A 129,808-nucleotide genomic window follows, 5' to 3' on the forward strand; every position below is an offset into this window, starting at 1 on the left:
TCCCCAGAGCAGGTGCGCCTCCTGATGAAGCATGGCCCACCCCCGGGTGACCCAGATGTGCGCAAGACTCTGTGGAGTCTGAGGGAGCCTTCCACAGCTGCTGTCTCACCTGTGGACAGTTGTGCTGCACCAGGACCCAGCACACGAGCTGAGCTGCGTGCGTAGGGGCCGAGGGTCTGGCCCAAGCCTGCCATTCCCAAGCACCAAGAGTATGGGGCCCTCGGGTTTTGTCTCCTGGGAAAAGAGCATCCCCTCACCCCAGATCCCACCGTGTGTGTGTGTGTGTGTGTGTGTGTGTGAATGTGTGTGTTGGCACACATGTGCTCTGACCAATGTTTTTATTTTTTAGAGGTTTATTGATTATTTGAGAGAGAGCAAGCATGCGAGGCGGGGCAGAGAGAGAATCTCCAGCACGCTCCCCGCTGAGCGTGGAGCCCAACGCGGGGCTCGATCTCACGGCCTTGAGCTCATGACCTGAGCCGACACCTAGAGTCGGAGGCTCAACCGACGAGCCCCCCATTTTTTAAAAATGAGCCTAGACGTGGGACTTGAGGGAGAGCGCCTCTGAGCCTGGTCTCAGGTGCCCTGAGCGGAGCGTGGACGTGGTCCTGTCCCTGCCGCCACGGCCACACGGGAGCAGAGCAGGAGCCACATCATGGGCGGCTGCTCCCTGAGCACAGGTGACACCGGGCTTCTTTCAGCTCGATTTATTTTCACACGACAGAAGTGGGAGCCTGGGCGGCTCTCGGTTCTAACAAGAGTTCTTTTCTTTATAAAGAAGAAAAATTGTTCCTTGATTTTCTCCACAGAATGAATTTCTTGTTACAAAAAAATAATTTTTGATATATACATGCCTGCTTTGGAAAACCTTTTTGTTCTTGATGGCTTTTAAGACCCATGTTTAGGCAGAGGGTCGCTGGGCACGTCCCCCGCTGATTCTCCCCTTGCCCTTGCCGGATGGCTTCTCTCCTTTCCGATTTCCCCTTCCTAAAGCATCTTACATGAAATGGAGAAGCCTGGGAAGCGTGACCTGCAGGAGGCCCCCCGAGGGGGCAGCCCCTGTGGGCGGGTGGCCCGGCATCCCCCGCTTCCCGGGGGGAACGTGGGCACGCTGGAGACAACGTTTACCCTGTGGATGTTTCCTCCCTCTCGACGACAGCAGCAATGTTAAGAGACACACATGGTGCCTGCAGCATTTTATCTAGAAAGTACCACCGTCAGGGCAGGTGCAGACACGCCCACGTACAAAGCGATCGCCACAGTGTGTGGCAGACACAGCCGGTTGTTCAGGATGCAGACTGGTAAAGTCTCAGGTAGCTTGCCCATCCCCACCCCACCCCCACAGGCTCCCATAGGCCAAAAATACCTCTATCCTGGACTACATAAAGCTTGTGAGTAGCAAAACTTGTAAAAATGAAGTGTACAAAAGGAAACACCCATATAATACATTTGCACCCTGTAGAGAATTCATCACTCTTTGAAACTGGCCAACAGGCAGGCAGGACCCATCCGCCAGTTCCGGAAAAGAGCCCCGACGTCCATCACACGCACCGAGCTGGGGGTCCGTGTGGTTTTCCAAAGAGAGAGGCTCATTCACAGTTACAGTACTTGGCGACCGTCTCTGTGGCTCAGAAGCCAGTGGCATTTCCCAGCATCTAGGTGAGTCACATTTGATTGTCACAACGTACGAATCTCACGGGTCTGAGACAATACATACAGGCAGACCAGAGGCATTTCTTCGTGGCCTCAAGTAGCTCAGTTTAACTTAACACGGCTTAGTGCATTTCAGGGCCTTATCATTCGACGTCTGTCCCGTCACTTTTGAAACAGGAAGTTAAGAAACTAAAAAGTTGATGAGAAAAGAAAACTCCAGGAGGACGTGTCATTACAGAGCTTAAAAATGTTAAGCAATGCCATTGTCTTTGAAAAGAATATTTGGCTGCTGACGGGGCTGGCTGGTGTCCACTTCTCTGGCCATCTCCTAGGTCCCCTAAAAGTCCTCTTGTCGTTAATGTCCCCGCGCAGCTCATGGGGATGCCACCAATTTCACGGAATTGGACGGCAGCAAATGCTCATGTTAAGACTGAGTTCATGTGTGTCCACCCCTCGGCCAAGCAGAACACAGCGTGCCATCTTCTACCCTCACCCCTTCCTTGCACTGGGGTGTCCCGGCCCTGACAGACGAGGGTGTGGAACCCACCCCGAGGCCCCGGGCGCTCACAAAGGCTCACTTTCCAGCAGGAGCTCACTCGCTGGAGACAGGAGTGGGCACCTGGGCCACGGACACGCCGTGTCCAGAGAGGAAACGGGCCAGCACGCCAGGGCCACTGCTGTCCCCCCAAGCCTGGTTAGACTGGGGGAGTGTTAGAAGCCACGGGATGCCACGGGACACCGAGCGCTGCATGCAGGGGTCACTGAGAACTTGGAAGCGTGAGCTGATGCACACGGTCGGACAGCCCGGCTGAAGAGGAGCTGGAAAGATTCTGCGTGGCTTGTCCTGTCAGTGCCCAGCGGAGGAAGCGACATGGAGTGTGAGGGCCCCGAGATCGCCCCGAACGCGCCCCCCACTCTTGGCTCAGCTCAACGGTGACGCTAACTAAACGCGGGGAAGGAAAGGTTCCCGTGCCTTGGAGGGGGCGTAGGAGGGACAGACGAGGGGAGACTGTGGGTGGATCGGGGCCCGCACGTGCGTTGTTTACAACTAAGTGTAGTTTACATTGTTGGTTTATGTTGCTGTTTGTGGTTTGTACATTCAGAACGCCTCTCTTCCGCTAGACTCTGTGCTTCTCGAGGACAGGGACTGTGGGGACACCTCAAGGAGAGCTGCACTGCCACCAAGCACCGGATGGCCAGGGTCACTTCTTGCTTTGGATGAACTGCAAACGAGGACATACTTTCTGACCGGCTAAGCCCTTCCCCAGCACCTCCTGGCCCACCGGCAGTGGGGACGGTCACTTACACTGCTCTCTCGGAGTCCCCAAGTGCTGGTAGCAGCCACAGGCAGCTTTGAAGCCCCTGGAACTCCCCAGAGGGACACACACAGGCCGGGGCCCTCCCTCCCAGGGGTAGTGACGACCTGAACTGTACTGGCTGGGAGGTCCGGGGTGCACGCGTGGGAGGTGCCTGGGGGCCCAGCATGGCTCTGAGCCAAGAGATGAGCCACCAGCAGCCCCCAGGCTCCAAGCTCAGCCTATGGGGTGCCGGCAGGGGATGCCAGGACCCGGTGCCCGAGTGCACCCCAACCATGGCCAGCCCGCACGGTCCAAGCACTCGGCCTTAATTTGGACACTGACATCAGCAACAGAGAAGGCTCAGTTGTGGGGCATGAGGAGGAAAGAAAAGCACTATTCTGATTGATTTTAAAAAATTAAAGGAGTTCCCCTCTCCCTTTCCCTTCTGCGGTGGATGAAAAGCAACCTATCCCCCTCGGAAAACAAACAAAACCCCCAAGCATTCATGGTGTAGACTTTATTGCTCTCGAGGTCTTGGCACTAAGTGCGCAAGCTCATCTGTTAGATGGGAAGGGAATCGGGCTGAGATCTCACACCCACTGGCCCTGGTCTCCGAGCTGGCGGGACTCGGCACAGCGCGCTCAGCGACCCCGGCGGGCTCACCAGGCGCGCCGCAACCCCGGGGGCAGAGAATGCATCGCGAGCTAGGGGTTAACGGGTGGGAGATCTGAATCTGCGTCTTGCAGGTGACGCGTCTGGGCTCCGGGACATCCCAGGGGCTGGGGAGTTACTGACACACACAGATGGGCTGCTGCGGAAGGGCAAGCAGCCCAAGGCAGGCCCTCCCTGCAGTGCGGGGTCTCAGCTGGGAAGGAGGGGAGCTGTGCTTGAACACAGGGGGGCTGTCCTGCCTCTGCCTCATGGGGGCTGAGCCCCACCACGCCCTTCACCCCAGCAACCACCCAGAATCCAACAGTGTCCCCCTAGAGAGCATGTGCTGTCTCCAGAAACCCTCCAGAAACACAGACTTTGGCCCGATGCATAAGTACTCGCCCAATTTTTGTTTCTACCGTTCCCATGCCTCTTTCCTCCACCTCCTCTTCTAGAAAATTCCACCTGCCTCTCTTGGGAATGCTGGTTCCAGGCCACCAGAGCCAACACCGCTAGTGCTCCTTCCCTTGCTAAACAGGGCGAGGGAGTGTGACTTGGAAACCGCACACCTGAGGTTTAGGAAGGAAGTCCGGTGCAGGCCGGGCGGGCGGCAGCAGGATGCTTGAGCTGACCCCGGGGAGCTGGCTGCTGGGGGCCCCCACGCTCCTCCTCCCACCAGCCCAGCAGCCCTAGCCCCACGCCTCCATCTGCGGAACACGCAGCTCCCTGGGGCCGCGGACCCACGACAGGTCACGGGGAGACACCCCATGGCGGGGGTGGGGCAGCTGAGGGTGAGCAGTACCCCCAAGCCCCCGGGGTGACGCCGGCCACATGGGAGCAGGCCACCCCTGGGACCGGGGCCTGCTTGGGGAAGGGAGGCAGGCAGAGTGCGGGCGAGGCTCCCCACGGCTGCTTCTCATCGGGGAGCCAAGCCGCCGATGGGCCAACTGTAAAGATAAAACCTCCCAAAGCTGATGAGCTCCAAGTGAGCAGTCTGAAGCCAGAAGAGGCTTGCTGGTGGCCGCCCTTTACACCAGCATCCAAGGGCCCCGTGGGGTGCAGGGGTGCAGCCCCGTGGAGGCCGCATGGGGAAAGAGGGATGGGGGTTCCAGCCACCGGGGGAAGGGGCCCCTTAACTATAAAAACAGACGCAAGGTACCCACGCACAGGGTTAGGGAGGAGACGGGAAAGCAGGGGTCTGACCGTGAAATGGGGCTACCCGTCCATCCGACACGCGGTGTGCTCGGCCCCCGGAGCGCTCTGCACGCCCAGCTCATGGGCGAGTGGGGAGCAGAGGTGCTGGGCACTCCGGGGACCTGGGACCTCCATGTCCCCCATCCCGGGAGGACAGGGAAAGTTCGCTGAGGGGAGGGGAGGTGGCGAAGGGCCAGGGTGGGTTCCCGAAATAACCGATCAAAACAAAAATGGGATCTAAGTTTAAGCAGAGAAAGCGTCCAAAGGCCCCCTCTGGCAGCAGAATTCTCTCGAGATGACATCGGGGTGGGACCCGTGACCCGGGCGTGGCTGCCCTCCCGCCCCCGCACACACGTGGCCCCTGCACCAGGCTCCGTGGTGGACTCGGCCCCTCGCAGGGGTGTGGCCGGAGTCTTCCTCTGCAGGGGCCTCCGACGACTTTGCTCTTGGCTCAAGGTTTCCTGGTCAATATTAGTCACCAGTTATTAAGAAAAATCGTTTCTAAGGGTCTTTTGTTCCGATCTCTGTGTGTTGTTCTGTGTCTAATCGAGTTAATGGACACCACCGTCAGGTTACGTGTGCGCCATCACCGCCGGGAATTACTCCTTTTTCTTAAATTCCTGGTTTCCGTAGCTAGAGCCTTTTTCTATTTCAGTTACTCCTATTAGTCGGCGGACTCCAAAGGACGCTTTAAGACAGGAGAAAGGCAAGGTTAGACCGGCCGCTTGGCCGTCCAGTCGGAAAACCTGACGGTGGGGTAGGGCAGTCCCGACCTTTTGCCTCTGACCTTCCGTGGGGTCAGCAAGCCAGCCCTCTCCCTGCTCCCTCCCCGCTCCCATGCAGGGCCAGCCTGGTCTGGGGGGCACAGGGGGTGGGTCTGGTGGGGGAGAGCCTGAGTGCCCGACCATCGACCATCGACCATCGACCGAGGCTCCGGAGACATCCTGAGGTCCCAGAACTGTGCGCAGGGCTGTAAAGTAATGGCCTTGTCCTCAGAGACCCCCAGACCATCTCGCAGACCCAGGAGCCTGACCCCAGCAGCAGCACACGATGCCACGAGAGCAGGTAGGTAGGCAGATGGCCCTGGGACGCACGACCCTGTGATGTAGCAGATAGGCTGGAAAGACTCTGGGGGGACCCCGCTCCCGACGGGCCGGCCACCTCGACGGCTCCCAGGCTCCAGCACAAAAGACCCCCAGCCCAAGCCGTGTCATTCACATTCGTTACCTGCCCCGACAAACCCCAGGAACGTCAGGATCAGGAGGGGCGAGCCACTCGCAAAGACGCCCAAGACACAGCTGAAGAGAGGAGACAGGAGAACGGTGGCCCAGGACAGGAAGTTCAGGAGTGTCCAGGGCCGGCGCGGGGGCTTGAACTGCTGTCCTGGGAACGTGCCCTTCTGGTTGTACATCTCTTGCAAGGCGTCCTGGAAGAGTCGGGAGAACGAGCTGCCGCCGGCTCAGCCCCGCGTCTCCACCCGGGCATGGCGGAAGGATCCTGCGCGCGGGCGCTGGGAGGGTCCGGGAGGGGAGCGCAGCTCGCCCCCTGCCCTGAAGACGGACCCGCCACAGTGCCCACGTGGGCCGTGGCTTCTTCCAGGCAGCAGCTCCGTCCGCTTCAGAGCTGGGCCCAGGCCGGAAGCGTAGCTGGTGCGCACACCGCGTCCACCCGGGGCACACGGGGCTCGTGCACGCTCGGTCTGGCTCACTGAGAGGACGCGCGGGGCCCGGCCTGCTGAGCGGCTCTCCCGCCTCTCCGAGCTCATGTCCTCCGCTTCTCCCGCCTCCCCACCTGACCCACCTCCCGCTTCCCCTTGCGGGGCTCTGCTGGAACAGACAGGATCTCAGCCACCAGCCTCCAGACCCCCCAGCCGCATCCAGCCTGTGCCCCCTCCCTGAGGCCTGCCAGGCACTCGGCCGCCGTGGCCCAGACTCACGTGGCCAGGGAGGAAGAGCCCCAGAGTGAGGACTCCATCCCGCTTCCCTCCCCGCCTCACTGCCCGCCACTGTGCTGCGGGACAGAGGGCAAGAGGCCGGGAGGCCTGGGACCCCCCCACCCCCCGGCCCACACTCCCCACCGGTCCGTTCCCACATCTGCGGAACCGGGGAACCGCACGGCGGGACCTCTGTGGTCCAGTTCCAGGTCATGCCTGGTGCTAACGGAGCTGTGGATGTGTCTGGGAAGCTGTCACATCCACTCAGAGCACTGAGTCTGGCCACAGCTGGGTCTGCACCTTGCCGGGGCCTGAGCACGAGCCCCATGTTGGGGGCAGACTTTACTTAGATTAAAAAATTAAATTCAGGGGCGCCTGGGTGGCTCAGTGGGTTAAGCCTCTGTCTTCGGCTCAGGTCATGATCTCAGGGTCCTGGGATCGAGTCCCGCATCAGGCTCTCTGCTCAGCGGGGAACCTGCTTCCTCCTCTCTCTCTGCCTGCCTCTCTGCCTACTCGTGATCTCTGTCTGTCAAATAAATAAATAAAATCTTTTTTAAAAAATTAAATTAAGTTAAAAAACGTCTGGGGGGCTCAGTCGGTTAAGCGTCCAGCTCCTGGTTTCAGCTCAGGTCATGATCTCGGGGTGGTGGGATCGAGCCCCGCGTCGGGCTCCCTGCTGTGTGTGGAGCCAGCTTAGTATTCTCTCTCCCGCTGCCCCTCCCTCCCTCCCTCTAAAAAAAATAAATAAATAAAATTTTTTAAAAAGGTCTTTTTAAAAAAACCTGAAAGGATTGAATTAAACCTGTTTATGTCCGTGTTGACAGATATAAACACAATAGTGACTGACAAAAGAAAAAACAGAACACCTTAATGTCCTTAACGTAAATTAAACCATTAAGTGACACAAAAAACGACTAAAAATGTTACCATGTATTTCAGTAGTATAGAAAAACATGGCAAATAGTAGAAAAATATCTATGTTTTCAAAAGTCATCTGTGTCAAAGCTTGTCCCTTGCTACACCTGTGTTAGATGACTCTAGAAGGTGAACCTTAGGGACAGAGATGAGGCCCTACTCCGGCACCTCCAGAGGCTGCTGGGTCCCGGCTGGGCTCTCTGTCCTCCACCCCCGACACGCTGTAGGTGCACCCAACAGGCGTGTGCGTGGGAACACAGTGCCCACGTGGCCTGCACGCGCACCGCCGCCCGCCGAGTCGGCACACTGCGTCCGCACGACCTGGTTCTGCCGATGAAACGCGGTCGGTTCACGGCCACCACATGTCGCAGATGAACACACACACTGTCCACACCATCGCAGATGAACACACACACTGTCCTGTTTCCTAATAACACAGTTACGTTACTTCTCTTCTGTTGAACAACACTGTTGCACACAATTGTCTACCGTAAGAGTTTAAACCCTCACAAGCTGCTGGCTTCGGAGACGGACTGTCTTCTGCAGCCTCCTGTGCTCAAGATCTGTCTGCCCTTCTCTCTACCTACACGCGAATGCTGCATTTCTTTCCCACTAGGCTTTATTTCTCTTCTGGAGAGACTCACCTTCTTGGAAATCGTACATTCGTTTTATCTGAGATTTCGTTGGTGGTACTCCTCCCGTTCCCCTGCACCTCGGCGGGTTTATCTTTTCATTGCTGTGGATGCTGTCCCTCTTCTAACGGGACAGGCTTGCCCACCGCTTTCTACTTTGTTAGTATTTTTATTTTTATGCTCTTATTTTTATTTATTTTACTTTTTTTATTTTGTTAGTATTTTTAAAGGGAAAACATTTGGTACAGTTGATAACACGCTTTTATAGCTTTGCTTTCTGTTCAAATGATGACTGCTATGTTTATTATCTTCTTTGTTCTATTCTCTCTGGGTTTACTCTATTTTTAACACGTGTATGCACGCGTGCATGTCAGTGTGTGTGTGTGTGTGTGACTATTAGATAAAACGTGTGTAAGGTGTTTGTAAGAGGTCCCAGCACATAGTAAGGTTGTGTCTAACGTCAACTTCACAGTCAGTCCCTCGTGGGAACGACTTCTCTTCTCTCCGGTCATTCTAAGATCTCACGGTCTTCCCTGTCCCGCAATTTCTGATAAGTAGGGGGATGGATTTCTCTTTATTTCCCCTGTTCCAGACCCGTGTTTCTGGACCGACGCATCCCAGGAGCTCACCGTTGTCTTCTCTGACACCTGCCCTCCAGCACTCTTGTCCCGTTCTGAACCTGCCAGTAGTCACCGAGCGGCCCGCTCGGCCTATGCTCGCGTCTGCTAAACTTCCTTTCCTGTCCGAGCTTCTGCTCTGCTACCTTCGGAGCACTCTCCTCTCTCAGTCGTCCAGGTCCCGCTCTCTTCCACTGGATCCAATCTGTCATTTAACCTACTAACGAACACTTCACCGTCAGTGCCTCGGTTTTTGCTGCCTGTAAATTCTACCTGGTTCTTCTCAAATCTTTTTCTCCGTGGGCGTGACTCTTTTCTGGCCCTTCTTCATGCTCAGTCACTTCAAACATACTGGTTTTAGTCTCTGCGGATCCACTGGCTAACGTTTTTGGGGACTTTGCGTCCTCCATTCTGTGTCTGTGCGGCGCTGCACACGTGATCCAGTTCTGTGCTCGTCCCCCACGGGATCTCACCACGGAAACCTGTGTTTGCCTGCATTTCTCCAGCTCTCTGTGTGCTTTTCTCGGGAACTCTGGTCTGTCTAGAACCACTTGTTGACATTTTGGCTCTGCTCTCCCTGAACTATGTCGCTGGGATAAATTCAAACCCCAAGCCCCTCTGAGCACTGACCTGTGATTACGAGTTATCAGGGAGACCTTGTTGAGACCAAGAGGAGAAAGGGGAACGTCGAAGTCTTTTTCCTGTGCGGGCAGGTAGGTTTCTTTTAATTCACTGTGCAAGTGCAAAATTCTCAAAAGTTTCTGCCTGGAACAAGGTCAACCCTTATCTTCTGTTTCCAGGTGGGCATTCAAACTCAAGACTCCAGGGTAAGGGTAAGGGGACCAGCAAATGCCATTGCAGGGGTGGGCCGTTCCCAAGTTCACAGGCTTACGCCGCGTTTTCAGCTCTCCCTTCTTTTTGGACCCTTAGAGATGTCCCTTATTTTCTTAAAAGCTCACCCGTGCCTTTAAAAGGGTACGTGTTGTATGTGGAAAGGATCTTATCGCTCTCTAAGCGCCCCCAATGCTGAAGATGAAGATGTCGTGTCCTGTGTGTTCGTGTGTATAAAACAAGCTGGTGTGAAGTTTCAGGGCGAGCTGCGGGGGGAGCGGAGAAGGATCTGTGCTTGGCACACGGATCGCCTCACGTCACCTACACTGCGTCTCTTGCATAAATCACACACACACTATGTGCAGGCTGTAGATCTATCCACTTTTACAAGAAAACGCGAAACCAGTGTGATAAAGTGTGGCCAGCCACGGTTGTACATCATCCTTCCTACTTTTCTCTAGTGTGCTGAGTTCTCACAAGTCAAGAAACATGCAAGAAGGTGGAAAGCGGTTGAGAGCCGCATGTTCTCCCTCTCCAGAGGTCTGCGTACACGCCCCGCCCACCCCGTGAGCCGCCCCGCCCAAACCTCTTCCAGAGAACCCCGGGGAAGAGGAGAGCCGCATGTGCCTTTACCTTCTCCTGGTACAGTTTATGAAGCCACTGGGCCGCTTCCTTCTCATCCAGTGGGATCTCTTCCAGAGGAAACCTCCTGTGTGGGGAAGAAGATTGAAAGCCAAGTGGCTTCCCCGTGGGAGGGCATCACACAGGAGAGGGGGGTCGTCGCTGGCCCCACCTTTCCTGGTCATGCCTCACTCTCAAGTTCCAAGGCCACAAAGACAGCAAAGACATCCACCCCAGGCACAGAGGAACTGGCCCCTGCAGGACCACAGGGACCATGGAGGGAGGGGAGCTTGTGAGCACTGTAAGGAAACAGATCACGCCCCCATTTCCCCGGAGAAGGGTGCACATTTGTGAGCTGCAACAGGAGTTTTGGTCTTTCTTAATAGTTCATTCTTAGGAAATAATCAAATCTGACAGTGTCTTCCATCAGGCCAAGAGGATTGTGTATTTCAACAATGAGATCTACTTGCTCCGAATATGAAAAGCAAGAGAGATTCAGAACTTTAATCTGAACTCACAAACAGCTGACTCCATAGAAGACACAATTTATTTATAACCCTAATCACCAGGGGATTACCAGCCCAGGAGCGCAGGTGTCTTCCTGGGGGACAAGCAGGGCAAGGGCAGGAAGGGCTGTCCACGGCAGCCGCAGTCCCTGAGGCCGCCGGCAGGGGGCGCGGGGGCATGCGTGAGAAGGAATGACCTTGGCGGTGTTCTTCCCGCAGGGCCGCCCACCCCTGGGAGCAAGGCTGGTGCCACTCTCACGCAGCTCTGGAGAGTGCTGGGCGCCCACGGGGAGTGAGGGAAAGGCGGAACCCTCTACACAAAAGTGCTCTAACTCCCGGACCCACGGGTGAGGAGACCAAGTCCGCAAGGGTGGGCTGCTGAGGGATGCCACCCACGGGCTTCCCACCCACCCACCTGACCACACCGCTCTGGTTCTGGTCTGCGTCCCGTCCTGGCCACACCCAGGATCTAGTGTCAGTCAGCGACGCGCAGTACAAAGTGTATAAATTAAGAATTTAAAAGCACAATACAAAACTAAACTATGGGGGCGCCTGGGTGGCTCAGTGGGTTAAGCCTCTGCCTCCAGCTCAGGTCATGATCTCAGGGTCCTGGGATCGAGTCCCGCATCGGGCTCTCTGCTCTGCAGGGAACCTGCTTCCCCCTCTCTCTGCCTGCTTCTCTGCCTACTTGTGATCTCTGTCTGTCAAATGAATAAATAAAATCTTTAAAACAAAAACAAAAAACCTAAACTATGAACGTCTGTCTCCCGGAGCGGACTCGAGTCCCTTGAAGGATGCTGCCCCCACACGAACTTGGGGAGGCTCAGGCCACCACCCCCCGATGCCCCTGGCCTTGTCCCCAGCACACCTTCACCAGCAGGGGAACAGGAAAAGGACTCCAAAGAGGAAACTTCCGTGAGCCCAAGAAAACTTTGGCTTGTTTGATGACAAGCATGTTCCAGACTCACTGGATATTGCTTTCCTCCAAATTTCCCAAATGGGAAGTATCACAAAACAGCACATTGACGCTTTTAGACATTCTAAGAACATGTCTGTTAAAATAAGGTTTGGTAAAGTGTAGGCTTTCCACAACAAAGGGGGAAATGAACAGAAGGCTCAGGTCTTCTCCCGCTGGAGGTAACAGTCCCTTAGAGGGGCAGTGCTACCGGTGGGGTGGCCGTGACACGGGCCTGGAGCCGGATCAGGAGGGCTCCCCCAACCCTGCCAACTGCCGGCTAGGACCTGGGCCACCCCGTCCCCGAACACCCCAGGACCAGGGAGGGTGAGTACCGGGACAGAGGCCTCCACGGCTGTCACTGTCCCGGACCACAGCAGGTGCTCTCATCCGAGCCACAGCCAGGCCTGGAGGCTGCCAGGACCAGTAGGTCCCAGGGAAGCTGCCTGGTCCCTGCTGGTTCCAGAGATCTAAGGGCAAGGACGCAGGCTCTGTACCTCCTCTGAGCCAATCCACTGCAAGCCGCAGGAGGAAAAAGCCCCCTGGCTTATTCTTAACATTCACAAAATTACTCCTGCATTGGGGGGGGGGTGAAACTGCTTTAGATGGGGTCACATGAGGGGGGCCTCTGAGAGCTCTGGGGGTCAGGCTGAGCGGTCAGGCTGAGCTGGTGGGTGACAGACAGGGGAGCTGACCCCGCACGTGGTTTAGGCACACACCGGCTGGTCCTGCACACGGTGAGGGAACCTGGAGGGGCGGGGCTGGCAAGTTCAACTGAGCTGATCCAGACCAGAGGAGGACCTGGAGGGCCCGCCCACCATTATGCTTTGAGCTGAGGTCAAAGTCAAAACCCCCACTATTAAGAACCCCAGACACAGGGCTGGGACAGCTCCCCCAGCTCCCACTTCTGCCTGTGGGAATCTGAGTCGTGGTCCAAGCTGAAGCCACGCCCCTTTTAAAGGGCCTCTGTGCTCCCTGCGGCAAGAGAGGCTGCCCCTCCCTCGGGGCTTCCAGAACATTCTGCCTTCACCCCGCACCCACCCCTTCACCTTGTAGGAGAGCCAGTGCTTGTGTCTGTCCCCGCATGTGCAGTCCTGGGGCGCAGGCTGTCTCCAGGCTGCACGGGGAGGGCCCGGTGCCAAGGGCTGGGGACGCGGGGAGGGGCGGCTCACCTCACACACATGTCGGCCTCATACTTCTTCCCGTAGAGGATTCCCAACAAAGACGGGTTCTTATTTCCTCGGAAGTTCAGCGTGACGTCGTAGACCGCTGCAACTGCAGGGATGGGGGGCGTGAGACCGGGGCCCGCGCCCGCACCCGCGCCCACACCTGCACCCTGCTCAGCCCCGCACCAGGCTAGGCCCTGTACCCGGCTCGGCCCCGCACCCTGCTGGGCCCCGCAGGCTCCTCTCTGCATACGTGGGGGCGCTCAGTACTGCATTTACTGACATCTGTTTTCAGATTTAGGGTCTGGCTGCTGTTTGTTCTCCGTGTTCTATGTCCTATCTTTGATCTTGCTCCCTTTGGCATTCATTAGATAGATAGTAATTTTTCCCTTTATAATAAGGTTTTCACTTACATAAGTTTTTCACTCCATTTATCTGTCACCTGTACCATCGACCAGCCTTCCATGGCCTCAGAGATGCCAGGGCCAGCCGACACACGGTCACTGTGCTCACCGGCTCCCCGTCCCAGCCCCTGCTGCCCTCTCTCTACACGGCCCGGCCGTCCCTTGAGTAACTTTGGACACATGACTTCCCGGTCTCGCTGCCCGCAAAGCCCAGAGCGCGCACGGCCGTCTCCGGCTGGCCCTCACCTGTCCCTCGCAGGCACTGGACCGCCGTGGTGAAGCCCTTGGTGCGAGGCAGCAGGTGGTACTTGAGGACGGGGAGCCCCTTGGACAGGGCCACCTCCATGCTGACGCGGTGCTTCTTCTCTGTGAAGCGTGTGCCCTCGCAGTACAGGAGGAACTGCCACATGAGAGGGGACAAGGTCACCCCAGGCGACGGGCTCACAGAGCGCGTGCTGCTCCATTCGCAGCGAGGACGAACACTCCAGTGACCGGTGCGGCATCATGTACAACGTGACTTTATTTAGGGCGTGACCCACGCTCCAGCCCCGCACCGCCCCTCACAGAACAGCTGAGCCGTGACCCTGATTCTCGAGGACCGAGAAAGACCACTTTCTGGAAGGAACGCAAACAGGAAGGTGCCCGGGCAGCAGCCTTCCCACCAGGGGGCGGAAAATTGGAAGTCTCTTATCCCTCTGCCTCCCCGTGGGGATTAGAAATGCCACTAAGTAGCCAGTTTTCAAAGACCTGCTGCCAGAGACCAGAAAGCTCAGAAAGGGAAACAATGTTCAAACCAACGGACTGCAATTGTTTCCGATGGGGGGGGGTCAGACTCCTGGAAGGGGCTGGAAACACAGGCGGAAGCCCCCGCCCCAGGGGCCTGAGGGGTGCTTGTTCTGAAGGGCAGGCTAAGTCTTCTTTGAAGTATAAGTTGATCCCCAGAACCAGAGGGTCCCTGGAGTCTGCTCTGCAGCCTAGCTCCCCAGAAGCACCCCCTCCACCCAGCCAGGAGCCAGGCAGGTGTCCCAGGGCAAGGGATGCAGGAACAGGGGTTTGCTCCCTCTCCAGGTGCCTTCAGTGGGGCTCTGGGTCTGCACTGGGGCAGAGAGAAGTGGGTGAGCCGGGAGGGTCCCCCCAGCCTGCAAGCTCAGAGGGAGAGGGGCCTGATTCCGCTGTGACCTTGCTCCTGGGGTCGGGTCAGGTTCTCATGGGCTGCAGTGCATGCGCATCACAGAGGCCGGGAGGCCAGAGCACTCACCCACATGTACTCGGGGTAGTCGGACAAGCGCTTCAGCCCCTCGATGACGGTGTCCCGGTCCTCCTCCCATTTCCGCTTGCAGAACACGATCTCCAGGAAGTACCACGTCCAGCCGATGAGCGGCACGTAAAGCAGCTCCCTCTTTGCGAGGACTTTGGAACTCTGGAGGGAGGGGGCAGGTGGTGAGAGTCCAGACCCTCGCAGGCACCCTGGGACCGGCTTGGTGTTTGGTGACTTTGCCGTCAATGAGGCGGCCCTGCTCTGAACGTGCCCGCTGATTTCCACATGACCCCAAGGGGCAGGCATGCCGTCCGACAGACAAGGAAGCTGAGGCACAGGCCTGGCGGAGGGAGGGGTTGCCCGCTCTGGCCGCGAGGACCGGGGCTCCCCGAGGGTGACCTGGGATGACCCATACGGCTGCTCTGTGTGCAGTGCCTGCTCGGCCGGCCTCAGGCGGCCCTGCCGTTTCCCTGCGACCGCTCGGCTGGCCAAGGGAGCTCTGGGCTCTCGATACGCAATTTCGTGGGAAGCAGAGCAATAAGCCTGAGCTCAGGACAAGCTCTGGAGAGCTGAGGGCTGACCTGACCTGACCTCGGACTCTGGGCTCAGAGGACTTAGGGGCTACACTGAAAGGGAAGAAAACCCCAGACCCCATGTCACTCGCCCCCAAAATCCCCCAGACCCCACACTGTTCACCCCTCGCACCTCCCCAGGGCCCCTGTGTGGCCCACCCCCAGCACCTCCCAGGACCCGGCTCTGCTCACCCCCAGCACGCCAAAGCGCTCACACATGGTCCACCCGCAGAGGAAGTCAATTTCGAAGTTGTGGTTGAGGATGATGACCACGTGCTCCTTGCCGAAACGGTCGACCGTGGCCTGGTCCGTGAACAGCGTGCATTCCGTACAGGACCACCACTCCAGCAGCATAACCAGCTCTGCGGACACGGGGCAGCGGGTCAGCAGGTGCGGGGCGCTGGGCTCGGCTCCAGGCCCCCCGCTGCAGGAGGCGCCGGCCAAGCCCGTGCTCAGGGCACTTTACAGGACGTTCATCCAGGGTGGGGCTTCCGGCTACAAATGAGTTTTGATGGTTCATAGTTCATAAATTTAATTTTCCAAAGTTTTATAATGATCTTTTCTAAGCCCAAGTCAGGGAGAACACAAATGGAAAGCAGAAGTGGAGGAAAACCGTCACCTTAGATGGATGCCTTCCCGTCTTATTATGACTCCCACAGTCACATTTTATGCACAGAATGGGAGGTCAGGGGTGGGTGCACACACACAGCCAGCCCCAGGGCCACTGCAGTCAACAGTGTGGCAGTGTGGCAGTGCCCACCGTGGCCAGGCGTGCCCAGAAAGGTGACCCCACAGACCAGGAAGCATGACCTTCGGGCTCAGGATCACTGCAGGGAAGCCCCGTTGTTTTTGTGCTGGACCAGTCTACCCATCTTCTGATGGGACTGGCCCTCAGGGATGGAGGCCGGGACCTGGAGAGCGGGCTCCATGCCTGACTACCTGGGCCTCAGTTTCCCCATTTACGGAAAGGAGGAAATAGTGCTTCCTTACAGGGCCTCCGGACTGCACAGGCCACAGCTTGTGACGTTAACATCCCAGAACTAGAGGACTGGGGCGGGTATCTCTGTCCCGATGGGCACCCCCACTAGCCCAGGCCGAGGACCCGCCCGGGCCCAGGTGAGGGCTGCCTGGGCTCTGTCCCCGACATGCTGCGGATCAGGGCTCCCACCTTTCTTGTCTGCGAGATGGCAGAGGGACGGAAGGTCTGCCCCTTGATGATACCTTGACACTCACCAGCCCCTTCCACCCAGGGGAAGGCAGGTCAGCAGAAAAAACCACCTGTCCGAGGCAAACTTGGCACCAATGACCCTGTTAGCCTTGGATGATTCTATCCCACGTTCTTGAACCTGGAGAAAGGCTCAGGCGTGGGAGACAAACGCCCCTAATGGACACTTGTCCCACAGGCCCCTGAGAAGATGCTCGGTACCGTCAGTCATCAGGTTGGGACCAAACCACGGCAGGACACCCCTCCCTGCTCCTCGGGAGGGCAGTCCCTGGACATGGATGGGGGAGATGGCACACCGCCCGTCTCACCACTGGGCACCACTGGGCCCCTCACCGTCAGCACCACTGGGCATGCACGGCGGGATGGCTGCTGGGCACGTGCTGGGCACTTTATCAGCACTGGGGGTCCACATGGAGCTTCTGGACGACCCAGTGATTCTACCCCAGATCCCTGTGGAGACCCATGTGGCCCGGAGCCGTGCGGCAGCCAAACGGAAGAAACCACCCAAGTGCCCACAGAGTGATGCACGGCTGGGCGACCCCTGTCCCGCAACACCGCACCATGTGACCCAGCCACGACCTGGGCGGGCCCGGAAAACAGCGTGCTCGGGGAGAGGCCGTCCTGAAGGACTGACCTGTAGGGACCGTATACTGTGAAGGGGTGAATTTCCTCTCAGGAAAGCTGTTGAAAAGAAGAGGAAGGAAAGCAGAGGCCACAAGGCCGCTTGTGCGTGTGGAAGTGCCCCCTGCTGACGGGGCCCCCCGGCCACCAGCCCCAGCGAGACACGGAGACACGGAGACATGGCCGGCAAGGAGCCCTGCTCCCGCTCCCCCTGCCCCCACTCTGGCTCGGGTTTAACCCGAAGGTAGCAGCCGGGGCAGGGCCTGGGCGAAGTCACAGGGTCACAGGGGACCATCAGGGAGGCTGTTGCTCTGAAAGGGATTTGCAGGGAGTGGGCCAAGGTTTTTTCCATTACTCTAGTACGAACACTCATGACGCACCCTCTTAACACGCCCTCAGCGCACAATCCTGTGCTGTTTCCGCTGGGCACAGAGCTGGACGGCATCACAAACCCTGTGGCCCTCCAGGTGTGGCCCATTTCAGGTCCCTCTCGGACGCGGAACAGGGCAGGACATGTCCTGGGACCGGCCCCCCCACACGACATCCTGAGGTCAGCATGGTCCCACGAGGCAGCAGGCCCCGTGTAAAGGCAGGATATTGCCTGCTGCAGGCTCGGACCGCGCAGTCTCTACGTGTTCATCCGCTGCCGGACAGGTGTCCCCACCGCGGGCCCTTGGGAATGATGCTGCCACGGACAAGGGGAAGTTCTGCTTCCTTATCCCTTGTCTGAGAGGCCCCAGTAGGGCCTTGGCCTCCTGACCCAGGGCCGCCAGGGGCAGGGGTACAGGCTGGCTCGGCGGCCCCTCGCCCGCTGTGCAGCCCCACCTGGAAGCGGGACGTCTCGGCTCCCACCCCGCGGGCGCTCCGGGACCCGTTGGCCTCGCGGGCAATGCTGTGAACGCAGGCTGTCCCAGCTGTCCTGTGTCTCACCGAGGTGCCCAGGGACCACACATGGAGGGAGGGACAGACAGACACCCTAGATCCCCTACAGACATTCTCACGAGGATGGGCCCGAGGGTCACCCGAGGGGAAGCTTGGTCTGCACTCACAGAGGGGAGGCTGCCCGGGGTGGCCCTGCCCATCTCACCAGAAGACCGGCAGCCTCCCTGTCCGTGGAGTGCGGTGACAGGCGGCCGCCGACCTGTCTTCCGTGCCTGGGGTCTCGGCCCGGCAGGGGGACATTCTGAACAAGGGGTTTGGCGGGCTCCCGGGCCCAGCACTCATTTTCCCGTGGGGCTTCCTTCGTTCCGAACGAGCCAGTGCTCTCTCGCAGCCTCTCACCCCCCGCCCGCCGCCACCCTCAGACGCCCCTCGTTGACTCGGTCTGGACAGTGCGGCTGCGAGGGAGGCGATGCTCTTTTCCCACCCGGAAGGTTCGGCATGGCCGGGTCAGTGGGAGCCCGAGGCCGGATGGGGGTCACACTGGGGACGCACTCAGGGCGCCAGCGGGGGGGGGGCACGCCAGACCTCACAGCGTGAGAGCAGGAGCACGTGTCCCTCTAGACACGGGACGCCGGCTCAGGGTCACTGAAACGATGCTGTGATTGCCACCTCACGGCCATCTGGGGGAGCCTTCCCCTCCGTCCTGGCCGGAGGGGATGCCTGTGCAGCACCCCCGCTCCAGCGGGCCCCCGGGAGCTCCCCCAGCCTCGCGCTCAGCAAGGCCGGCGCTGCTCGGGCTCGGGGCTGCTCCCCGCACGGGGGCCGTGCTCCGGGCTGCTCGCCGACCGCAAGTGCTTTTCCATGCTTTCGCCCAGTGCATTGTCTTTTTTACAAAAATGGATTTGTCTTTGCTTTTTTAGCCCCTTTTCCTCCAAGAGCTCCCCCGTCGGGCTGGAGCGTGTTTCCCACCAGCTGTCGTCAGTGGCGTCTGACGGTCGCTGTCCTGGCCACCCCAGAAGGAGAACCGGGGCCAGAGGGGCCGGGACTCTCGCTCGCCCCCTCCCCCGCCCCCACCCCCCCGCACCAGGCCTCCCCGGCTTCCGCCTTACAGGCCGGACGGGCTCGTGTGGACGTAGCTGCTCCCGCTTCCCTGACTACCGTCCTCCAGGCACCTCCGACCCTGCCTTGAAGACGCAGCTTCTGTTCTTCCCGAAGAACGTTCTCGGGGTAGGAACGTTGGGTGCGCATCCGTGGGCCGTGGCTGCCGCCGCTCTGGGCCGGGGTCGGACTGCTCCTATGTCACCTCGCTTGCAGGACCGCGGTCGGTCCATCTGTCCGTCCACCAGCACTCGGGCTTTCCTGTCCGGGCACTTCTCACCTGCTCTGTCTCCGCAGTGTGTGGCCTCGTGGGACGGGTCTGAGTGTGCGTGTCGCCTGCTTTCCCGGCTGGGGACCCGCTGTCCTCTGGGCGTCACGGCACCACCACCTCGTCCCCCAGGGGGACTCGCCCGGTGCCACCTACCACGTCCCCTCCGCAGACCTGGCCGGTCCCCCTTTCTCCTTTCAGCCCCGCGTCACCGTCCCCTCCGGGGTCTCGGCCGCACACTCGCGTCTGCTGTGCCCAGCCTCCTGCCACCTCACGCTCATCCACGGTCAGCAACTACAATTCTCCCTCAGGGAAGTGTCATTTGATTCTCCTTGTCGCCATCCGGCAGTCTTTCGTGTGCGTCTCTTGCATGTTCCTGTCCTCCGACTACGGGCTCCTATTTGCTTTGTGTTCATCCATGAGAGTCTCAGCCGAACGTGGGAGGCGTCTCCCCCAGATCGGCAGACCCCAGGGGCCGCTGCTAACCTGCTCCCCCCAGCCACGGCTCCGGGTCTGGGTTTCGATCCGGTCCCCCACCCCGCAGCTGGTCCAACCAGGCCCTGGAAGTCAAGCTCAAGGTTCTGTGCCAGTGCTCGGCTCTCTGCTGGGGGAAGGGGCAGGGCTGGGAGGCCCCCGTTACGAGCTGTGCCCCCAGCCAGGCGCTAACCAGCCGGCCTCACCCAGGACCGAGCCGGCTGGAGTGTTTTCCCCTTACGACCCTGCTGCACGCGGAGGCCACAGTTTAGTTTTGTTAATGAGTGTTGGCCCTTTTGGTGAGGTAACAACTGACTCCGCTGTACTCATGAGTGGAACCGGGTTTCCACACGACAGGAGTTTCATTCTCCCTCCCCCACCCCACAAAATCCTATTTTATCTAAAAAGAAACCAGACCCTGGGAACTGAAGCTACTGAGCCTGTGAGACAAGCTGAAGCCCGGGCCAGCTCACCGCTCTCGGCCAAGGCCGCGGGAGTCACAGTGTCCGGCCTCCACGGCCAGCCTCCTGTCTCCACCCCCGAAGCTGGGAGGCTAAGAGAGCCCCGTTTCCCGCAGGCTCTGAAATGGGTGTTGTTTTCTCTATATGATAAGGGAAACATGGTCTTGTGCTAAGAAATGTAAACAGCACAAAGTCAGACATAATCATAAGTAAACGTAAATAATGAAAAGAATAAGAACCAAACAAGGGGTAAATCAGTGAAAGTAAAACATTAAAAAGTGAGAAGAAGAAGTTCCTCGTGCCTCCACTCCCTGGGACTTTCAGTTTCCTGGCGACCCCTGGGGACCCTCCGGGCACGACCGGCCACAGACGGGTGCACGCGTTATCCGCAGAGAAAACAGGAGTGTGCCGCGCACTCTGCTGTGCCCCTTGTCTTTCCGCTTAGGAACGTATTTGTGGACGGTTCTGTGTCGCTACGGAGAGGCCCTGGCTCGCCCCGGCTGCGGGGCCGCTGTGCCCTCACCGTACTTGGTCTCCGCTAAGGGGCGCCACACGGCGGCTGCTGGTTTTGTGCTAACGTGGAAGTGACAGAATGAGAACGTCCGTGCAGACAGGTGCTTCCGCGGGTGACCGTCCAGGTACACTCTCGCTCCGTAGAATGACGGTAGACACGGACAGTGGGCTCTGGTGCGGGGAGCCGCTGGCAGGGGCTCCTCCTACGATGGCCCTGGTGCCCTGCGGACACACCATAGCACGAGCCTTCAGCTCTGGTGAGAGCAGGCTTTGCTGCCGGTGTCCCTGTCCACCCGGCAGGTGGAGACCGACTTCGTGTTCACACACACACCCAGGGGCGTATCGGCCACAGACATGCACATCTACACACGTGTGCAAAGGTGGGCGAGTCCTTGTCATTCACAGACAGACGCTCATGTGCACACAGAGCGGACGGGCGCCTGCCGCTGCCTCGCGGTGCTCTGGCCCCGGCTGGCCTGTGGGCTGGCAGCCGGCAAACCGACTTTACGTCTGTCCTCAAACTCCCGAAGTACCCGAAATATACACCCTCAATGTCCCGAAACATGCCAACCACATGAAACCGCGTCCTCCGGGCTCCAGGAGGCCGACAGTCGGAACGTCACCTGGCTCAACCCAGCGGACGGCCTGGGGTTAGACATCTAGCGGCACGTCTGCCGGCCACTCCTGAGTAGCCCCTCTGGTCCCGGGGTGCGGGGAGGGGGTGGGGGATCCCCTGCTGGACTGAGGTCACGCCCTCAGGGGCATGCCTACCCCCGGGGGCTATGCCCGGCAGGGAGCTGGTTCCTGGGGCACAAAGGACGTTCTCCCCCACTTGCGACCCTCCCCCGCCCCGCCCCGCGACACTCACGGCTCCACAGCGAGTAGGCGAGGCGGCAGTTGAGCCGGCGGTAGAGCTGCTTGTTGACGGGCCAGAGGAGCAGCGTGCACAGCTGGACGAAGTTGATGACCAGCCCGCTGACCACGAACACGAACCCGATGAGCAGGTGCACCGCGAACTGGGTCTTCAGGTAGGCGAGCAGGCCCATGGCCGCTGCTCAGGAGCGGGCGCAGGGTCCTTCACTGAGAACAGCCGTCCTGGGGGGGCAGGGGCAGCGGTCAGCACGGGGCGGGGCGGGCACCCAGGGCCCTGGTGGCCGCACGCGGATGACAGTCCTCCTCGGGGCTCGCAGCATAGCCCGCCCGCGGCTCACCCGTGCCACACTCCGCAGTCCTCCTGGGAGTGACCCGCAGGTCACGGCTGCGTCACACACGCTCAGACCACACGCACACACACAGCCCTGGGCACACGAGGAAGGAATTAAAGTCTAGAACTAATGCCCCCAAATATTACTGGTGACCGATCACCTCTAGGAAAAAACATACAGACCGTTTTTATTTTAGCCTTTTTCAGCATCATTTAAAAGACAAAGCTGCACGTGAACTCCACGGAAGCGGACGCACAATCTGCTATTCCACTCCCAAGCCGTGGCGGCCCTGGAAGCCGACAGCCTCTCACTGGGCTCTACACTGCGCGGTGACTCAGCCAGGGCCCTAACCGGTTTTTCTCCCCTTCTCACGTGCGTGTCTTACCTCCTCGGGTGATGCCCGAGGCTCAGCTCACATTTCTCAGTTGCGCCTGCCCCTGAGCTGCCCCGTCACACCCCTGGTGGCAGAGAGCCAAGCAGGGAGCTGCGATCCCAGCTCAGGGCCGAGGCCGGCGCACCTGCAGACCAGGTCCCGGGAGGGCGCCTACGCTCGCCGTGGCATGGGGCGCGGAGCCGGCCGAGTCGGGCTCCCTGACTCTCTGGGGCGGGGCCTGCTTCACTTCACAAGCTGAGCACACTGGGGGCACCCCTGCCCCCTCCGGGGACCACACCGACTGTGCTAGAAACACAAAGCTATGCCTTCCAAGGCTGAGCTGCAAAACCCGGTTTTTGCCCAGCCCCCGGTCTTCGCGGGGTCACTCTGGGGGGAGCCAGCCGCCGGGGCTGGAGGACGGTGGAGCCGCAGGTCCTGGACACCAAAGCTGGGTGTCCAGGCCTGGTCCGGCCTTTGGGGGCCCACAGCCCCTCGAGCAGCCCCGACCCACCAGCCCGTAGTGGCTTTAGTACCAGTCCCGAGACCCGAGGGTAAGGACGGGCAGTGTTTGTCTCACACCAGCGCTGGACGGTTTGTTACTGACTCCGAACCCGACGGTTACCATAACTGGCCTCTGGACGTGAAGGACAGAAAACACACATGGGACAGCAAAGATACTTCCTCCTGCGTTGTCGGGGACAGCGTAAACACCGCCCTCCGAGCAAACAGAAGCAGGACAGGCGACGTGAGGCGGCCCCACTGTGAGCAGCAGGACCAGATTCCACCGCAGGCGGGGACACGGCGTCCACACTCCCTCCACGGGCAGGGATGCTTCTAGAAAGCAGAGTCCCGGACATGCCAGGCCTGACGACGCCCTCCTTCCACGGACGAGAGGGAACGGCGCCGTCCGGCCCAGCATCGCTGCCCATCCCCCGCACCTCACAGGCACGCGGCACACACTCTGCTCCCACCGCCTGCCACACGGGCCAGAACCACCGGGGTCCCCAGAAGCCAGTGCGAAAATTGCCGTATCAGCCATGATCCTTTTAAAAGCAGATCCCTGGGGCGCCTGGGTGGCTCAGTTGGTTAAGCGGCTGCCTTCGGCTCGGGTCATGGTCCCAGGGTCCTGGGATCGAGTCCCACATCGGGCTCCTTGCTCAGCGGGGAGCCTGCTTCCTCCCCTCTCTCTGCCTGCCATTCTGTCTGCCTGTGCTCGCTCTCTCTCCCTCTCTCTCTCTGATAAATAAATAAAATCTTAAAAAAATAATAAAAATAAAAGCAGATCCCCCAGGTCCCAGCCGGCCACTGATTCCATCCCTGGGGCACGAGGTCCGGGTCCCACAAGGTACAGCTCACCCCCGCTCAGACGCACTCACTGGCACGCAGCATGATGGCCACGGCCATGGTCAAGGCCGTGGTCACGTCAGGACGCTTCCCATCACCCCTGCCCAGGCAGCGCCCAGCCCCTGGCAAGGCCACCGGGCTCTGGCACCGCGGATCCGGCTTCCACTCCTCTAGGCTCACATGAGCAGAAGCACACGGGACCTGACGTGCGGCTCCGCACGCGTGTCCCCCACCGTTCAGCCTGAACGGAGCGGCCTTCCACGGGGCACGTCCTGTCTGCCGACCCACCTGGCGACGGCTTCCGGCCCCGTGCAGGCTTTGCCGGCCGTGCAGGCCCGAGCACCGATCTCTGTGGGAACACAGGCTCTCACCCGGGGTCTGCTCCAGCCCCGAGGTGACAGTAGCCGGTCCTGGGCGCCTGAGCCTGATCTACGGCTCCGCCGCCAGGACGCTGCCGAGCTGCACCGCGCAGACACAGACACACGTTGCTCACACCCTCGCCACCAACACCGCATCCTCCCGTCGGGAGTGAGATGCCCGCCGTCCAGCTGGCTTCCCTGCCCCAGGCCCCGGGACTCATCTTCCCTGACGACGGCCGATGGACGTGGCCTGGGGCTGGTCTTGGCCCGGAGTGTCGTTACGACTCACATTCGCGACCTGTCCTGTCCTCCCGCAGTCACTGTGGGGGTGGGGGTCCCGCCTGCTGTCTGCCAGGCTCCCGGGACCCGAGGGTGAGCCTGACCCTGGGCTCTCCTGAGACCGGCATGGTCGGACCTGCCCGATCTTCCCAGCCTGTGGCCTCACATGGCCTGTCCCAGGACTCTCTGAGTGCGCGTGTATCCACGGCCAGACAGGGGCTGGTGACGGCAGAAGACGCTCAATACACCAGAACTCATCGTTCTTGCCGCTCCGGGCGCGTGCTCTCCGCCACGGGCTGCGGACCGCTGCGCTCCATGCGGATGTCGGCTGTCCACACCCGAAGCCCGTTGTGTGGCCGAGCCAATAGGTGGCCGCTAGCTTCCCGCCCTCCGTCCTCCCCGTCCGCTCCGCTGACCCGTGCGGCATACAGAATGGCCCTGGCCTGCTCGGAGGCAGATAGAGGAAGGCCCGGCCGGCCGCACTAGGGCTTTACCGGGCCTGAGCCCCGGTGCGGAGTCTGCGTGCGGAGCCCCGAGGCCACGCCGTGTGAACCAGACTGACTGCTGGAAACCAGGAAGGAGACGGAGGGAATTTTCTCCAATATTCCTAAACTACCTCCGCAGGTAGTTTACTTCCTAAACTACCACCAACGCAGGTGGGAACACGAACTGTCTGAAACGCAGCCCAGAACCAGGGCCAGGCCTCCTGCCTCCGGAGCCCCCAGCCCGGGCGGCCCAGAAGCAAACACGCCTCACTCACACTAGGACTCCCGGCTCCCCCGGGCTCCCGCTGTAGATGCGGCCTGGACGAGGGTGTCTGGGTGGTTCCCCGGCCCGCGGCCGATCTGGTGTGAGCGGGGGGCCCCAGGGGCGCTGGCGGCAGACATCCTGCTGACGGCGGCTCGGCGGGACAGAGCCAGCCTGCGGCCTGGGGGGAAGCACCTCCGAGGGCATCCGCTGCGGGGAGTGGTGGGCACACCCCGCGGCCCCGCGATGACATCACGGATGAGAACACAATGCGGCCACTGCTGTCTACCTGGAGGTCACCACAGTGACGGGGAAAGGAGTGTCTCCCGTCCACTTGTTACTGAACTAGGCCGAGAAGCAGCAAAGGTACTTTGACGCATCCCGCTACAATTTCAGACTAGACAGACACAATGGGGCTACTTTTAGTGCCCGAGCAAGTCCAAGTACAGAGACCACCTTATCCTCCTGTCCGCCGAAAAACAGGACGTACTTCTTGGCTAATAATCCTGTGTGGTCAGTTGTACCTCATCCACACTGGGAACCACCGAGGGAGGGAACTCTTCTAAGAGGAGGTGCAGAATCACGGCTCTCTGCGCGTGACGGGTCTGGATCCTGTAGACCCCGGAGAAGCCACCGGAACCAAAGCAGGACCGTGATCAGGAACGGGTCGGTGGAGAGAGGAAACACCGCGGACAGAGATCTGCATTCTCGGAACGTCCGGTAGCGAGTTCTAATGGACGTCACCCAAGGAACCAAGATGACAGAAAGGCGTGGTTGTTTCTGACTTGGTGGCTCCAGGCCCCTGGCCCCTGGGGGTCATCTGAGACCCTGAGGCAACCTAGGAAGCCAGGCGCTACAACAGGGCTCCCACCCGCTGGCGGCTCTGCGGTTTTAATCCTTGGTGTCCCAGGTCGCCCACGGTCTCACCAGCCGGCAGAACCAGAAAAGTCGGAAGTCCAGGCAGGACTCGGGACCACCCAAGACAAAGCCGGTGGGGAGCCCGCTCATGGTCTAACACTCCATGATGGCCCCGGGCCGTGTCCAGGCAGCCCAGTGGGCATACGGCCATGCGAACGCGCACACGCAGACGGCCGGGCTGTACACAAGTCCCAAGGACGCTGGCAGTGGAAGCGACAAGACTCCCAGGGAACGGCGGAGAGGAAAGAGACGGTGCCCGACAAGGAAAGCTCGGTGTCGCCGGAAAGGTGGGAAGTGGAGCTAAACACACGGAGAGCTCGGTGTGACAGATGCCGGCCGTCGGCCTCCCGTGCGCGCCCCCTCACAAGGCCACCCACGGAGGTGGGGTCCGCTCTCTGGCTCTGGCGCCTAGGCTAGCCTTGGGGCTCCCCCCACAGCCGAGGCCTCACAGCCTCCCCACTGAGTCAGGGTGGACGGTGGAAGGTGGGCCCCCCGGCTAAGGACCCCCAGCACTGGGTGGGTGCCAGCCGACCGCTCCCACACCAAGGACCTCCGCGGAGACCGGCACTGAGACTGACCCCCGGCCCGGGGTGCGGAGCCACGGAACCACGGGCCACCAAGGTGGCGGCCACTCCGAGGGCTACATCCAGGCGGGTTCTTAGCGATGCATGGATGCCACGCGAACCATTCTTTCTAAGCTCATTTATAAACACACCTGAAGCCGAATCAAAATACCAAGAGGCCCCCCCACCCCTGCCGGGAGCCCAACAGCAGATCCCGCAGCTCGGGTGGAAAAGCAAACAGGAAGGAGAAGCCGAGGAACCCATGAGAAAGAGCCAGGGAGGAGCCTGCAGGGGACCCAGCGAGCACACAGCCTCCCCACGCAGGGCCCGAAGGCGGGCAGGCCTGGCGGCCCACGCACCCCACAGCCAGCGGCTGGCCCCCGTCTCACACGGGCACCGATGTCCTGCTGTGCTTGTACTCGGGACCGTCTGTCTTTTCATTGCATGCGAGGCTGTTACGATGGACAGAACACGAAAGTATCGTAAAGCCATTACCGGGCTCATGACAATCTTAGCATCACGTAACTTCTCAACCAGTGGGTAAAAAGGACCCAATTAAACGACATATGAAAAACCCCCTCAGGGCCCACGGGTACCACGCAGCCTCTGTGGGCTCCCCCCACTGCACGACGCCAGGTGGGAATCGAACCCCCAGAGGGCACCGCAGCCCCCGATCTAAGCCCTAAAGGAACCCATCTTTGACGGGCTGGTCTGGGGATGGTGGAGGGGCCCTGTTCCAGGCGTGGCATGTGGGAGGAGTCCACGGGAACGTTCAGGAAGGGGCCTGGCTTTGTAAGCTAAGGAGTCCCTCTGGCAATGCCCTCTGCCCTCTGCCCTCTGCCCTCTGGCCTCTTTGAGCGAGGAAGAGTGTCCTGGGGCAGCAGCCTCCTCGGGAGCTGTGTGGGCAGCAGGAGGAAGCCCCCGGTCCTCTGGGCCCGAGCCTGCGTGGGCAGCTCCGCGCCGCGAGAGGCAGAGAGGACAGACTGGCAGGGTTTAAGTCCCGCCAGTGATTTAAGGATTTAAGTGACCGTCACGTCCATCATCGTGACTCGTGCCGGCCTGCAGGGGCTGTGTCGCTGCTCCGTCCCGGCTCGCCACGGACGGCGTGTGCTGCCTGTGCGCATCCGTGACCAGCACGGCTTCTTCATCGCGAGCCTCTCACACCCCATCATGCCGTGTCCGTGCAATGGTTCCTGGAAGGACAATGCACCAGAACCTCTGGATGTGTGTCCACCCAATGGTCACCACTGAGAGCCTCAAACCCTGGCCTGACCCGGACCGGCTGCAGGTCTCTGGGGAGCAGGTGCACAACGCTCGCAGGAGAAGCGGTTTGGGGCTCAGATGGAAGGGAGCCGCCAATGTTCCTGCAGGCACGGAGACCCTCTGGGCAGGAGGTTCCCAGAAGAGCCACATGGATCAAAGGGACCCCGGCCCCCAGGCCACCCCCCAGTGTGGTGAGAGGTGTCCCAGAAGCCACCTGAGAAGGGGATGGGAGCCCCAGACCAAGGACAAGGACAGCAGGGCTGTCACTACCCCAGTGGTGGCGGCCGCGCCTGTCCCCGTGGTGTCCATGGGAACCTGGCACGTAGGGGAGTCTGGAGCTGAGCGTGCACCACGGGTGCAGAGAGGGCAGCTGCCGAAGGACCTGGGGCGCCCCACCCCGCCCACCCACCCGCCGCAGCTCTGCAAGCTCCAGCCTCCTCTGTCCCTCTGAGGTGGTTTGGCTTGTTCTGCCGGCCGGAGCAGTGATGTCGGCTGCCCCCGGGAGGGATGGAGAAGCTCCCACAGCCGAGCCTGGTGACGGCACAAGAGGCTGAGAGGTCCCCGGCCTGCGGGGCAGCACAGTGCTCCTCACAGCAAGGTGGTCGGCGGCGCCGGCGCAGGATTTTCTCCAGGGGGACAGGTGGTCAGCTGAGCTCCCGAACACGCATGCACGCGCACACAGGGCTCCTGGAGACACGCGTGTACCTGTGCACACGCGGTTCCATGCGTGCACAACCACAGTGCTGTCACGCACACGTGCTTGGTGCACACGTTCTTGTACACGCACTCCTTGTGCAGGCACACGCGCGCACATGTGTGCACAGCCTCTCACAACACACAACACACACACATGCAAGTCCATGCTCTCGCACACGCACACATGCACACCCACATGTTTGCACGCGCTCACGTACAGAAACAGTCACAGCAACGCTGACTTGTAATCTCGTGACCACGACCCGCCCATTATAACAACGGCATTTCACTCTTAGAGAAAGACAAGGGTTTGCCTGGAATTACTCAGGAGCTCGGTTGTTAATGCACTTTCCGACGAGTACAGCACATCTCACGGGGTGAACACTTACACGGGGGCTCTGGTTTTCCCTGGGATGCAAAGAGCTCATCACTCCTGCCCTTACGACAAGACGAAAGCCAGACGAGTGGCACGTTCGCGGCTTTCTTGGCCCCACCAGGGACTGGAGGTCACAGGACAGCCAACCGACAGGAAACCTAAGGCAAGTACGGACATGACCTCTCGGTTCCCTGAGGGTTTCCTGGGGCAGACGTGGGTTTCGGAAGAGGAACTCAGCTGGAAAAGCAGACCTGGCGAGGCCGGGGACAGCATGAGGTCCCAGAGCTGCGGGGGGGGGGGGGCGGGGGCACAGGGAGGGGCCTGCCCTTTCTCCGTGACCTCATCGCACTCCTAGCCGATGGCACCGGGGTGCCTGGGCAGAGTCCTGGGAAAGCTTTTCCAGTACGAACTCCAGAACACATGGGCATTTACGAGCGTTTACTACCTAAGAACGCAAACCTTAAAGGATGAACAAAACCATTGACAAAGGTGAAAAAAATGTCACATTAGCCATGAAAGAGTCACCGTGTTTAAAAACTAGATTTAAGAGAGGCAGGGCTTCTGAATGAGATCAGCGAAGTGGGTTTCAAATGATCACCCTCTGCTCCCCTCACAGCTGTGGGAGCTCGCGGGTCCCTTCCATCCCCGGACACAGGCGCGGTTTGGAGAAGGGTCCCTGTCGCTCAGCAGCGGCTCCCACTTGAGCTTCCTGTCTGCATGTAGACCCAGAACGTCTCCGATCTGCATGTTCTGCCGCGGTCTCCAAAACCATCTCTGACACCTATAAAACCCACGAAGTAGAAGGAGGCACGAAGATGTCCTCCGCCAAGTCCAGCATCCGGCCTTCCGGGCGGCAGCGGCCACGGAGAGCAGGAGGCGCACAGAGCGACGTGCCCAGAGCTCGCGTGGCCGGCACCAGGAGCCGCACCCTGCCCTTTCCTCCTCCCCTGCCGTCACTGTCCCCCAGACAGCAAAGCGGGAAGGGTCCATGCCTGGGGGGCTCACACACCACCTGCTCCAGCCCCCGGCTGCCCCGCCCCCACGGAGTCTCGGGGACTGTGCTCGTAAGGACGCGAGCCGAGCTTGTGCTTGACGTGGGCAATGAGGTTCCACGGCCCCCACGAGCGCTGGGAGCAGGACTGGGCTCAGCTTCCCCGACAGCCAGTGGATCCTGAGAGAAGCAGATGCCGCTCCCCTTTGTGCCACATCCCCAGGAGAACGTCCCAGTGTAAAATCAGGTTTCCAGGACAAACTGGGAGCTGCATGGGGTCCAGGGACATATTATGGGCAGTCACACCCTGTGGCCCTACTGGCCCTCCCACCATTCCTAAGTAGGCATGGAAACTGAATTCTAGAGTTTTCTCCCTTGCTCTCTCTGAACACAGCCTCTTTCCCACGCATTCTCTTTTCTTCTGCTTTCCCAGGACCTCAACCGTTGACATCCAACCTGACTCGTCCCCCAACTTCTCCGTAGCGGCAGCCAAGGCCCACAGCAGCACCCGTTCTTACGTGAATTCCAAATGACCAGTGCCTCCTGGGGCCAGTCCCCTCCCCATGGCCCTGCAGAGGGAGGCTAGGGGCTGCAGGCATGGGAACCAGAGAGGTTTCAACCCCAGGACGGGACAGCTACAGGGTCGGGAGGAAGGTCTCTAACTGTCCCCCTGCCCTGGGGTCCAGCCCCTCACCAGGCTCCCTCCCATCCTTCTGAACCGCTGCAAGAGCCATTTTCCTACATGCACAGAGGGGCCCCGATCCTACTTCTTCACAGAGAGAGCGCAGAGGGCACTCCGGGTCTGGGACCCACCACCGAGCAATGGCTTTCAGCGGCAGGACCCCCACTAGGGAACCACGGCTCCCCACGCCGGGTCTTCCTTCTCACCCAGCTCCTTCCCACTATACTGGTCGCTCTACATCGTAACATCTGCAGCCACGGGCCTGCTGACGGGACCAGGAGACACTGGGCATGCCCGCCAGAAATCCCGTGTCAGCACTGCGGACAGCACCACCGCGGCCCCACCCCCCAGGTCACGGGGGACATTCTGGGAAGAACCCGTGGGTCACGAGCCGTAGCGCGCCACAGACTCTCCCCAGAACCTGATGCTTCCGCACAGTCCGAAATGTGGCCACTTTACAATTTCGCAGTATTTTGATCCTGGAACCAAGAAAAGTCAACTTGGATTCCGTGATCCTTCTGCTTCTCCCGGACCCCACACAGCTCTGCTGAAGTGAGCGACCGTGTTGCTGAGACTCGGGCCACGCCCAGTTTTCACCTTCTCGCGGCCGTCCCAACCTGCGCCGGCGCCTCTCTAAGTGGGTCCTTTATCTGCTGCTGCTCCCGCCGAACCCCGTTCCTTCCCTCCCAGAACCAGAGAGAAACAAAGAATGAAGACAGAGACTACAGTGGCCTTGAACCAGGCAGTCTTCCGAAAATGTGACTCCTGTTCGTCCTTTGTGAAAAGATCACTTGAGGGTGCAGTCCAGCAGGACGAGAAGGAATCTAACAGAGAAAGAACTCACCCGGCTCTACAGTGACGGGAAACATCAGGATAACCCCCTGTGGGTGTGGCCCAGAAGGAGAGACTGCTCCAGACCAGATGGGAACCCTTCCGAGAAGAAAGAATTTGTTCAACAAAGAATATACTTAAGGGGGTGCCTGGGTGGTTCAGTCAGTGAAGCCTCTGCCTTTGGCTCAGGTCATGATCTCACGGCCCCAGGATCGAGCCCCACATCGGGCTCCCTGCTCAGTGGGGAGCCTGCTTCTCCCTCTCTCTGCCCCTCCCTGACCCGGCTTGCTCTTTCTCACGCACGTGCTCTCTCAGTCTCAACTAAAGTCTTTAAAAATACATGATTAAGGGAAGATTTTTGGTATTGAACGAGGAATATGTTTCCTTTCTCAAATATAAAAAGCAAAACAATTGATATTTTCAAGCAACAGAAAATGCTATTCTGGGAAACTGATCCGAACGTAGATCACGCTAACACGGGGCATGAGTTTCTACCGCTGGTTTCACACGGGACTTGGTCTTCCTCCTCCAAGCTGCAAAGACTCATTGACGGTAACGGAAAATCTAGAGCAGGGCCTTCACGGGCTGCCGCTCAGTGAACACCGGCCAGAGACCTGAGCAGCAGTGCACACGGGAGAGGTGAGAGCTCATGTTCCTGGAAACCAGGGCATATTACTATTCTAGAGAAATAAAAATATAAAAACATTTCAACACCTGGGCTAATGTTGATTACAAAATATCAACTTTAAAGATGAACACAGATGTCATAAAAGTGACTTTTGTCACTTAGTCAACACTGACCTGGAGAAAGCTCGGCTAACGTGCCAGCTGCCAGGAAGGTCCCCCACACCTGCCACGTCTTCCCCACTGGCAGGAGGAGCTGGAAGCGAGCACATTGGGCCTGGGGCTCAGGAAACCATCCTTGTCCCCAGTCTGTGGCCTCCACATGTGATGTGATCATTCTGAATTTCAGTTTCTTCTTCAAAGCTGAGGCTGACATAACCTTTCTTACCAGGACCACAGGGTGGCTCTGTTCGACACATCTTGAAAAATCTCCAAGTTATAGGGTCCCTCCCTATTTTGCAAACACACTGATGTCTAAAAGGTCTTTGCTAAGACAACTTTCAGTGGGTGTTCAGGTTCCCAAGCCAGCAAACCTGGGTGCCATTTTCTGCATAACTGATACTCGAATCATTCTGAGCGTCTGTAAAACCCCACAATTCAGACAGTAATGCTGAGAAATGCCTCGCTACAAGAGGGTCTCCCGGTCCGTTAGTTTGGGAAATCCCGCATCCCACGGGCCCCACTCCATGCTGGGACACTGATCCACGCCCAGAAGCTCCACAGGGAAGACACGGTCCGACCCGTCACCTTCCCGAACTGTGTTCAGTGACACTGGTATCTCTGACTTGGAAGTTCACGAATTCAGACCCACTTTCCCTCGGGCAGGCAACGTCAGCGAGATTTTAACTCTCCGCACGCACACATCCAGTTAGAAGCCACTACCTTTAAAATCAGCCACCGTGACCATTTCAAAGGGAGGCTCTGGCACTGGTTTTTCTTCCCAGAAAGAACCCAGGGCGGTAACCAGACTTCAGCCACGGGAACGGGGAACATGTCAACAAAGCAGCTTGGGGAGCTGCTCGTGGTGGGGGACCCGCGGGTGCCAACGGTGCCCTGGGAGGGCGAGTGCCCCAGGCCTTTGCCAAACGTTGTCTTACTCTGCAGACAAGCTGCCAAAATGTGATTCTCTGACGAGGGTTGTGCTTAGCGGAGGAATTTTTACTCTAAAATTGAGGAGAATGCCTCAGCCGCCGTGTCCAATGGCATCTAGGCCAATGCCCTCGTGAGATCGTTGAGAGCCGAGGGGAGAGCCGCACAGCTCTCTCCGATTCCTCCCCGGAGGCCGCGGGGCTCCCGGACCACCCGCCGGCGCTCAGCCTCCCGCACGCGACGCCCCTCCTCGGGAGTGCGAAGGCGCCAAGTGGGTTTTACCAGGTTGTGCCCCGTGATGGGCATCCACAGGCGCCCCGATACCATTCAACAGCTTAATGGAGCCCCAACAAGTCCACGTGCATCTCGTAGTGAGGCTTACGAGCTGTGATGTCTGAAGGCAGTTGCGCGGCGACGAGGCCTGAACGGAACGGCCGCCAGGAAGGGATGGCAGGTGCGTGTTGGAAGCGGGAGCCCACATGCCCCCAGCCCTCACCGTGGGTCCTGGAGGTCCTGCATCCAAATGTGACAGACCCGCATACCCCACCCGCCGGCCTGGGGCTCCGCGCCAAGTCTTCTGGGGCCCCACCGCTCCCCACCCTTCCGCACTCCAGCTCGGGGCGGCGACAGTCACTCCCCTGGCCACACTCTGGCTCCTGACGGGCTCAGCCCTGGGCCCGCGGAGAAGCCTGGTCTGGATCAGGTCCTCCCCTGCAGGAGGGCAGCCGATGAGAAGGCCTCGTCCTGGACCTGGGGATGGCGAGGGGAGGGGCCGCGCAGCAGAGCCAGCGAACAGGGGTTTCCGATGGCGTCTTGGGACAAGAGTTACAGTGTCTGCAGCGCAACCCCCCCCCCCCCCGGAGGCCACGAGCCTTCTCCTGGAGGTGCTTCCCAGTGCACGGGCCAGAGGCCTCCCGGACGGAAGGGCGGCCCCTCTCCTGGCCCTCCCCTGGGCCATGGGGGCGGCCACGCTGGGGAGGCCGCCTGCCACACGGCCAAGCGCTGGCCAGTCTGTAGCGGGACCCCCAGTTCCAAATGTGGGGGACAAGGACAGGACAAGGGCCACCAGGCTCCTCCAGACAGGTCACAACGAGCTGCAAAGTGTCCTTCGGTCTGGATTTCTATCCACGTGCGGGTGGAGGGCTGAGTGGCTGGGACACGCATGGGCACCTGGCGGGGCGGGTGGTCGGTGTGCGCAGTAGGTCAAGCCTGACGCCCCACGTGGCCCGCGGAAGCCAGTCCTCAGAGTCACACAGCTGCCTCCCCACTCCTGACCTGCACTCACCATCCACTACAGGGGTGCGGGGGGTAGGGGGACTTCTGCTCCTGCACACCGGGCTGGCCGTCCCCCTGCTCTCCAAAGCGTCCTGAAGTTTATGCCAAGTATTGGTGATGGCTCCTCCCGGGGAGCTCCACGGGGCCCGGAGAAACACCTCACCCTCCCCGAGGCCCAGAACTCCTCTAATAAGGGACAAAGTCCTTCTATCCCTCCCTGAGCTCATTCTTCCCCTAAATCACGCATGTGTTGGTCTCTCTGTAAGTTCTGTGATGTTCACGTAAGAGCTAAAATGCAAACACCCGCGGGCAGAAATTCATCCCAGAACGGTGCAGAGTTTGGGAGGAAGGAGCTCGCCGCTCCCAGGGGCAGGAAAGGGCCGCCAGGCCTGAGGACACGTCATGCCCCGTCTGTGGCCGAGCTCCCTCCTCCTCCTGCGACACGGGAGAGGGGTTAATCGGATCCCGAGGACAGGAAGCCTCGGGAGAGAAAGCCCGAGCGGACGGCATGCGCACTGAAGGAAACAGAGCTAACGGGGATAGAACCTTCACGAGAGCCTCCGTCCCCTCACCGCAGATCAGCCCCCTCTCAGCTCTGAGCCGTGAAGCTGGCCCCGGGCCCGGGCTTCTGAGGTTTCCCAGAACCACCGGGTGGGAGAAACACCAGCCCGTGAGGCTCAGGCCATCACCTGGTGCGGCTGGGGAGACACGGTACCCACTTTACAGATGGGAACGGGTGGCCTGGAGCCTGCGCCCCCTCCGCTGTCACACCCCCACGTGGCTCAGGCCGGAGAAGCCCAGGCTCATGTGGTCCACACCAGCAAGAAACTGTGCGCACGCGGGTCCTGACGGCCAGAAAGGGTCACTGCTGATTCACCGTAAACCAGCTGGACACGTACGGGCACAACAGGGTCCCTCCGCTGGGAACGAGCGCCTTCTGCTTCCTTCACAGACCCCTGTACATCCCCGACACCTCCGCGCAGGGGCGGGGTGGTAAGAGGTGAGGGGGCGGTGAGGGCGGGCAGGGGCAAACTCTGCTCCCCATCAGGCGCTGCTCTTCCCCCGAAGCCCCCCCCAAGCACCTGCTGGTGACAGGTGTGTCCCCTGGAGCCGCCTTCTCCAGGAACCTCCCGAACAGAGGAGCATTCCCTGGAGGGCGGATACGCCGCCTGGCGAGGTGGGGATCACGCGGGCCGAGCTCAGCACACAACGTCCCTGCCGACCGCAAGGCCCCCGTCCCCCGTCCCCAGCAGGGACGTCTGTGGCACATGGGGCACAGGGAAGAGGAGGGCACAAGCGGGGCAGCCCCGGCGCTGGGATGGCCCAGTGCCCACCAGCGGACTCACCAGTAGAAGTAGTAGGTCAGGGCCACGGCCAGCAGGGCGGCGCAGAGCCCCGAGAAAAGGCAGGTGGAGTGGCCGGACAGCATCTTCGGGCAGGGACGTGCACGAGGAGACCTCCGGCCAGCAGGCAAGCAGGACAGGTCACGTCCAGAGCAGCGCTGCCTGAGTCCGACAAGACCGTCCGCTCGGCGGAAAGCGGCACACGCTTCTGGGGTGCCGCCTTCCGATGCAGCAGAGACCAGCTCGGACGGAACCAGGCTTCCCTGAAGCAGCCCCAACAGGTCAGCGTCCCTCCTCCCGCCGGGGGCCGGCCGGGCACCCACTAATCCAATAAGCTGCTTTGCTGGGAGCTGTAAACAGGCCACATCACGGGGCCAGGCCGGGCACCTGACCCAGGGACCGCAGACCCCACAGTGCGCACCCCGTCTCTCCCCGACCTCTCAGAAGCCAGCAACAGCACGGCGACCCCAACACCGCGTGGCCGGGGCAGGGCCAAGGGGTCGGCTAGTGAGGTGGGGCCCAGGCTTGGCCGTGGCGCATCCAAGTGGTGGCCGGACAGCCTGTCCTTCGGGCCAGGACGCAGGCCCATGGGCCCCAGCTGTGACACACAAGGGCTCCAGGACCGCACGTACAACACCCGGGTCCCAGCTCCAGCCCCTTGCTCTCCGGTAAAGGACCGTGGGGGAGAGTCGCACGTTGTCATCTTGAGGAACACGGTGTTGGAATAACTGAGGCCGTGAGCCAAGGAGGGGGTGTGTCCGTCTCCCCAGTCTCCCTGCCCGAGCCTGCTGAGGTGAGATCAGGTGACCCAGGGACAGAAGGGCCATCTGCACCGCAGGGGAGATGTGAGCAGGAGAGCACCCTGAGGGCCCCTCTGGCCAGCATACCTCCCTTCAGGCCTGTCTCGGGACAGAGTGAAGCTGCTGCTTGGGGATCCTGCACGACACCTGACCTAGGAGATGGCCCCGCGCTCCTGTTCCACCTGGCACGGCCGGCAAGGCCTGACCCAGCCCCAGGGCCCCACAAGGAGTCTGCAGCATGGGCACGTCCTAGGGGACCCCGAGGAAGTGGTCCTGGTGGCCTCTGGACAGGCGATCACAAGGCTCCTTCTAGATGCTTCCGTCATCTGGCTTCTGGCCCGAGAAGCATCAGGAGAGAAGGCCGTCGCCCGCCCTCTGCTCTGTCCGCGGGCAGGGGCTCCGGGGGTCGCCGTGAGTGCCCTGCTGCTGGCCATGGCTTTCCGAGGTCTTACTCCCCACAGTGGCCGGAGGAGCTGCTGGCCGAGGAGGACCAGCTCCACAGTGTCTGTCCCTGTCTTCCCCGGAGACGGCGGTGCCGCTGGAGGGGCCGAGAGCCCGGGCAGCCCTCCTGCCCCAGCCAGGCGTCCGGACGGCTGCCTTTCTAACGGACCACGAAGAGAAGACCATCCTCTCGCAGAGGGCCACCCCGCGGGGCGCCTGTGTTGGTGATGTGTGTAGACCCCTGCCCAGGAGCTTGTGAAGCCCCATGTCGAGCTGGGGTCCCCTGGCATGTCCTGCGAGGTGGCACTTGGAACCGACCTTTGCCCAGGGTCTTCCCACATGCAGACGCCTGTGCAGACTGTCTGAGGCCAGGCTAGCTGTGTCCTCCCGGGAGTGGCTTTCTGGGGGCCACTGGCTCCCGTCCGTACTCCAGCCCCCTCCTCCGCAGCGTTGCCAGAAGGACATGTTGACACCGGTCCCCACCCACCCCCAGCTGCCTCTGCCAGCTCACCAACACTCCTGCCCAATCCCAGGCCCCTGTCCTGTCCTGTCCCCAGGCTCCTGCAATGCTCACAGCGTGGGCCGTGGGTTCCCGGACACCCCGCACAGCTGCAGGGGTCCTGGCGGGAGGGCGAGCGCACAGCCTGGACTCCGATCACAGCCAAGCCTCAGTTTCCCTACCGTGAGGCATGAGCGACAGTCGGTCTGAGGGGGGACGGACATTAAGAGACGAGCACAGGGAAGCACTGGGTCCTCCCCGGCCCCCTTCCTGGGGACAGCAAAGGCTACAGAGACAAAGAGAATTACCCAAGATTTCTCTCCGGGCTCCGAGCCAAACCAGAGCAAAGCCTCAAACCTGTTCCCGGTTATGCCCACTGCAGGGGACGCTGGACAAGATCCGATCTTACCACGCTCTTTCCATTATCTGTGTGAAACCGAGAACGTTTCGATCTTGGCTGCATTTGTTTTGAAGTAACGATGTCCCTGCGGCTGTGTTTCTACCGGAGGGAGCCCCCACCGGGCAGGCTCCTGACCCCTGAGCCCGGCCGCAGCGGCCCGGGCCGAGGGCCGCCCCCTGCTCCCGCCAGACGCGCGGCTCCCGCGCCGCACGCCGCATCGTCAAAGGCACAGGGAACAAGAGCAAACGGGGACATATTGCACAGGAAAACGTCACAGGAACATGACCTCTGGATTATTTCTTGGGGCCTGAAAATGAGTGACTTATACCAAAATAGTAGAAGAGAAGACCAGAGACGGTGCTGATAGAAATTCTTTGCGGGGTCCTCGGGGCAGCAACATAAAAGGCGTCTTTCAAAGCGATTTGATGCTGTTTCTTCCGACTGAACAGTGTCTCCCCAGGGGACTTCCCGCTCCCACCTCTGACCGGGGGGTCTCATGGTGACACCGGTGCGTCTTGCTTACCAAGCGGACGTTATCACCACCAGAGACGCGGGCCAACGTGCGGCGACAAACGTGTCGTGGCAACTACTGTAGAGCTCCAAGGACAAGCTCTCAGTTTTCCCTGCGGACCCCACGTCCTGTGGGGGGCCCCATGATGACGACGGGTCCCCTAACGAGGGGCAGACACTCAACTGTCCCGGGCAGCGAGGTGCCGACAAACGCCCAGCTATAAAGGAGCCTCTCAGAGTCACCGCCAGAAAGTTCATGGCGTGCCACCACGGCGTGACAGGGGCAGGGGCGCGTGGGGGGGGTGCAGAGAAAGTCCCTGTGGGCCAGGGGCTCCACTGGCCGCCAGTACCCCCAGGGTCTACAGAGTGAACAGCGTCTCTCCAGCCTCCAGGGGAGGGGCCCCGGGCTCCCTGCTCCCTCGGCCCATCGCTCGGCCTTAGGAGACCCCGTCCCCAGCCTCTTCTCCCTGTTCCCCTGCACAGAGCTCCGACCACCCCAGCTAGCCTGGCCCCGCAGACACGCCTGCCTGACACCCGCTTCTCCTGCGGTCCTGGCCCTTGGGGTGGAACCCCACACACCATCCCTGAGTCAGGGGCCGATGACCCAAGTCGAGGGGGAGGGCTCGTTAACACTGCCCTGCAAGAGAGGGGAAGCAGGGGCAGCTGGGTGGCTCAGTGGGTTAAGCCGCTGCCTTCGGCTCAGGTCATGATCTCAGGGTCCTGGGATCGAGTCCCGCGTCGGGCTCTCTGCTCAGCAGGGAGCCTGCTTCCCTCTCTCTCTGCCTGCGTCTCTGCCTACTTGTGATCTCTCTCTGTCAAATAAATACATAAAATCTTTAAAAAAAAAAAAAGAGAGAGGGGAAGCAGACAGACCACGTGGGCCACACCCGGACATGTGGTTGGGAGGCCCCGGGGGCCTTGTCCACACGCAGGGGGCCGCGTGGAGACACACCGGAGACAGGACACGGTGAGCGGTCGGGTGGGTGATGCCAAGGCCACGCGAAGTGCCAGATGCAACATCCAAATCACACATTTAACGTCACAACGGCTCTGCTCTCGGGGGGCACCGCCCGCTCCAACTCCCCAGATAACGGGCAGCCCCGGCCTCTGAAACTAGACGTGGCCGACATGGCCTCCGAGGGGGGTTGCTGACCCCAGGGGGCCAGTTCCAGCCCCTCCCCAGGGCGGGCGTCCCAGAACTCCTCCGACGTCTCCGGGCCTCAGACGCTTGCGACATCCCAGCCCATCCCTGTTCCGCACGGTTCCCCAGAGACACTGACTCCGACCGAGGGGCTGGGAACTCGCTGCTACCCCGCTACTGTGGGGCGGGGCGGCTGGCAGGGACGGAGCCTCCGGGAGAGGAGATGCGCTGGGAGCTGTTGCTCGGCGGCGAGCCTCTGGCTGCTGGACTCAGAGACGCACGTGTCCTAGCAGCGAGACGCTCGCCCCACAAAGTCTCCTGCACCTACGAGGTTAACGAGACGCTGCCCGCCCACTGGGGACGCCCGTGTCGCAGCCTGTTTATCCAGATTCAGCTCAGCCTCAGGACTGGGGAGAGCCTCCAGGGGCCACACGCGGCAGGACGAGCAGCGCGGAGGGAAGGGTCCGGAGACGCCCTAACCTCCCGGGAAGCCTCCCTGGGCCCCTTGGGTGGGCAGGGGCAGGACCCACACCTCGTCCTAGGCCCGGGGCCTCCCCTACTGACCACTCGGACGCGGAGCTCCTGGTGCTTGTCAGGGCCCTTCTCTGCACAGGTGAGGAGCTTCCTGAACGCCTCCGTGGGTCCCAGGAAGGAGCAGGGAGGGGCAGGGAGAGGCCAGAGCCCAGGGGAGGTGACCTCCCGTCCGGGCACGTCTAGGCTGCTCCGAGGACACGCTGAGGGTGTGCCCCGCGCTACAGGGACCTGGCCACCAACGCAGGACGCACCTGTGGGAGGCGGGCGGGTCGCACTGACCCCCGGGCAGTGGCACCGGCTCGCCCAGTCAGGGAGGAACAGAAACGAGGCTGCTCCGGGAAGGCTCGCTGCTCGGACTCACCTGGGTAAACGAGGCGGTGCTGGAGGCTGCAGGGCTGAGGCCCGCGCTCGCGGGGACGGCTGACTCGATGCCCTTCCAACCCACACCGGGACGCGCGGAGAACACGGGTTACCATGCAAACCAAACACGGGTAAACAGCCTGAGGTATGCGCTCAGGAAAACCAGCGGCCAAATCTCAAGTGCCTTGAAGCATCTTCGGAAACTCAGCGCCAGACGCTGTGTGGCTCGTCGTGACCACGCGGCACGGCGCAGGCCGGTCCGGACCACTGCACACCGTGGGGGGGACGTCACAGCGGCAGGTGTCTGGGGACAATGCGGCCACCCCGGAGCAGGGCCTCACGTGCTCAGGGGGCTGGAGATGACCGGCCACTCTCAGACACGAGGCCCACCTGCCTCGCCTCCCACGGACAGGTGACCCGGCTCTCCGGCCCGCGGCCGCCTCGGGAACCGTGCAGCAGGTAACGGGACACACTCTCATTCTTCGGGACTCCACACCTGGGACTGGCTGGCACCCACGTGTTGCACCTGCGTCCCGGGGGTGGACGGGAGGAGGACGTGCGCCATCCAAGTCGGGTGGCCCGGCGGCGTGTCCGGAGCTGACCCTCCAGCACACACACCCCGCCCCAGGAAGCCTGACGCTGTGGCCAGGTCCCCGTGCCACCCGAGTGATGCTTGTCCCCAAACACACTCCCACCTGGAAAGCGCTCAGTAAATTCTGTAAGTGAAACACAGTGTCCGACCTGAGCTCTGGACAGCAAATTCACTTCAATCAGCTGGTTCCTCATCGTTTCAACGAAAAACCACGATTCAAAGTTCTACCGAGGCTTCCAGCCAAGCATCTGGCGTGCGGACAGCGGGGGCTCCTGCTCCCAGGCAGGGGTGTATCTGACCCCCCAGAGGCCTCCCCCTGCTCTTCCCGTGTCTCCACGAGAGCCATGGCACAGCCAGCGCTCGGCTGGAAGGCAGCCCCAGAGCACACCGGGAGACGTGCCTGCAGCAGAGAGTGCCTGGGCGGGGGGCTCCGTCTGGCCCCTGACTGGCTGGTTGGTCTGACGCGCAGACAGCACGCGGCACCCAGGAGCAGTGGACGGAGCCCTGCTGTACTCAGTGACAGTGGCAGTGAGAACGTGGTTGCAGTGAGGACCCCTGCTGCTCCTCACAGCGGCATGCCTCGTGGGGGGGTGTCTCCGGGGTGGGGACAGGAGGAAAAGCTGGGCTGCACCCCCCCACACACAGGGTGGCCAGGGGCTGGACAGGTGCAAAGCGAGCTGTGGCCCCCCCCGGCTTGCTCTGGGCCACCGGCTGCAGGTCCAGGAGGGGCTGCCGCCCAGGGGAGTGCGGGAGGCTGCTGTGCCGCGTGCCCAGTGGTGGACCCCTAGTCTCCTGCGAGAGCTCCTGCATGTCCTTCCCCTTGCGCACACGTATTCTCAGACAGGTGCGCTTTGCTGCAGTCCCGTGTCCCTCCCAGGAGTGTGGAGCCGCCAGGGGAACGCTGCAGAGGCCCTGGGGGGTCACCAGCTGCAGGGTCTGAGTCCGAGCCATCCCCTCTCCTGCAAAGGGCCTTCCTCTCTCCTTCAGGAAGCGCCCCACTAGCTGGACGGCTGCCCGCCCATCCCCGATGGGAGCCTGAGTTCCAGAGCCACAGTCAAGAGCTCCAACAGCTGGAGTTGGTGGCCCCACGCGGGCGACCACTGTCTGACCCGCCGCAACACACACACGGTCTCCAGCCATCCTGGCCGCCCCGTGTGCATGGCTGATGCAAAGTCCCACGGCAGGAAAGAGCAGTGCCAGGACTCTCACCCAGGCCGTCTACCTGCCAAACCACCGCTCCCCTGAGCAGGAGCCCAGCTGGGCAGAAATGCCTGCTCTCTTGTCCCACCGGAAGGCAGGTTCCCCCGACAGCTGACCCAGGGCCTCCAGCTCACCAAGGGAACAGCAGAGGCGTGCCCGCAGGGACACTGTGCCAAGGCCCGTTCTCCGGCCAGCTTCCCAAATCAGGTCTGCACGTGGGAAAAACACGGAAGACCCGTCCTTCAGTCTGGGACGTGGGGATGTCACAGCCACCCCAGGTGCCCAGTTCTCCTGCTCAAAGAAGACGTTCAAAGTAAAAACACCCCAGCTTTTGAGCCCTAATGAGATTTTGTAAATTAGTTGGGAGTACGACATTCTTGCTCTAAAAACGTGAAACGGTGCCGAAGCAGGGCAGGGAACAAAAGGTCAGCCACCGTCCTCAGGATGCCCAGGCTGACCGCTGCTCCGTCTGCGGCTGCCAACACTGGCGCACGCCGGACACCGAATGGTTTTCCCACTCCGAGCCACCTGCCAGGGACTGAAGGTTTGCGCCCGCCAAGTTCACGTGCTGGAACCTGATCCCTGAGGGACGGCATTAGGAGTCGGGGCCTCTGGAGGTGGCTAGAGGTCATGAGAGGGGAGTCCCCAGGCTGGAACCTGCGCCCTTAGGGAAGAGGCCCCAAGAGCGCCCTTGCCCTTCCCCCACGTGAGGACCCAGCGAGAAGCCACCAGCTGTGAAGCAGGAGGGGGTCTCCCTGACCCCGAATCTGCCGGCACCTCGATCCTGGTCTCCTGACCCCACGAAGCATAAGAACTCCATGTGCGTTGTTGCCTGGCCTGCGGGATCCTGAAGGGGGGGGCTCCGGCGGTCGCTGGCACCGTCCGCTTTATGCCCAGAGTCTGCCAGCGTGGCGGGTCACGGCACAGATCACGGTGTAACAGCTGGCAGAGGACAGGGACTTGCCGCTGCCCAGGTCCACAGCGGCTGGTGCGCTACCCCTAGGCCCCTGCTGGGCACCCCAATACCCACAGCCACAGCAAGTGCGACTCCGGCCCCTCCCTGCTTCAGCAGCCCGGCTCGGGACGCTGAGATGCAGCAGGGAACTGGGGAAAGAAATCCAACATCCTTTATTGTTGAAAACAAGGAGGGTTAATTTTATAATCTGTACAAGGGGTTATCACAGCCCGGCCCGGTCTGCCAAGCCCAGCAGCGCCCACCACCTAGTCCTTCTATGGGCCCCACGCCTGGATTGACACAAAATGTGCCCACAGATGCCGTCTGACTCGAACACACCAGCTGTGGACATGCAGACTGGGGCCCAGCGCGAGGACCCTGGTGGTCTCGCCCGACCCCACCACCACCACATGCCATCACGGCCACCTCCGCCAGCGCAGAGCTCAGGGTCTTTCTGGGGAGCGTCCTGACAGGGTCAGCTCCCCTCACCCACCTTGCCAGGACACAAGACGATCAGGAACCTTCTCCTGGGCACCAAGCACGTTCCTGCTGACCCGTGCTTTAGAAGATGTCCTCCCGCACCCGTGCACCAGACACAGCCCACGTACAGCTCCGTGATGCCATCGCTGGGGCTGACGGGCCTTCCAGCTCCCTCCTGACCGGCGGCCCTCAGCCCACGCCGGCGTTTGCGGGTCTGACGCCCCAGGCTGCGAAGACGTCCGGGACACGGCACCTGGCCCTCGTGTCCCCTCCCAGGGCTGCCGGTCACCACCATCCCTGCAGCCCTCAGTGGTCCTGCGCCCACCCCTCCTTCCCGGGACCAGCCTGCGGGGTGCTTGTGCTCTGACCCTCCTGCCAAGGGCCTGGGGTGCTGCTGTTGCCCACGCGGCGGGCACGCCTGTCTGGTGATGGGGTTTCGGATCGAGAAGCCGCGTGCTACCGCCGGCCGGCGGCAAATCTTACTCTGTACCCCCATCTCTGGACACTGGACTCGCCTCTGCAACCCCCAACCCCGCCCCCCCCAGAGAGGGTAACGAGGGGCCACCATGAACCCCTCACCCCTGGCCAGGGTCGTGTCACGGCGGCAGCTGCGCCTGGCTTGGACACCCCGAACAGCCTCCCCGACGGGTTGTTCCGAACGGCTCCGGAGACCAGCGTCCTCTGGAGAGATGCGTGGCTCTGGCTGCCACGTGCCCGGCCGGGTGTCAGACCTCCCTCAGGACCCTGACCTCGATGGGGCATCCATGCTGCTCTGCGGAGTCCCCAGGCAGCTGCCCCGCCGGCCACCGGAGGGTTGGGTCTCCACAGGCCCAGGACACCACTCGGGGCTCCGGCTCGTGGCTCGGTTGCAATGTTGGGGATGCGGGCTCAGACGGACGGCCCGCCAAGGCCCAGTGGTTCTTGGCGGCCGGAGGCTGTATCCTTCTTGCCCACTTGGCTGCCCTCAGCAGCAGGACACCTGCACGAGCCCCCGGTTTCCAGCAGGGGCTGGCCGTCGGGTCCGGTCTACCCCTCCCCACCCGCGGGACCCCCGGCCTCAGCCCTCCCGGGGGATGCGGTCCGTTCCAGGGCCCTGGGGCTCTCTGCAGCAGTCTGGCCTCCCACTGTTGCTTTGGTTTCCTCGAGAGGCGTCCGATGGCCACCAGCGGAGTGTCTGGGCGCCCGTGTCCTCTCTAGCACGCACCCTCCTGGGACCCCCTCCTGCTGGCCCTCTAGCAGCAGCGCATTTGGGAGGAGATGGGTGTTAGGGCTCAGGCTCACTTGGGGCCACTGCTGGTGCGGCTGTACAGACGAGCCGTGGAGGGGTGTCCCTGCAAAACAGGGAGCTCGAAGGGGCTGTTCCTGACGGCCTTGGGCGGACTCCTCTGGACACGCTGGCAAGTATAAGTCGCCTGCGGTCGGATGGTGGAGGGGAAGGGACAGCGTGGGGAGGGAAGGAACAGAAGGTGTCGAGGCTCTGCTCCTAGTGCCTGGGTGCCGGGAGCGCTCACTCCGCAGACAGGCTGGAGCTGGGGGCCGGGGCGCTGCCGGGCAGAGTGTGGGGCGGTGACACGGACAACAGCTCCTCCATCGAGGGGGCCCCAGGCACGCTGGCGCCACAGCCGGCCCCAGCACCCCCAGGTCCCTGCTCTGCTGCCTCCGCCCCCCTTCCCAAGGACCCGCCCACGGCTCTGTGGCCCCGCCCATGCAGGGAGCAGGTGGCAACGGTCCTTGAACGTCGGGTTGCGAAATGGACAGATCGATGGAAGGGACCAGGCAACTTAATTCAGGAGCAAATGTTTCTGTCTCCTGCCTCCTGTGCCCGGCTGGGTCCTGGGCCAGAGCTTCTGCTCCCCGGGCTGGGCTGTCCATCCGCCTGCCCCCGCCTCGCGTGCGACTGCTGTCCGAGCTCCGGGCCAGCTCCCGACACACCCACCTGGTCCCAGTCCATTTCCCCTCGCAGAGACTCGCCCCGGGAAGACCACAGACACCGCTTCCCTCCTGACCGTCCGGGTACTTCTCTTGCAGCAAAGCCCTCCCCACCACCACCTAAGAACTCGCTGTCCCCGTTTGTCTCCGTGCACACATGGTCCCTGCGCCGGTGCCCGTCCCCTGACAGACGGCAGCACAGCCCAGTCTCAGGCATCCCCAAAACAGTCACGCCCCTGGCCATCCCCCCAGAGCCACATGTGCCCCCCAGAGCCGTGTGTGCCCCCCAGAGCCACGGGCTCCTGTCCTGAATGTGGGAACCTGTTGGTTAAAGAAACCGCTTGCCCAGCCGAGGAAAGCAGGACTCATAGCTGATCGGCCCTCTCTCCATCGGGGGCACATAAGAACTCCCCAGATCTCACAACCGGTGGAGCGGGGAGTAAAGACACAAGGGGGTCACAGGCTAGCCCTCCGCGGGCCGGCCAAGGGCGGGGACGTGAGTCGCGCGGGGACTTTACACATTCTCGTAGCTGCATTGAGTTAATGATGTATTTAACCCAACGTGACTAAAACCGCATCCTTTCACCGTACGGCATTAATGAGGTGAACTGGGCGCCTGGGGGTCTCCGTCGGTGAAGCGTCTGCTGCGGGTGGGGTGATGGTCCCGGGGTCCTGGGATCGAGTCCCACATCGGGGTCCCTGCTCAGCAGAGAGCCTGGTTCTCCCCCTGCCGCTCCCTGCTTGTGCCCTCTCTCTCTCTCTCTCTCTCTTTCTCTCAAATAAATAAATAAAATCTTAAAGAAAAAAACAGGCACAGAGGACCCTCTCATGCTGCTTTTCCCGCAGCTCCGTGGACACCGAGCACTAACTCCCACTGCCGACGCAGCCGCTCCCTTCCAGGGCCTCAACAGCCGTGTGTGGCCGTGGCCTCGGACATTGGACCCCCTGGACTGTCGGGCTCTGCCGGAGGTTACTCAAGTGACTCAGGCAGACAACAGCCTCGGGCCCCCGAGCGGGGAGACCGTACAGACCCAGAACGCACAGATTCCAGCGAGGAGTTCCGAGCCCCATAGACGGCCCTGGGACAGGTCCAAACACCATCTTACTGACCCAGAGGCTTCGCCTTCGCTTTGGGGCACAGGGTGAGGACGCACGGGCCATAAGGGCTCTCCTGCAGGCGGAGCAAACGTGGGGGCTCCCTGGGAAGTGACCCAGCCCCGGCCTGCTCCCCTGGGAGTGCAGACGGTGCAGGCCGGCAGACGGTGGGGCCCCACATGCCCAGCCCGGCCGGCAGCTGCACGGGGCCTCCCGCTCACCCAGGAAGGCGGAAGGTTTTGCTGGAGAGACAGTGGCACGCCCTGCCCTTACCTGGGGGTTCCCTGGGCCAGACGAGCTGGGCAGTCCCTTGAAAGCAACCAGGGCACAGGACCTGCTGGCTTTTATCCTGCCCTCAGCTCCTCCCCGTAGGAGCGGCGAGGAGGCGGGCTCTCCGGAGGTGTCCTTTTCACCCTTGACCTAAACCCCCTGCAACCAGGAGGCAGAAACAACCAGCACTGTGGCCCGGGGCCACTGCCACCCACGTCCAGCTGCACCGGTGACGGGGAAACAGCCCGGGCAGAGACGGAGGTGGTGGCCCTTCTCCTCTTTATTTCCACAGAGGCCGAAAGCCAGGACCCGACAGGCCCCCTGCCCTGAGAAACAGAAATGCAAGTCACCACTGGAAGAGCCACCCCTGTGTGGGGGGCAGAGGGTGGCGGGAGACCCAAGGAAACGGGACAGGATGCGCCTTCTAACACACTCGGGTCAGAGGTTCTGGGATACAGGCCCATCTGCAACACGATGGGAAGCGGGGGCTGCCCACCCAGAGGCCACTGTCCCTCGCTTCTGTACCAACAGGACAGACATCCTGTCAGGCAGGCCACTGCCACCCAAGCAGGGAAGGTCCCAGTCCCCTGTGACCGGAGCAGCAGTGTCCAGCCTGGGAGACGAAAGCCACTAGGAAGTGGCCCAGACATGCCCTTCTCCTTCCTGCCTGGAATGCAGATGAAAGGGCCGGGGGGAAGCAGCCTTCCTGAGACCAGCAAGCCGTAGTCAGGGGGCAGAAGCTGCAGGCAGAGGAGGAGGTCAGAGGGAGCCTGGCCCCTGTGGTCCACGGAGCTGCTGCCCGGCCTAACCCCAGGCTTGCTGGTAACGGGAGAGAACTGGCTACTCACAGACACGGAACCCTGTGGCACGTGTGCCCTGTGTCAGTGAAAACTGTCCTGAGCTGTGTAGCCCCCACCCCGGTCCACAACACAGATGCACCCAGTCCCAAGTCCCATCCTTGGCAGCAAGAGGATGAGGTTCACCCTGGAACAGGTCCCAGAGGGGAGCTTCTCTCCACAGAGAACCCAGGGCGTGGCGCCCCATCCCTCCTCAAAGCTCTGTGCTCTCCTGGCCCCTTGTCTCCTTGCGCCGGTGGAAGGCCACTGGGCCGCCTGCCGGCTTTCTCGGGAACGCACTCCTGCATGCTGGGAGGCCGAGCAGGGGTCCTTCCCCGAGCAGGGCCCGGCTCAGAGGACCCTGAGTCCCAAGCCATGGGCCACGCTGACAAGGGACAGGCTCCTCCATGGACAGCCCCCGAGGGCTGCACTCACCCTCCCGCCCCCCTGCTGGTCACACCAGAGCCCCCGCAGCCCCTTCCCCCACACAGAGGGCTCTGCTCCCGGGACAGAGCACTCAGTGACGCCTTGCGATGCCTTAGAATGCCCTGCGGCACGGCTGCGCATTCTTACTTTGAAACCAACACGCCCCACACCGTGCACCTACCGCAGAGCTGAAACACGTGCCAATCTGATCTTTGTGTCTGAAGAAAGCTCTGTGTGTGTGTCCATAGGTGTGCACGTGTGTGGTGGGTATATGTGAGTGTGTACACACGTGCGTGTGCATGTGGGTGCACACGTGTGAGTATGTGCCCATTCAGGTGCGTCTCTGTGGGCACATATGTGGGTGTGTGCTGTGTACGCATGTGTCCACACACCTGTGCGTGTGTCTCCATGTGCACGCACATGGGTTCACTGTGTGTCATGCGCACATGTGGTGTGCACAGGAGTGTGTCACGTGTGATTACGGGTGTGTGTAGGTGTGGCGCATGTACCGTGGGCACATCCAGGAGGCACAGGAAGTGGGCGCAGCAGCTCCCCTTCCTCCTGGATCTTCCCCGGAGCTCAGGACGTCCCAGCTCCCGCCGACACCTCTGAAGCCGGGGCCACCCCCATGTCCGTCTGTCCCCAGGAAAGGGGGCTCTGGCACAGCCTCCTGCCTTTGGCCTCAGGTCACACAGTGTCCAACTGGCCCCAGCCTGCAGGGACACGTGCCACCTGCCCGTGCCCATCACCCCGAGCCTTGTGCCAGACTGCAGCTGTCCACACCATGTCGTGGGGAGGTTAAGCCTAAACACCCCACTGGCCACAGTGGCGCCCTGTGGACAAGGGAATCAGGGCTGGCAGCATGGCCGCTCACTGCCGCAGAAGTGCCGCCGTGTGCCCACCGGGCTCACACGCACCCACCCACCGGGCTCCCCCACCTCGGCCTCCCACTCCTCCTCCTCCTCCCCGTCTCCCCAGCACCAGATGCGCACAGGACCCAGCCTCGACCCAGCCTCCACCGTCCCTCCTCCGGCCGCTAGGACCTGTCGACTATGCCGTGCTGGGCAGTCGGGCGCTGGCACGCCCACTGTGGCCCCCGCGGACTGGCCCCTCCGCCCTCCCTGCAGCCGGGGGCACCCCCAGGAGTCCAGGGATGACAGTCCTGATTCCTTCCACATGCGCATGCATGTGCCACACACACCACACACGTGCCTCCCGCACACGCCGATCACACACCTGCACTCAGACCCCGGCCGTCCCCTGCAATCCGCCAGGTTCTCCCCGCACCGGGAAGATCGCGGAAATTTTGTTCACACCCATCACCTCCCCGACCACCTACTATAACACAGCCCTCACATGTGTCGGGGTCACAGCCCCCACAGCCTGTGTCCTCCACAGACCCTCTGCCCTGAGCGTCACCTCTGCCCAGACGGGTGCCTGGCCCATGGCAGACCCTCCGCCCGAGTAAGCAGATTATTCCATGAGACCCAGCTACCTGATGGCAGGACGGGGTGGCCTGTCCTCTTCCCGGCCATCTGGAGGCCTGACCTCCTGGGGTCGCTTCCCGGAGGGTCCCTGGCAAGTCCACGGCCGTGGTGATCCAGGTCCCCTCACCAACAGACCACACCGGACACCTTGGCTCCAAACCCCGAGATCAACAGAAACTTTCCAGCAAAGTCTCTTCACTTCAAAGCTCTCTGGGTCTTCAAAGTCTTAAGAGGCACAGTTCTTTACAAGCAGTTTGAGCTCCGCAAAAGCCAGCACACGCCACAGGCTGTGTCCTTACCACGTGCGGCACTGAGTCACCCGGCAGAGGGAGCTCCCCAGCGCTTCCTGGACAGCTCACCGGAACCAACAGTCAAAGCCACCTGAGGGTCCCTCTCCTGCCAGTGACGTCACCGCATTAAGGGGTTTAATCTACAAAAGGGGAAATCGCCATCGACAGAATTTAGCCCAAATAAAGAAGCCTACGTTCTCTCATAAACCTTTACAAAACAGCGGCGCAACCCAGGGAGATCTGGGTGTCCTGCGCCCGCGCGTGCTGCAGGTTGGCCACGAGCTCCCTGTCCCCGCGGCGTGTCCTCCAGCTCGTCCCCTGTGCGGGCCCAGCCCACCCGACCCTGGTGACGCAGTGATGAACACGGCCCCGGAACACGCAGCTCCGAGAAGCAGGGGAGTAATTACCGACCTCCTCCGGGCCATCATCCCCGGTGTCTCAGGACCACTGAAAACAGCGGGTCGAGGGCAGGAGTGAGGCTTCTGAACTGGCTCGTTGCTGAGACCAAGCCCAACGCATCCTCAAGTTCTTGGCATCCCTGTGCCGAGGCGAGTGCGCTGAGCCCGGGTCCCGCGCTCATGCACGCGAGGGCCAAGGCGTCCACGGTGCAGCTGCCCACCAGGGGAAGGCTCCCCGCGCTCGGGGGTGCTGGTGGGGGGCGTGGTGAGAAGGCGATCGGCGTGGACTCAGCACACCCGCCGGGCCATCTGCAGTCACAGCACGTAACAGGATGCACACGTGTGGCCATGCATCCTGGGAGAGGCGGGCTCGCCAGGGATGAGTGCCCAGGAAATGAGGGTCGGAAAACACCGTGGACCAAAGTCCTCGTTCTCAGGTCTGTGCACAATTTAGGAAGAAAGTAGGGACACCGATGAGCCTGAGCAAGGCCAGCCGCACGTCCTGACGCAGCAAGGACGCCATCGCAACAGCGGAAAGACAGAGCCAACCGACGTCCGCTCAGCGGAACGCAGCACAGCGAGGGGCGAGGACGAGGGGGCGGTCACGGCGGTGCGGGATGCCCGTGCGTCTCCGCAGTCATGACAAGGACGAACAGCAGGGGAGCCCAGCATCCGCGAGATGTGGAGACAGACGCGCCCAGACACGGAGTCACAGAAAAGACAGAAACTCAAGGCCGCAGAAAGGACGCCCAGACAAGCACCCGCACGAGAAGGCCACCGTAACGAAGCAAGAGAGTCAAGCGGGCCCAAGGTGGGAGGTCCCGGAGTGACGGGCAGGGGCCGTGCCTGAGCCACCAGGAAGGATGACCGCAAGCCAGGACAGGCAGCCAGGAGGTGGAAGCGCACCTTCCCGGCACAAGGGTCAGCACCAGCAAAACCAGAAACAAAACCAAACAGAAAACCCAGAAAAGTGAAAAACAGGGACCCAGACAAAAAGACGTGTGTTTTATGTGCATGCCCACATTTTATCTGTAACGCTCGAGATACAACCCAAATAACAACAGTACTGACCCAAACACGTGGGGACAGGACGAGGCCACCTGCTGGAGGGGACGGTCTTCACGGCGGCTCACAAAATGAGACCCGCCGCCGCTGCACAGAGAGAGACGCCTCAGCCCAAGCAATCCAGCGGGGCTGGGAATAATGAATCTGAACGCACAACATTAAACTCGGATTCAAAATCGTAGCGCTGGACCGCAGACGGTCAGACCTGGTGAGATGAAACGGGACGAAGCAGGAGCATTTACGGTGCTCGGAACTCCGATTCCTCACGAAGCTCAAACGGTCTCGTCTCCGTGCACCACGCAGCCCACAGCACTTTCCATAAAGCAGAAGTCCCAGGTGCGGAAGAACGAGTCCCAGCACGCTGGTGCCAGGACACGCGCACCCGTCTCTTCCAGCCCGAGGAAGGACAGCGGTCGAGGGACCCGTGAGGCAGCAGGCGGCGGGTCTGAGGCTGCGGCGCCGATCCTGCCCCTGGGGACGAGCGCCGCCTTCCGTTCACCTGCCCGCGGGACACGCACATATCGAGCAACAAAGAAATAATCGACAAATGCAAAATTGTATTTGAAGTGCAGACCATATTTGCTAAAAACTACTAACAAGATCAGGAAACATGGCCTTTCCCCAGACAGGGACCACCCGCCTCGCAGACGGTCCTCTCCAGGGGACGCAGAAACCAAAACCACATGGTTTCTAAAAAGCACGATGAAACGGCCACCGTACTTAGAAGAAAAGTGATCACTTTAGATATTTAAGTCTTTAGGAACAAAGGCATGAAAACAAGAGAACCAAGCTTCTAACTGGAAAGCTAAAAGAGAATTAGGAAGTCAGGAAGGAATTAATAAAAGTAAAAGCAAACTGAGTTTAAAAGTTGTAATGTATAACTAAACTTGAAAGAAAATCGATAAAACAGTTAAGTCACCCAGAGCAATAAAAACCGAGAAAAAGCAGAATAAAAAACACATAAAATAAGAAAACAGGGAACAACCATCAAAAGAAAACATTTTTTTTTAAATCATGGAAATAGTTGCACATGTCTGTGCAAAGAAATCTGAAAGCCTAGATGAAATGGATATTTTCTAGAAGGAAAAATTTACAAAAAAAGTGACCACGAAAAAGAAACTTTAAGCAGACCTATTTTTTTCTAAAGATTTATTTATTTATTTCAGAGAGAGAGGATGCAAGCAGGAGGGGTAGAGAGAGGGAAAATCCCAAACAGACTCCCCACTAAGCACAGAACCTGAGATGCACTTGATCTCACGAACCTAAGACCATGACCTGAGCTGAAACCAGGACTCAGACACTTAACCCACGGAGCCACCCAAGCACCCCAGAGCAGATCTATTTTTACAGAATGAAAAGAAAATGTCGGTTACTTCTCACAAAAGATCTCATACTCAGATGATTTTGGAAGGGAATTCTACCAACCCTCTCAGAGCAGATTATCTTCATAATACTTAACCTTTTCCAGAAGGTAGAGGAAGATGGAAAAAGCCCAAGTGCCTCTTATGAAGACGGCACGGCACTGACCGCACACGGGAGCAGGAACGCAGCAGAAGGAAGCCCGTCCATGTCGATGGCTCCCATGTGTGTTGAGAGGACCCTGCAGTCCCCGAGCCTCCAGCAGGGGACACGGAAGTCCCCTGTATTTCCAGGATGTCTTGAGGAGGCACAATTGTCTTTATATTTCAACCCAACGACAGAGACTGAATTCGGAAGCAGGGGACTCCGGCTGTCTCCTCCGCTGTCAGACATAAAAGAGACTCGTAAAAATACAAAACTGTGTCATTCTCCTCACTCCCTGGGGTCAGTTGTGGAAGATATAGATTTCCTCATAAAAAAGATTATTTATGTTAGTATGTAATCGGCTTATTGTTTCTACTTAAATGGCCTATTATATAAATACTTCTAAATGTTCTCAGGGTTAGTTTCTAAAGCAGCCTACATGGACAGTAGGATTTCTTGACCATGGCACTGCTGAGATTCCAGAAGCCAGCCCGGGCACAGAAGGCTCTCTGCCAGCATCCCTGCCTGCCCACTGCTCGTCAGGAATGGTGCCCTGCACGCAGCTGTGCTAACCAAAAACATCTCCTGACGTGCCCGAGTGTCCCCCTGCTCGTGATGGGCCAACCACCCCCAGCTGAGACCCACAATAGATAGGACTCACGTAGATGCACAAAAATCTCTCTGTGGCCCCCGGTAAGTCAAAGGTGTAAAGAGAACAGATGTTTGAGAACCACTGCTCTTTGCTTACAAATATGAGTACAAAAATGGGTTAAAAAATTATTAGCAAACCAAATCTAATAGCGTGTTAAAAAGACAATACATCAGGACCAAGTGGGGTTTGGTCTGCGAATGCAAGGATGGTTTGATATCAGGAACTCTATCCCTAAAATTCTTTCTCTTCAACAAGAATGGTAACAAAATTCAACCTCACTTCCAGACAAAAACACTCAATAAAGTAAGAGTCAATTTGAAATATCCTGTGTACACATCACGTGTTTCCCTGCACACTGATACTCTCTCCAATCCAAAGCCAGCACCTGACACAGTGGAGAAACATGTAGCAGCATCCCAGCCAACGCCAGGAACGCGAGTGGCCATGACCTCCTGGGCCAGGTACGTGGATGTGGACAGGATGCTCACTACGGACGCACAGCAGCAAACCAGTTCTCACCACAACAGCACGAAATCACAGAAACCATCGTGACCAAATCTGGTTTAGATCAGGACTCAGGAACGGCTTGCTCTAGAAAACCAGGGGCCCTAACTATTGACAATAAGAAGGAAAGGAAGAAACAACGTGAGTATTCCATGAGCTGGGACATGCTTCTGGGCCCTGGCACCCTTGCTTCCACATCTGGGGCTGGAGAGGGAAGCCCGGCCACCCAGCCTTGGTGCCCGAGTGTCTGTGGGCACGCCTCCTGAGTTCAGTTCACGTGGAGGTGAGCAGGAGAGGAGCTCAGGCAATGCCAGGAGCCACACCTGAGAAGGTGGCTTGTGTGACCCCCAGGCCACAAGTGATACTTCTCCTGGGCACACTGCCCTCTCTCCTTCTGTCTCAACTAGAAACCGTAAGGTAAAGCTGAACCACTGGCCACACCTGCCGGTGTTCCCAGACTGCAGTTCTATTCAGCAAGGGGCAGGAGCGGCCCGGCAGAGAGTGCCCCCCAACACGGCAGCCGGGCAGTCAGCAGAGTCACCCAGAAGCCCCAGCCCTGTTCGGTCTGTGTGCACTGCCCTTCCCACGCAGGAAGGAATACAGCTCCACTAAGGAATGCCGTGAGCCCACGTATACGTGCACGTGAGTGTGCACACCCTTCCTTACGTGTGTTCCAGCAGGAAGAACAGAGCATGGAATGTTCCAGAAAACAGACACCTGCTCCGTGGAAAGGGAGTCGCTCCGGTCACTGTCCGTTTGCAGCCTCCCGTCATCTTTGCACCTTACATACAACACCAGCCACAACGGGTGCGGAGCGCCTGAGCCAAAGATGTGGGCGGTGGGGTCTACGGTCAAGGGGCTGGGGGGTGCGTGGACACTGCAGAGCTCTGAGGCCCATCGTCCCCCTCCACGGACCCCCAGCCAGCCCCTCAACACGGGAACAAGCGCCACGAGGCTTCCGGCACCTCCAGTCTGGAAAGCTCTGGCTCTAATACACAGATAATGGGGTGACTGTGCCTGGAAACGGTAACGCAGACATTCCCCGCAGCATGCGGGCACGCGTGCAGATCCGTGTACACACGTGCTCCTGAACCTGCACGAACAAGGAAGTCTTCAAAATGAAGCCAAGTCGTGCGGCATAAAAACCTCCAGACCAAGTTACAATCATCGGCGCAGACACAGGTTACGACATAGAAATGTGTTTTTGAAAACTGCGCGCAGGTATGTCTTTATGTGTATTTTGACCAGTTCTGGAAGGATCAACCGCCACCAGGAGAAAGAGAGGGAATCTCGATTATGTCTTACGTTCGGTTCTGTGTTCCATTTTCACAAGCATGCATTATTTTATAATTAACATTAAAATGTTAAGGAAAAAAAATTATCTTGCTTGCTTGTTAAATTCTAACCTTTTGCCCCTGTGGTGGTAACAACGGTGGACCCAATTACCCTGAGCACTGATAAGATTTGTTTTTTCAGGAGAAAAGCTTCCCTTACAGGATAGATGCCTTCCCGAGACACAACCTGGCCGGGCAAAGTCTGGGCCCTGTGCTTGGCCCCTCATACCGCCTGCAGGGTCCAGAGAACTCCTTGCGCAGCAGGAACTGCACCTTGAGCCCCAGGTGCCCGGAGTCGCAGGGGCCTGTCCCTCCACGCCGCTGGCTTTCTTGGACAGCCGTCTGCGGGCTCAGCTAGGAAGGCGCCTCCCTGCCTTACTGCCTTAGGTGAGGTCCACAGGACACACAGGCCACAGCGGGTTGGAGGGACCGGTGAGGCCCTTCGCCCTCTCTGGGGCACGTGTCGCGCTCTGCAGTGGACAAGCGCCCCGCGGTGGCCTGGCGTCTGCAGCCCAGGCTCTGGGCAGGCGGCACATCGGTGGCCTTTACTCCTCAGTTCTCTGTTGACGGAGCAAGTGGCACGCCTGCTTCCCTGTGGTTACTGGGTATTGGGACATCGTTTAGGGGGGCCAGTCAACTCACAGATGAATGTGATGCTTTATTTTGACCCTGAGGGTTATCAGTGTGGATGGGGACACGGGGGTCGCCGTTACACGCCTCCTGTTCTGTCTGTTTGGTTTTACTCGGCCCTTCCCGTCTGCGGAACTTAAGAAACCAACAGAAGGGGACGCCTGGGTGGCTCAGTTGGTTAAGCAGCTGCCTTCAGCTCAGGTCATGATCCCAGTGTCCTGGGATCGAGTCCCACATCGGGCTCCTTGCTTGGCAGGGAGCCTGCTTCTCCCTCTGCCTCTGCCTGCCATTCTGTCTGCCTGTGCTCACTCTCGCTTCTCTCTCTGACAAATAAATAAATAAATCTTTAAAAAAAAAAAAAAGAAAGAAAAGAAACCAACAGAAGAACGGAGGGCAGGGAAAACAAAGTAAGAAGAAAGCGAGAGGGAGGCAAATCATGAGAAACTCTTAATCACGGGAGATAAACAGGGTCGCTGGGGGGGGCGGGGTGGGGGATGGGGTGGCCGGGGTCGGGCGTTCAGGAGGGCATGTGACGGGACGAGAAGCGGGTGTTGTACGCAGCTGGTGACCCCCTGACCTCCACCCCGGAAACTTAAAAAAAGACCAAAAGAAGCAGCACCGTCGTGCGTGTACACGGAGCCAAACGCCTCGGAGGCGGGAACCTTAACCGAATCCTCCGGGACGCTCGGTCGTAAATCGGATCCGGGAAGGCCCCGCAGCTGTGACCGGTCCTGCAAAGCCCCGTGCTGCCGGCCCGCACTCCTCCTCCCCGTCCTCCTGCTGGCCCTCAAGTCCCCGTCCCCAGAAATGAGGGAGATGAAACCGATTCCCAGCTTTGACCCCCCCCCACATCCCATGTTGCCAGGAGAGGTCTGGCTGATGGCCGGTGAGCCTTGGCCGCTGTCCCCCAGCAACAAGCCATCATCAGGGACACATGCCGCGCACAAGGCACCGCGCTTCCCGGACCGAAAGGCTGCACGCGGGGGTCCCGCACCACTGGCCGGAGCCCCGAGGAGGGAGAGAAGCTCCCAGGCCTGAGGGAAGGACCCCGCGGCCAGACCGTAACCCAAGGGAAGGCACCGGGAGCGGCTCAGGAAGTCGCGGTGTGGTCTGGTTTCCTTCTGTGGACACCAGGAGCTCGCAACACATTCGCAGTCAGACGGCAAGCACTGTTAGCAAATCGATGGTGGTGAGTCACGAAAGGCCAATGACCTTTTGTCGATTTGGAGCGCTGGGGACGAGCCGCTCGGAGCAGCGGTTAGCACGCCCCGTCTAGAGCGGCGCTGAGCCGAGAGGGGACCATCGAGGGATACGACACTCTACGGAGACCGTCGACAAAGTGACTTGAGTTCAACACCTGAGGTGAGGCCTGGTCAGCGTGCGCTGTAGCATCTGTATTTTGTACGAGCCGCGACTCCCAGCGTGGAAAGTATGGGGCCAGCCCGGGTGCCATCAACCCTGCTCGAACCCTAAAGGTTGTTTTTACCAAACGGTGGCTGTCAGCACACTGTTTGCTGTCATTACCACTGAGGCGGCTAAACTCCCCACCCGCAATGTCCGGGCCCCGTCTCTGCGGAAAGTTCTCGCAAAGGCAGCGGAGGCCCTGTGCTCACGGCTCGACTGATGGGAAGGGAACTGGTCACTCGTCACCCAGTGGTTGCGGAGCCCAGGAAGGAGCGAGGGCACAGGAGGGAACCCGAGAGTAAGGTCCCCACGAGCTGGAGCTGGGACACGAAGGATGGGACAGAGGCCTGGGTCGCCGGGGGCCACCCCGACGCTCTGTCCTCAGACCCAGACGAACCAGCGCCACCAGACCGGGCGCTCTCCACCGGCGCCGCTGGTTATCACTGGGGCTGCTTATCCTGGGGGGAGGCCCGCAGGAGCAGACCGGCCCATGCAAACACGGGCTCCCCTCCCGGCAAACATGCCCCCTGGCCTCCAGATCACCCGCTCACCCCTGGACGTCGAAGACGCACGACCACCCCCGTCTCTGGACAAACAGACTCTGGCCTCTCAGGTCTGCTACCGAAGTCCGGGTCCGGCTCTGCGAGGGACAGCGGCTCCTACACCCCGAGGGAAGGTCCTGGGCCGGGCCCTGCTCTCAGCGCGGCCCCGTTTCTACTCCGTTCAGCCTCCCAGGAAGGAACGGGGGGAAGCCATTACCAGGTCACCAAAATCACTGGATTTGGGACCAACAGACACTTGTCACAGAACACCTTGAAGGTATATGCCTCCTCGAGAAAATCAGCCGACGATGCAGTGAGGCCTGCCTGGGCCCCCCACGGTTCCCCCCACGCCGCCGAGGCCGGACCGGCAGGTGTGTGCTCGCAGGTGGGCGCCCACGTCTGCCAGCCAGAGCCCGCTCCAGAGCCCAGGTGGACCCACTCCAGCGCTACTGTGGGGAACGGGGTCACCGCACCCTCGCACACACACGTGCACACACATACCCACGTGCACACACGTACACACACACATGCACACACACACCCACACCTCCGTCTCCTGACTCACCGAGGCCCGGGACAGCAGAGCCAGCGGGACAATCGTCCTGAAGGTCTCCAGGGTGAAGGTCTACAAGTGAGAGGTACAAACACGGCTCCTTGCGCAGGACGGGAACCCCCCGCCGGCCAGAGCACCTGCCGTCGGCGCCGCACGGAACGGAGCAAACCCAGAGCAGCCGAGGGCCGCGCGAGCACACGGCACGGACTCAGGCCCAACCGGGAATGCAGCCTGTTCGGGGCCTCTCGAGGGCCGGACCTCCCTCCCTGCTGCCTGGGATGGAGGCCCAACAGTCAGCTTGGGAATGAGCAAACCCACAGAGACCCGGAGGTCACAAGCCAGGAAAGACCAAAGCAATTTCCCTGTCCCTTGCAGGTACGGGGACAGCCAAAGGTGGCCGTCGCCGTGGAGTGGAGCAGAACAGCCTCCAGCCTCCAGCTCCCCCACACGCGGAGTCCCACTCGCGGCACCGCTGCCGACCCCACGGGCGCAGCCCCTCTCTGGCCCCACGCTGGCCCGGGACACAGAAAGCGAAAAGCACAGGCTTACGGGCTAATCATGGCTCTTGTTTCCATCGATTTTAAACCGTGGCAAAACCTACACAAATTTCACATCTTCACCATGTCTAAGTGTCCAGGTCAGTGGTGCTCGGTACGTCCACACCACTGTGCCACGGTCCCCACCGTCCATGTGCAGGGCTCCTTCCACCTCCCCGGACAGGAGCTCTGTCCTCAGGAAACGCGGACGCCCCCTCCCCAGCTGCCCCACCGTGCGCCTGGGGCTCAGCGCTCCAGGGACGGCGTGTCCATGCACGGACACAGGCTTCGTCCTCCCGTGTCCGGTTCCCGTCACCGAGCATGACATCGTCAAGGCTCACCCGCGCCGTAGCGTGGTCAGAATGGCATTCCCAAGGCTGAACGACATTCCACTCTGCGCGGAGACCGTACTTCTCCTGCAGACCTTACAGCTTCACACCCAGGTCTGTGATCCACTTTGAGTTCATTTGTCCAAATGGGATGAAGGAGGGTGCAGACTTGTTTCTGCATTTGGGGGTTCCAGAGTCCTAGCTCTGCCCCCATTGGGTCACGTTGGCACTTTCGTTGGGAATCAGCAGACTAGGAAGCTGTGGGTTTGCTTCTGGAGTCTTCTCTGTCCCGCCGATCTTCAGGTGTACGGTTCGGTCAGTTCCAGGATGTCCGTAACGCTCAAGCAGGGGAGAAAGTCTCAAAATGGGTTATCTTTCGTCTCTTCAAAACCATTCTGGCCCTCCTAGGTCACTGGATTTGTGTCTGACTTTTAGAATAGGCTTGGAGGGACGCCCGGGTGGCTCAGTGGGTTAAGCCTCTGCCTTCGGCTCAGGTCATGATCTCAGGGTCCTGGGATCGAGCCCCGCATCGGGCTCTCTGCTCAGCGGGGAGCCTGCTTCCTCCTCTCTCTCTGCCTGCCTCTCTGCCCACTTGTGATCTCTGTCAGATAAATAAATAAAATCTTTTAAAAAAATAGAATAGAGCTTGAAAATTTCTACAAAAACCCTCGCTAGGATTTTGATTGTGATTGCACTGAATGTACAAGTCGATTTTGGCAGAGTTAACATTTCAGCAGCGCCGGCCTCCTGGCCAGTGACAGACGATGGGTCTCCTTGTTTAGTCTTTAATTTTAGTCTTTAACTTTCACATTTTTTGCTTATATCTATCCCTAAGAATTTCCTAGTTTTGAAGCTCTTTTAAATGGTGTTTTATTACAGTTTGAGTTGTTCGATGCTAGTGTACAGAAATAATATTAATTTTGAGAGACTGAACTTGTACCCTGTAAATTCATTAAATGCACCTATTCTAGTAGCTTTTTTAATAGATTTTTCTAGGATTTTTCCACATAAGCCATCATGCCGCCTGTGAATAAAGACAACTTTACTTCTTTTCCATTTTGTACATCCTTTATCTGATTTTCTTGCCATACTTTCCTAGCATAGTGTTGAGCAGAAGTGGTGCCTTTGTCCCGGTGTGAGAAGGAGACCCTCGTCTCCCGCCGTGATGTACAGTACCCGCTGCGGGTTTGCGCAGACGCCCTCCCTCAGACGTCGATGCCCACCTGTTAGACTGCTGAGAGCTTGTGGGGTTTCTTAGCATAAATGAGCATTAAAGTTTGTCAAAGGTTTTTTTTTTTCCCCTTATTAGGATAGTTACATGGTTTTCTTTTTAGTCTGTTAATGCAGCAAATTACAGGAATTCATTTTAAATGTTAAACCAACCTTGCATTCCTGGGGAAACTCACCGTTGGTCACGAGGCAGGGCCCACCTCACATGTTGTTGGATTTGACTCGTTAAGATGCTCCAACTCATTCTGTTCCTGAGGGATAATGGTCCACAGTGTTTGCGTTACATACCAGGGCAATGCTGGCCTCATGGAGGGGGCTGAGAAGTACTTCACCCTCTTCCAATGACTGGGGGACCTTGTGCAGCATTAATATTATTTCTTCCTTCAGTGTCTAATAGAATTCAATGAAGTCCTCTGGACCAAGTGTTTTCTCTGTTGATAGACTTTTATATATAAATTCAATTTTTCAATAGATACAAGGTTATTTGGGTTATCTACTTGACCTGAGTACGTTTTACTGATTCACATCTTTCCAGGGATTTGCCCATTTCATCCATGTTCCAAAATTTCCCCACACAAAGCTTTTCAGAATATTCTCTTGCCATCATTTTAACACCTATGAGATACGTAGTGATTTCTCATCTCTCATTTCTGATTTTGGTAATTTTCTTCTCTCTCTTTTCTGATCAGTCTAACTAGGAGTTTATCAAATGTAATGATCGTTTCAAAGAACCAACTTTGGGGGTTTCTCTCCTACTGTCTTCTATTTCATGGATTTCAGCTCTTTGCTATCTCTTTTCTGTATTTGCTTTTTCTTAAGGTTGAAGCTTACATCATTGACTTGAGAACTGTTTTATGTTCTAAGATATTTAATGCTATAAACCTCCCTCTGAGCACAGTTTTACCTGCACCCCACAAATTCTGATACAGGATGTGTCAACTTTCACTAAGTTCAAAACAGTGCCTAGTTTCCTTCGTGATCTCCTCTTTGAACTGGGAATAACTATGCTTATTTTGTTCCCAAATATTTCGGGATTTTTCCCGATATCGCTGAGACTTGTTCTATCGTCCAGAACATGGTCTGTCTCAGTGGACATTCTGCACGTGAGTTCCAATGTTGCCGCGAGCTGGGGTGCTGGTCTACAGACACAAGCAACACAAGCGGGAGAGCAGCATGTTCAAGTCTTCTACATGTTCACTGATGTTACGTCTACATGTCCTATCAGTTATTGGGACAGGAGTGCTGAAGTCTCCGACAGTAACAGATCTGTACATCTCCTTTCAGTAGATCATTCTGTGCCACTTGTGTTTTGAGGCTCTGTTATTAAGTGCAGACCGATTCAATAGGCTATGCCTTCTTGATGAGCTTCCTGCCTTTACCAGGAAAACGTATCATTCTTATTCCTGGAAATACTTCTGATCCTGAAATCTAACTTATGCGACTCAACCATCCTTAGACCAGTATTTGTGCAATACATGCCTTTCCAGCGCTGTCCTTTAAACACGTCTTTAGGGACGCCTGGGTGGCTCAGTCGGTTAAGCACCCAACTCTTGGTTTTGGCTCAGGTGGTGATCTCAGAGTACTGGGATCAAGTCCTGTGTTGGGCTCCCTGCTCAGCGGGCCATCTGCTTCTCCCTCTCCCTCTGCCCCTCCCACCCCCACTTGTGCGTACGCATGCACAATCTCTCAAATAAATATATAACGTTTTAAAAAATAAACTGTGTTTTATATTTAATGCAAATAGCACTTTCATTGAATCTTTTTGATCTGACAACCTCTGGCAAAATGTCCCTTTTTGGAGTTTTCAGGTCATTCGCATTTGATGAGACTGTCAGTATGGTTGGGTTTAAATCCATCATCTTTCTATTTGTCCAAATTTCTTGGCTTCATTTTTTTTTTTTTTACTGTCTTCTTCTGGACTCATGGTTTTTTAAACAACTCAATTTGATCCTTACTACAGCTTGTTACCAGCCTTCCCCGCTGTTTTGTAGGGGCTGTCCCAGGGTTTAGAGCAAACCCTCACTACATCACTGCCGACCTTCCAATAGTATTTTAACACTTCACATTCATTTGAAGAACTTTATAACAGTTTCCATTTTGTTCCTCCTGGACTTTGTGCTACATTGTTGCAGACCTTTTTGCTTCCACTGACATTGTGAACTCTACAAATGTCATTATTATCTTCAAACGGTAAATCATCTGTTTGTTTTTTTAACACGAGGGGACACGTGGCTTTTCTACTTGTCTGCACTTCTCCGCTCCGGTCCTTCAGATCCAGATTTCTGGCTCCTCCCTGAAGAAGGCCCTTCACAGTCCCAGGGAGAGTCCTCTGGAGAGACATTCTTGCAGCTTTTAAACTCCGAAAGGTCCTTCTTTTGTCTCCACTTCGGATCGATATTCTGTTGTCCATAGGACTGTAGCTCGAAGATGTCCTCTGCTCAGCATCTGGAGGAGGCTCCACCCTCGGGATCGCGCGGCTTCTGATAGGAAGTGAGTTCTTGTTTCGTCTTCATTCCTCCGTGCATTGTAGGGTTTTGCCTCTGGCTTTTCTAGGATTTTTCTACTGTTAAAATTTCCAGAAAGTTGATTACGATGTGCCCTTGTGTTGTTTTTTCCTGTTTCTTCTGCCTGGAGTTTGCTAATCTTCCTAGAAATGAGCTTTCATCAGATGCAGAGAATTCTAACTACTATTTTCTTCAAATATCTCCCACCACACACACCTCTTCTCTGAATTCAACTTCACATGCGCTTCCACCCCATATGGTCCCCCCTCCCCACTCTGTTCCTTTTTTCCATCCCTGCTGTTTTCCGGGTTTCACTGGAGGAAGCTTCTAGGGTTATCTCTTCACAAATACCAATCTTGTCTCTGTCAAGCCTGACCTAGTCTGAAGCCCGTCCAGTGCATTTTCTGGAAGATTCGGTGGGTCTTTCCCAAACCTTCTGCTTTCTCCTTGTCCACGTTTTTGCTGCGTCACCGACACATGGCGTGTTTCTGTAACTGACATTTCAACACCCGCACCTGCTGACCCCCGTCTGGACACCTGCGGCCCCACCGGATCTCTTTCTCATTGTTGATTTCTCTCCTCTCCAGGGTTACATTGTCCCCCTTGCAGGGCAAGTGATTTTTGATCGGCTCCAGACGTCTCAGACTTGCTGTTGTCAGAGCCCGTCCCCGTGAGGCTTTTCTCGGGGATGCAGTTCAATCACTCAGAATCCGTTGGGCGCTTCAAGGCTCGCCATCAGCTTTGTCGGCTGGGTCCTGAGCCGGCTGCGTCCGGGGCGAAGGCAATGAGTTCGGAGGACTCTACCCCACGCCCTTTGGACTGTGAGGTCTTCCCACATGACTTCATTCCCTGGGTCAACCACAAGAACCCACTCACTCCAGCGCCTTCTGCCCTCATCTTGGTCACCTGCACACACACGCACGGACCAGCACTCACCCAACGATCAGGAAGACCCCCTGGAGGTCCTCTCTGGAGCTCTGTCCCCACATAATCCCCTCAACTCCACTGTTTCCCCCACAAATTCTAGCCTCGGTGGAAACCCTTTGACGCCAAATTGTCTTCAGCTGGTCCTGGGCTCCCGCCCCTGGGCTCAGCTGGACACTGTGGGCAAGAGTTCGGGAGGCCAGGGGCCCCCCTCGCAGGGACAACTGCCCCGGGCCCAGCTGGGCAGCCTCTGACACCTACAGCCTTGCACAACCTGTTGGCTTTCCTGCTGTTTCAGGCAGGATCTGAAACCCAGTCCCTGTCTTGGCTACAAGTCGGGGATGAAACCTTGTAACCTTTTTTTTGAAACCTTATGTTTTTAATTCAATTTCCCACTGTCCCAAGTGCATGACTCTGGTGGACTTAAACAGCGTATCCCATGGGAGCCGCATGGAGCTGTACGTCAGCCTAAAGCAGGGCTTCCGTCACCAGGACGGGCCCGACCACCACGCAGCTCACTACAGCCAGCCCCTGGAAAGAACAAAAGCATTTACCTCTCTCTCCGGTCTCAGCTCTCGCCCTCTCAACGGAAGCATCTCATCAGAAGCCCGTCCGCTATTTCAGAAGGAACGCTGGGATTGCGCGCTGCTCGTGGGAACCGGGAACGGCGAGCCTGCGGCCAATTAGCCTAAAGAGAAGCCCGGGCCGGAAGACACGCCGAGCGCTGAAAACAGCTGGACCCACTCAAGGCCCTTCTCCTCAATCCACGATCGCTTCCAGATTTATTCAGTGAGGTCAGGGCATCCCTGACGTCCCGTCCCGAGTAGCTCACCACCCAAGGTCACCTTCCTCCTGAGACCGCACTGGGGCTGAGGCAGACGCTCCGGAGGCCAGGAGGTGTCTGAGAAGTCTCCAGACCAGCAGGTGAAGCTCCGGAAAGTGGGGCAGATGGGGCGCTGCTCCGCATGGGGGGGGGCGCTGCTCCGCATGGGGGGGCGCGGGAGCCACAGCGCAGGGAAAGGCGTGTCTTGGGGCGCTGGCGGGGCCTCGCTGCCGGGGCAAAGGGACCCCCCTCCTCCTCACCCCTTCCCAGCGTTCACAAAGCCAAGAGCCCAGTCCCGGACCCATCAGAGGCGGGCATGTGATTTGAAAATATTTCCTCCTCGTCCGTGGGTCGTCTCTTTGCTTTCTTGATGGCGTCCTGTGAAGCACAAAGGTTTTTCATTTTGATCTTAAAAGCAGCCCCAGAAAAGACAGATTACCTTCAAGAAGAGGGAGCCTGGCAATGGTTTCATGGCGTACAAAGGATGGCAAAGGCCGGTGCACAGATCCCCAATGTCCAAGAAGGTCCCCCCACGACCCGAGAAGCCCCCGGAGGAGCAGGGAAGCCTTTCAGGGACACAGAAGCAGGAAGCATCAGACGGAAGGAGTCACTAACACACACATGCTTCAAGCAGGAGAAGTGTTCTTACATGGAAAACCGGAGGCGCAAAACGGAATAAAAAGCCAAGAAAGTGGCAAATATGTCTACAAACCTGAACCAAGAAGTAACACAGCAGAGTGTCTGGTGAGGTTAAAAAACCACTAAACACACAACATGTGGGTCGGGAAGGGGCACGAGCCGAGTCCCTGGACCAGCCCCCAGAGTAAAGAATGGCATAACGTTGGATAACGGACAGCTACGGATGTTCTAATTTCCGGGAAAACCATCAAAAGCAGAGTCTATGGGACCTCCAAACTGCTAGAGGGCATAAAAATAAAAAGATCAGTAATTATCTTTAAAAAAAAAAAAAAAAGAAAGCAGGAGGGAGAAGGATGGGGGAAACACAGCACAGATAAAACAGTGAGCAAAATGCAAGGTCACAGGGGCGCCTGGGGGGCTCAGTGGGTTAAAGCCTCTGCCTTCGGCTCAGGTCATGATCTCAGGGTCCTGGGATCGAGTCCTGCATTGGGCTCTCTGCTCAGCGGGGAGCCTGCTTCCCTCTCTCTCTACCTGCCTCTCTGCCTACTTGTGATCTCTGTCTGTCAAATAAAATAAAATCTTTTTTTTAAAAATGTGAGGTGACAGACTGAAACTCTGTGCATCAGTAATCACGTTTAAAGGAGCCTAGATAAAGGCTCCAGTTAAAAAAATGTTTTTTGATTGATAGTCAGACTTTGAAAAAACAAATGCCAAACTTCAATTTAAAAGAACTTTAATCATATGCTACTTCTGAGGCACATCTATGACACGAAGAGACAGAAAGGTTAAAAGCAGGAGGAGCGCGGAGGCACGTGCTAAGCCACGGTCGCTGGTTCCACGTGTGATTTCAGAGCAGCGTCAAGCCCAGAGCATCACAGCGGGAAAGGCCACGTCTTCGTCATCGTGGCAGACGCTCCAGCCACGAGGAAGATACAATAATTCAGAAACCGTCTCGCTAATAACACAGCCCCGAGCACACAAAGCGAGTGGGTGTCAGTGCAAGGATAAGGTGAATCCGAGGAGGTGACGGGACCTGTTCTCCGACAGAGCGGGGACATCTAAGAAAGAAACCAACAAGGACAAGGACTCATACGCATGTTCTGGGAAGGGCCAGACCAGAAACACCAAACAGTCTCTACCACAACCGCTCAGCTCTGTCCTCCTGCAAAGCAGCCACGAACGACACGGAAACCAATGAGTGTCTCTGGGATCCCATAAAACTTTATTTATAGAAACAGGTGCTGGGCGCCTGGGTGGCTCAGTTGGTTAAACGCCCGCCTTCGGCTCAGGTCATGATCCCAAGGTCCTGGGATTGAGCCCTGCGTCAGGCTCCCTGCTCAGCACAAACCCTGCTTCTCCTTCTCCTTCTGCCCCTCCCCGCTGTTCCTGCTCTCTCTCTCTTCAATAAATAAAATCCTAAAAAAAAAAAGAAGAAGAAGAAGGAAAGAAGCAGGTGTCAAGCCAGATTTGGCCACTGGGCTTTGGTTTGCCAACCTGACATAGGTTTGAATACCGGGATGCATAAACTTTATGCACCTATACAGTATACAGAACATGCCTCCACCAACGGCAGAATGTCATCTTTTCAAGGACACAGAGGACATTTCCAAAGACAAGCACCAGTCAGAGCATAATCTTTGACCACAGTTCCCTGAAGCTAAAAATAATAATAATTTCATTTATTTTTTAAAGATTTAACTTATTTGACAGACAGAGATCACAAGCAGGCAGAGAGGCCCGCAGAGGGGAGGGGGGAAGCAGGCTCCCCGCTGAGCAGAGAGCCCGATGCGGGGCTCGATCCCAGGACCCTGAGACCATGACCTGAGCCAAAGGCAGAGGCTTAACCCACTGAGCCCCCAGGAGCCCCAAAATAATAATAATTTCAAAAGGCAACAAAAAGATGTTTGGAAAATCTCCATATATTTAGAAATGCAAAGCAGTTATCAATGGTGAAAAAAAATTATGTATTTAAAAATCCACTGAGTGGAACAGTAACAAAGGATTTCCTGTCACAACTTATAAAGGCTTAAACGGTCCAGATCATCGATCATCAGGGAAGGTGACACCTAAGTGCGGCAGGAAATTCTCAGAGGCTGAAAACAAATGAGACAGAATACGACTCACGAAGTTAGAGAAACAAAAAGCACAGGAAAAAGGAAATAATTTAAAAAGCAGAAATTAATGAACTAAAAACTGTATGGAAAGCCGGGAAGTTGGAAAGGATCTTTGAAAGGATCGATGAAATTGATGGAGTTTTGACAAGAGGGACAAGGCGGAGAAAGAGACGCACGAATAACGTTGGGGAGAGCCCAGGGCCGCGGGGTTCCTGAGACCGGGGGCCTGAGGAGCAGCTGAAGGGAACAGACTTCCAACGAAGCCGGAAGGACAAAGTCCTGGGAAGAGTAATTGGCGAGAAGCTTAAGGAGACGCAGAAAACCCAAACAGCCACCAGCAGGACGGTCACCTCTGCACGCGGCGGCCCGGCGGCGGCTGCGGAAGGGGACGCCACGTCTCCATCCAAACCAGTGGCACCAAACAGCAGCCCGCGAGCGTGGGAGAGACACGGGGCAGGATGTTCGTGATTCTGCAGGTGCCCGGCAGTTGGGGGCCTCTGCTCCTGCCCGGAGGCCACCCACCGGGGACCTTGGCACCCCCGTGCCAGGCTCTGGTGACCTGGGTTGTGAAGGTGACAGGGGAGGGGACGGCAGATGCAGGAACGAAAGGGATGGTGCACACGGTCAGCGCAGCGGGGTGTCCACAGTCCAGATGGGACCTCAGCCGGGGGCAGTGACTACACAGGTCACGTGGCCACACAGGCTCGCTTAGACCGGGAAGCGCAGGTGCTTCTCCCAGAGGGGCAGCGAGAATGCCGCGGCGGCCGGAGGGGCCAGGGTCCCGCCCCACGATGTGTTCTCCAGCTGGAAGCCTAATTGCTAACGAAGGCCACTACCTACATCGCCTTCCCTCAAACGTTCCCATGACAGAGAGAGGGGAAAGGACAGGGTGGGGGAGGGGGAGGAGGGTCAGAGGGGGTCACCGGCTGCACTTGAGGCCTGGTCCCCAGCCCTGGAGACTATTTGGGGAGGTTCATGAAGGCTCTGATCAGGGTCACAGATGCCTGGGGACGGTGGTGACCAATGGGTCAGAGGTGCCTCTTCTAGGAGACAGAGCTAAAAGCTGCTGGGGGGGAAGTCCCCAGGACCCAGCTGGCCCTCCTGCAGGTGGCTGGCAGAGACTCCAGAACCAGGCCGGCGGGGTCCCAGGGACCTCCGGCCATCACCTTGTGGTCTGCTGGCCATGCTGTCCTGGGGCCTTCTGCCCGGGGACGGCCAGGACGCCCGGGTCCCAGCACCTGCAGGAGGCAGAGCCACCAGCCAGGAGGGAAGAAGGTACGACCTCCTTTCTGTCATGGCTGCCCAGCCCAGTGCACGTCAGGGCTTCTCCCCACAGACCCCACCACAGCGGGGCGGCCGGCCCTTCACGCCTCTGGGGACTTCGTGCGGGTGTGGCTCCCGGGGCCGGCGTCAGCCCCTGACTGGCCCCATGGCCACTCGGTGTCTGCTCCCGTGGCACAGGGACACACGGTCTGTGCGACAAGGGAGAGCCTGTGTCCAGGGCCCAGGCCTAGGAGGCAGCTTGGCGGCCGGCCTGCCGTCCCCAAGGCCCCAAGGCTGGAGGTGACAGGAGGAGCAGGGGGGCAGCTTCCCACAGCCCAGCCCGAGCACGGGCGGAGTCAGCTTGGACCACCGCATACCTGTGGCCGGAGAAACCGGCTGGCCCTCCGCGAAGGAGGTGCCCACACAGAACATTCCAGGAGCATAGCCGCCCACGAGATGCGCCCGGGAAGACGCAGTCTGCCTTGTCAACCCAGCGCAACCCCAGGGAGGCGTGGGGCTCCCGCCCCGGCCTCTCAGGCACACCTGCCACAGGCAAGCACGGCCCCCTCGTAGTGTAGACGCACCCCAGCATTTCCACAGTGGAAGACAGACGCAGCCTTTAAAATTCTGGGTGTGGACTCAGTCCACGGTCCCCGTCCACACGGTGCGGGAGCCGCTACAGGACACTTCACTAAGAGGCGCGAACCCACTGGGCCACTGGTATCGGTCAGACCCGCTGCGAGCAGTTCCCACGAACAGGCTTGCACGAGGACGCACGGGGTCCAGCAGGTGGACACACACGAGGCTCGCCCCCCTCGCTCTGGGGCTGCGGGTCTCAGAGACGGGGGGCCGCCCGCCCCCGCCCCGTGAAGCTCCCGGGAACCAGGACCAGCGCCGTCTAGCGGGAACAGGACGTGCGCCACAGAGGCAAGGCCCTTCAATGTCACATTCTCCCGCGGCCACATGAAAAAAGTCACAAGAAACAGACAAAAATCATGTAGTCATAGTTTATTTAACCCAAATAGTCCAAAATAGTGTTATTTCAACCTCTGATCAACATAAAAAAACATGACGGAGACATTTCACATCCCTTTTTTTTGTACTCAGTCTTCGAGTGGATGCACCTTTCACAGTGAGAACACATCGAAATCAGAGTCGCCGTCTCCAGCGTGACCCCGTGGGATGTGACCCCCCCGTGGGAAGTGGCCCCCAGGAGATGTGGCCTCGGGCACTATCTCAGGCGGCACGAGGTCAGATATGACGCACTCGTAGGACTGTCTTCCGCCCACTTCCCTTTTCCACATACATGGTTTTTAGAAGCTTTTAGTTTCCCTAGTTCTCCCGCTTCAACTGTCTGTGATAGGTTCTTTCCGCGACTGGTTCGTAGGCTCAGGGGGTTCGATGTTTTATGTGTTTTCTTTTCCTAATCATTTCCTAATTTAAAAAAAAAAAGCCAACTCATTCTTGGAAATACAATATAATCACAAGTTACAGAATTAGATAAAATTATTAAACACTTCTGATTTCCTTTGTTCTTCTATGAAACTTGGGAAAAGAGAAAATCGATCTCTTACTGGAAATAAATGCCTAATAAACAACAAAGAATAAAGGATGAGTAATTGTCATCGGTCCCTTTTCAAGTTCCTTCTTTTCCTAAAACTGTTCCTGTTTAGGCTGGGCGTTCCGCCGCTGGCCACGGCCTGGACGGAGCGAGGCGCCACTGCCGAGGGAGCGTGTCCCCAGGGATGCGGCATTCGGCGACTTCCGTGGGAGGTGGGACGCAAGGAGGTGAACCAAGGCAGGATCCCACGTGGACACCAGGCTCGGCCGTAGCCTGTCTGACCCCAGAGGGTCCTCGGCCCCCACCCGCACGGACACCAGCGCTAAGGGAGGAGGGACACGCGCTGTCCAGGATTACGCTCCCGCATGGCTCAGAGGCGGGGGCCACGCACAGCCCGCCCCAGCAGCGTGCGCCCGGCACGACAGGCCTCGCTCAGGACGCGCCTCGCTGTACACGGCCGAACGGTTCCCTCCTAATCCACCCAAATCCCGGCAGTAATCAGGGCTTTACAAGAGCTCTTGGCAAATAAAGATAGCTCGCGCTTACGGGTGGAATCGCGTCCTCCCTGGATTCACACGCGGAGGGCCTGCCCCCGAGGGCCTCAGGAGGATCCACATCCGGAAACAGGGTCAGAGCAGATGTCGCTTGTGAAGATGAGGTCACCAGGGTGGGCCCTGATCTCAGGACACAGAGACACACTTGTGGGAAGGGCACCACGTGGACAGAAATGGGGAAGACGGTTGCCAGCCACGCAAGGACAGACACCGGGACACAACCTCCCTCCCGGCCCCCAGAGGAAACCGACCCCACAAACGTCTTGGCTGTGGACTTCCAGCCTCCAGGACTGTGACCAAACACTGCTGTCACTTGAGCCACCCGGACCCACGGCCTGCACGGACCAGCAGACCTACGACAAACCGCCGCACGCACAAGCAGCCTCTTTCTCGCTTCCGTTCTCTCTCCCCGTGTGCCCCCCACCACCCACCAGCCCCGGAAACAACCTTTCCAGTGTCCCATGGGTCACACCCAACATGCGTGGGTGGCCGCCACCCGCTCCCTGTGTCTGCACATGAGGGAGGCCTGGTGCCTCTTGCTCCCACGGCCCGCTGCCCCCCTTCCCCGGTGCAGGTACGAATGGGAATTAAAGCCCCAGGGCTCCGTGAACTGTCCTAACTGCATGACTGCATAGTTCGAGGATCATCTTCAAAAGGCCACAGCGTAGGTGTGACCCCCACACACCCACAATAAGCAAACTTGTGACAAAAGGGAACCGTGCACACGGCGAGAAGGCTGCCGCCCCAGAGGCTTGGGGTCCACACGGCCCCACACACAGCTCCCCCTCGCTCCCGAGAGGCAGCAGCAGAACCGCGCATGTGCAGAGGCACAGGTGCCCTACCTCTCCCCTCCCAGCAGCCATGCAGCTGCCCCAAGGGAGCTCGTCCGCGCGCAGGCCAGGCTACTACGGTCCGGCCACTGGCTTTCCGGGGAAAGAGACGCTGCCTGGGATGTGCTGAGCCATGAAATGATTCAGCAGCAGGGAAAATCCAAAGTTGGCACGGCCACGTCGCCCTGCTCTGGGGTGACATGCAGACACCCCGTTTGGGTGCGGGCTGGCGGAACAGCTGTGCTCCAGAGACCTGCCAGGCCCCGGTGAGACACTCCGTGGTAAAGCCACCACAGTCCCCAGCCACGGACAAAAGCCACCCTCATCCCCTACACCACCGGGGGCAAAGCAGGGAGAAGCCGGCGCCGGGGACAGACACGCTGGGGTGCTGGTGACCCCGCCTGGCTGGAACGCGCCCGTGTGGAGCTCAGGCCTGGCTTCTAGGTTTTCCTTTCGCTCTCCCCTCCTGACGAGGCACCTTCCACGTGCTCCCGTCCAGGGGCAGCCCAGCCAGGACTACGGCACAACGCCCCGGGTGACGCTGCTTCTCCGACACACGTGTGGCGCGATGCAGGCACACCTCTTCCCGAAGCGCTCGGCAGCGCGTGCCCACGGCACAGCCCGTGGGGTCAAGGCCAGCCCTCACCGTCTTCACCAGCGACAAGGGCAAACGGCACAGGTCAGCGGCCCAGGGTGAGCTAAAGACGGGGCCACAGAGACTGTGTGCAGGGTGTGACCGTGTGTTAGAAGCACGTGTGTGTGCGTCCTGACTCAGATGCGGGGTCAGGAGCCACCGCAAGGACAGGAGCAGAAGGGACGGCCCTCGGGCTACAGGAGTGAATCCGTGGCAGCGACCCCAGCGGCCTGCCTGGAGGGGGTTGGCAGCAGGGGTTCCCCAGTGAGTGGCTGGGGGAGGGCGAGGTACACAGAGGAAAGTGGATCCCGACAGGGCCTGGGGGGATGGAGGGAAGGCTGTGTGTGCGGAACGGACAGGGCAGGGCCCGCTAAGCCCCCCACGCATGTGGAAAGTGCGGGGCTGAGAACCAGAGCCCGGTGGGGGGGGTCTCCATACAGCGCGAAGACAGCCTCAGATGAGCCTGGAAATAACCCCGTTCTAGGTGCCAAACGGGCTTTCCTCTCGTTTCGATTCCAGTCCCCAAATCCACACGAGCGATCATCCCACCCGTGGACGTCGGCGTCGTCTGTCTTAAAACGCCAGCTGTCCCCATGGGCACCATGTCCCGTGTGCGGACGGCAGCCCTCAGCGGGCCAACAGCCCCCCGCCCCCCGGACCATAGCCGTCCACCGGGGACTCTGCTGGCTCTCGGAGAGCAGAGATCACCTCAGCCGCGTGGACGGCACAGGCGCCAACAGAAAGCCGCCCCGAGGACAAATTCTGTCACATTTTGCAGCTGCGTCTGAAACGCGTCACAGCGCTTGACAAGGGTGAGCTGGGGAGGGAGGGGGTCGTCTCGGCTTAGACCCCGGGGAGCACAGGCTCTTCCTGGGTGGTCTCCGTCGTCAGGCGCACCGACGTCTGCCACGTTCTCTCCCGTCCACTGTTGGTGAACCTTCCCTTGGTCAGCGACACCTTTAGAAGTCCCTGTTTGAGTCCAGAAAATAAACGCGGGGTGCCTGGGGTACTCCGTCGGTTGAGCGTCTGACTCCTGGTTTGGGCTCAGGTCAGGGTCTCAGGGTCCTGAGCTCGAATCCACTGTCAGCTCCCCCTGCCTGACCCCCCAGCTCTGGTTCTGATTCTCCGCCTGCTGCTCCCCCAGAGGCGCACTCCCTCTCCCTCTCTCTCGAATAAATAAATAAGTCTTTGAAAAGAAAGAAAAATTGACTTCACACAGCGATCCCAGATCAGTCCCTCTCCGGGGCTCCGGGCAGCAGCCGAGCCTCTCCAGGGAGATTTGCAGGAACCCACCGACACAGCCCCCCAGAACTATCCAAATGCGCACGCGAGATGGCAGAAAAGCGGTGGGATTCAACCCTCCGGAAACGCAGACTTTGGTGTCGTCGCTACTGTTGGTCGGTGCTGTTCGTGGCCGTGTGCGGAGTGTTCGGCAGTAACAGAGGACCCTGAAGTCCACGCAAGCAACAGATACTGAGCGAGAAAGCGGCAGATTTGGAAGGAACCAGAGAATGTTCTTTTTTAAAGATTTACTTATTGGAGCGTGAGAGAGCGTGCACACGTCACATGAGTGGGGGGAGGCAGGGGAGCGCGGAGGGAGAAAGACGACCCCCACAGACTCCGCACCCAGCACAGAGCCAGACGGGGGGGCTCGATCTCACGACCCCGAGATCACGACCTGAGTCGGGTGCCTGACCAACCAAATCACCCAGATGCCCCGAAGAGAATGAAAAGTTCCAGGAGCTGGTGCGGCAGCAGGCGCGGCGGGGACACAGGCAGAGCTGGGGCCTGAAGAAACCGCCCAGGAGGCAGCACAAAATGACAGAGAGCGAAGCAGCTCGAGCAAGGACGAAGGGGCTGGAGGCTGGGGGGTCGTCGGGCAGCGCTCGACAAACCAGCAGCTGGAATTTCTCCCCAGTTCTGGAAGGACACAACCCTTTATCTCCAGGAAGCAGGATGAGTGAGAAGAAAGCCCCTGCGGGTCGGATGGAAGGGGCCGGAGGAAGGGCGCATGGAGCGGCTGGGGAGAACCGGACACGGGCGCGGGAGGCCAGCCCCCCGGGGCGGCCACTGCGTCAGCCAGGGCACGGCGACGCGACACACCATGGCCTCTGCCCAGAGCAGCCAGAGCCAAGGTCAGTAACACAAAGGTGACCTGAGATCGCCGCGTGCAGAAGCGGAAGCCCTTCTGCTTCACTCGGGGGTGTCACTCCCGGGTCACAGGAGAACCAGGACCCTGGAAAGTGCTCAGACTGCGCAGGGACAGGACCGCAGCCCAAACACACGGCACGCGGCTCAGCAGAGCGGGGACGGGGGAGCCTGAAGTCTGAGGACAGAAATCAAGAAGCTATGCTCGGAGAAGGAATAAAGAATTGTAAAAAGTAATAACGAGACAACTCAGTAACCTGGAAAGAGACACTGGATGATCCCCAAGGAGCGCGTCAGACAGGAAGGCACAGCACTCGGGGAGCAGAGCCGCCAGACCTGGGCTCCTCACCAACCGCAGGACAGGACCAGAGAGAAACCTGGGCTACGAGCAGGCAAGAAAACAGAAAAGCGAAAATGAAAGGGAACTTCACGTCCCATAGAGATCTGAAAACCAAGAAAATACCAGGACCTTTGCACCAAGAAGCGGAGAACATGAATGAAACAAACCACGTTCAGACGGGACCGGAAACTGACGGATCCGGGGCTCGTGAAGACACAGAACCAGGACGTCACCACAGGTCCACACAGACGCCCTGCCGGGACCAGCAGCGACATAAAACACACGGGATCTCGGTCTCACGGAAGCTCCACCGCGCAGCACGGAGAGAGGCCACACCACCCGACTCACATCAGGAGACGGGCACCGTCCAGACGCCAGAGCTCGCGGGGACAGGGTGTGATCAAGGACGATTATGAGCCACAGCCACTTCGGACACAGGAGCAGACAATCCCCCACAAATCAGCACAAACCGACCCAACGCAGTAACATAGCAAGAAATAACAGAGCCCGGCCACGGGGAGGCAGGGAAGGACCCACGTACGTCACCGAGTTAACAGACAAATGGAAAAACCATGCGTGATCCGCTCAATACATGCGGGAAAAAAGGCTTCGTAAAACATTTGCAGCAAAATATTCTTAGAAACAAGACAACGGGGGCGCCTGGGTGGGTCAGTGGGTTAAAGCCTCTGCCTTCAGCTCAGGTCAAGACCCCAAGGTCCTGGGATCGAGCCCCACATGGGGCTCTCTGCTCCGTGGGGAGCCTGCTTCCTCCTCTCTCTCTCTGCCGGCCTGTCTACTTGTGATCTCTGTCAAATTAATTAATTAATTTAAAAAAAAAAAAGAAAGAAAATCCTAAACGTCCACAAATAAATGACAGGAACCGGAGACCGGTAAGGAGACCAGCGACCAAAGCGAAACCCAAAACCAAATACATTTCTCCTCAACGCTGACAAGGAGTTAAAAAATCAATTTTCAGTAAAAAATAAAACTTAAAAACGTCACTTAGAAAAGCAACATTAGTCATTAAGGCAGGCTGAGGGACATGGGGGAGCCGGCCGGGAGGCCAGGGGTGGCCTGCGGTGACGGAGCCGCAGGCCGGAAGACCAGCCCCTGACGCGGGAAAGTCGTCCCGCTGCTCGCCACGGTCCGTGCCCTTCCCATCGAAATCCGGGCAGCTTTCCACAGGCCTCAGAGGCCGGCTTTAAGCCCTAACCCAGAGCCACGAGCGGCAGGGATGGCCAGCTGCTCCCGGGGCCCCGCGGGGAGGCCGAGCAGACGCCGCGACCAGAGGGACGGAGAACCAGACAGAAGGCGCCCGGACAGGCGGCCGCAGCGCCACCAGGTGGGCCGGGAAGGAGGGCCGCGCTGAGGACGGTGTGGACAAGAGGGGCTCCCGGGGGGGACAGAGGAGCACTGGGCTCCCCGCTTCTAGCCCAGAGTCAGCTCCAGGGGAGGCAGGGCCTCCGGGCGGAGGGCACACCTCAGGCTTCCACAAGAGAGTGCGGGAGCTCGCACGAGGGCCCCAGGGTGGGGAAGGACTGCTTAGCACCGTGGGAAAGCCCCCGCCCCGCAAATGGAACAGTGAGCGGAGCCCCAGGAGAGAGGACCTTTCTAGTCATCCGTAAGGGAGAAGGCCCAAGGCACGCACGTGAGCCCACGAGAAAACAGGAGGTGCAGGACCCCAGGTAAGGCACAGGGAAGGTCTGCAGGGAAGGACCTCAGAGGGGAATGCGGGGGGGTGGTCTGCGCAGGGAGGTGCTCAGCGGCATCTAGCAGGAAATGCAAACAAGGTCACGACCGGACAGGACATGGTGCATCTGTTCCGTCTGCCAGAGCTCACGACAGCATCAAGGGCTCGAGAGCAGGAGGGTCCCCGTCCCGCGGCTGGTGGTTGCGCAGCGTGGGACATGCATGGGGGAAACGGCCAGGGCGCGGGGAGGGCTCCGGTGCCAGAGCCTCACCTCCTGGTGGCTGCACTGCAGCCAGAGGGGGGTCGGCGGACACGGGTCGGGGTCAAGAGTGCCATCTGGCCTCGGGGCACATTCTGTAAACATCTTTCGCCGACCGTCTCCGCACAGACTTGAGGAGGGCCCCCCACACGCAGTGCAGACGCTCGGAGTTCCCGTCTTTCCCCGGACACGGACTCTCAGTGCCGTCCTCCCTCCCCATCCCTGCACCATCAGAGAACCCCCACCCTGTTTCCAGCACCCGTGCCTGACATGGACAGTATTTGGGGTTTTCATCGGCACGTGAAGCCTTGGATTTCCGTCACCCGGCGTTTTTGCTTCTCGTGCATTTTGTCCTCGTTTCACGAGCTCAGTTACTTTATGTCAAAAATTAAACCAATGTCTTAGACCAGATGTCGTAAGAATTGCGGCCTGTGAGCTGAATTCGGGCGGCAACATTTTTTATCCAGCGTGCACTTTGTTAGAAATAAATAACTGCATATAAAACCCCAGATTCCTGCCTCGTCCTAGCAGAGCAAAAATCTGCTTCCGCTAGTCCGGCATCTACCTGGCCGTGTCGGCTGGGGGTCATGCTGCCTGGGGGGTCAATGGCCAGGGCGTGTGCTCAGTGCTGGGGGTCAGCGCTGGGGGTCAGCACTGGGGGTCCAGCGAGCACGCCCAAGAGAAGAGGCCTCGGCCGTCACTCCTGTCCCGTAGCCGGCCCCTCTGTCTCGCACCTGCCCTTCCCCCGGCTCTCCTAGCTGCCTGGCCTGACAGACTCTGTATTCACAACTTTATGAAGTTTTATTTACCGAAAAAGAAATGTTTGTACCCAAGAACTCCCTGCACTACAAGGAAAAGCAGTGAGGGGCACACAGCTGTCGGAGCCCCGGGAAAACGCCGCACTCGCCCAGGCCAGGGTGACCTGCAGCTGTCACTGCGTTTGCGAACGTTTCCTTCGACCTGGGTTATAACAGCCCCTTGACCCACACCTGAAAATAGTGACTAGCGTGTGCCAATGTGCGTGTGCTCGGACCTCCACAACCATCCGGAAGGCCCTGGTTCTTTCCTAGCCTCGGACGCTGCGTTGCCGGGTCCCAGCTCACCGCCGGGCACGGCAGAGGAGACCCGCGGTAGCCACGCGCTTTTTCTAAAACAAAAACAAACACGACCGGGCCGGGCATTGTCCACACTGGAGGATTGCTCACCGCGTCCGTCCACTTTTGTGGAAGTCACCGAACGCTGCCTGAGAGGCAGTCATGGGGCCCGGACACTCGGACCCCCTCGAGGGAGAACCTGCCGGACGGCAGCAATGGGCCCTCCATGGGGGGCTGGGCCTGAGGGACCCCGGGCTCCCGGGTGGGGGCAGTCCCGGCTGGAGGACCCCGGCGAGACTTTCTCAGAGCGGCAGGAGAGGTTCTCCCTTGCCAGGCCTCCGCCATCCGGTCCCCTCTCCCCGCATCAGACCAGCATGGTGGCCCCAGGGCCCCCCAGCGTCCCCCTGTGCCCCTCAGTCCCCACGGCCTGTCTCCCAGCCAACCTCCTGTACCTCTCTTTTTGGCACCTGCTTTCTACATCCCCCAAACCAATGCACTCCCCACGTAAGAACTGCCTTCTGGCTCATTTAGGCAAAAACGGCTTCGCCAGGTGGACCAGCTGACGGACCTCACGAACACGGGGGTTACGTCTCTTCTAGGAAAAGGCACGTTCATTCGACAGCTCTCGTCAGACCTGGACAGTGGTCTGCAGTCGAGACCAGTCCGTGGGACGCCGGACCAACACCGGCGCACTCCCCACGCGCGACCCGGCGCAGCCCTTCACCTCGCTCCCACCAAGCGCACAGGGCAGCGGAGCTCGCACGGATTTGCATGACCTGACCTTCCCCGTGCAACAGCACGTCTAGCATGTATCTGTTTCCACCCTCTCAGATGGGGATTTCTGGTCCCCGGTGCACCGAGGGCAGCCTCCCAGAAGTAAGAACGGTTTTTAATGACTCCTTACACGACGCCAACCACTTACACTTAGTTTCAGAAATGTACATTTTCACACACTGAGTTTTCTGAGCGTCAAAGTGCTCTGGGTTCCAGAAGCCAGCTGAGCGGCCTCTGCAAGCCCTTCCCCCGCTCAGTGTCTCCTTCTGTGTAATGGGGCCAGGCCGCTGTCCTCACAGGGCTTTTCCCAGAAGCAAACAACCTGATCTGCTCGTGAAACTCCTCACAGAGTGGCCGTCATTGTAGCTGCTGTCACAGGACCATCTGCAAAGCCTCAGTGAGGAGGCAGGGGACACTTTTAAAGACCTCGTACGATTATAAAGTCTTCAGGTCAGCCAACAACGCGAGGAAGGAAAAGGCTCCAGAGCTGAGCAGACCCAGCAGGCGCCCGCCACCCGGGCACCCAAGTTGCCGCCGAGCACCACGTCCGGCTGCAGGTACTTCCTGCAGCAGCGGCTTTTTACTACTGGTCGCTGCAGGATTCCTTACCACGGTTCGCTATTACTGGTCTCACCCCCCACCCACTTTCAGAAAGGAATCGAGAAGGTCCACATTAAAAATGCATGGCCTCCCCGAGTCGCCTGGGGACAGGCCTCTTGGCCACTGGCACGCTGCTCCCACCATGCGCCCAGCCTCAGTGCTGAGTGCTACGGAAGAATGCTGCCTGTCACACATCCATCTGCCCACATCAGCCACCAGGACGTACCCTACCTGCGACCCTTCCAGCTACGCTCGGGAAGGGACAGCAATCAGACCACAGCGTCCATCCTGCAGGGGAACGGGGGCCGGCCTCCCCCAACCCCTCCCGCCGCCTCCCAAACGGTCACACAGATGCCCTCCCAAGATGACCACCTCTCAGACTCTGCTCCACAAAGATAATCCAAACACGGCAAATCCTGATAACTAAAACGAAGGCTGGCCAAGGACGAACCCCTCACGTGTTGGCAGTAACCGGCGATGAACGTTAAGATCATTCTGAAGCAGTTTTAGGAAGGACAGATTAAGTCACAGACATTTTGCTTTACAACTCAAAACAACTCACTTAAAGCCTCAGACATTCTTGGGTTAACCAAAGTAAAACCCATGAAATTTCTGAGAAATTGCTTTACAAAGTTCAGCCCAACCTTACTGTAACAGCAATTTCTCAGTAAGACTGAGCAACTGAAGTTCTTACCTTCTACAAGTCATTTAAAAGGAAACAGACAGATGTAGCCACTCAGGTTCTTTGCTCTATAAATATTAATCAGCCACAACTTCTACCACTAAACTCTCAGTTCTGACAAGGCCGGAGAGAGAGGAGAGGCCTGAAGGTGGACGCTACGGCTTTTGCCAGACTTTGACGGGGACAGGGGCCCGCCGCTACCGGGTGAGGGGCTCCTGGTGTACCCCTTAAGCATGCCCTCGCCCGTCTCTCGAGTAAAGTCAGGCTGGAAGTCAACAGAAGGTGTGCAATTCAAATTAACCAGACAAGTTAACCAGACCCCTCCCCAGCACCACAAAAAAAAAGAAAAGAAAGAAAGAAAAACAAAACAAAACAATAAATCCCTAGCTCTTCTCAACACAACTTCTGTTTTTTATTTTCCCTGTTTACAAGGATTTCAGTATTTCCCTCCACCCTCTGATCTGACCCCAGATGAAAACGTCCGGACTTTTAGCAGATGGTGGGGTCTCAGAAGGTGGGAGCCTCCGGTTCTCAGCCGGAATCTGGCCCACCGCTCTGTGACCTAACCTACAGCAAGCAGCCAGACCTCTGTTCTCCCAGGCCGCTCTTTCCCAAGTTTGCAGCGTGATCAGAGAGAACACAGGCCATGGCTACGCATCAGGGTGAACTCAGTTAACATGGGAAGCAGGAGTAAAAACGGACACACCAGATCACCTTGGTGGATGCACCTTTTCTACCTTTCAAGACACAACACCTGCTTTGTCTGTTTCCTGGGCGCTGGCCCCACAGACCTGTGTTTGGGCGGGGGGGTCGGGGGCCCACTCGTGCAGGCGCTGAGCCCACCATGTGGGTCAGCCCAGGCCCAAGGGCACCGGCTGAAGGATCCTTCCTGTGCCTTCCCTGACCATCATACAACCCTCTCTCCCCCTGCTCTCGCACATGCCTCAGTTTATTGCAAAGTCACAAACCTCTTGGTAGAGATTTCCCAGCTGCCCCCCTTCCCCGCCGCGGGCGGCATGAACAGCAAACTCTGGCCGAACATGGCCACTCTGCATGCACAGGGCACCAAGGCGGCTACCTTCCAGGGCCAAGAAGAGGGCCTTCCTATCCTGACTGTCAACCCCACGTAGCCTCCCTTTCAAACAATGTAATCATGGAGATCCCTCCGGGTGACAGAAGTGGATACAGAAGTGAGCCGTAACAATCTGATTGTAAAACCTTGAAGGGGGGCGCGTTGTCATGATGCTTGAGTGGGGGGAGGGGCAACAGGAAGTGATCAAATTAGAGAATGTTCAGAACCTCACTGAGAACCCCTATGAAGCTTTGCAACAGGGAAACGTGGACCAGTAACCCCTAAAGGAGTCTGGGCCTGCAGGGGGGCAACCGGGAGCATGGGGGAAAGGGACCTTTGGGTGTGGCCCCCACACAGGCGCTGGGAGCACCAGCCCAGCAGCGGGGGACTTGGGCCGCCCGGGAACACCGTCACTTCTTCGGTGGGCGGCTGCTTCCCATCCCGGACTCGCCGAAGGCCAGCGGTCCTCATTTCTCCTTCTGTTAAGATCATACTTCCTACAAAAAGGAACCTACCTGCTCAAGTGTTCCCTTAGACAAGACTGTTAATATTGTGCTTAAAAAAAAAAATGCCCAGGAAGCCATTTATAACAGCATTTTCCCTACTGCACTGAACTTCTCAAAGTTTAAAAAAAAAAAAAAAAAAAAAAACCTGCCCAATTTTTCAAGGCAGCTTCGAGTGCTAATAATAACCCTCCTTTAAGGGTCCTGCGCTGGGCCGCGGGGGCAAGGGGGGGCCCGGCGGCGGAGAGCGCTGCCATCACCGACTGACCCCATCCCTCCAAGAGCGGTGGAAATTCACAGTCGGCCTTGGTCCAAACGCCAAAGTCAAATCCGAAAACTCGGCGCCCGCCGCCCCCCACGCGCCCCACCGGCAGCCCCCCCCAAGCAAAAAGTGAAACTAAGCCTGGGCCGTGGCCTGAGCGGTCAGGGGCGAAGCGCGGGGTCCCGGCGCCCCCAGGCCAGGCAGGGGGCCGGTCGCGTCCGCGGGGTGGGGGGTAGTGAGGGGAGCAGAGGGGGCCCCCACAGCAGAGTCCGCGACGGGAGGGTCGTGCCCTCCCTCGGTCCCGGCCCCGGCCCCTCCAGGGGCGCCCCCTCCCCCGGCGGCGCCCCCTCCTCCCCGCACCCCAGGCCCCCTCCCCTGGAGGCTGCAGCGGCCTGAGCAGCGGGGACGGGGAGGTGTCCTGGGCCTCGGCCCGGACCGGGCACCGGGGAGGCTGGGGGGTGCGGGAGGACCCGGGCCCGCGGACCACCCCCAGCGCCCCCCACCCGGGTCCTCCCGCAGGCCCCGCGCCGGGCGGAGCGCAGCCGGCCCACTGCGGCGCGGGGCCAGTGGGCCCCCGGCCGGCCTCGGGTGGGGGCCGACCTCGGGCGGAGGAGCGACCTCGGGCGGCGGGGGGAGGGGGAGGGGGGAAGCGACCTCGGGCGGCAGGAGGGGGGCCCGACCTCGGCGGGGGCCGCGCCGCTCACCTGCAGCCGCCGCCACCTGCTCGTCGCGCGCGCGGCCTCGGCGTCGCCTCCGCGGCCACTCCGGCCGCTGCGCTCCGGCCCTGGGCGCGCCCGGCCCTGCGTCGGGCCTCAGCGAGTGCGGCGCCCGCCGCCCCCGGCCCCCATCCCGCCCCGCCCGGCCCGCCGCCCTCCGCCCTCGGCCGCGCCGCCCCGCCACTTCCTGTGCGCGGCGATCCCACAGTTCCGCCGGCGCGCGGGGAGGGGGGGACACGCGGGGGGGGACACGCGGGGACACGCGGGGGGGGCGCGCGGGGGGGCGCTGGGGGCCCGGGGGGACACGCGGGGGGGACTCGGGGGGACACGTGGGGGATGGGGGGCACGTGGGGGGTGCGCGGGACAACGGGGGTCCTGGCCGGGGGAGGTGGGGACACGTGGGGGCGCCGGCGGGGAAGGGGCCCTGGCAGAGGTCACGGAACGGACGCGCGTGAATCCGGGGCGGGGACCGGAGCCTGCGGGGCACGTGGGTTGCGGGACCAGCCAGACAGGTCAGGGGGCGGGACTGACGCGGGGAGGGGATGGGGGGGCGCAGTAGGGGGGGGCGGGGAGACAGCACCGTGGGTCCGGCGACCCTCGAGCCCCCCCATCTCCCCCGCGTCCCCCCACCCCCGCGGGCACTGGCTCGTTTCCGGGCTTGAGCTCCTCCCCTAGTCCGGGTCACAGCTGGGGGGGGTTGCCGCCGCTGCAGGGGGGGTGGATCCCGCGCGTCACCGGCACCGGGACCGTCCTGGGTCCTGAGAGCCGGGGCTCTGCGGGAGGGTAGATTTCAGACCCACGTGCGGCGCCCTTTGACTTATTTATAGTAGGCATCGGGCTGGCAACGTTGTATCGATTTGACCGTGAAGGAAGCTTCCCGGAACTTGGGGGGGGGGCGGTCGCCTGGAACCCGCCTGCTGGTGTGCCCGCTCCGGGGTCACTGACCGCTCTCCCCACTTGCCTGAGGAGCGCCTGAGCTGCACAGGGTTGCCTGAGTTCCCCGGGAGCACCAGCTGGTGGCTGGAGCCTGGAAACCACCCCAGGGAGCGCAGCCTGGCCAGGGGACGTCACCACTGTCCTTTCCCCACCCGGTGCTCCCCTGACCCGCTGCCTGCTCAGGTCCCCCGGTCAAGCCAGACCTCCTGAACTCGGACTGGCTTCACTGGCAACGATTTAAAACTGCAGACGCTCTTACAGTCAGCTGCCTCTTATTTTAAACCTCCTCCCATTATTTCAGAAAACACTTGGGCTAAAATAAACTAAAATACACATCCATGCACCTGTTTAACTCACAACTCCCTTATCCCTGAGAAAGAGGTTGGGGTTTGCAGTGGTGGTGGAAACGCCCCTGGTGAAACCCGCAGCCGGCGCCGCCTCCGCGCCGCCTCTCCGGGAAGTCCGTCCTACAGGTAAATTCCCACGGGCGCCTGCAGACCCGCACAGAAGCGTGTTCTGACCTACGGCCCATAATTAACAAAACTCTGAAGACAACGCATAGACACCTAGTTCCAGCATATTCGTTTAATAGTATTTTCAATTTAGAACATTAAAAAATTAACGTGGTGGGTCTGCACAGGCTGGTAGTACGCAATCTCCGAGATCTGTTCAATTAGAACAGACAGCAAGTAAAGCGGCAGGGCCGGGCGGACACAAGGTTCCCCTCCTGTACTGAGGAGCAGCCCGTGCGTCTGTGTGTCCAGAAAACCTCTGGAAGGATAAACGTGAGGTGTTTGTGGCTGTGATGCACTGGGTGGGGGTAGACAACTTTATGGTTTCTAGGTAGTAACATTTAAATCTATCGGATCCACACATTTTATAAATACTTCTGAAAAAGGAATGAAATGTACCTCTTCCTTTAGACACTTGACGGCCACTTAATAGTTATGTTGAACCTTTAGATCAGCTCAAAATACCGTATTTGTCTCAGCGGAGTGAAGCATCATCAATGTAATCTAATCTATATTCAGATGGAATCTGTGATCATTCCCATCTAAGCCGGCAGGAATTTGCGTCTGACAAAGCTCAGCGGAGCCCAGGAGCACAGCAAACATTTAAACAGAACTTGGAAGTTAGCCAGCCAGCCCTTAGCTCCGTACTGGGCCCTGGGCAAAGCCCGTGCTCCGGTGGCTGGGAAACGTGGTCCGCACTAAGATTTCCCGAGTTGGTGACCCGTGCGCGTCATTTCACCTGCTTCTCCAAACGGCCAGGAGCAGGACGGCGCCGGCATCTGTTTCCCATTTGGAGAGACTGAGTCTCGGGTCTCCGCTGTCTGCAGCAGAGCGGCAGCCTGGCCCCAACCTTGACTCAGCCGCAGTATGGGCTTCCACGTGGCCCCAAGAACGATGGTTTCTGTGTTGGGAGAAGGACGCGGGGCCCCAGCCGCCTGAGTTAAACTGAGGAAAGGACGAGTCTTACCCAGAGCTTTAGCGGGCACACACATGGCCAGAGAGAGCCTTCCTGCATGACTAAGCAGAGGGCAGTGCTGTCTGAGTGCCCTCCGGAGCGTGAGGTAGGTCCTGGCAGAGAACTCCCCATTCCTTCTTCGCTCTCCATCTCCAACCAACATGCTTGGTCCCATTTCACAGGTAAGTAAACTGCAGCCAGGAGGCGGTCCTGAGATCAAAGGGCAGACGCTGCCTGGAACCAGTCTTTCCAGTTTGGAGATTCTCTTAGGTCAAGCCCTGCCCAAGGCGTGCTCAGTGCTCATGGGCGCGGAGGGGCAGTGTGGGCTCCAGATGGCTCCCGGCTAAGGAAGGCTTCCCGGGGCAGCCAATGTTGTTGTCACTCCCCAGGGAACTGAGAGCCAAGGCTGGGAGCTCAGCCTGTGACCTTGGTCAAGGACATGACCCATTTGGGTCTTCATTCCCTTTCCTATAAAGCAAGGAGGCCCCCACCCCAGACTTCCCTGATGCCCAGGAGAGTGCCAGGAGAGCCGTGGCTGGGGGGCTAACTCAAGCATTTCCAAAAGTCTAAAGCTTATATTTATCAAAAATGTAAACACTTACCAAAAGTAAAGATAGTGACTTTCTTAGAAATTATCTCCAGCACGCTAGCCCTAGCCTCAAACGGATAGATTGTCTTAAATTAATACATAACAGGAAAACAAGGGTTACACATGCAAGTTTTACAGAGACAAATTATTGTCATTGTTGTTAATTTAAGTGAGCTCCACACTGGGCATGGACCCCAACACAGGGCTTGAACTCACAACCCAAGATCCAGACCTGAACTGAGATCAGGAAGTCAGACGCTTAACCGGCAGAGCCACCCAGGAGCCCCGCAGGAGACAGATTATTTTAAAAATGGGCTTCTCGGGGTGCCTGGGTGGCTCAGTGGGTTAAGCCTCTGCCTTCAGCTCAGGTCATGGTCTCAGGGTCCTGGGATTGAGCCCCGCATCGGGCTCTCTGCTCATTGGGGAGCCTGCTTCCTCCTCTCTCTCTGCCTCTCTGCCTACTTGTGATCTCTGCCTGTCAAATAAATAAATCTTTTTTTAAAAATGGGCTTGTCCAGGGGTGCCTGGGTGGCTCAGTGGGTTAAGCCACTGCCTTCGGCTCAGGTCATGATCTCAGGGTCCTGGGATTGAGCCCCCGCATCGGGCTCTCTGCTCAGTGGGGAGCCTGCTTCCTCCTCTCTCTCTGCCTGCCTCTCTGCCTGCTTGTGATCTCTCTCTGTCAAATAAATAAATACAATCTTAAAAAAAAAAAAAAAAGGGGGCTTCTCCAGAGACAAGCACCATAAAAGGGAATTTCCATGGTAGAGAGACTGGGAACCCCAGTGTGCACTATGACCCCTCCCCAAAGTGGCTGTCGTGACTGTTGAGAAACGGCGTTCAGCCCAGAGGTCCAGAGTCACACGAGACGTCTAGTGTCAGTGCAGAATGTTAGATGGAGGCCCGCCCTGGGTGGGGGCAGCCTGGCCAGAGCAGCCTGGAGGTCAGAGTCAAGGTCACAGGAGTTGGGGAAGCCAATGCCTTGCGAGGACAGACCTCAGGCAAACATGCGGCCCATGGGGAGGCCCTCTGTGGAGTGATAAAGCCCCGGGTTTGAATCCGGGCTCATCGTAGCTATGAAGGTGGGTGTCCCACTCCGCCACGTGGGGATAAAAGTGACCGAGCTGTGCGCATCGAGGACCTGTGACCTGAGGACGGGGCCTGTTCTGATGAGAGCTGCCCAGCGGGGAGCCGCGGACTGTCCACAGCATCGCTTAGTGAGTCCCTAGATAGTCGCGGCGCAGAGAGGGAGGGCAGCTGGGCCAGAGGTGGGCAGGGAGCAAAGGCAGCCCAGCGCGTGGGAGCGGGTGGGGTCCCGCCGGAGGGGGTGGGGTGCCCCAGTGCGTCCGCCAGGGCCTGGTGCCTCCAAGAGGCGCTCTGGGCTCCGAGCCTTGGGCAGCTGCGTGGAGGTCTGAGGCTCCTCTTCCTCTTCTGCAGGCATCACCCCGCTCCTGAGTCCCGCGCGCCCTAGACCGGGAGGCCCACCTGCTGACACAGACGAGCACCTACAGGAGGCCTCCCCGCCCCTCAGAAACGCTGCCTGACCAGGGCTCGCCCCGCCCCGGAGGCTGCAGCCACTCTGCAGGCACGGAGGGGGCGTGCTCTTGTGCACGTGCAGACCCTGCCCCGAAGGCCCGCAGGTGTCTAACGCGGTAAGGCGGCCCAGGCTCCTGCCCTGGGCTCACTCTGTCCACAGGGTGGGTGGGCACGAAACACACAGTAAGTGTGATCTCGCCCAAAGGAAGCTCTCCCTCCCACCCGCCCCGCAACTCATAAAAACTGTCCTTTTCTGCTTTGCATCGAATCAGCTTCCAGACTGTTCTCTGGCATTCGGGGGGAAAAAAAAAAAGTACATGCTATTTACCGGTTGAAACACAGCATTTCTGGTGCCAGTGGGGGAGCCTGGACCAGCTCACAGACTGACCGCGCCTCCTAATTCCTGCGGAGTGGGAAGGGGAGCCAGCGTGCACTGCGCCGTGGGCCCCAGGAAACGCTTCCAGAATAAGCCGGCCAGTGTGTCAGCACAGAAGGAACAGAACCTCCAGCGGTCACCTCCTGCGTTAGGCACGGGCACAGAGGATGACACGGTGTGATGGGGAGAAAATGGTCTAGAAACCCATACACCGGAGTAACAGAGGAAGGGCTGTTTCTGGAAGAAGGGGCCCGGGGCAGTACCCCCGGACCGCACTTTGCTGGCCCCGGGAGGGACTGGCCTGCACGGCGGCGGGGGCATTAAGCACAAGCGGACGGGGGGCAGAGGGACGTGACAGGGGACGGCTGTGGATGCGAACACTGTGGTCGGAAGCGAGCATGCTCACTGCCGTGTCCTCGAGGCCGGGCCGAGCTTGGGGGTGGAGGCCGGGCTGGCAGGTGCCCCCTGCCCTGTGCAACGGAATGACTTTGAGCGTCTGGACCCAGAACTGGTGGGAGGGGTCGTCCCTGACACAGGGACCCCTGGACTTGCTGTCACCGGGCTGGTTCAGTAGGGGACAGGGGCAGGGCTCTGGCCTGGCTCAGCGGATCGTCTCCCTGTTCTGAGCCTCTGCTCCCCGTGTGGTCCTGGGGGCGTGATGTGCCCCCCACCTGCCACACGAGGCCTGCGGGAGGACCGGCTGAAGGCGCATGGGGAAAGCCACGCTGGAGGTTTCTCTGACGTCCCTCCCGGGGGCCCTCCCTGCCTGCCGCCTCCCAGTGTCCCCGCAGCATCCCTCAGTGTCCTCGTGGCCCCTGTCCCTGTCTGACCTCACCAGCTAGTTTCTACCCTGGAACCACCCAGGGCCCGGGCGCCGGGTGCTTTGTGAGAACAGCGCCCCACCCAGCCCCGTGGCCCCCGGCCCCTGGACACCGTTGGCAGGAACGGGGAGACCCGCTTTCACACCCAGAGGCTCAGCTGCCCCCAGGCCATCCCTGGAGATGCTGGAGGGTCCCAGGGACAAGCAGTCTCCTCGCCGCCCACAAGGAAGGAGTCTGCGGGGCCGCACGGGCAGAGCCCCAAAGGGCACCCAGCTGAAATCACAGTCCCTTCTCATCTGGAGGCTAGGAGTCCAAGGTCACCGTGTGGGCAGCACCGGCTCCTGCCGAGGCCTCTTTCCCAGACGTGCGGATGCCGCCTTCTCCCGCGTCCTCACACGGTCGTCCCCTGGGTGTATGTCTGTCTCATCTCCTCTTCTTTTTCTTAAGATTTTATTTATTTATTTGTCAGACAGAGATCACAAGCAGGCAGAGCGACAGGCAGAGGGAGGGGGAAGCAGGCTCCCCGCTGAGCAGGGAGCCCAGTGTGGGGCTCGATCCCAGGACCCCAAGACCATGACCCGAGCCCAAGGCGGAGGCTTCACCCGCTGCGCCCCGCAGGCGCCCCCACCTCCTCTTCCTACAAGGAGACCAGTTCTGCTACACTGGGCCACCTAGTGACCTCCTGAAAGACCCCTCCCCAAATATAGGACATTTAACACATGTCGATTACAAACCTTAACATGAATTTGGGGGTGACAGTCCCCAAACGCTCAGCCCATACATACATAGTCTCTCTTCTTACTATTTTTTGCAATAAGTGTGTGTTACTTACGTGACGCTGGAAAGTGTTCCGAAGCGCTGTGAGTCTTACCCATTCAAGGGCGCCGGGCAGGAGCGCTGTGAGCGCGGTTGGGGACCGTGCAGCTCTCCCCGGCTCTCACGGGCTCTCACGGGACCTCGGGGAGGGACGGAGCTGCCCTCGGCTCGGGGGGCGCCTCCGCTCTGCTCCTTGTGTCCCTGCCTCCCCCCTCGGCTGTGGCTCAGCCAGGACTCCCAGCTTTGGGGAACACGTTCTAAAGGGGACCTGGAATCCGGCAGGAAAGAGAAGCATGAGCAAAAGTCACGGCCGACCCGGAATCTTCCTCAGGACGGAGTCTCGGCACCTGTGACCCAGCAGTCAGAGCGGGGCCAGGAAGCGCGAGGGGGTGGGGGCAGGATGACGGCGGCGGGGACAGGAGCCAGCACCTGCGGCCGCCCTCCGCGGGCCACGCTGTTCTTACAGCTCTGTGACCCAGGGATCACCGTCCCGCCGCCGAGGGAGGAAACTGAGGCACCGAGAGGCTTAGTAACTTGCGCGAGGTCACATAGCCTGGGAGGATGAAGTCCCTGTCCCTCCGGCCGGAGGGCGTCTTTGCCCGACTCCTCGGGAGGAACTTGAGTAAAGTAGGAGGTGCGGACCCTCCATCCCTTGGCAGATAAGACGTCCCCCGGACGCTGGCCAGCCACTTGTCATTCACGGGGAATTTGGGCAGAGAGCCGCTGCAGAGCTGGGGGCAGGAGCAGGCCCCCAGCAGGTGGGAGGGTGGCCTGGTCGTCTGCCCCCCCCCGGGCCTCGCAGCTGAGACTCTGACTCTTTCCTGGGGCGTCGGCACAAAGCCTACTTGGGGCGCAGGGCCGACCCACCTCTGACCCTCTCTCCTGGCCACATAGAGGTTTCTGGCCCTTTCTGCAGCACCCCAGACCCCCCAGCACGACCAGATCCCTGCCGACTCCCACCTTCACAGCCCGTGACCTCGGCCTGTGTGACCTCTGGAGCAACACGGGGATCAGAATTCCTGGTGCAAAGTTGTCTTCTGGGTGAAATGAGAGGCTAGGTGCGACAAAACACCACGGTCCCTACCGAGAGACCTGAGCACACACCGTGCCCCTCCCCCGCCCTCTCTGCCTCGGTGGGTCCCCGTGCCCTCCTCAAATAGAGGTGGACGGGCTGCAAAGGAAGCTCCCTCGTGGGGCCCCACCAGCCCCGGGCGCACACCAGGGCCCCGTGGGTCCCACTCCAACCGCAGACGACCCGGAATCACAGTCCCGCGCACCAACTAGCCGGTGGGCGGCTGAAAGCTGGGCCTTCCTGCGGCAAAGCCACAGTCCTTGCTTCTGCAGCCCGGGTCAGGGACACATTGTGGTCTCAAGGACATGTGTGCCCTATTGAAGACCAGGTTTGAATTTGTAAGATCTCCCTGTGCCCCAGGGAGGGCGAACTGCCCACGAGGTAGGACTCATAAGTCCACGGCGGGCGACACACTAAACCCCACTCTGACCCCTGCCTGACTCCCGGGGGGGATCTGCTCAGCGGCCGCCTTCTGCCCACCGCCTTCCACTCACTCAGCCCTTCCTGGGCTTTTGCGATCAGCTTCGACCGTCATTATTTACGAAAGCACCGGCTGAACAGACACTTCTCTGAGGAAGACGTCCAGATGGTCAACAGACACGCGAAAAGCGGCTCAAAGTCCCTCGTTCTCAGGGAAATGGGGATCCAGACCATAGCGATGTACAACCTCACACCTGTCAGGACGGCTGAAATCACACACACACACACACTTACACACACACACACACACACGGCTCCTGCAGAAGGTGCAAGAAACAGGCCCAGAGCCAAAGCCGTAGGCATGTCTGGTCACAGTCAAGGTGGGTCCTAGACCCTCATGGACCAGCACAAGCCCCGTAGCTGTCATGCTAGGCACAGGTGACGCCCCGGGTCCCCCGCCAGCTCCCAGCCCTGCCCGTGCCTCCCCCGCGCCCATCTCACAGGTGGGAGGCCGACAAGCACGTTCCCGAACCCACAGCCAAGAGCCGGGCTGGAGGCTCATGGGAGGCGAGTGCTCTCTGAGGTGCCAGCAAGAAACCCCCACGAGTCCCGCTGTCTGGGCTGAGAGTCCTGGGCGGCCACTGGCCGCCTGACTGTGCACACGCCGCAGTGGGCTCGGGGGGCCCACGGGATCCTTCCCGCCCCTCACCAGCCCCACGCTGCCGCTCGGCACCGCACCCCAGGCCACCTTGAGTGTCCTCCTGTCTCTCATGACCCGCCACCCGGAGGAAACACGTCCCTTGCCACGCTCTCTGGTCCACGTGGGCCCTCGGTCACCAGCTGCTGGGGCTGCATGGCCAAGAAGGGACCGGTGACCGTGGGAAGGCAGGGAGCCTGTGCCCCACCGCCTGCCGAGCTGCCCGGGCTTCGTGTGCGCGTCCTGAGCTCCGCGGCCCCCGGGGTCAAGCCAAGTTCTCTTGGAGGCCAAGTCCTTTCTTGGAGGTCTGGGGACTGTGGGGGTCTGTGTCCAGACCACGGGGAGGACTTCAAGGGTGTGGGACAGAGGAGGCCGGCTGTCTCTCCTGAGCACCTCCCCACGGCTGACATGGCTCCAAGACACACCCAGTTACTATGGGTCCCCTTCCCCCCACTGCCTCTTTAGGCCAGAGGACAGCAGCTTAGAGCCCTGTCCCCTGCACACAGCTGGACGAAGAAGGAGGCAGTGTGAGCAGGTTGGTCTGCTGGGAACTTCTCTAAAGATAAGCTTCCCCCACTGATGCTGGCCCTCGAGGTGCACCTGAGGCTGTCCCGGTCTGAGGGCCACAGAGCATGGAGCGGCCCCAGGACTCCGGGATGGCCTGGGCAGCCCACTCAACACACGTCTGAGATCAGCACAGGCCCTTCCTTCTGTTCACGTGGTAGATCCCGGGCTCTCCCCCTGCATGGCGCCTCCCACGCGCCCCCTGTCCCCTCCCGGTGGCCAGCGCTCCCACCTGGTTTCTGTAAAGGCCATCAGGTCCCCCTGTGTCGTGCACTCCGATGGCCAGTGTCCCCCCTGCGCTGCCGCCGCCGATGAAGAGAGCTGGCTGTGTCTGCGGACCTCAGCAGTGACCCCACGGCCTGCCGGAGGGGAAGCCCTCTGCCCGGCGGGCACCGGAGCTCCTCCCGGTCATGCCGGAGGCCCCGGAGGGTGAAAGCTGAAGGAGGCTTGAGCCCCAGGTTTATCCGGGAGTTTCCATCCCAGCAGCTGGAGGGAGGGAAGAGACAGGCCAGGAGGGGTGGGGACGGGAGGACAAGGCAAAGGGGAAGGGGTCAGGGGATAGGAGGGACAGGGGTCGGGGAACAAACAGGTGGGACACAAGGGCTGGGGGACAGGGAGACAGGAAGGGCCCAGGGGCAGGGGCAGGGGCAGGAAGAACGTGGGGTGCAGCCCACGCTGGGCTGGGCGCTCTGTCTCAGCTCCTGGCCGCCCTCCGTGAAGCGGGGAGCAGAGGAATTTGCTCCCCGGGCTCTTCCCTGTCCCCCGAACCCACCTCAGCCACAGGCAACAGTCCGTCCACAGGGGGCGAGCCACGAGGCAGCCATCCCGAGGGCGGGGGGAGGTGGTGGCGTCCGCACACCCGGGAGTCCATGCGTCCTGGCCACCCTCCGTCTCAGACTTTAGCCCCCAGAGCAGGAGGGCGGGTGTCCGCTGTCCGGCCGGCGGCGGGATACGGGTGGCGGCCCAGGCACACGTCTGTGGGGCCCTCCGTCCTCCGCCCCGGCAGCCCCGCGGGTCCTGCGCCCCGGCTCTGCCCCAGCCGCGCAGCCCGCCTTCCCTCCGCAGCGGCGCGTGGCGACGCCCCCACGGCCTGTCCCTCCCGACTCCTCTGAGCTCCTGCGTCCTGGGCGGCTCCCGGGAGCCGGACCCTCGTGGGCTCTGCGGGCCCCCGGCCGGGCTTGTCCCCCCCCATCGCCGGACAGTGCCGCAGGTGCGGATTAACAGAGAACAGCGGCGGAGGGAATCCTGGGGCCGCTCAAGGCCTATTTTCAAGCAACTTAGAAGCAATCGTCCCCCAGAGACGGAACTGCTGATTATAAATAATAACGATGTCTTTACTAAGACGATCAACACCACTACACCGGCCCGAGCTTCCGCTGGTGTCTGAGGTAAGAAACCCACGTTCTCCAGAAGCCCGCGGAGCTCAGAGCCGCTGCGGCTCCCCGCTGACCCGGCCGGCTCACGAGCTCTTCCCACGCCTGGGCCCTGTCTCCTCCGCCCTCCCGGCTGGGCCCCCCGGAACGAACGTGCGCCCCCCTGACCCTGCGCAGACATGTCCGGCAACCCGCCTGCGTCCTCGCTGGGCCCCTGTCCTGGGCTCCAATCCCGGCTCTGCCGCTTTCAGCTGTGTGACCTTAGGTTTCTTAACCTTGCTGTGCCTCTGTTTCCCCATGTCAAGGGCCACCCCTGGGAGTGTTGGGAGGACGGGTAGGTATCAGCTCACGGGGCCTGGCGGGCTGCGGGGCGCGGGTGCTAGACCAGCGGGGCGTGGCAGGGGACAGGGCGGTTCCACCATCACCTGACCAGCTCCCCTCCCTCCTCCTTTAGGGAAGCCTGGGGATTAATCTTTAGGATTCGAACTACTTGTGCAGTTACCTGTTAGCTCCAGAGGCAGTCACCCTAGGACGGTGACCGCGGACCTGCCCCGAGCCACGGAGCGTCAGGAAGGCGATTTCCCGAGCTCACCCCAAACCTGCCAAATCATCACCTTGGGGACAGGCCCCGAGATCTGGGTCCTAACAAGGATTCCCCCGGGGGACTCAGACGCACGCTGAGTCTGAGGACGCTGCTAGAGGGGCTTGTCTTTAAAAATCAATCAGAATAAATCCACCAGCCCAGTCCGCAGGGGCGCCCGAGGACAGGAACCTTCTCTTCCCGCACCGAACACGGTCCCGTATTTCTTAGCCCAAGGGCGCGCTCAGCCCTGCTCGGACGCCGAGCCCCAACCCACCTGGGGTGCACGTACGTCCAGGGGACGTCACTGCCAAGTACAGACGAGGTGGGGGGCAGGGGGCAGACATGGCAAAGGGGGTTCTCCCGCGGGCAGGGAGGCCAGGTGTCCAAGGTCGAGGCACTGGCAGCCGTGGTCTCCCCTGGGGATGCCTGGAGGTGATTCGGCCCAGGCCCCCTCCTAGCTCCTGGGGTTGCCCGCAATCCGTGGCCTTCCTCGGCCGATTGTTCAGACTCTCGGGCCCCGTTGCCAAGCGCGACGCTCACACCGCCCCATGGAGAAGGGCTCCCGCTCCCGGGCCGAGGTCAAGCCCCGCGTGCCGCCCCCCGGCCTCACCCATGCACAGGGCCCGGAGCGTGCTGCCCTCCATCCCCTCTCGGCTGTCCTGGGAGCAGGTCACCGCACACGCACCCACCTTGTGGGGCCACCTCCTGACTCAGGCGCACCTGCCCCCGGCTCCTGCCCCCAGGCCTTCCGCAGCCCACGGGGAGAGGGTGCCATCCCTGCGGGACGTCTCATTCCATTAGGGAGTCTGATAGGAAAATGGGGTTGGTTCTCTAGGACTTCAAATCCAAACAGTTTACTCACTACCTTTGGCAAAATAAGATCATATTTGCTCTCGACAACATCATTGTCTTTAAAGGGACGAATGCCGCTCGCGGAATCCAGTACGGAAGAAACTCGCCCACGTCCCCCCACGGCGGTGCCCCACCCGGCGCCACGAGAAAACATCTGGGTCAAGGAAGAAGAGGGCTCTGCTCTCGCGGCCTGCGAGCGCGCTCGGCCCCTGCGGGCCTGCGCGGCCGGAGGGAGCGGCGGGAGGGAGCGCCTCCTCGTGCTGGCCATTCCTAATGCCTGCTGGACAAGCTCGGCTGGGCTGTCCTGGGACGGGGTCAGGACCGTGGCCCGTGCAGGGGGAGGGGCCCGAGCTGCTCTCCCTCCCCAGGGTCTGTTTCAGGAGGGAAGAGGCCGGGCTCGCAGGCTCCCGGGGAGGGGTGCTCCCTTAGCTAGAGCGAGGCACCCCCTCACCGTTCCGGGTCGACTCTGCCTCCCCTTCCCCACACCTGCAGACCACGTGGCCCTGCCTCCCGGCCAGGGCCATCCCAAGGGACCGAAGCCTTGGCCCCACCGTGGGAGGCCTCGCAGAGCCCGGCCCATCTGCGGGCACCCAGCACGCCCACCTCAAGGCCAAGGCCGACATGGCCCAGGTAGGCCTCCGCTTTGTGCTGGCAGGGCCAATACTCCACCCAAGACGACCCAGGGCAGGGTCAGCGCTTGGCTTTGATAGGGTCCCGGGGCACCGGGGGGAAGATGGCAGGCAGCGCCCGGGGTGGATGAAGGCAAAGCCTCAGTCAGGGAGGGAACTTCGAGGTGTCCCTCCCCCGAGCGGGGGCTGGGCCTGCCAGGCTTCCAGGAGCTTCATGTGACACGCAGAGCGGAGAGGGGTCCGGGAGCTCCCGGCCCACCTGAGCGAGGCTCATCGCTCACCGCGCAGGAGGCCTCAGGAGCCCGCAGCCGGCGCGGGGAGGAAGGTCTCCACAGGGCCTGTTCTGCTCGGATGTGTTTATGTCTACACGGCCGGCCTCCGACTTCCTCAGCTGTTTCCAGGACCCTCTGTGTAAATCCTGGCGGCCTTGGGTAAGGACAGGTTTATGGGATACGCTCATCCGGTCCCTCTCCATTCCCAGGAGAGTTTGGGGGATGGGGACAGGCTCCGGATGTAGCCAGAAAAGCCACGTCCATGAGATGAATCACCTGAGCTACGAGCTTCCTGGGGCCGCTGGACAAACACACGCACACATGTGGGTAGACCAGAACGAGGCCTGTCCTCCGGCATTCCGGACGCCGGATGTCCCCGATCAAGGCCACATGGGACCCTGCCTGTTCTGAAGGCTCTGGGGGAGACCTGTTCTGCCTCGTCCAGCTCCGGGGGATCCAGGGTCCCTGGCTTGTGTCACAACGGACCACGCTGTGTCTCCATCGTCACGTGGCTCCTCCCTGTGTCTCCGCTCGGCCTCCACGTAAGGACGCAGCCGCTGGGTTAGGACCCGCCCCGCTCCGGCCTGAAATCATCTTAACTCATTCCATCCATGATGACCCAGTCTCCAAACAAGGTCCCATTTGCGGGAACTGGGGGTCGGGGCTCTGATGTATTTGGAGGCCACAACTCAACCCAAAACACCCGGCAAATCACCGACTCAGCCCCTGCCTGGGTTGGTCAAAAGACGCAGGTTCGTGAGCGGAGACGGCCCGCGAGCGCCAGCCGGACCGCGCACACGACCGCGCACACCTTGGGGCCCAGCGGGACACAGCAGCGGCCGGACGGGCCAGGCCGTCCATGAGGCCCTCGGTCTTCAACCCTGAATCTCGCAGGAAGCGTCCGCTTGCTCCCGCAGGTCGGATCCAAGGAAAGCTCATGGATTTAGCCAGAATTCCCGTCTCCAGACAGCATGATCCCGTGGGAAGGCACACAGGGTGACAAGCAGAGGAGCCTGGCCGGCCGGGTGACCGCCCCCAGGCAGCCCCCTCCTGTGTTTACAGGGGCGGGGCGGGGGGCAGTGACTCCACATCAAACCTTTTATGATATTTGACGTTTTGCAAGATCTCCCAGGCCCACGGTCGAGCGCAAGGACGACTAGAACACGGGCTGCGCCGCGTGCCGACCCCTCCGGCGAGGTCCCAAGCTGCCGGCCGCCGCATATTCTGTTCATCTCGAGGGGCCCGGGGGGTGTGGGCCCTGGGATGCGGCCATGAAGGGACCGGAGGTGGCTCTGGGACCCGGGGGGCAGGGACACGGACGAGGCCCGGAGGGGCCTGAGTGGGCAGCTGGGGCGCGTGTGCCGTCACCAACCCAGAAACTCCCTGATCTGTGGTTTTTCTCTCTTTCTTTTTTTAAAAAAAGATGTTATTTATTCATTTGACAGAGAGAGAGAGACCACAAGCAGGGAGAGCGGCAGGCAGAGGGAGAAGCAGGCTCCCCGCTGAGCAGGGGCTCGATCCCAGGACCCTGGGACCATGACCTGAGCCGAAGGCAGACGCTTCACCGACGGAGCCCCCCACGTGCTCTTGTTTGTAACTTTTTCGGAGAAGAATCCATCTCTGTATTAATTACTCGGGTAATTAAAAAATCAGTTTTGTTTTTAAAGCCACAGCATTTTCCACAGCACAAGAAACTGAGAAACAAAACCAAAAAGGAGGGCGGCGAGCTGCGCCCCTAGGAGAGTTCCTGTGAGAGAGGTGTAGGGAGCCGCGGTGGCAGGGTCGGGCGTGGCGGTGGCTGCTTCCCGGCCGCGGAGGGAGGAGGGCTGCGCGGCTCGGGCTCTCCGTGCACCCGGGAAACCGCGCTTCTCTTCCGAGTTGAAGCAGCAAGCAGGGATCGCGGGCGTCCTGGGGGCAGGTGACGGGGGCCGTGGCCGCCTCTCCCTCGGCCCGGCCCGCTGGGACGGCAGGAGGCTGGGGACACGACCGCCAGGGTCCCGCATGGGCAGCAGGACACGCGCCCCAGGCAGGATCGCTGGGGTAGACGCTCTTGGGTTGTCACCGTCCCATCCTGCTTCACACGTGAGGAAACCAAGACTCAGAACATCCATGTAACTTCCCATGACCGCGGGCGCGTGAGTGGCGAGACCAGGATCACCTGAACCCAAGGTTCGGGAGGTTTTCCCACGAATGCACCTGCACACCCCAAGGGTCTCCTCCCCGCCCCGGGCCCCCGGGCCCCCCTGCCACTGCAGGGCACAAGGAGCGGTGTATGCTCACGGGGGGCCTGCCCCAGAAGGCTCCCGCGACAAGGACAGGAGGGACCCCTGAAGGGGCAAACCCACGCCGGCAGCTTCTCACTCCCAGGGGTGGGTCCCAGAGGGGGCTCTTCCCCCCCAGGGAGGCACCGCCATGCCTTGTCCCCCTCTGCCCCTCCCCACCTCAGCCTGGCCGCCAGGAGTAGGGGACGCGGCAAATAAATGCGGAGGCCCGCGGGGGCGTGAGCGGACGGCTACTCGGAGCCCAGGGACAGTGTGAATGGTGTGAACGAACCACGTGGGACATTTGCCACGTGACTCATGTCGAGGCGTGCGGGTCAGTGTGCCCGAGCGCTCACAGGGCCGAGCAAACGTCCTCTCCCCTCCTGCCCTTGATCCTCGGCAGCTGCCCCCGGGCGCCCCCCACCCCGCCCCTGTGTGCCGGCTTGTCCCGCACAAGTCACGCGAGCGACACCGCACGAGGCATCGCGTCCTAGAGGTCCATGTGCGTCCTTCTCAGGGCCAAGCGCTCGTCCCTGGTGTGGCCGGAGCCCAGCGGGCTGTTCCATCGGTCCGTCCGCAGACACGGAGGTCGTTTCCACCTTTTGGGCACCGAGAACGGGGCTGCAGAGCCCGGGCACGGAGAGCTTCTGCCTGGACACCTGCGTCCAGGTCTCTGGGGCACGTGGCAGGGATGGCGTGGCCGGTCATCTGGTGGCTCCGTGCCTGCCTTGTTGGGAAGCTGCAGCAGGTGCCCCGTACCAGCTCCCAGCCCCCCAGGAACAGAACTTTCTTGTAAACACGGGCCTCACCCTCTCGCAGGGCCCGCACCCCTGACTCGGGAGACCAGCCCTTCCCAGAGCGGGACCATAGTTTATGAGGTCACCCTGCCTGTGACCCCAGGTGGCGACCTGGAACCAGCTGGTGCCCCGGGTTCCCCATGTGTGTGTGTCTGTCCTGAGGACGACCACACTCCCAACCAAACCTGCTCTCATGTTTGCACGGGGTTGACCTCCCCCAGCACCCCTACACCCCCAGCTGCCTGCTGATGCCCCGTGGCAGTGATTCAGGCCACAGGTCCCGGTGGAGGTACTGACAACCTGTTCTAGAAAGAAGACCTCCGCAGACTCCACTGGCCAGGGCTGGTTCTCCCCACACTAGAGGCCACTGTCCCCAGGGTCCTGTCGTCGCCAGGAGCCGTCTCCACCCAGCGAGAAAGACATTACACAGTTCCTGGAATAAAACTTGCCCCGTGCTCGAGCTCATGAGTGTTCATGTGTTCCTGTGTGTGCACGTTTCCGTGCTCGTGTGTGTGCACACACGTTTCCATGTGTGCATGTGCATTTCCGTGTGTGCATGTGTGTCCCCATGTGCACACGTGTTTCTGTGTGTGCTCCTGTGTGTGCACATGTATTTCTGCGTGTGCACTGTATTTCTGGGTGCACACGTTTCTGTGTGCGCGCGCACGTGTGTGCGTTCGTGTGCGTACTATATCCGTGAATCCCAGTGCCCTTGACGGAAAGGCAAGTGAAACCCACCCAACAACAGTAGTAGTTCCGGAACAACCGGGACCTCCCCCACGGAGAGCGCACAGACCGCAGCTCGCAGGGCCCCGGGGAACGGCCCAGGAGCCTTCTCCTCTGTAGCTCCCTGTGGGGGTGTTGGGTCTCCTCCCAGGATGCTCCCCCTCAGGCCAGCCCACCCCACCCCCGCTGGTGCTGTGTTTGGATCCCGGGACATGGGGCTCTGTCCCTGGGGCCGACTCCGTCCCTGGGCCAGCAGCCAGCACCGCAGGGTGAAGACAGCCCCCCCAGCCGGTGTCGCACGCAGGCTCCTCGGGGCCTTGCACTGCTGCCTGCGGGCTGGGGGAGCTGCACTGTGGGCTCCGAGGTCCGGGACAGGAGCCCCTCACGGTTCCAGCCACTCGGGTGCGGTCCCCTGCTTTCCCGGGGACCGGAGCTCCCTGCTCTTCCTGTGGCACAGCACACTGTCCCGCTGGACCCCACATACAGCTTGATTTTCGAACCCACGACGAGTCAAGCAATAATTTCATAATGGAAATAGTTTGTTGTTAACAAGACTAATACCAGATTATTTTAAAAATCCTGCCAAAGATACACAAAAGCTGACACCAGTGACTAGTTACAGAGACGGATTTTATTTGTAATTCCCAGTAACGATGCGATTTCAGGAGTGCTGAGCGCCCTGGCTTTGCCCAGAGGCCAGAGCAGTGAGTCCCAAGGGACGAGGAGGGGGGACGGAGGAGGGGACCGCCAGGCTGGGCCTCTGCTCCCTCTGCAGGGCTCCATGCAAAGGAACAGCCTTCAGGTCCTCCAGGAAGGGGCCTGGCCTGCAGGACACCCGCACACGACATCTCAGCCGGACAGTTACAGATGGGAGCCCGCTCAGTGATGCTCCGAGGAGGGAGGGCGGGGCTCTCCGGGCAGGAACGCACAGGGGCCGGGTGGTCCTGGGGTGTGGCCCGGGCTGCTGGGGTGCGAGCCGGGGCTGGCCACGTCCCTCGGTGCAGGGGACCAAGCGGAGCTGCACAGAGCCCCCGCTGCTCCCAATTCCAACCCAGGAACTCGGGGGTGCGTGCAGTAACACGTCTCCCCGTAATCAACCCCGACATGTAACCGCTGTTCGCACGTTGGTGGCTCTGAGCCTTCGGAGCGCTCAGATGCTAATTCACACGTACTGGGTCTTTCACATCAATAGCATCATCCTGTGCCTGTCCCTTTGCTGGTCTGACAACACAGTGTGGCCCACTCTCACGGCCACGCCTCTTCCCGGAGGGAGAGACTCCCTCGCGTGACGTCCCGCAACACGGACCAGTTCCTGGGGCCAGAGATCAGCCGGCCTGCTGTTCTGCCGGCCGCTGCACACAGTGACCCTCTAGCCTGAGAGAACGGAATCTTACAAAGACGGGTCAGCCCTCCTCTGGAAGGTGGACAGCAGGCATTGCTCCTCCTTCTCTGTCCGCAGGAGCCCCAGGAAGGCTGGCTTGGGCCACGGGGGAGCCGGGCCCCTAGGGCAGGCAGGTGGCCTGGGGAGCGCTGAGCGGGCAGGACCGTCTGACATGGGCCCAAGAGGCTCCTGGGCGGAGGCGTCAGGGCCGCACCCCTGCCCCGCTAAGACGCACCATCATTAGCTTTGGCCCCAGGCAGGCGTGGTCCCGGCCAGGCTACCGCCCGGAGGGCACAGGACAGACAGCATCTGGACTGAGGTCTGGATGTTTGGGGGGAGCGGCTCTGACCCAGGGAGCACACGAGAGGGACCCTTCAGCATCCAGGGACAGCGTCCATGGACACACACTGTGGTCTGGAGGCCAAGCATCACTTCGGAGGCTGGCGGACCTGAGTCCTGAGCCGAAGGGTACAGCTTGGCGGGGTGGGGCAGACACCCCCAGAGTGTGAGGCACATGGTCCGGCCGCACGTGCCAAGGTGGGCCTGGTACTGGGGACAGGACCGACCTCAAGGGCCTGATGGAACACCCAGGATCCTAGACGGGTCAGAGAGGAGGACCTGTGACCTCACAACGGAGGTCCAGACTTCCTCTTGACACCGATGGGGTGGGGGTGCCCGAGTGGGTGAAGCACACGCACCTGCCCACGCGCACCTGCCCACACGCACCTGCCCGCACCTTCGAGCACTTGCCTGTTGCTACCATTGGCTGTTTCCAGAAAAAGAACTTTCAAGTCGAAGAACAAGGACACTGGACGCCAGACGCCTACTTCAAGATCGCTCTCCGGAAGCATGAACTCATGCAGAGGCAGACAGAGGCCCCGCTGCACGCCCTCAGTCCCCCGAACGCCTAACCCGATGTGGGGGGCAGTTCCTGGCCATGCTGGCTGGTGAGGTGGGCCGCTGCTCTCAGAGGGCCACCAGCCCTGAGCCACAAATGTCCCCGATGGCGCAGAAGTCACCTTCCTGTTCCGCAGAAGCCCCGGTCTAGGCCTGTGGGGTCTCTAGGACGCAGGCATTTCAGGGCAGGCGCTGGCTGAAGTTCATCACCCCGTATCAGAGCACCGCCTGGGACCTGAGTCCCCTTGTCTCCTGGGGGCACACAGCAGGCTGGGCCCCGCATGGAGCTTGGGGCTGGGGTCCCAGGCCTGAGTTCTGTGCGACTCTGGCCGTGGCAGGCTGCATGGTGGCCCCAGAGACCCATACGCATGTCTGAACCCAAACCTGAGTGTGGCCTTCGTTGGGAAAGGGTCTGTGCAGGGCCCCAAGCCCAGTGACAGGTGTCATGAGGAGACAGCAGAGAAGACGCAGACACAGAGGGAGGACAGCCGTGTGAGCACGGGGGTCACGCCAGGAGCGCCCGCAGCCCGGAGCTGGACACGGTGACCTCGGGGTGCCCCGCCGACACCTCAGGCTTCAGCGTCTGGCCCCCGGAGCCGGGAGGACACATTTTTCTGCTGTTTCGTGCCCCCATCCCGTGGGGACTTATCATGGCCGTCCCAGGAGGCTCACCGGCCAGGCAAGTGGCTTAGCCTTCCTCCGCGAGGGCAGAGCACCAGCCCCTCACAGGGCCGGGCAGAAGCCGGTTGAGCCCCGCACCCACCGCACTGAAGACGCTCCACCCCCACCCCTGCCAGCACCCCCTCGCAGCCGCCACGGGCCTGTGTCCCGGAAAGCCAACCTAGCTCGGAAAGAATCCCACCGCTCTCAATCCCACGGCCCTCCTTCTGCCTCGTACACGGGGTGTGAGCAGCAGAATCTGGAGTTGGACCCCCAGATTCCCGTCCCGGGGCGCACAGCCCTCCTCCCCAGGGTGGTGCAGCTGGAAGGTTCTGAGGACGTGGTTAAGGTCCGAACCATTGACCTCACATCGGCGAGATGATGGGAACCGCCTGGCCCCGGCTCAGGGCCCTCCCCATCCGGGTCCAGAGGTGGAGCAGAGGAAGCAGAGCTCTGGGGAGGCGGGGACAGATCTGCGGGGCTCTGAGGAGGGGGGGCCGCGGGAGGGGACCTGGAGGGGCCACGCCAGCAGGAAGCTGAGTTCTGCCCACAAGCACGACAGCTGTCGGGAGACCCGCCTGCGGATGGGCACACCACCAGCCCCTCAATGTCAGCTCGGGGAGACCCTGGGCAGGGGCTGGCGGGGCCCCAAGGCCTGAGGTCACTGTGCTCCTGCCCACAGCGGGCAGTCACGTGTGGGGTCCACCCGCTGCCGGCCTCTGTGCAGACCTTCGAACCATGGAAGGCCTAGCCCTGCGCGGGTGCCCTCTCCCCCTGCCCAGCCCCTTCCTGCACTCCAGCCTCGCACAGACCGTGGAGGAGCCCCCTGCCCATCCCCGAAAGCCTTGTCGTGTGAGAGACAACCTTCCCGTTCCTTCCCAGTGCACATGGGACACCACTAGTGGCCACATCAGCACGGAATCCGGGGAGGTCCCTCTGGCCTCTGAGGAGGCACCACAGCACCAGCTTTCCCAGCAGGCACACTGAGCAGCCATCCGGAACCTTCTCCGTGGCCAGTTCCGGCCAGCCACAGCGGACGGGCTGCGGGCCGCCCAGAGCCACCTGCCATGAGCCTGGCCCAGAGGCAAAGTAGCAGCTGCCTGTGCTGTGTATCCCACAGGTTACCTCGACCCATGAGGCAGGGCCGACCCCACCGCTCTCCTGTCCCTCCGTGGAACAGGAGGGGAGCGCGGCCAGCCCGAAGCAAGGGTCACAGCCCCGGGAGCAGGGAGCGGCATCGTGAGGCCGTGGGAGCTGTCCCTGCTGGACGCCGGCTATGCACGCCGCTGGGACCACCCAGAGGTTAGAGACCGACGCTCCAGGGGCAGGTGGGCGGGGTCCCCAAGGAGCACCCTGCCTGCTCCAGGCCTCCGTCCCCTCGTCTGCAGAATGGGACGAAACAGCACCTCCCTCGGCAGGTTGTCAGGAGGAAGCTAGCTGATCGGGTCAAGAGCTCACAAGGGGCTTGCACACACGCCCGGCACCGTCCCTCCACCCGGCGCTCTGGCCCCGTAGGGCTCTCTCAGACCGCCCCTGGCTTCGACCCGGGCAAAGCCCTGCAGCACCGCCAGGCCCCGGAGCCTGGTCCCGTCCCAGTCGCTCCTCCTGACCCACCAGCCCCTGGCTTGTCACTGTCGTCTCGTGTCTCCAAGTGTGATGAGGGGTGTGGCCCGGGGGTGCCAAGGTCCAGTCCGGCTCCAGTGAGCTCAGAGTCTGGGGCCCGGCGTCAGCTGGTAAGAGGAAATGAGACGCCGGGGGCACCTTCCTCCGGCCTCGGAGCGCTGACGGCTCCTCTGACCTTCCACACCGCCCTCTCCAGGAGGGTCTCTCCCTTTCCGTCCTGGAGGCCGCGCTGGCCGCCGCTCCATCTGGCCTCAGACTCTCCACCGGGCTGGTCACAGCCTCCCGTGGACAGAATGAACGTCCCTACCCTGCGGGCCTGGGCTTGGCCGTGAGACGTGCCGGTGGAACGTGGGGAAAAGTGCCAGCGAGCTGGTTCTGAGCTGAGACAGCCGAGTCTCCGCCCCCGATGGTGACGAGGTGGTCTGGGGGAGCCACTGCCTCTCAGCCTGGGTCTGGAATGAACACACGTAGGGCAGAGCCAAGCCCCCAGCCCACAGAGCCCAGCCAATGTCAGCCATTTCTACAAAACGTTTCTGCAGAACATTTTCCTTTGCAGACACACGCAATGGGGACAGACCAGTTAGGACAAGACCACGTGCGCTTTGCCCCTCGGGGAAGCAGTGCATATGGGGAAGGGGGGCAGCCTCTCCGCTCCAGACAGGCTCCGCGGGGCAACGGCACCCCAGGTGACACCTCCACACGAACCCTCTAGGCTAACCTTGCCTGTCACCGCCTGCAACCTACAGGGCCGCGAAGGATGTGGCCAAGTGGCAGGGACGTGGGTAGGAGAGGAAGGTGACAGCCATGGTCAAGACTAACTTTCCTGGGGCCAGACACGGCTGTCTAAAGACCTCTGGGCTAACGGACCCGCTCTGCACAGCACCCAGCCCCGGGGCTACGGCAGTGAGCAAAGACTGCAGACCTGAGCCCCGGCCAGAGGAGCCGAGCCTCCCCGGGGAAGGAGAGTCGGCCGAGAAACACATACGCAAGTAAAATACATAAACCATCACATAGCGATTAGCTTTCCAGAGAGCAGTGTGCGCTGGGGAGGTGGGCGCGTCCCTGGTGAGTTCGAGGAGCAGCAATGGGGCCAGCATGGTGGCCCAGGCGAGGTCGCAGGCGTGCAGGGCCTTGTGGGTAAAGAAGAGCCTCTGGCCTTTACAGGGAGGAGCCAGGAGCTGCTGGAAGGTTCTGAGCTGCAGAACGATCTGGCTTAAATCTCTGAAGACACACCCCAGCACACCCCCAGCTGAGGGTCCCCTAAGTCCGTCCCTGTCCTCAGTCATTCCTTCCCCAAGTGAAAGGCCGGCTGAGCGCAGGAGGCCACACGATGCGTGAATCTATGCACATCGGAAGTCTGGAACATTCGATTCGCAGAAACAGCAGTTCGGGGGTCTCCTGGGGCGGCTGCTGGTGGGGGGGAAGGACAGGGAGTTCCACAGCTGAGACGTACAAGGGTCCTTTTTTATTCCTTGAAAATTTCCCCCTTTAATTCCCCTTTATTTCTCTATTTCGTCCTTTACCACCTCCAAATACGACCGTGTTTTTTAGTAGTATGAAAAGATATGGGATCTTCACACGTCTAACCCTTTCAAACACAAGTCAGATGCTGACAACGTCTGCTGCTTGTGTGCAGAAGCGTTTGTTCTGCAGGTGGTGGAAACGTAAGGCGGAGAGCGGGCGCTTACACGTCTCCGCGAAGAGATGAAAACCCTAGAATTGTACACGTTGAACTGACAATCATGTGGCCAATAAAGCCATCTTTATTTTTTGGTTATTTTTTAAAGACTTTATTTATTTATTTATTTATTCGAGAGAGGCAGACGGGGCAGAGAGAGGGGGAGAAGCAGACTCCCCACTGAGCAGGGAACCTGACAATCTGGGGCTTGACCCCAGCACCCCAGGATCATGACTAAGCTGAAGGCAGATGTTTAACCCATTGAGCCAGCCAGGTTCCCAATAAAGCCATGAAAATTGGGGGCATATTTTAATGATCGAAGCTGCGGAGTTAAAATCCGAGCTCTTCAGACAAGCTGTGACTTTCTGTCTCTCCCTCGACTGTGGTTCTGGCCCCGGGTCAGAGCCCCACCTGGCTCCCTCCCAGTGGGCCCAGGACAAGACTAAGCAAAAGGCATCACTCTCAGTCCTGGGAGACCCTCCCGGAGAGGTTAATTCCTGGTGTGAGGCAAGGGGTCCACTGACCGCTGCCCCCCAGGCTCAAGACACAACAGAAATGACTCCATATATGGGGCACCCGGGTGGTTTAGTGGGTTAAAGCCTTGGCCTTCGGCTGAGGTCATGATCCCAGGGTCCTGGGATGGAGCCCCGCATCGGGCTCTCTGCTCAGCGGGGAGCCTGCTTCCTCCTCTCTCTCTGACTGCCTGTCTGCCTGCTTGTGATCTCTGTCAAATAAATAAATAAAATCTTTAAAAAAAAAAAAAAAAGGAAATGACTCCATATGACAAAGCAGACTTTACGGCTGCTGTACATTGTGTCCTCCCTTTCATTCAATCCTTTGTAATTCAGCAGGCTTGGAAAATCAGGTGTCAGGAACACGGGGTGCTTCTGAACTGTTCCCCCAATTACTGCGTAACTCGGAAAAGTTTAACTAGTTTAGTTAATTCCACGTGATGCTCTGCACGCCTTGACGGAAAGCTGGGAAGGTGCTATTTAAATCCAGGGTCTAATTTTTGTCCTCATCTGAAAGAAGCAGCTGTGAGCGGTACCTACCTCAGACAGCGGCTGTTAGATTTAATTGTTCTTAGCCTGTGAGTTTTCCTGTAGCGAGATCTGGTGCCCGCACTTGTGGTATCAGTAAATATGTAACACCTACCAGGATGTCAGCGGGAGGGAAGAAGACAAGGCTCCCCTCTACTGACAGCTTCCTCGGGGCTGAAAACATTCGCAGTGTCTTCTTGTTCCCCTGGCCTGGTCCAGCACCGTCCTGCTGCGGAAGTTACCGCACTCCGTGGCTCTCAGCCACCTTCCACTGGAGCCCTGGTCTTCAGCACCATGGCCAGCTCTGGACAAGCACATTTCCAAAGGAAGCTTCTTCCCAGCTCAACCCAGATTTTTTTGTTCCATTCCCATGTCTTTTTTTTTTTTTTAAGATTTTATTTATTTGACAGAGAAAGAGAGATCACAAGCAGGCAGAAAAAGAGTGGGGAGCCCCCCGCCAAGCAGAGAGACCAATGCAGGCTCGATCCCAGGACCCTGAATCATGACCTGACCCGAAGGCAGAGGCGCGACCCACTGAGCCCCCCAGGCGCCCCTCCCATGTCTTTTCTAACTCACACTCTTAGATCCTGGCCCACCCACATTCTTGTGGGCTCCCACATGACCACTGTCCACCAGCTGAGGTGACACAGCCAGGAGGTGCCAGAACCACCCATGGCCTCTAGACACACAGTCTGTCCATGGATCGTTTTCCTTCCTGGGCCTCTGAACCCCAAACCCACCAGAATGACCATCACTGGTCACACAGATGTGAGGGTTTAACACCCTGCTGGAACGGGACTAGTGACAGGGAAAGCCAACCATACATCAAAATTAGAGAGAGAGAGAAAGACAGAGAGAATTTTTAGACAGAATTTAATATTGTGTTTGATGTTTGAAAAGAAAAAGCTTCAGGGATAGCCACTTTCAGAATACAGGATGAGGACCTCCAAAAGTCTGTTACTCCATAAAAGCAATGAGAACATTAGCAAAATTTATTAAGATTATTTTCTAAACTCTGGAATTTAACCAAAGGCTTGCAACAAGAAACTCAAGAAAAACAGCAAAATCTCAGAAAGAATAATGAGTTTTGAGGTCATTTTAGCTTGCTCCATTCCCACCCACCTCTTCATTTCTGCAGTGGTCTTGAAAACCAACAGCTTCACAACCCCAGGAACCATAAAAACCAGCAGCCTAGCACCCACTGGAGGGATCAGAATGTTTTGGGAGCTGGCCAAAAGCCCCATAACCTGATAATTGTCATTATTTGGCCTCTCCAGTAGCTCCCTGGAAACCCAGAAATAAAGACAAGCAAGGATTATCTTTATTTGACCTGACTTAAGCCTTACTTCTTGTGAACAGCGTTTTTCCTAAGATGATTGTTGAAAACAATCAGTAGCAACTGTTTAACATCACAGCTGCCTGAGGCAGTGTTACCTCAAGTTGACCAAAAACTTAAAAGGAAAAGCTGAGGAATGAGATGTTCACAGGGGGCTTGAAACACCCTCACATTCTCCTGTGAATCTAGAAATTAGAAATCATTAATAGAAAGAAATTTGGGAAACTCACAAATAATGTGAAAATTAACCCATTCTTAAATCATGAAGGGGTCAAAGAAGAAATACAAGATGAATTGAAAGATACTTTAAGATAAATGAAAATGAAAATACAACATGCCAAAATGTAGGAGATACAGTGAAGTAGTGCTTGAAGGGGAATTTATGACTGTAAATACCTACCTTAGGGGCACCTGGGTGGCTCAGTGGGTTAAAGCCTCTGCCTTCCACTCAGGTCATGATCTCAGGGTCCTGGGATCGAGCCCTGCATCAGGCTCTCTGCTCAGTGGGGAGCCTGCTTCCTCCTCTCTCTCTGCCTGATGCCTTACCTACTTATGATCTCTGTCTGTTAAATAAATAAATTTTTAAAATCTTAAAAAAATATACCTACCTTAAAGAAGAAAGATCTCAAATCAGTAACCTAACTTTCACCTTAAGAAACAAGTAATAGAAGAGCAAACCCAAAGGAAGCAAAAGGAGAAAATGATAAATAGTGGAGCAGAAATAAATAAAATAAAGAATAATAAATAATACAGAAAATCACTGAAACCAAAAGTTAACCCCTTAAAAAGATCAACAAAATAGATAAACTTATAATTAGACTAAGACAAAAAAAATATTCAAATTACTAGAATAAGAAAGAGGAGATATTCCTACTGGCCTTATAGAAACAAAAAGCATTATAGGGAGACTATGAACAATTGTATAACAAAAAGTCCAGTAACCTAGTTGAAATGAACAAATTCTTTAAAAGACAAAGTACCAAAAATGACTCAGGAAGAAAGAACATTTTGATAGACTTGTAACAAGTAAAGATATTGAACTGGTAACTTTTTAAAAAACTACCCCCCCCAAAAAAAACCAGGTCAAGATCACTATATTGGTAAATTCTGTCAAACATTTAAGGAAAAATGAGCATCAATACCTTACAAACTCTTCCAAAATATGAAGAGAAGTAAACACTTTCCAGGTCATTCTATGAAGCCAGTTGTACCATGAAGTCAAGCCAGGCAAAGACATCACAATCAAAGAAAAATACAGACTAATATCCCTTAAAAATATACACACAAAACTCCTCAATAAAATACTAGTGCACCAAACCCCGCAACATATAAAAAGATTCTATACCACGACCAAGTGGCATTTATTCCGGGAATTCATGTTCAGTTCAAACTATGGAAATCAACCAGTGTAAGGCACCATACTAATAGCAAATGTGATCTTCTCAATAGATGGAGGAAAGGCGTTTGACTAAATTTAAGTCTCTTTCATACAGAAACTCCTAAGGAACTACGAATAGAACTTCCTCAATATGACAATGTACATCTGTGCAGACTCACAGCCAAGACCATATTTGTGATGGAAGACTGACTGCTTCATCCCTAAGATTGGGAATAAGGCAAGAATGTCCATGGTCAACAATCCTATTCAGCACTAGACTAGCGACTCTAGCCATGGCAATTGGGTAAGAAGAAAATAAAAAGCACTTATTTGAGATTAAATGATCTTATATATTGACAATCCTAAGAAATCCATTATAACTAATAACTATAACTAATAAACTAATAAACAACTTCAGCAGAGTTTCAAGATACATCAATACACAAAACTCAATGGTATGTGTATACACTAGCAATGAAGAATCAGAAAAGAAAATTAAGGGTACACTTCCATTTAAAATAGGGTCAAAAAGAATAAAATAGGAATAAATTTAACAAAAGACATGTAATATTTATACACTGAAAACTATAAAGTATTAGTGAAAGGAATTAAATAAGAGGAAAGATATCCTTGTTCATGGATCAAAGGACTTAATATCATTAAGATGGCAATATTCCCCAAATTGACCCACAGGTTCAATTCAATCCCTATCAAAATCCCAGTTGTATTTTTTTGCATAAATTAACAAGCTGATCCTAAAATTATATGGAAATCCAAAGGACTCGCAATAGTCAAAAGATCTTGAAAAAGATAAACAAACCTAGGGGGCTTGTATCTCTTGATTTCAAAACTTACTCCAAGCTACAATAACCAACATGGTATATCTGGGCATAGAGAGAGACAGATGAATCAAAAGAAGAGAACTGAAAGTCCAGAAATAAACTCTTAAATTTACAGTCAATTGATTTTCAAAAAGTGTCCCCAGTCCATTCAATTAGAGTAGTCTTTTTAACAAATGGTGGTGAGACCATTTAATATCCACATGCAAAAGGATACAGTTGGATCCCTACCTCACACCATTTACAGAACTTTACTTGATAGGGATGTGAGCCCTAGCTGTAAGAGCTAAAACTATAACATTTTAAGAAGGAAACACAGGTGCAAATCTTCATAACTTTGGATTATGTAATGCTTTCTTAGGTATGACACCAAGAGCACAAGCAATCAAAGAAAAAATTAATTGGACTTTATTTAAAACCTTTGTCCTTCAAAGGACACCATCAAAAAAGTCCAAAGACAACCTACAGAATAAGAGAAAATATCTGCCAGTCATACATCTGATGAGGGACTTGTATCCAGAACATACAAGTCAACAATAAAAGGACAAACACTGCCATAAAAAATGGGCTAAGGATAGAAATACACATTTCTCCAAAAAAGACACGAGTGGCCCAGAATCACGTGAAAATATGTTCAACATCAGAAGGGAAATGCAAATCAAAACCACGGTGAGATTTCATTTCACACCCACTCGATGGTTATAATAAAAAAGACAGACGTCCTTAAGCAACAGACACAAGTGCTGGTTAAGGATGGAGAAACTCAGAACTCTCATTCTCTGCTGCTGGCACGACAAAATGGTACAACCACTTCGGAAAATAGAGCGGCAATTTCTCCGAAGATTCAGGGCAGCATTACCATATGGCCCAGTTCCACTCCTGGGTACAGACACCCAAAGGGAATGAACACACGTTCACAAAACACTTGTGCGTGAATATTCTTGGCAGCACTGCTTACGATAGCCAAAAAACAGAAACGGGTCAGATGCCTCCCATCTGGCGAACAGATAACAGAGCCCAGCATATGTGCCCAGGACCATGACTCCACCATGGAAGGAATGGAGTCCTGACACGTGCAGCAAAGTGGCGGAAGGGGGAGCCCAGCTCGGACAGGCCATGTCGTTGGACAAGGCCAGCTGGGTGGGCGAGCAGCAGGCGGGGGGTGGGGAGGGTCTTTCTACAGAACACAACCTATTCTCCTGAGAGCTGATCGAGGTGAGGTCGCCTGCATCCCATTCCCACTAGAGAGGCGGGTGTGAGCTCCAGGTCTCAGCCAGGACATGGTGGGCTCCGTGAGGGCACCTCGTCTCTGTCCTGCCCCGTGCAAAGGCCCAGGACACTCATTCCCCGAGCAAGGAGGCTCGCACGTGCAGACTGGCCCTGGCCCTCTTGGTGGCTGCTTTTGGGGAGACTGTGGTTTGTGTGCAGCCTGGAGGCAGAAGGTCTGTGTGGAGGGGGCAGGCACTCTGTTCTAGAGCAGAGGAGATACTCGGTGAGCCTGGCGCTGGGGACAGGATGTGCGTGCCCACAAAGACACCGAAGGAGCTGTGCAGGTCAGCGGAGGGACGTGCCCTCCAGGCCTGATCTTCCAGAATGGGAGCATGGCCTGGCACAGCCTCCGGGGGCCGGGCTACCCCAGGGACCGTCTGTGGCCCTGCTCTGCGCCCAGAGACATGCATGATGGCCCAGCTCTGGAGGCTGGCCCCAGCACCCCGAGAGATGGTCCCGCGTCCCAGGCCTGGCCGCTCATGCGCATCTCCAAAGGAAGGACACACGCGGCGGCACACACACACGCACGCACACTTACACACAGACACATCGAAAAACTGAGTTATTGACATGAAATTCACACGACACAAAACTAACCGCTTTACGGTGAATGACCAGTTTTCACGCTGCCCATGCCCCATGTTGTACCGCCACCAGCACCCCTGGGGGCCCCATCTCCGTCCCTCCAAGCTGCACCCCAACCCGCCGGCAGTTTCTCGCCGCCCCTCCCCAGCCCCTGACAGCCACCAGCCTGCCGGCTGTTTCTGCGGAGGTGCCCATTCTGGACGGTTCCTGTCAGGGGACTCGTACGTGTGTCCTTCCGTGTCTGGCTTCCTTGGCTCAGTACGATGCGCCACAGAGCGTGCGTCGCGCTTCGGTCCTGTCCACAGCACAGGAATATTCCTCCCTGCATGCCTGTCTGCGCTGTGTTTATCCCTCGACCCAGCGGTGAACGCTTGGGCTCTGGCCACTGTGAACAGGGCTGCTGGGAACGCCCGTGGGCAGGCACCTACTGGAGTCTCTGGTGTTGGTTCTTAGGGCACATACCTAGCAGTGGGGCTATAGGGTCATATGGAAACTCTGTCAAATTCTTTGAGAAAATGAAAGAAAACAATTTTTTTAAGGTTTTATTTATTTGACAGAGAGAGATCACAAGCAGGCAGAGAGGCAGGCAGAGAGAGAGGAGGAAGCAGGCTCCCCGCTGAGCAGAGAGCCCGATGCGGGACTCGATCCCAGGACCCCGGGATCATGACCTGAGCCGAAGGCAGAGGCTTTAACCCACTGAGCCACTCAGGCGCCCGAAAGAAAAAATTTTTAAGCAACCCATGATCTGATACCCTTAAGCAAACAGTGAAACGGTTACCGTGGGGTGGAGGTAACCGGTGGGGTGGAGGGGGAGGACTGAGCTCCCCCCCGGGTCACTGGGAAGCCACTGGAAGGCTGCAGAGAGGGTGAGCTGAGCTGAGCTGTGTTTTACAGGATCCCTCTGGCCTTGCGTGGCGGTGGGCTGTCGGGTTGCATGGGTCAGACCTGGCCCGGGGAAGGGAAGTCACTCACGTGTGTCAGGGAGAAGGGCCACGGGGAAGCCAGGGAGCGGGGGTAGCCCTTGAGCACCCACTCTGCAACCTCGGGGCATCCGTGCCATCGGGACTCCCTGGAAACCATCCCCGGCTCTGCACCGTGTGCCTTCCCCTGCCTGCACAGCCTCTGGGAGCCAGGCCAGGGTCTCCCACATCACCAGCCACTGCCTTGCCGGTGGTGGATGGGACCCAAGGAGACGTGGCCTTGGCTCCTCCTTTGCAAAGTCACAGAAGTGCTCAGGCGCCGTCTACACAAGGAACAAGGGAGGGGGTCCGTGCAGGCTGCGGCCAGGGAGGGCACGGCCGCCTGTGGAAATGTCCTTCTCCCAGCGGGGGCCAGTACCCCCTGCTGACAGGTGACGTGGGGGGGCAGAGGGCAAGGGAAAGAGAAGAATTTGGGGTTTCATCACGAACGCCAAAAGCAAAATCTAGAGCAGTTCCAAAAGTCCAAAAGATCACACCACGTTGGAAACCGTGGCTCTGTTTCAGGTGCCCCAGAGGCCAAGTCATACGGCACAGTTGGAAGAAAGCCTTAAAAACAAAAGCCTGTGACCCCAGGTAACCCAGAAGGTTCTGTGGCTGGAAGGACTGGTGAGGGGGAGGCAGAGGGGCCGCAGAGCACACGGCGTGGGGCCCCACACGACGGGCGGCCCCATCCCACGCCCGGCCCCACATGAGGGCACGAGGGGCGCAGCGGAGCTCGGGAGGAGAGGGGGCTGGTCCCAGGGCCGTGCGGCAGGCGGAGTCCGGGCAGGTCTGGCCTGGGGCCTGCGTGGGGCGACAGCCCTGGGGAGCCACAGAGCTCTGCTGCCTGGCTCCATCGTGGGGGAGTTTTGAGGGGTCCCTCGGGTTCCTCGCAGCCTCTCCGGGTTCCCACCCGGCTTCCTGCTCCCCAGACAAAGCAGTCTGCTCCCCTCCCTTACCCCCTTCCTGTCTCACACCCCAAAGGGACGCATCACCTCTAAGCCTTGGGCTGGATCTGGCGGGAACCCCCACTAAGACACAGGCCCCTCCCGCCCAGTTATCGTAATACTTTGGAAAATTGTGATTCGTGGCGTAAGATCCCATCCGGCTTTCTCAAGCCTTCCCTCTTTCTGGGGAGCTCTCGACTCTCGGAGAAGTGCCGTGCGTGGTCTGTTTCTGGTGTCTGGAGTAAGTTTCCGCAGGATCATCTCCCAGAACAGGAATTTTTTTAAGACTCTGAATTTATGCTGCCAAAATGCTCTTCTGGAAGAATTAAACCAATTTAGAGTCCTTCCTGAAGGAGATATTTTATCATATGCTAAGTGGCCCATATTTCCTAAGAGGAATTAGCATGTACTCTTCGTTTCTGTAGTGGGAAAATAAATCTGAGCGATTTTTTTTCCATTTCAGGAAAAAAACAAAAATCTTCCCCTTGGGGAAAAAAGAGGCACGCCGCCGATTCTCACGGGGTCCTTCCAGGTTTCTCCTGCATGGCGCGTCGCGCTTACTTCTATCAGAAAAGGCCGATTGGAGTGCGCCCACGGAAGGGGAGGCTTTGGCGCCCACGAGAGAAGTTTCTGGGCCATGAGCTGTGTCTGTCCTATATTTGGAACGGCTCAAGAACACTTCACTGATGGCCAGGATTCGAGAACAAATTGCTTTCTCGTTTTCAAGGGTTTCTTCGTTTGGCTGAAGAAATGTAATAAGGGGAGTGGGCGTGTGCAGGCCAGAAACGTGGTTCATGAAAAATAGGCTCTTAAAACACTGCTTTTCCTCTTGGTATCCAAGTAATTCCTCCAGGACTCCTGCCCCCAGCACCGGAAGGACACGTGTGTGGTCACTGCTAGCGGAGCAGCAGGAAGCCAGGAGTCACTTCCACTCTCATCCGCTGACCAGAGACCCTCGCAAGCCTTTCTCCACGGGGAAATCGCCTGCACACACACCGCTTTCCTCAAGTGTCCACCTATAATAACTGATTTTTAAATAAGTCAGGCAGCTCCCCCAAGGCTGCAGCTCCGCAGCACCTGACCAGTGTCTGCTGACCCAGGATGGTCCGTGCCGTCCGTGGGGACCCGGGGCAGCAGCTGCGGGGCCGGGGGGAAGTCCTGGTGACAGGTGGTGACAGCTAGCCAAAAGCCTAGAAGAGAAGTTGACTCTATTTCGGATTAGATTTACATAAAATGGGCATCTTCACGAACCTGTCCACTAGGTCGCTGCGGAAGCATCACTCGTGCGACAGGCCTGCGCCACGTGTCGGTGGGCGCAGACGACGCCCCTCCCAGACGGCCGTCCACACAGACACCTGCCCGCCCGCTCCCCTCAGGAGGAGGAGACAGGATCACGCACACGGGGACGCGGCCCTTCGATGGACCTCAATGTGGTCTCATGCCCGTGAGGTCGTGTTTGCCAGGAACGTCCACTCTCAGTTCCAAGTTTAATGCCTTTAAACCTCCAGTAAACTGACATGAAGTGCCTACTGTGTGCAAGGTGCGTAAGTCCCGATTCCTTCCAGCTCGGGGCCATTCAGGGGAGCCCGGAACACGGGTCACACGTCAATCCCATGACGTCCTGTGTTCCTGTGTTCTTTTCTTTAAAACATAGGCTTTAAGTTGCCGTGTGGTCCTGTCCCTTGTGCCCCACGCCTGTATCCACACTGACACAGGTGAACGTCCCTGTCCTTTCACTGCCGCGTCAGAGCAGGCCACCGCTGGTGCCGCCACTCCTGACTCCGGGCGCCCCGTTCCGCCCGGGGCTGCCCCAGGTGTCCCTGAGTGTGTCGCCACCCCTGACGTCGGACGGCGCCCGCCGGCAAAGCAGCTGCGTCCAAGCGAGGTCGCTCCCTCGTCCCTGGGTCTGCTTTACTGCTCCGTCTTGGCCGTTTGCTTGCAGGCTGCGGGACCCACTTCTCCGACGGTTCTCGGCGTTTGCAGAGCTTTTCTTCCTTTTGTACCAATTCTGGCAAATCGTCGGTCTTGGATTTTTAGGAACTGGTCTTTCGTCCAAATTTTCAATGCATTGATTGTTTATAAAGTTCTCTTGATGTTTGTCTGCTAAGTGTCTATCTTGGTTCATATCATTTACTCAAAATTTGGGGGGCTTTTTTCCTCGGTCATTCTTGCCAAAGGACGACCATTCTGTCTTGAGTGGCCTCCGGAGAGACGCTCCCGAGAGAGTTCACAGCGTTGATCTGTCTTACCAAGTCTCCTGACTCTCTGGTGCCTGGTCTGGCCTCGGGGCCGTCCCTCATCAACCAGAAGACGAACACTCCGTCAGAAAGTGATTTTAATTGAAGTGAAGTATCTGGTTTAAATTGTAAGGTGAACGTGGCCTTTTGTGTTTTAACTTATTTTTAAGATTTCCGTAGTTTTTGAGAGACAGAGAGGACGGGCAGGCGGGAGGGCACAGGGCGGGGAGAATCTTGAGCAGGACGAGTAGCCCAACTCGAGGCCCGACCTCACGACCCCGAGATCACGGGCTGAGCAGAGACCAAGGGTCAGACGCCAACCGGGCGGAGGCCCCCAGGCGCCCCTGTATTCTAACCTTGTCAACGTCCGGTCCGGGGAGCGGTCTCCGTGTGAGACATCTGCGGCCTCGACCGACCAGCGAGTGAAACACACGGCGGCACCTGCGGGAACTTGAGACGACGGGTGCACCGAGCGCCCCACCCCCGCCCGGCTGACCTGGCCGCGGGTGGCCTGGCCGCTGCCTCTCGGAGGTCTCGGGGAGCGTTCACAGAGCGCCCGCAGCAACGCGGACGGGCCCGGGGACGCCGAGCACAGCGTGAGATCCGAGGGCCGGCGGCGGCAAGCACAGGTGTGCGGGGTCGGGGCCGGTGCCTGCCCGCAGGCCCCCCGCCCGCCCCGGGGCCGCACCGCAGACCGCGCTCCTCCAGCCTCCCGTGCGCTTGGCTCGTCCGCTAGCGTTTGGACTTGGAGCCACGGAGCGGGGGGCTTTCTGCTGGGCTGTGTCTGCAGAGACACACGTGCACACGCACCTACAGAGACATGCACACGCGCACGCACACACACGCACACGCCAAGGCCCTGTCCCGCCGCAGCTTCCCCTTGGGAACCTGGACTCCACCTCTGCAAGAGCTCGTCAGGCGGGCATCCCCGTGCAACTGGTATTTCAGATGAACCGTGAGTTTTCCGTACAAGCGTGTCCCAAATATTGCATGGGACACACTTACAGTAAAACGTTACTCATGGGGGGCAGGGCGCCCGGACGGCTCAGCCTTCAGCTCGGGTCATGATCTCGGGGTCCTGCGCTCAGAGCCCCCTGCTCAGCGGGGAGTCTGCTCCTCCTCTCCCCCTGCCCCTCCCCCAACTCATGCACTCTCTCTCTCTCTCTCTCTCTAGTTCTCTCAGATGAAATCTTTAAAAAAAAGAAGGTGCTCGTGTTCTGTCGGAGGTTCCTCGGGCACCGAGCACCAGCATGTTCCCGACGACCTTCACAGGGGTAGCTCCACTAAGGCCATGGCGGGCTCGGCCACAGGACCACAGTGGGGCCCGGGACCACTGTCCATCACACTGAGGGCCTGGAAGCCTTAGGCAAGCTTGTGCCTGTGGCCTGGGGGCAGGTCCCAGGAGGAGGCTGTGCACAGAGGGTGCAGGACTGGCAGGTCCCCTCTCTCCTGCCCCCACCACACCACGGTGGGGGGAACAGAATCCACTTTCCATTCCCAAGGTTTCTGTATCACCCAAACACGGATGACCTTGGGAAGTGCCCCAGGGGCCCAGCCATGCAGCACGGGCCCACATGCCCACCCCGGGCCACCATTCTGGACTGAGCAGAGTGTGGTCTGGGGGGCCTCCTGCCTCTGGGCCTCAGCTTTGGGAGTGTCTCTGGGTGTTGGATGAACTTGGGCTGCCCCGGCACAGACCGGCCGCAGGAAGGGCTGACCCCGCTGCCTCTCCTGGGCCTCTATGGCTGTGTGTGTGTGTGTGAGCAGAATGTTCCAGAAGATCCCTGGGCCTCTGTGGGATCCTGGGCCTGGCGATGGGTCTGTCTTTGCACCTGCGCTGGGGATGTGAGTGGGGCCGCAGTGCTTGCCCCTGCTCGCCCCTCGATCCACTGTCACGCCCTGCACAGCGCCCCAGGTAGACTCGCCACACACACAGAGACAGCAAAGCCCATTAGGGAGCAGGGTGGTCAGTCTTAGCCAAGGCAGGGGGCGTTCACAGACACCCGTCTGCTCTCCGACCAGAGCGTCTCCTGGGGTCAGAGCGGTCGTGGTGCCAGAGCTGAACCAGGAAGGAGAGAGAGAAGGCGAGGCTCCCCTGCCCCTCTGCCTTTCCCCACACCCGCTGGCAGAGGGACGACCTGGGGGCCACTGGGCAAAACTTCTGAGGCCCAGAGGCACAGGCTCAGAGCCAGGGGGCAGGACTGCTCAGCCGCAGCGCCCCACGGGGCAAGGGTCCCAGTGCCCCAATGTCGCTGGCCCCGGGTGCCAGGCCGATAGCGGTCGGGCCATCATGTTCCTTGAGAGCCTGCTGCTGCTGGGATCGGAGGCGCTGAGCCGGGGACTTACGCCCATCTTACCATTCAGTTACTGAAAGTCTCCTTACTCTCACGTTCCCGGTGGGGACACGGCTGTGACCAGGACACAGGACTGTCTGTGTCTACAGAAATGAGAGGCTGTGCTGCCTAGAAGGGCCAGGTACTCTCAGCCCTACGACAGCCCTTTGCCCAGGTGACAGGACGCTCCAGGAGGGACCGTCCGGCCCAGAGACAGAGCCCCTTCCAAGTTAGCCCGTCCGCGAGGGACATCAGGGAGCTCTAACCAGTGTCCCGCAGGCTCCGAAGTCTTAGAAGCCCCAAGGGGCAGGAGAAAGCATGCATTTCTGGGGCAGGAAGGGGGTGAGCTCAGACCCAGAGGACCCAGGAGTCCCTGTTCCATAGCAAAAACACCCAGAGGGGATGAGAGGCCGGTCCAGCCCCAAGCCTCACGTCCCAGACAACGTCAAGGGCATTGGCTTCTGAAAATGGGTCACGGCATTTGAGAGGCAATGGCCTCTACTTTCTCCAGAATCCAGGAAGCCCGGGCCCTGGGGCCACCCCGTGAGAGACACGGTAGCCCAGGGAGGGTGACCCTGTGGAGGGCCTCCTGCAGGAGGTGTCTGCTGCTGTGCTTCCTCTGCCTGGGCCAGCTCCCCCTCCCTCATCTCATACACCCCTCCTTGGCCACCCCCAGCACTGGAGCCTTGAACTAGTCTGGCCTCCTGGCCACCCCAGTGCACCCCGGACCACGAGGGGGACCCTCCAGCCCTGAGAGTCCCCTACAGCAGGGGCCAACGGCACCCCCAGCCTCTGTCTGGGCTGCAACTCCTTTATGCATTTTGAACAAGGGCCCCACAGATCACGCACCTGCCAACTACACCTAGTAAGGGACTGGTCAGGTCCTGTTCATGAGGTCTGCCCCGGTGGGATCAAGGCCAGGAGCTGAGGGCTGACCCTAGAGGAACCGCCAGGTGCGGCAGACCACACTCGGGCCCAATGTCTGTCTTCGCCCTCAGCCAGGTCCTCCCCATCATCTAGGGAAGGTTAGCTGGGCCCTGCAGGTCTATGCCCCTGGGGGGGACGGTTGCCGCCGGATCACTCGGTCATTGCTCAGTCATCATCCTGGGCCACCGTACACTGAGACACCGCCTTTCCTTCTGTCTGGGTCCTCAGGCACCTCACGATCATCTGGACCTCAGCACTTCCACTGCCGCCCCGGGTGTCCCTGCGCTCAGACCTTCGCATGTGACAGAGAGGAGACGAGGTCTGCTACTCGGGAAGTCTTCAACCTCCTCAGCGTTTCCTCCCACCCAAAGCCCCCACGGAGAAGGGCACAGAGCGGCGACGTCTGGAGTACGGGCTCTTGGGCCATGAAGTCTGGCGGTGGCGAGTCTTGGATCAGAGCAACTGCAGAAGGTAAGTATGGGTCGAGTATGTACCACGTGTGGAGACACGATAGAATTTGGTGCCTTTGCCACCTGCCCTGCCACCTGGCACAGGGGTTCTTCGTGGTCAGCATGGGTGTGCGTCCCAGGGGAGCAGGGGGGAGGCAGAGGGGGACAGGGCCGGGCCCAGGGACAGCCCCCACATGGGGGCCGTAACCACCAACTCCTGCTTCCCCAGTGACCTCATGTGCCCTGGGGGCCTCTCGGGTGCTCCCCTGGCCTCCAGAGCAGGACAACAGGCACAGGGGCTGGTTTGCAGAGCCGGCCTCTGGGTGGCCACTGGGTGACAGGGAGCAAGTGGCCAAAGGTCCCGAGACAGCAAAGCAGCAAAGCCAAGAGCCTCTAAAGGGGCATGAGAGGTCACGTCTCCCCAGACGGGGCTGAGCCCCAGCCCCGAGGACAAGGCCCTTGCAGGGCCAAGGGGAGGACAGGACCCAACCCTGGCCTTCCAGACGCCGTTCCCACCACCAAGACCTGAACTTCTTGCCCTGTCACCCCCTGCCCGCCTCCAGGGTCTGCATCCTGTGAGGGAGGCCGTCCCGGCCCGGGGTGGGGGCTACCTGCGGAGGTGGGGGAGGGGAGCAGGAGGGCCAAGGCCAGGAAGAGGAGGGGCAGCCGGGAAGGAGGTCAGCGCTCCCCACACCGCCCACCGCCTTCCAGAACCCGCCGCAGAGCAGCCAGTGTCCAGGGTCTGACCCAGCCCAGGTCTCCGGCAATGCGTCCGGTGGGAGGGCGGGGCAGGCCCATCGCCGTCAGCATAATTGACTTGTTTATGGGTTTTGAATACTGGGACTCGGCCACGCGGCCTGGCTTGTCCCACCGAGCTGGGGATCGGACTGGCGGGGAAGGCAGGCGCTCAGAGCCACCCCCCACCCCGGCAAGGAGCTGCGCTTTGAGGGACGATCCCGGGGCCGCCGTCCAGCAGCACGCACCCCAGGCAGGCACCTGGGAGACGCGCGCAGATGTGAGGAGAACCGCACACAGTGAGCGCCTCCGTGCCTGCCCTACGGAGTCACCTCCGAAACTCCCTCTGCAAAACAACCCAGAGGAGAAGCGATGTCATGGCAGCACATCCCCATCTCCGCCGTATGGCCGGGAAAATCGGAGTCGACTGAATGAAGGAGCTGGAAGACCCCCGCTCCCTAATCCAGGTGACCACTCTGACCCTCAGTGTCGTCGTCTCTAGGGCAGGAATGCCGAGGGCCACCGTGGCCCCTGTGAGGGTGCGCACGACCCAAAACAGGGCGCAGACGTGACATGCTGCCGGGACCCATGTCCAGACTCCAAACACGCGTCTTAAACCCTCAGGGACAGTCGAACACACAGAAACTGAGGGCGAACGGTGCTGGACAAGAACACGCCTCGGTCAGCAGGGACACCGGCCTTCCGGGACCGGGCCACGGACAACCCACGTGGAAGTCAGGACAAACCGGTGGCTGGACTGTCTGGTTAAGAAGGTGACACAGGCCAGCCCGTTTTCTGAGCGCCGCGTGCAACCCAGTGGCTAGAAATAGGCCCCGTGGCGTGGGCGCCGAGGAGGGAGACATTGGCTGAGACGTGAGTCATCCACAGCTCTCGAATGTTAGCGCTTCTAGAAACAGACATTTTGGGTTCCTTGGGAAAGTGCACCACGGATGGAGAGGAAAAACCCTCTGGGCCCGAGGCTCGGGCAGGGCTGGGGACGGCGGGCCGGACGAGGGCTCACAGGAGTGAACAGAGGGCAGGGGCGAGGGGCTCCAGGAGCACAGGCCGGGGGAAGGGGAGGGGGGTGCATCCCCGAGACACTGCTCCCCACCCAACCGCTTCGAGCCAGTTTTGTCCTGAGTCTCACGACAGGATTGGGAAAGGGTCCCAGGAGAGAGCAGACCCCCCGGGGGAAGGAAGGCCGGAGGGCTCGGTGGGGCTCAGCCTGGACGCGCTCCTGCAGGAGTCTCCACGGGCTCCCGACCGCGGCCAGCATGTTGCCCCAGATGAAGGAGAGGCCAAGGTCACCTGGGGACAGACCGAGAGTCAGCCTCAGGGAGCAGTGGATCCGCTCCGGCCCCTGGGGGTGGGTGGCAGACCCCAGCTGGAGTCACCAGGGAGCTCCTGCCCCACGGGCTGCGGGAGGGACGGCGACAGCTTGTGCCCCTGATGGCCAGAGGGACCTTGGACAGCTCAGGACCTCTGTCTGACCTGCTTCCTCATTTGCAGAGAAGACAGCAAAAACAAACCTTGAGAGGATTCTGGAAGAACAACAAAAGACCCCGCCTGAGATCAAGGTCTCAGGGGGAGGGCAGGGGTCAGCCAAACCTGGTGCTTCGGGTTGGAGGATGAACCCCTGGACCGCCCCGTGGGTCCCACTTACTTAAGACTCCGTGCAGTTCACAAGCCATTTCCCGGGGTCTGCCTTTCAGAAAACAGGAGCTCACTCCACCCAAAGCCCCCTGAGAACAGAACCACCCGGGGGAGGGCGTTCCGGACAGCACTCCTCCTGGAGCCTGAAAGCAGGGAGAAAATTGTTTTCGGGGGTCAGTGCACGGGGTCGCTGCGTGTGGGAACACGGGCACAGCCAGGAGGAGGGCAGCAGGCCCCTGAGCCTCCGAGGACAAGCCTGGGGCCTTGAGGGAGGCGTGGACTCCCACAGCCATCAGGGGGCACAGGCAGGTAAGGCTCTAGAAGCTGACTCTCACAGTAGAGCCTGCCGCTGGGTCATGTGCTTTCCCTGTTTCTGGGGGCAGCGTGATCGCCCCAACGCTCCGTGATGAGGAGGCCCGGCCTGCGGGGGTTTGGGGCGACCTGACACCGGAAGCCTGGGGCAGACCCACTCAGCATCGGGCGGGAACAGGACCCCCACCCACAGGAGACGACGCTGGGTGATCTGGGCCGCTCCCTTGTTGCCTGCTGGGGTGCCGGGTCCCTCTGCCCTAAGCCTCCGGGACTCTGGCAAATGGAAATACTGTGGCTCCGTCCTGCTCCGTCCACAGAGACCTGCCGGGTCCTCGCCCACATCTCAGCCTTTCCCGCCCCTGCCCTTCCCAGGTACAGTGGCTGGCTGGTCCCCACAGCCCCTTCAGAGCCCAGCAGATGGGGCCCCGTCCCATTCCAGCAACCCTAGCACCCAGTCTGAGCCAGGCCAAGGCTCGCACAGGGGCAAACAGACGACTAAAGCAAAAATGTTGAAGTCTATTTTGAAAAGTGGTTCCTTTCAGAAATCGAGAAGACAGGCAGGGAAGGAGTTCTTTCCCCAATAAACACAACTTGGTAATTTAAAGCCTCATGCCTTCCCCTGCCATTACTTGAAACGCGAAGCTGAATTTCACAGGCAGAGACAAGGCGAGGAGGCGGACTGCTCATTTCCGGACCCCGCGCTGCAGGCCGCGCACCCCCTCCCCAGGGCCGGGGCCTATCAGGAGTGACGGGCCCCCACGGACTCCAGGCCCCGCCTCTCTAACCGCCGGGATAATGGGCCAGATACGCATTTCTGCCAAAGTGGGGGTTTGGGGCGGTCGGTGGGTTTCAGTGAGGCCTGTGCTCCTCCACAGGTGGGCTTGAATCCGGGGTGGGGGGTCCCTTCACCTGCCCTGGGAGGCAGGGCTCAGACCCTCTCCCTGCACTCTGTGGAGTGCACTCCAAACTGCACTGCTGTGGACCGACGGCAGCCGGGGCTGGGGGATCGATCAGCCCAGCCCCCATACTCGTGGGGCTTGCGTTCTTATGGGGACACAGATAAAACCCACAGCTACAAACTGCTTTGTGCCATGAACAGAACAAGCGAGGGCTACGGTCAGGGGCTGAGTGGGGAGCCTCCGTCAGCAGGGACAGCGCTGACCACGTGTCCCACACCCACTCTCCCCTCCTCCCTCCTGACCCAAGCCCAGGATTGGCTGTGCGGCTCTAGAGATGTCTTGTCAGCTCCCCTGGCAGAGAGGGGCTACTGAACAAATTAGAATGATGGGCTGGGACTTCTAGAAGTGTTCCTTAAAGAGGGCGCCTCCGCCGAGACAGGAGTCCTTTCTCTTTCGTCCCTACTTCATTCTCCTTATTCCTGCCTGGAATATGATTATGACTGTTGGAGCTCTGGTAGCCATTTTGTGACATGAAGTGACCTTGAGATCGGGAAGCCCAAGTCTAAATAGCCGATAAGTTCTAGAGCCAAGGGGCACCTGGGTGGCTCAGTGGGTTAAAGTTCTAGAGCCAAGTGTTGGACTTTTCATTCTAAAACCTGTATTTTCCTCTTTACAACCCCTTCTCAATGCACACAGGGAGGGCCCAGTAGTGCAAGGAAAGCTCTTGCCATCCAAGCTCGGCCCCAAGAACACAGAGCAGTCAGACCAGAGGACACTAATTCTTGTTCTACTGACAGTTCGAAAATGAAATTCTCAATTCCTCTCTGCGACTGCAACCGGATGAAATTACACAGCGCCGGCAACTTATAAATAGAAGAAAATAAATGGGGAGAAATGAGCAGATTAAGCCACGAGCCACCAGGAGAGATCAGAGAAGGGAATTCGCTTTGTTGGTATTTCATTCTGCCAGCGCCGTGGCTGAAATTCTCTGTGCTGGCGTCTGCTGCGTGTGGTCCCCGGCGAGTCTCTGGCTCCATCCGTTTCTCGCATCAGCTAAATCTGAAGGGAAAATGCAGGGCAGCTCGCGCTGGTGCCTGGGCGCCTGAGACGGTCCGCTCAGGGTGCTGACTCGGTGAAGTCAGACACCAGCCGGGAGACACGTGGTCCCCTGGATGGTCTGTGTGTGGTGGGCACCACACGCCTGCCGGCGAGGACTCAGGGAGGGTCCCACTGAGGGCAGCCCCCCCCCGCCAAGCCGGGGAGCAGGACACCAGGTGCACGGCCAAGGTCGGCAGGGGATGCGCCCTCTCCGCCAGCACCGCTCCCCGTCTTGATGCTGGCCCAGTCACACGCTCGCCCCTCCGGGCAAACACACTCAAAGTCCAACTGAAGTCGACGCGGAACGCCGACAAACCGAAGGAAAGAAAAGATTAAACATAAACGATTTGGTGCGCTGTCTCTGGAGCTGCCAGACCTCTCGGGTGTGCAAAGGAGCCGGGTCGTGGCTGTCTTCTGATCGCCCTGCTCCGCCAGAGAGACGATGACAATGCTGAAACACAGCCGCGGGCGGCAGGCGTCACGGAGAGAGCCAGGCAGAGTGAGGTGGTGACAAATGTCTAGGCTCATCTTCCTGATCTCTGGCCAGAAGACGCCTGTTATGGGGGGGCACGTCTCAGCAAGCAAGGCCATGTCTCCGGCGGGCAGGTTTCGGAGCAGGACGGAGGGCCTGCCCCAGGGCAGCCACGGGGCCTCGCTAGGAAGGCTCGGGTACGCCTGCGCAGCCTCACCCGCCCTGGTCCCGCCAGCCACCCTTTACTGTTCAACTTCCCGTTCTGAGGGGCGCGTTGGGGGCTCAGACCATTGAGCGTCCAATGCCTGACTGTGGCTCGGTCACGATCTCAGGGTCATGGCGTTGAGCCCCGTGTTGGGTTCCACGCTGGGCATGGAGTCTGCTTCCGATTCTTTCTCTCCCTCTGCCTCTGCCCCCGCCCCCCAAAAAATAAATAAATAAAAACAAACTTCACATTAAGAGAACAGTAGGTTCACGTGCCATTATCAGAAGTAACAGATGCCCGTTCCTGGGTGCCCGGTGGTAACACCCGCAGAACCGTCACACAGGGTCACGGTCAGGATGCCCCCCTTGGTGTGCCCCCCCCACAGCCGCACCCGCTTTACTCACAACCACTGACCACATGTCCTTCCTGGCCCCATGGTTTCGGCATTTTAAGGACATTTTCTTGAAAGAATCCCACATGTGCACTTTGGGGGTTGACTTTTTCTATTCAGCTTAATTCTCCAGAAACTTGTCCAGCTGACTGCGTGTCACACGCACACACACACACACACTTACACACTCGCGCTCACACTAGGTCACGCTCACGTGCTCAGGCTCACATGTGTGCACACACCTCCAGGCCACGGGCTCAGGCTCACAGCTGCACATGCTCTCAAGCTCACACGCACACTCACGTCAGGGTCTGGGCTCACGCCCTGGGCCCTCTACGCTCCTTGGCTTTTGGCAACCAAAGACGAGCTTGAGGCAGGAAAAACCAGAAACCAGTTCTGCTGTCTGCCTGCTTCGTATCTGCTTCTGCTTGCTCCCCCCATGAGGCAGCCCTTTAGGTTTTGTTTTGCTGTATTTTTGCTGTATTTTCACTTCTTAGGCAATAAAACTCATTAGCTCAGCATTGAAGCGGGGACAGGCCTCTAAGGACAGGAACCTTGGCTGCGCCCCAGGGGGACGGGGTGACTGCAGGCTCCCCTCCCCAACCGTCCAGGCGCTCCGCATGTCTGCAGGGTGGAGAGCCCCGGGTGGGTCCCCTCTCCCGGCCCTGCCCCCTCCAGCAAGCCCCAGGGCACAGCCATGTGGGGGCAGGTCAGCCCCGGGTCCTCTAGAGTCAGGCAGGCAAGACCGGGCAGGAAAGCCTCGCTCACGGGAACAAAATATTGAAGGTGGTGCCAAAACCTCAAGCAGCTGAGATGACGAGTCCTTTAGTTCGGTATCTTAGTACGTCAAACAGAAAACGAATGAACAAAATATGGGCATTTTATTTATTTATTTATTTATTTATTTATTTATTTATATTTATTTGACAGAGAGAGATCACAGTGGGCAGAGAGGCAGGCAGAGAGAGGGGAAGGGAAGCAGGCCCCCGCTGAGCAGAGAGCCCGATGCGGGACTCGATCCCAGGACCCTGAGATCATGACCCGAGCTGAAGGCAGCGGCTTAACCCACTGAGCCACCCAGGCGCCCAAAATATGGGCATTTTAGATACAGGCAGGAGCTGGCCCTGGCCAGATGCCTCTTCCCACTGCCCTCCCCCGGCCCAGCCCCGCGCATGGGCGCTGGGGTCCTTAACACGGGGACACCGGTAGATGGGGTCTGCAGGCGGCAGAAGCAGCTCCCCTCCCGCCGCCGCCCGCACCTGCAGAGCCGACCTCAGAACACACAGCTCGCAGGTGGAGGCCACCCGGGCTAGCCCTTGACTCCCCAGAGAGGAGGGAGGTTTCCTCCTCCCTGGCAACAGCCCAGCCAATGAGAGGCCAGTACACACCCAGCTCCAGGTTTACTCCAATGGACTTTCTGTTTACAACAGCCTGAGCCGAGCCCCACCCGCCTTCTCCATAAAAGAGGCCTCTTCGCTCGTCCCTGGACTCGTCTACACCAGCTCCTTGCGGCTGCCGTTCTGTGACCCCGACTACACCCGACTACACCCGATGTGCCGGGAAGATAACGGCCCAGTTGTAGCTTGTTGTAGCTCCAGGTCCACAGCAGCCTGACCCCTGGGGTTAGGGCAGCAGGACGGACAAGGGCTCCCCACCCTCCAGCCACCCTTGCGGCAGGGTCTTTGCGAGGTCTGAGTAGGGGCCTCCCGGGGTCCCTGCGGCCATTCCACTGTGGGCGAACAGGGAGGCGCACACACGCGGGCTCCCCGGCTCCCTGCCGTGCAGAGCCCCAGACGGTCAGATCCTCCCGTGGGCAAGAACCGGCAGAAGGTGGACGGCGCTCCTCCTTCTGCCTGGTGTGGAGGGCACACCACGCATCGGCTGCAGGCTGTGCCCTCCCTGTGTCCAGTGTGCATGTCAGCCGCGTGGCTCTCTGGGCCCTGGGGAGAGCATGTGGGCGGGAGCCACAGCTGCCCCCTCCCTGGAAATGGCCCGGGAGGGTTTAGAGGGCAGAAGGGGCTCGGGGGACCCTCCACCGGACAGCAGGACACAGCATCTGGCCCTTGCCCGTCCCTTCCCGCGATCACCCGGCTCCACAGGGAGTCGCCGGGCGAGCTAATTGCCATTCCGAGCACCTCCGCCGCTGCCCGCGGCTCCCAGCTCGGTCTGTCCCACTATTTATAGCCGCCGACTACTTAAGAGACACAAATTACTGTTGTGGAGCCGCCTCTACACTGCGCGGCGCGGGAGAGCACAATGGGCTGGAGCCTTGCGGACGGGCCTCCTGCCTCGGGCGGGTTTGCGATAAAACTGCCTCTTCTCTCTTAGGCGAGTGTACTTGCGAGGCCTCTCCAAAAATACAACTTCCTTTAAATAAACTGCTGCATCGCATCCCAGGGGCGAGCGCACCGCTCCTCTGCTAAGCCCTGTCACCAGGGAAGGAGGGCGGCTCGCGGCACACACAGGTTCCGGAAGCTTCCCGGCCACCCGCTCGATTCCAATACCGCTGACGCCAGGGCCACCTGCTGACTTGCTCCCAGAGCTCGGAGGTCGGCTGCGGGCCATACGCACGAGCCGGCTGAAACACCACACAACGTGGGGTCGTGGGGTCGTGGGATCGCCAACACCTGCCCAAGCCGCTCGGCACCTGCAGGCCGGTCCGCCCTCTACACGCATCGATTTAGTGAGTCCTCACGCAGTGGAGGCAGTGCTCCTGCTGCCGGTCCCGCGGGGCAGACGGGGTCTGGCTCTCGGGCTGCCTCGGGCCGGCCCCCACCAGCAGGCAGGGCAGCCCCCCTGCTTACGCCCGAGTGCTGCTTCACCCTAAGTCACTTGCCAGGAAGCGCCAGGGCCAGGGCAGTGGGCCTGCCTTGTCCTCTTAGGGGCTGGGAGCCCTCCCGCCAGGGACGGCCAGGAGGCAGCACAAGGGGAGGAAGCCTGAGTTGCAGTGGGGATCTGGAGCCCCCGGAGGGGCCTTTGGGAGCACACAGGCTGGCCCTCGGGGCCACCACCTTGCGTGGGCCCACCACACCTGGGACAGCGGCTGCCGTGGGGTGGGGGACGGTGCGCCAGGCAACACAGGCAGAGCACGAGCTGACAGAGGCCGTAGCTGCACGGCCACCTCCCTGCCATGCTGCACCCCGTGAGGCTGGTCCCCAGACCGCGCTTCCGTCGAGAACCTCGGGCACCTGGGAGCACCCGGGGGAACCTCGAGACGTCTCCCCGCCTGTGGTCGGAGCAGAGGGTGTCCGGACGCGAGGAGAGTCCGGGCCAGCCGGCAGGGGACGGCACGGCACAGTTTTTCACCAGCGCCCCCGAGCTCCCAGGCTCTGGCTGTCGTGGGTGCCCCCTGAGGGAGCCCCCGAGCTGAGACCCTGCCCTGTGCCACCCTGGGACGGCGCCTTTCATCAGCCCTACCCTGTCCTCGAGGGGCTGCAGCACTTCGCCCGGACGCCCCGCGCCCCTCCCCGTGCCCCCCGCGCCCCGCTGCTGGGCTTCGGCTCCCTTCCAGCCCGCTCCCACCCCCGCCACGGGCTTCCAGGCCCTACGCGGCGGCCACGCGTGAGTGGGAGCGCTCCCACAGGCGGAACCCTCCGGAACCCTGCGGGCTGCCTCAGCGGTTCGTCCGGACTCCACCTGAACGTCACTGGCCTGCGCCTGCACCCACGCCCGCTCACGGCCACGCGCCTCCGGCAAAACCTCCCTTGGGGTTCTGTCCTGGGTGCTGGGACAGAGCCCTGAGGACGGCAGGCCCCAGGGAGCCAAGAGGCGGCAGCTCTGTGACCCGCTCCCCACCACATCCACCCCAACGGGACCCAGGCGACTCCTAGGGCCACCCCCGGGGGAAACCGAGGCAGAGCTCGTGGCGTCCCCTCGGCCTGGGTCTGAGAGAACGCCCCGCGCGCACGTCCCTCGATCATGGTGTCTGCTGGACTCGGCCTCCGATGCGCACCCTCTGGGGGATGCAGCCACGTGGGGGGCAGATGGCGCCACCGGAAAGTGGGGGGAATGCCAGAGCTCCCGGGCACGTGAAGAAGGCTCCGCTTCCCCGGAAACGCAGGACCCCGTGAGGCCCACCACGCGCCCCAGGCTAGCCAGGGCCCA

The 129,808-nt window shown here is 59.4% G+C and overlaps 1 protein-coding gene across 1 annotated transcript; it reads right to left on the reverse strand.

The window, feature by feature from the left end:
* Positions 1–1,181: 1,181 nt before the first annotated feature.
* Positions 1,182–82,702, reverse strand: AGPAT3 (1-acylglycerol-3-phosphate O-acyltransferase 3). The gene is made up of 9 exons (XM_044250810.1): positions 82,606–82,702; positions 21,617–21,843; positions 15,399–15,568; positions 14,635–14,796; positions 13,623–13,776; positions 12,979–13,081; positions 10,358–10,433; positions 6,024–6,222; positions 1,182–5,484 (listed from the first exon to the last, which is right to left on the reverse strand). The coding sequence occupies exons 2-9, from the start codon at positions 21,792–21,794 to the stop codon at positions 5,396–5,398; spliced, it is 1,131 nt and encodes a 376-aa protein (XP_044106745.1). The 5' UTR covers positions 21,795–21,843; positions 82,606–82,702; the 3' UTR covers positions 1,182–5,395.
* Positions 82,703–129,808: the final 47,106 nt, after the last annotated feature.

This window comes from Neovison vison, chromosome 6, assembly GCF_020171115.1.
Source record: "Neovison vison isolate M4711 chromosome 6, ASM_NN_V1, whole genome shotgun sequence".
Lineage (NCBI taxonomy): Eukaryota > Metazoa > Chordata > Mammalia > Carnivora > Mustelidae > Neogale > Neogale vison.

What these genes read in the sequence shown, in the direction of transcription:
- AGPAT3 (XM_044250810.1), bottom strand. Translation starts at nt 21,794, where the DNA reads ATGGGCCTGCTCGCCTACCTGAAGACCCAGTTCGCGGTGCACCTGCTC. An exon ending in GAGGCCGACATGTGTGTGAG is followed by an intron (nt 10,434 to 12,978) that starts GTGAGCCGCCCC and finishes TTCCCCACACAG; the next exon opens with GAGGTTTCCTCTGGAAGAGA. An exon ending in ATAAACTGTACCAGGAGAAG is followed by an intron (nt 6,223 to 10,357) that starts GTAAAGGCACAT and finishes CGACTCTTCCAG; the next exon opens with GACGCCTTGCAAGAGATGTA.